Source organism: Magallana gigas, chromosome 8 (assembly GCF_963853765.1).
Source record: "Magallana gigas chromosome 8, xbMagGiga1.1, whole genome shotgun sequence".
Classification (NCBI taxonomy): domain Eukaryota; kingdom Metazoa; phylum Mollusca; class Bivalvia; order Ostreida; family Ostreidae; genus Magallana; species Magallana gigas.
This window is the reverse complement of record NC_088860.1, coordinates 12,267,224-12,411,402: the sequence shown is the minus strand read 5'-3', so window position 1 is coordinate 12,411,402 and position 144,179 is coordinate 12,267,224. Positions and strand designations below refer to the sequence as shown.

The 144,179-nt window shown below is 31.9% G+C and overlaps 7 protein-coding genes and 2 long non-coding RNA genes across 16 annotated transcripts; 7 read left to right on the top strand and 2 right to left on the bottom strand.

The window, feature by feature from the left end:
• The first annotated feature begins 15,509 nt into the window (after positions 1-15,509).
• Positions 15,510-30,123, top strand: LOC136270742 (uncharacterized). 3 transcript variants are annotated; one of them, XM_066069313.1, is made up of 8 exons: positions 15,510-15,599; positions 20,493-20,547; positions 20,646-20,737; positions 22,013-22,513; positions 23,482-23,523; positions 27,400-27,517; positions 27,609-27,696; positions 29,602-30,123. In XM_066069313.1, exons 1-4 carry the CDS (start codon positions 15,572-15,574, stop codon positions 22,198-22,200), a joined length of 363 nt encoding a protein of 120 aa, XP_065925385.1. In that variant the 5' UTR covers positions 15,510-15,571; the 3' UTR covers positions 22,201-22,513; positions 23,482-23,523; positions 27,400-27,517; positions 27,609-27,696; positions 29,602-30,123. The 3 variants fall into 3 exon arrangements, with proteins under 3 accessions (XP_065925385.1, XP_065925383.1, XP_065925386.1); XM_066069311.1 differs by having other exon boundaries at positions 27,397-27,517; XM_066069314.1 differs by lacking the exon at positions 23,482-23,523 and having other exon boundaries at positions 27,397-27,517.
• A 5,923-nt stretch (positions 30,124-36,046) lies between these two features.
• Positions 36,047-38,445, top strand: LOC105319457 (uncharacterized). The gene is made up of 4 exons (XR_010708245.1): positions 36,047-36,133; positions 37,183-37,237; positions 37,336-37,427; positions 38,292-38,445. It is a non-coding gene; the product is annotated as an uncharacterized lncRNA (long non-coding RNA).
• Positions 38,446-38,737: 292 nt separating this feature from the next.
• On the top strand, positions 38,738-50,572 carry LOC105323709 (prion-like-(Q/N-rich) domain-bearing protein 25). The gene is made up of 10 exons (XM_066069012.1): positions 38,738-38,765; positions 40,436-40,567; positions 40,908-41,039; positions 41,235-41,366; positions 41,905-42,036; positions 42,428-42,562; positions 47,337-47,372; positions 47,849-47,966; positions 48,056-48,155; positions 49,715-50,572. The coding sequence occupies exons 1-10, from the start codon at positions 38,738-38,740 to the stop codon at positions 49,835-49,837; spliced, it is 1,068 nt and encodes a 355-aa protein (XP_065925084.1). The 3' UTR covers positions 49,838-50,572.
• A 19,762-nt stretch (positions 50,573-70,334) lies between these two features.
• Positions 70,335-72,002, top strand: LOC105319447 (uncharacterized). The gene is made up of 3 exons (XR_010708515.1): positions 70,335-70,696; positions 71,755-71,809; positions 71,907-72,002. It is a non-coding gene; the product is annotated as an uncharacterized lncRNA (long non-coding RNA).
• Positions 72,003-72,733: 731 nt separating this feature from the next.
• Positions 72,734-88,482, top strand: LOC105332499 (tenascin). The gene is made up of 11 exons (XM_066069598.1): positions 72,734-73,176; positions 80,281-80,412; positions 80,796-80,927; positions 83,169-83,300; positions 83,478-83,609; positions 83,941-84,072; positions 84,294-84,425; positions 85,055-85,096; positions 85,562-85,682; positions 85,780-85,879; positions 87,073-88,482. Exons 1-11 carry the CDS (start codon positions 73,146-73,148, stop codon positions 87,286-87,288), a joined length of 1,302 nt encoding a protein of 433 aa, XP_065925670.1. The 5' UTR covers positions 72,734-73,145; the 3' UTR covers positions 87,289-88,482.
• Positions 88,483-88,714: 232 nt separating this feature from the next.
• Positions 88,715-103,769, top strand: LOC105322814 (uncharacterized). 5 transcript variants are annotated; one of them, XM_066069596.1, is made up of 11 exons: positions 88,835-88,856; positions 89,102-89,199; positions 94,872-94,920; positions 95,013-95,104; positions 96,429-96,608; positions 100,832-100,963; positions 101,758-101,889; positions 102,360-102,401; positions 102,566-102,686; positions 102,789-102,888; positions 103,219-103,741. In XM_066069596.1, exons 3-11 carry the CDS (start codon positions 94,877-94,879, stop codon positions 103,438-103,440), a joined length of 1,065 nt encoding a protein of 354 aa, XP_065925668.1. In that variant the 5' UTR covers positions 88,835-88,856; positions 89,102-89,199; positions 94,872-94,876; the 3' UTR covers positions 103,441-103,741. The 5 variants fall into 5 exon arrangements, with proteins under 5 accessions (XP_065925669.1, XP_065925666.1, XP_065925664.1 ...); XM_066069594.1 differs by lacking the exon at positions 89,102-89,199 and having other exon boundaries at positions 88,717-88,856; positions 102,569-102,686; positions 103,219-103,763; XM_066069592.1 differs by lacking the exon at positions 89,102-89,199 and having other exon boundaries at positions 88,722-88,856.
• Positions 103,770-106,250: 2,481 nt separating this feature from the next.
• LOC105322815 (uncharacterized) lies at positions 106,251-114,151 on the top strand. Of its 2 annotated transcripts, XM_011421710.4 has the most exons (14): positions 106,251-106,447; positions 106,925-106,977; positions 107,625-107,679; positions 107,935-107,991; positions 108,081-108,141; positions 108,361-108,448; positions 108,645-108,734; positions 109,331-109,366; positions 109,545-109,623; positions 109,761-109,891; positions 110,267-110,343; positions 110,721-110,791; positions 111,683-111,864; positions 112,789-114,151. In XM_011421710.4, exons 1-13 carry the CDS (start codon positions 106,391-106,393, stop codon positions 111,836-111,838), a joined length of 1,011 nt encoding a protein of 336 aa, XP_011420012.2. In that variant the 5' UTR covers positions 106,251-106,390; the 3' UTR covers positions 111,839-111,864; positions 112,789-114,151. The 2 variants fall into 2 exon arrangements, with proteins under 2 accessions (XP_011420012.2, XP_011420015.3); XM_011421713.4 differs by lacking the exon at positions 111,683-111,864 and having other exon boundaries at positions 106,290-106,447.
• A 2,646-nt stretch (positions 114,152-116,797) lies between these two features.
• LOC105322816 (carbohydrate sulfotransferase 13) lies at positions 116,798-125,153 on the bottom strand. Its single transcript, XM_011421714.4, has 3 exons — positions 124,672-125,153; positions 118,777-118,844; positions 116,798-118,345 (listed from the first exon to the last, which is right to left on the bottom strand). The coding sequence occupies exons 1-3, from the start codon at positions 124,811-124,813 to the stop codon at positions 117,212-117,214; spliced, it is 1,344 nt and encodes a 447-aa protein (XP_011420016.3). The 5' UTR covers positions 124,814-125,153; the 3' UTR covers positions 116,798-117,211.
• Positions 125,154-132,183: 7,030 nt separating this feature from the next.
• On the bottom strand, positions 132,184-139,627 carry LOC105322817 (regulator of nonsense transcripts 3B). Its single transcript, XM_034474517.2, has 12 exons — positions 139,469-139,627; positions 139,075-139,181; positions 138,224-138,330; positions 136,951-137,049; positions 135,922-136,032; positions 135,453-135,535; positions 134,998-135,153; positions 134,297-134,658; positions 133,991-134,039; positions 133,417-133,761; positions 133,162-133,240; positions 132,184-132,918 (listed from the first exon to the last, which is right to left on the bottom strand). The coding sequence occupies exons 1-12, from the start codon at positions 139,541-139,543 to the stop codon at positions 132,494-132,496; spliced, it is 1,998 nt and encodes a 665-aa protein (XP_034330408.2). The 5' UTR covers positions 139,544-139,627; the 3' UTR covers positions 132,184-132,493.
• Between the last annotated feature and the right edge of the window lie 4,552 nt (positions 139,628-144,179).

Below are 144,179 nucleotides of genomic sequence, written 5' to 3'. Positions count from 1 at the left end.
ACATAGAATCTCAATTTCAGTATTCTAACAAAATACTATTTCACGGAAGATCCAGAGATAATGGATTTATCATTTTTGATGGATCAAGAAAAGAAATCCTTAAGTTTTTTGACATCAGTAACAACTGTCACTTCACATTTGAAATTTCTCAAACATCCGTGGATTTTCTTGATACAACGGTCTACAAGGGCCTAAGATTTAGCAAATGTCAAAAACTGGATATCAAATCCTTTATCAGACCAACTAATAATTGTTAATACCTTTATAGAAATAGCGCACACAACGCATCAGTATTTAAATGTTTCATCAAAGGAGAATGTATCAGGCATTCAAGAAACACAAACGATCCATCCACCCTCAATATAACTTTACAGGACTTCAAAGGACATTTATTAAAGGAAATAAATCTGATCATTGACGAAATCTCAGGAAAAGAAAGGCAACTCTTACTGAGTAAAAACAGAGGAAAAATTAAAATTCAAGCATCCACACGTCATGGTTACACAATTCAACCCCCGCGTCAAAGGATTAAAAAAGTTTATTGAAGTACTGGGATATTTTGAAGACGGAATCAACTTGCAAACAGTTATTTGACACGGAACCTATCATTGCATACAGCAAACACAAAAATATAGGAGATCTTTTGATAAAATCTCGCTTACATTAGATACATTAAATTTGGACCCTTGATGAGGTTTACTTTACCACCGAAACACTCTACAACTACCATTATAACTACATGTATTTCTTCAATATTATCATGATCGATGCAACAATCAGGTGTGGTTTAGAGTGTCGGGTCCTATTAATTCAATATCAAGTCTGGTTGATTGATGTTGTTTATTTTAAACAAATTTATTCATGGGAAAGAAATTGAATAGAGCGATAAAGCGTCATGCACACCCAAACTCATATACATGGAAAGATATTAGTGGGCTGAGTATGAACATTAAAATGGGAGTTAATCTGATCAATTAGACACACGAGAGCCTAAACATAAGGCATGGATGTTTAAAGCTGTAGAAATATGTCAACAGAGTGAAAAATAACAAAAAACATTCATAAATAGCATAAGTTGGATACATTTTATAATATTGAGTTACGATATAACACTTATATATAAAAAAATTATTTATTAATTGTGAAGTTGAAATCTAACAAAGAACTGAAGTACTGACTGTAAAGTCACAACACTCAATAATGGCGTTCAAACTCTTTACTGAATATGATCACGTGACAAGATGCTTACATCACAGATAACCATCTGATACAGACTGTCGCTTATGTCAATAAACAAATTATAATGCAATAATATAACACTGACTGGAGTTGACTTTATTAATAATTATTTATTTTGATATTAACGCTATGTTATTATGCATGGCAAGAAGTGTTATAGCTCTATTTGAATGATTACGCACAGTTTTTCTAATATAAATTCTCACGCTTTTCCGACAAGAATAATGAGCTATAGACGGAAAACCCCATGTGAATCACGCTGTGTAATATTCATAGAGTTAACGCCATCAAACTCTACGATGAATTCATCAGTAATCGAAACATATCTGGAAAAGTGTATTAAAGCAATTTTTAACAAACAAATGATAAAATTAAATCTAGTCAAGCCAGTACTGGTTCTGTCTTCAAAATAGATATAGTATGTTCTTTATTTCAAACGCTACCGCTGTAATCGAACTCTGGCGTAGGAACACATACGCCTACAAAAAATATCTAAACTGTTCGTACCATTTCAAATATGACTGCATTAAAGGTATAACTAAATTTTCTTGAAAAAAAACGATGCTTCTGAATACATAATATCGAATTTATCGATTATTTGCCAGTTCTACATTTTGTTAGCGGTGTTGACTTGTTCTTAGGTCCAAACACCGTTTTACTTCCGGTTTGCCAGAGTAAATGCATAGGAGATTTGATAAATCTTCTTCCAAAAAGTCTTCTTCTATACTAGACAGATTGGTAAAACTGACAAGAACCCCCTAATTTACAGCGAAAGTGATATCATTTTTAATGAGGTTATGGTTATTATTTATAAGGTGTCAAAATCATGAGAATCATGTACATCATTGCCTTTGAATGACTCAAACAATGATCACATATTTGTATTTAGCGTATCATGAGCAAATTAGCAAATTCTGAATACTGGGAATATAGAATTACCAAAAATGTATCTATTTTACTACACTTTCTCCAAATACCAAACAAAAAATATCTTGTGGTATTTCGAAATATTTTACTTTTTCTGTGACTATGCATGTACATTAATTGTATATCCTGATACCAAGGTACAGTTATTTGTTTGCAGGAACATGTATTATGTTATTTATCGAATATGTATTGTAAATAGCAAATGAACTAGGAATTCTTTTCCAAACAACAAAACTGTGATACCAACAAAGGAGACCAAACATACAAGATCCTATTCTGAATAGGCAATTGATGCTCAAAGCCGTATTTCAACGGAATATGAGGAGTGAAGAAAAGACAATTTATGTTTTAGTAAAACAATAATTACAACAAACTCAAATACTTTTCTAAAGGGAAAAGTGCAAAAATCACTCAGTTTTTATTTAAGGAATAAATAAGTTTCTAAGCATACTCTAACGGACATCAGTATTTTTTTTAAATAAAGATAGTGAATAAATGAAAGCATCCAATACGTGATTATGTAGATAAATTATCGCAAGAGAAAAATTGTAAGCGCTTTCCAATTGCGTTTTGTCTGAATGCAAAAATGATTGCAATATACGGAAGGTAGGACTCCACGAAATTTGGAGGTAGTTGCCATGTGTTAATAACGTTTATATATATATATATATATATATATATATATATATATATATATATATATATATATATATATATATATATATATATATATATGTGCGATCCAATTTTCTAGATCATCACACTCGGATGCAGATATTCGAAAATCATAACATCTTTCTCTGAATCTGATGACGAAGTACACAATAAATACCGTTTGCATCTGAGCGCGTTTCAAAAGAGATTGTTTGAAAATGACTGTTCAGAAAGTAAACTTTGTACAATGGAGAAAAAATAGTTTTGTTAATTTTTCTTTTTAATGGAAGGACGGGTAATACATTTATCCTTATAACAAAAACATCCAAAGCTAGCAAGGTCAAGTCTTCTTGCTAAACGCGGATGATCAGATCAAACTCCATGCTTTAATTGCGTCTCATGATTTAAAGATTCGCATCATGCAACTCGATTGGGTCAAGTTACGGCTATGAAAACATATAGCTACGTATCTCCATCATTAAACCAGGAACATTCCCCATTGAATGTACAAATAAAAGAACAACATGCATTGGAGGGAGAAGCGAGACGATTCTTTTTATTCATTTCTCATGGACAGTTGAACTGTATGTTAACTGTTCACCGGTTCAAAACTCTCAGGATCGGTCAACCAGGCTCTGTGGTTGTTGTGGGCATTACACATATTTTTTTTTATAATTTTTCATCCGGTGAAGTTTCTGTTAATTTACGCGCTTTACATCGGCTATCTTGGCAGACATGTTATTGAACCGTTCCGATGAAAAGGAAACAAACAAAACACTTTTACGATGAGGTTCGATTTATTTATGGTGTTCCTGGAGGGAAACGTTTATGCATGTACACACACCACATTTGTGTATGTATGTATGTTCAACATTTAAAACAAGTAAACCACTTCTATGTGTATATATATTTCAAAGCATATTGTTGAATTTATTTAATATATATACACGTCATTTAAAAAAAACAACCTACAGCATACGAAAAACATGTAAACATGGTTTCCTAATGTCAAAGTAGGGTATCAATACACAATGCCAGCATCAATGCAATAATATTTCATTTGTGGGCACAATGAGTATATTATACCTTATTGTTTAAGAAAACCTGTTTAAATTTACCCAAACATAGATGCTCACATTTTAAATAGAGAATAAAAATCGAAACCATAAACGGACAAAATTAAGTTCCTTATCCTTGGATACGATTTGACTTAAAAATTTTCAAATTTTATTTTTCCATTTTCAATGTTTATACTGATAAATATAGAAGTTTACAATGCTATGTCAAAATTTGAAAGTCAAATATCAAGTTATAAGCAAGATACAGAGTTTATAATTCTTTGTTTTGTAAACAAAGCTCGAAAATGTCATTTTTTACAAATGTGTTGAATTGGTGTAAGTTTCAATCAAATGTATCTTTCTTTTGTTGAAAATAGTATTCATGAAGATATTAAATTAGTTAAAATTGTTTTTTACATGTCATTTTGTCTACGAAATGGTAATTCTCTACATTACATTTTTGTAAACAACTATAAGACTCGAGCTTTGTTTACATAACAACCAATTCTTACCTCTGTATCTTGCTTGTAACTAGACTTCAACATTCAATATTTTGGTCAATCATTTAAAATGCACCAGTTAACCATTTTATACATAAAAAATGAAAATTAAATTTTTGATCTCAAATCGTGTCCAAGTCCCTTTAAAACACATTTTTTTAAAAACATAATCTTTATTGTTTATCTAAATACTAAGACAGTAAATAATACACATGTACTAACTCTACACGATATAATAAAACTATTGTATTAGAATTTTATAGCTCACGTAAACAATTTTGCATTCAATCAAATAAGTATTCGCACCCTATCTGAAAGCACAACTTTGCAACTCTCCGAAGGTAATGATATAATGTTTATTTCAGTTGAGATATATATGTATAAAGACTTGCTCTTTTTTTACAGACTCAGATTGTGACTATACAGATCTTTGCAGAAATCAATTATAAAACCATTATACTGCTTTGTACATGTATTACACTAAAGTAATATTACCTATTGTCCTCGATAAAAATATTTTTATCATTTCATTAAATACTAACACATTAGAATTGTTCTGTAGATAAGAAATCTTACCTGGATGACTTACATTTGTATATAGTAAATGGACGTAGATTTGGTTAACCAGATCAGCCACCAGGTTTATTGCCAATGCCACCCTCGATTTCATTTCAGAACTACATCAAAAGATTTGTTAGTTTATCAAAACGGACACCCCTTCTATAAACAAAATCTTTTATCAATTATTATGGTTTGATAGATTTTAAGAGAGATGAATTCTTAGCAGCAACATGATTTTAACAGACGGCTCATGAGCCACATTGATTATCTGTCCATATACCATTTTTATATCAACTGTAACATTTTCATTTTAAAACTAATTATAAATATAACTTAAACAAGTACATGTATTACTCTCTAGAATTATTAGAAATAAAAAAAGCCAAATAAGAGATATTTTTCTGGTCAATTTTACATCAAAATACTAAATAAAAAAGACACACTTTATCCCATGTTACCTAAAACTTTATTTTTACTGATTAATGGTAGGTAGACCTTAGTTAAACTTGCGATATGCATGTATCGAGATCGGATTTATTATTTTGGTCGCCCTCAATTTCTTAGGAAGCATTTTCTGTATCAATGAACCACACCCAACCAAACTTAAATTTATCCTCTCTTTTTACTCAAAAAAGCTGATTGGTTAATTCAAAATTCCTAAAAGGTTTCAGGCTAATCGTTATTAATGAAAATTTTACAATGAACCTTATTTATGTTCGCATATCTATCTATTTAACGACAACATTAATTAGTTTTCGAGAACACAAAGGTGTTCTCTAAGAATATTTGGCTCTGAATGTTCATCTCTTTGTGATATCCTTCTAAACTCTAAGAAACAATGTACACTCAAGCTTTTCACATATCTCAACATCCATACAGTTTATCTTAAATTGAAAACAGTATCAAAAATAACCATAAATGATTGGATGAAAATTAGTCAAATTGTTAGAATTTGTTTTTAACGTCCTGTGTTGCTCTGATGCTAACATTATTTTTTCGAAAAGACAATGGAAGGGTATGGTCACGATTTTAGTCAATCTTGGTCCTATTTTTAATGTTTAAAATGCTACAGAAATGCATTTCTAATGACCAATCAAACTTAAGTGTCAGTGAAAGAGCTATAAGCAAGATACAGAGCTCACAATTTTTGTCATGTAAACAAGGCTTGTGTTTTGTTTAGATTGGTTTAATATGCTAGTAAAAGTTATTTTTTTTTAAACAGATTTTTTTTATAATAGAGAATTGTAAGCTCTATATCTCGCTTAAAACGCAACGACTGACTCTCTAAGGATTTTGATTTACTTTAAGAAATGCTATACTGAAGCATTATAAACATGCGCATTTAAACAGAAAAATAATTTTTGAGCAAAATTGTGACCATGCCCCTTTAAGTTGGGAAAGTTTTTTTTATGACCTGACAAATAATTATTTAATCCAAGAGAATTTACCAGTAGTAGATTTTAGCAGTAGTTTATATAAACCTAAAATGTTTTGCCTTTACTAGATATGTTCATACCTTGTTATATGTTAAAACCTTGGGGTAGTGTTTTCTATCTCATTTTATGTTAAAGAATATACATAAGCTATTTATATTTGTTACGTGATAATTAGATGGCAGTGATGTAATGCTCGATTTTTATTGACATCTTTTCAAACGAAAAATACAAAGATTTCGGTCTGATTCAATACAGTAAATCAATTTCACGATTTTGTATGTTAAAGTGGAAATAAGATGCTAAATTGCACATATCTTTCCTTAACCTACAGGTACCCGGCTCTTCATCTCAATTAAATAAAAAACCACGACCAGCAATCCCTCTTTGATTTCATAACTAAATCAAAAGTACACGTTTGTTGATACACTATGAAAGATAAATTTACACTTTGCCGCATTATTTGTTTTGTTCGTACAATTGATATGCTTTAAAGGTGTAAGTTCTTGAGATATAAATCTTAATAGGCAATTCTGACGAACAGATATACTGTGAATAATTATAGTATGTCCGTGTAAACAGATACTTTTGTATTCTGTCACATTAAGATATATATCAATTAATTACATATTGACTATCAATTAACAGTGATCATTATGATAAATAAAATGTACAACAGCCACCCCCTCCCCCCCACCAAAAAAAAAGAAAAATAATTATCTTTCAGCTTAAATATTGACCAACGTTGTACTTAAAGATCTAAATAAAAGTCGCCTTTCTGAATGTAAAAGCTGAATTACAATTGAAATAAATAACCAAATCAGTTTTTAATTCCGCAGTTCAACCGTTTTGCACCAAATCGCGAGAATATGAAGTCGCAAACGCTGATTTTTTTCATCAATATTTCATAAAGTTTACACCTGTCCGAAAAATAAGAGCTACATCTTATTAAAGATATTAATTCCTCGAGGTTAATTAGGAGTCTACATTACTTTTAATTATCTTAATAGCCCAAAGTAAAAATCAAAAGAGCAAAATTTTTAAAACTTCTCCTGTATTTAATTGGATTGAATTTTGTAAACAAAAAATGTACACGTGTATGCTTATAACGTTATCTTGTCCGCTATCACAATTTGCCTGTTGTCACCAACTGTCCGTCTTGTTCAAGAAATTCGTAATATTGTGTCCGCTGCTTCAAAATATCCTCTTTTTGAAAATTCTTCACATAATGTCCGCCATTATTAAATGTCAGACGATATCTCAGTTCAAAATATTGTCACATTATATCCGCCGCCATGAAATATCCTATTTTTCTTCAGGAAAAAAGTACACTTTTTAAATGTCCTCACAAATGTTTACTTAAACAATATTAACAGGCCAAATTGTTCCCTTCTTGATTCGTCGGCCAATTTAAAATTCGTTATAGTTATAAAGAGAAAAAAAACTACAATCCACAATGCTGTTAGCATTAAATTTCAAGAACTTTGATAATTTATTTCAAAAGCCGAATGGTCTAACGGCATATATTTAATTAATCAATTGTCAAGAACAATGAATATTACACCAACTAGAAATGTTTAAATTTGAAAAAAGTTCCTGTTCATTATGGTAGTAAAAGTGAGGTGAAAATTATTTAATATCATAATTAAATATGCTACCAGTTTTATTTCAATATCAAACGTGATTAAATAAAAAAATAATTTTTGTTTTTGAAATTCGGAGCCTAATACGTGATGCGGACGTCATTTTTGCAGACTTTGGAGTGCCTTTTGAAAAACGGTGGTTTGGGATTGCAGAGATGACAACCTCTAAACCTTTTCTAAACCTAATCTTCAAGATTTTTAGATACAACCTGGATTTCATATTAGATGTATTTCATCTTGCATTAACAGGGTTAAACGGTCGTGTTCTTTTGTCAAAGAGCTCTATATCATTAAAAAATAAAGAAATGTGTTTGATTTCAAAGCTAAAATACTTTTTTTCTTTACTAAATATATAGTTTTTTGACCAAAAAATATAATATTAAAAAGTTTCAAGCAGTTCTTATGGTTAATGTGTTTGCAGTCTGTGTCCGCAAATGTAATTCTCGGTGATAATCCTTTACACCCTAGATCTAAAATCCACTTTCACAGTTTTCTTCCTAATTTTCTAACCAGTTATGCCAACACTTTGAACAATTTCCATCGTATATGATGAATTTATGTTACTTAGCTTTTAACCAAAACTAACTATAATGATACTGAAATGTGTTTAAATTAAGCTTGTAAAATGCATCTTAATGTTTAGAATAATACTAGTACCCCAAAAAGATGGGCGTTCTGGGCTAGATATTCTTTGAGAACGATTTTGTTTTTCGAAAACGGAACCTATAGTGAAATAAATATATAAGCAAACATAAAAAGGGTTGAGCTTTTGAAATTTCATATATTAACATGATTTTTTAAATAGAAATTTTAGATTAGCCATTCAGTTTGAGTTAAAAGAGAGGATACATGTTGATTTAGTTGGGTGTGGTTCAACAGAAAATTCTTCCTACGAAAATGAGGGCGACCGAAATTGTAAAACTGATTTCGTCACATGCATGTCACATGTTTTACTTGCATGTAGGTCCACCTATCTTTAATCTTAAAGTTTTAGGTAACGAACTTGTAAGTGGAAACTTATAAAAATGCAGCATTCTTTATCAAGACAAATAATAGTTATTACTGATATCAGTCAAAGTGTGTCTTTTTTATTCAGTATTTTGTTTTAAAAGTAGCTTGGAAAATATCGAATATCAAAATAACCAGAGTAATTTTTTTAAAGTTTTTTTTATATACAGTTTGCAAATGTAAAATTTTACAATTGATATTAAAATTGTATATGGACAGATGAGCAATGTGGGCCATCTGTTCAAACCATGTGGGTGTTGAGGATTCATTAGCAGTCTCATCTCACTTAAAATCTATCGAACCATAATAAATGACAAAATTTGGTGTATATAAGAGTCATCCGTTTTGATAAGTTCACAAACATTTTAACCGCAGTTCGAAAATGAAAATGAGAGTGGCATTGGCAATTATCCTGCTAGATGTTCTTGTTAACCAAATCTACGTCCATTCACTGAGTCATCCAGGTAAGACTTGTAATCTAAAGAACAATTTAATTGTGTTAGTTTTCAGTTTTCATTAAAAACGTGAAAAAAATTCCAACGATGAGAATACGGCAATTGCAATCAATACGTATACGGCTGAAATGGATGTTGTAACTGACTTCTGCAAATATCTGTATTGTCACAGGCCATACGAGTTCTAAAAACATACCACTGTTTCTAAATATCTCAAATGAAATCAAATTTTTGTTATTAGGTTCGGAAAATTGCGAAGACAGAAAAACCAAACCGTTTACGTGCTTTCTGTATCGCTCGCATGAACTAATCTAATGAATTGCAAAATAGTCTACGTTAGCTTAAAAATAATTTTATCATAATAGTTCAGTTATATCTTTTACAGTCAGTATTATTCAAATATTTTAATCACCAATGAAGATATTTCTAAAAAAAAAAAAAGGATGGATGTCTTTCTCACAAAGATTTCTATTTTGTCCGTTTATGATGGAAATTTTCTTGCTCTATTTTAAAATATGTACATCTTTTATTTTTTTATTTAAAATTGCCGATATCTTATCTGATTTACTTTTGGTTTTTTTTTATTGAATACTTTTACTGAAAATCGGGTTTCTAAAGAAATAAATATTATATACTCATTGGGGCGAAATATAAAATTTTAGCATTGTAATGGAACTAGCATAGCGTATATATAAACTGTTCTCTGACAATAAAACAACAATGTGTACATAGTTTGTAAGCCGTTGTTTAAAGCAATATGAGCTGCAATTTTCATGTTGTTATTTTTTTTTTAAAGAAAATGTTTTTTTCTACTAAAATGACAACAATTATCATGGTTTTAAAATTTCTGTTAGCTCTGTTTTTGTGGGAAAAGCCATTAAGAAGCCTTAATTGGAGCAAAATTGAATTATTGTCGTCCTGTACAAAAATTGATCTGCTATATATTTCTGATAAGTGAAATCTTTCTCCTGACAAAAATTAATGATTTTTTCAAATCTTATTTATCATAAAAGTTTAAGTTACAGACAGACTTATCATACTACCAGGTTTTTGCAGCAAAAAAAAATACAGCTCGTATTGCTTTAAAAGAATATCGTGCGTGGATAATAAAAAACCCAGCCATACACAAATGTAGCGTGAGTACATGCATATACGAATTCTTTCAGATATATCATGGTTAATTAAGTCGAATTTCATCTTTAATAGTGTTTTGTTTGTTTTATTCTTCCATCAGAAAGATCATTCAGCATGTCTGCCCAGTTAGCAGATGCATTATGTAAAGCATGTAAAGAGTCATCTCAAACACCTGATGAAATGAAAACGTGCATTCCAAAGTTTTGTGTAAATCTTACCACCAGTATGAATCCAAACACCACTACCACCACCACAGAACCTAAATGACTGCTCCAGGGAATTTTGAACTGTTTAAATACCTAACATTCAGTTCGAATGTCTTTGAGAAACTAATAAATTGAATTCAAAAGCATTGCCTCGCTTCCTACTTCCGATTCATGTTGTGGTGGTTTTTTTGTCAATTAAATGGAGAATTTTCATTGATTAAGGATATATATATATATATATATATATATATATATATATATATATATATATATATATATATATATATATATATATATATATATATATATATATGAATGACACTCGATTGCTCGAAGTGAAATCACGGTTCCGATTTTGTTATCTATTTAACTAAGCAGTTTCGACGGTAAGACAATGAGATGATAATCTTAATTTACATATAAGTTTCTGATATTTTAAAGGAATTCTTTTTGTTAGATATGACTGCAAGGTACAATGATCAACTAAATATTTATAGATTAAACATTTGGAAGAAACATTTATATCAGCTAGTAGAGACTGTTTAAAATTATCAAAAAACGTTGGCGATTGTTAAAATAATTTCTGGCTTTTCAAAAAATTGATTTTCCCATAAGTTCATTAGCCCAATACTTGCTAACATGTTCTTAACCTCTGCAGCCCAGTTTTTACATTTGTTTTTACCTAAAATTTCCTTATACATATTAACATAACATGAATTCAAAATACAATTTTTTGATGATAAAAGTTTCATTATCAGTATCTTAAAATACGTATTTTTCTGATACATTGCAGAGGCATTCTGCCCAATTCACAATAAACAACTGCATTAGATGTGCCCCTTTTAACATTAAGTATGTTTTTACAAATATTAAGATGAATGTTTTCTACATCTAGAGCAGAATGAAAGCCCCAGACTTCACAACAGTAGTAAGCAATGCTTCCTACATAAGGACAAAAGCGTAGTAAATAAAAACTTATATTACAACATTTCCTTTTAAGTGCAATAAGCGCCTTCATACATTGTAATGAAAATTGTTTTTGCGTAACATGAAATTTGCCATTGTAATTCAACAAAAGTCCGGGATACCAAAAACTGTTCACCACTTCAATTTGTTCACACTTATAAAACCACAAATCTTCTGTCCGTAAAATTCCCCCATTCCTGAAAACCATTATTTTTGTTTTGTTTACATTAACCGTTAACGACCATTTCTCTGTATATTTTTCTAAAGTATTCAACATTGACTGTAAGTCAGCAGCAGACTGAGAAAAAATAACCATGTCGTCTGCGTACATCAGTAAAAATAAGAAGAGCTCCTGTAATTCAATTGGAGTATTTCCATTGTTTAAGAAAATTTCATTTCGCAATCATTGCTAGAGAGGGAAAAGAGGAGAGGGGAAATTATTTCTCCTTGTAAAACACCAAGATTATTCACATAAAATCTGATAACTTACCATCTAATAAAACACAAGACTTAATATTATTTTAAAGTGAACGTAAAATCTTCAGAGGTTTACCTCTGATTCCATGCGTTGAAATTTTATTCCACATTTTAACCCTATCCACAATGTCAAAAAGCACGCTAAAAATCTACGAAGCCGCAATACAATCTACATTTTATCGAGAGATATTTGTTCACGATTGTTTGTAATGCAAAAGTGGCATCAACAGTACTATGAAATGGTCTAAACCCGAACTGTGCGTCTGTGATAATATCATTTCTCTTGGCCCTTGACATCACGGGTGCTTGAGGACAGGATCGACCCCCCCCCCTTTCACCCCCCTCCCGCCCCAATATATAGACCCCGGGACTTTATTTTTCTTTTTTATTAAATTATCCTTTTATGACATATTTCTAATCTAATTTATTAATCCATTGCCCAAAAATACATAAAACAAACATTTTTGAAAAAAAATCAGACCCTCTGTACATATAATAAAAGTAGGTTGTTAATGTACTATCAAACTACATCTACAAGTAAAAACGACGACCTCATGTCGTAGCCCGATAATTCCCTTCACTGAATATCTGCATGCCATGCCCGTGAAAATACATTTATTAGGTAAATAGGACAATTTTCACCGACAATTTGCAAGTTTTGAACCGATTCATCTAGAACCAACGGAAGTGAGGTTTTATCGCAAGGAAGACAACTCCGAGAGATTTATGAAATTGCATGGCAAACTCGAAAAAAGTACAATTCATAAGAAGTATGAATTCTAATCAAGCCGAGAAAACTTTTTTATCGTCTTGGGAACTAAAAAATCTAAAAGAAGGCACTCATACTGAGTGTATTACAATGGAAGACATAAAAGAGAAAAAAAATTCTGTTACGAGTTATGTTCCTTGCGATAAATTTTTACTTCCGTTGGTTCTAGATGGACGAAGTTAGCTACCTTCTTGTAGTATATATGTAGAGGGTCTGATTTAAAAAAAAATACTTGTTTTAGGTAATTTTGGGCAATGAATGTACAATTTAGATTAGAAATATGTCATAAAAAGATAATTTAATTAAAAAAATAACTATAACGTCCCGGGGGTCTATAATCGGGGGATGGGGGGATGATGGAGGTCGATCCTGTCCTCAAGCACCTATGTAAAAAATGATGTTCGACAACTTTCTGCTATGGCGTTTAAAAGATTACTTTCGGTTTATCCCTCCGCTTGCTTCAAATAGTGCAAGTCAAAATGACAGCATACGACAGTTTTTTAATTAAAAATTTAATAAATTGTAATTACTTAAGCAAAACAATTACTTATGGATAATCTCAATCCATCATTTTGCATTTTCCTACAGCAGACAACGTTTGTTTACGTTTTAAAACAGCGTAGTAATACACTGTGTAAGACAGAAAAATCTCACACTGCTGTCTCACACCGGACAAACTGATCTCACACCGGTGATAATGCGAGAAAATTTTATCTGAAAATGTTGCAATTATGTTCATAGCGATTCCAAAGTCTAGACAAAAATTTCGAGGGATACAAAAATACATCGAGGAAGATTTTGTATTTGATTCTCGAAGAAACGAAAGCTTTTCTTTTCGTACGATACCGAATACGTTTATTCAAATGACAAACTCTAATTTTTAAAGATTTTAACAACCATTTTTATTGTTGTTTAAAAAAGGTACTTATAAAAAACATGCATCCATCTCACATATCAATGCTGATGTGAAAAAAATATGCATGATAAATTATTGTAGCTCTAAGCAACGCAAATTTCCATTGGTATATTACTGATGCCTGCACAAGTATTTTTAAATGGAAACGTATTCATCGATTAATCATTGGATCAATTTAGAACTTTTAATAGTAATTTATTAAATTCAAATGTACAAGTGCAGTGAATGCAAAAAACAAAATTTAATTTTTATACTGACACTTTTAAGTCAAAATTGCCGTAATCATCTTTAAACAACAAAGGTGTGTCAGAATCACACTCAGTGGCTGTGACATATTGTAACACATTGTGTCAGTTCATCATTAGACATCTACTCAACGAATGTAGGTGCAGCTCCAAATGAAGAACTCGCCTTTGTCTTTTTTTGGGATGGCATTAAGACACTTTCTGAGATAAGGGGGGGGGTGAAGAATTTAGCTAAGTATAAACTGCTGTTCAGATCCAATACGTTTGTATATTAACAACATTTGCAAACATATTTCCTTTATGAACACTATGAAGAACAAGCGTTCAGTTATGTGTTTTCAGGACGTCACAATGATCACTATCGACTATCGGTTGGATTATTAGAAACATAAAAACTCGGTAATTTTAACAATTCTGAACGATTTGCCACTTTCAAGTGTAACTATAAGTAATAAACAGCACTGTCAAAATATTCACCTGCATTTGAACTTGGTTGGTACGTGATCAAATCTTCTGAGAAGCCCTTCGGGCTTCACACGATTTGATCACGTCCCTGGAACGCAGACCAAAGGATTTACAGTTGTATAAAAGAAGCCTGAGCTACTTAGGGAGATGGCGTTGTGGCCGTATGTGATTTTTATTGCCATAATAAAGTGTCCTGGTCATGTGTAGTTGGATTAGCTTGCTTTTTGGTGGTTCATGTTCCTTGATATTTGCAATACGCATATGCATATCAAAATCCTTCCTTGTTTAGTAAGTATTGCCATTATACAGTTTCCTGATCATGTGTAATTGGCTTAGCTTGCTTCTTTCTGGTTCCAATTCCTTTATTGTTGTCAATACACGTCTGCATATCAAAAGCCTTCCTTGTTTTATTAAATATGATATTATTGGACGACAAAAATTACAGTTAGACCTTCGGATTTCATATTTCAGAATTCGGCTTATATCAGCACACAGAGTTGCAAGAGTTATTGCAAAGTTCGCAAAGCGCGCCCTCGCCAAACCATGTTATTACCGTTACTCACATTTGAGATAAAAGTATTTAAATTAAAATGATTTACTAGCGATTATTTGTGTTGAAAAAAGTCTTTTATTAAATTCACGGCTTCAAAGTAAGTACATCGGTACTTAGCAAAATAAAGCATGGAGAGGCCACCTTTCAACAAAAATCGTCTTCTCAAGTTTTCGCACGAGTGCACAGACACTTGAACACACCTTACTCCATTATACGTGTACGACACATTAAACCTCGGTGTAATTTTTTTTTTCAAAATAAGGACACTTTTTTTTTAACTCTTAATGTGTTATATACGATATAATAACTACGGTAGAAGATTTCAGGACCGGGAAGTAAAGAACAAAGAAAAACATTGAAACATGGCGATCGTGTTTGTGATCACTGTCTGTAAGTTAATGTACATATATCTATCAGTATCTTATCTTTCGCTAGCTTGCTTATTATTATTTATCTCTACATGCTCATATATATGTAAAAAAAATATATATGCATTTTTGTGTAGACATTTAGAAAGAATCCTCTATGATCTAAGCAATGGGTAACAAGTCCCGAATGTTTCCCGTTATATATATATCAGCTTACCCACTTTGTCTGGCAATGATAACTTGGTATTATTCGTCCTTTTCTTTAAAGTGCACAATATACGATCATGACTGCGGCAAGTTAAGGGACCTAGTAAGCTACAATTTATCATTTTTACCCTCAGTATTTTGCCCAAATTTGGATTTCAAGATTTTCTTTTCGTTAGTTGAAGAAGGTAACATTAGGTGTATTCTTAAGTCTTTCAAATAAAAAAAATTGCAATGGTATAATCAGCTAAAAAAACCTTGAAATCTGTTTCACATGAAAATATCCATACTGTGGAAAATGACAGTATTTGTAATCACAGTAAAAAAAAAGCAAGGTGTGCATGAAAAAGAATTTAAGACACACTTTTGTGTTGAAGTTTTTCTTACGCGTAGCGAAGGTTATTTGCCACTGATGCTTGAGACCTCCCTGTAAACGGACTATGTTAACAGACCTTACAACGGAAAGAAAAGTTTAATTTATTGAATTGTTTGACCTAATTCAACTACTTAATTTAAGCTGCTTATGGTCAAATGTGCAGGTTGCCTTGCAAAGCATTAAAACTAAAGGCAAAACACAAACTTAATAATTAAACATTAAAAATCAACCCGTTTAATACAAAGCAAATAATGAAATGAAGAAAATTTATTTTTATTCAGGAGTAAATAATTTCTTGTTCAAGAAATGAATATTCACCTACTGTACAGAAATTGTGACTCACGGCCTATAATTTAACGCATGCAAAGTAATATGAAATACCATGGCAATAATTTGAACCTTCTCTGTAATAGCAATAACAAAAGAGTGAGTAAATCTATTGCGGCCATAATATGCTGTACCTCCATATGTCATAGAAATAAAATATATGATTAGTTCGACATTTTGCCGCCATAATTTGTCAAACCCACTCTCCAATAGAAAATGGCGAAGGAGGACAATATTTTGAAACCATAGTATTTTTTACCCCGGATTCAATATTTTAAAGGGCGCAAATTACTGTACCCGGGTTGAGAATATCGATCCCGGGTTCAACACTTCAAGATATCAAAATAATATAATACACCGGTATGAAAATATCACAGTTTTTGAATATTACAGAATTTGAATTGCAATGCACCAACAAAAAGACAAGTGTTCTTAAACGACAAGAAAAATATAGATAACTTAATATACATGTACAGATATTAAATAATTAATGCCAGAATCTTTTAACATACACCGTATTTAAAACAATGATAATTCAATATATATAAAAAGTGATCCATACAGATATAAACATTATAGAATGAATATGTTAATTCTTTATACCATAGTCCCTTAAACGATAATCATAAATTGTGTTTTTATTTGTATGACAAATAGTTACTTGAATAGCAATTTAAGACTTTTCCGACAAAAATATATTAGTATAAAATGTTTCTGCAAAGAATTTGATTTTAGCATAAATAAATTTTGATAATGGAATAACCCGACACCCATATACTGTGGACTCTCCCATATTTATATAAGTCAGAGACGCAGAAAGCTTGTGTCATTCCTGTGTTAGCAGCTGAAAAAGAAGGTAACATAAAAACTGTATTAAACTTCAGGACCCACACAATTTGATCAGTGGCCAAATTAGAGACGAAGCTGTTGTGTGGTATTGTTTATAAATTGTAGTCTTATACCACATGACTGACTGTTTTTCAGGGAAGGTAGCAAGTGCCAGGGCTAGGGGCCCAAATAGGGCCGACCTGTCCTCAAGGATGGGATGGATTACTTTAAAAAGTCATCGATAAAATCACAATTAATTTGGATTCTAAAAGTAAATGATTACAACATGATAACATTTAATATTAGAACCATTTAGAAGTAATCGATTACATCAGATTACTTTTCCTTCCCGTAATCATTGTTACTTGTGATTGCTTTAGAACGCACTTACAGTGGGTTTTTTCAAGTTTATTCTAAGTCTACAGGAATATTAATTACACTGTAATTAATTAATTTATTCTGATATCAAGCTATCAATTTTACAAGCTTTTGTGTATGTATGCATCACCATTTGAGATTTGTTTCTGATCATTTTTAGCTCACCTGAGCTGAAAGCTCAAGTGAGCTTTTCTGATCAAAATTTGTCCGTTGTCTGTCGTCGACGTTGTCGTTGGCGTTCGCGTTGGCGTCGGCGGCGTTGTCGTTGTAAACTTTTCACATTTTCTTCTTCTTCTCCATAACCACTGGGCAGATTTCAACCAAATTTGGCACAAAGCATCACTAGGTAAAGGGGATTCAAGTTTGTTCAAATGAAGGGCCACCCATTCTTTAAAGGGGAGATATTTGAGAATTATAGAAAATTTGTTATAGAAATCTTCTTCTCAAAAATATTCGGCCAGAAAAGCTTAAACTTGTGTGGAGGCATCCTCAGGTAGTGTTAATTCAAGTTTGTTCAAATCATGGTCCCCGGGGGTAGGGTGGGGCCACAATAGGGGGATGAAGTTTTACATAGGAATATATAGAGGAAATCTTTAAAATCTGCTTCTCAAAAACTATCAGGCCAGAAAAGCTCAAATTAAAATGGAACATCCTCAGGTAGTGTTGATTCAAGTTTATTCAAATCATGGTCCCTAGGGGTATGGTGGGGCCACAATGGGGGATAGATTTGTACATAGGAAGATATAGAGAAAATCTTATTCTCAAAAACTATTAGGCCAGGAAAGCTCAAATTTGAGTGGAAGCATCCTCAGATAGTGTAGATTCAAGTTTGTTACAATCATGGTCCCCGGGGGAAGGATGGGGCCACAATTGGGGGATAAATTTTTATACAGGAATATATAGAGAAAATCTTTAAAAAAATTTCTTTTAAAAACTATCAGGCCAAGAAAGCTCAAATTGGCATGTAACCATCCTTAGATAATGTAGATTCAAGTTTGTTCAAATCATGGTACCTGGGGGTAGGGCGGGGCCACAATGGGGGATAAATTTATATATAGAGAAAATCTTTAAAAATCTTCTTCTCAAAAACTATTAGGCCAGGAAAGCCCAAATTTGAGTGGAAGCATACCAAGATCGTACAGATTAAAGTTTATTTAAATAATAGTCCAGGGGTAGGGTGAGTCCACAATGGGGGATGAATTTTTACATAGGAATATATAGAGAAAATCTTTAAAAATCTTCTTTTCAAAGACTATTTGGCAAGAAAATCTTAAACTTGTGTAGAGGCATCCTCGGATAGTGTAAATTAAAGTTTGCAAAATCACAGTCCCTAGCTGTAGGGCGGGGCCGTGATGACAGTTTGAATTTTACATAGGAATACATAGAGAACATCTTTAAAAATATTCTGGAAAAATTTTCGGTCCAAAACTCAGTACTTCTAAGTTTGAAAGCACAGGTTATGCAGATTTAAGTTTGATGAAACCATGATTCCCTAGAGAAAAGTGGGGCCACGAAATGGGGGGGGGGTATATAGAAATAGAGAAAAATCTTCTTACAGGTACAACAACAAAAGGGGCTTGGTATCTACAAAAAAAAAAGATGTGAATAAAAATTGGCAGATTTTGAATTTTTTTTTTTAGCAAGATCTGCTGTTCTTAGTTGTCAAGATTTTTGATACTATACTGCTAATTTGATCAGAGTTAAGGCTCAGGTGAGCGATGTGGCCCCTGGGCCTCTTGTTTTGAGTTGCATAAATTGTGTTTGTTCTAAAAGGAAGGACATTAATTTTTTCATCATATGACACATTTATAAATATATAGCTAATAAAAATAATTAATTAAATAAACAGAGAACCGCTTATATATATTTGACTGTATTGACATGTGTTGATCTTAAACTTTAAATCGATATGTGTTTTTACTACAATTAACACAATGGTTGACTAGGCATGCATTTATATATCACCGTTATCATAACGGTACCCCAGTTGACTTAATAGTATTATCTTAGCTGCTGAAACATATTTATTTCATACCTAATCCTTACTGAAACAATATCTAAGATTGAACCTTACACCTCCAATGAATTATGATTTCAAGTTTTATAATTTAACTATTTTAATCACTAATTATAAATGTAATCAAAATTAATAATGATTACAGGCCCTTTTTCAAGAGTAATCGATTAAATTACGATTTCTTGTAATCATAAAAATGGATGATTACTGATTACTCATCATAACTCAGCAACCTGTAATCGATTACAGCTGATTACGATTATTGTTTACGATTACCCCATACCCGCCTTTCCTTTGTACTTGCATATCTATTAGTTAAATTTAACAGAAGTTAGGTTGTCCTCCTTCATTGTCAATCATTTGTTATCTTTGATTTATAAATTAGATTTATATTTTATATCAAAGTGTCTCTTCTTTTGATATAATCAACAGTTATTATACTGTTCAATAATTTGGTTTCATATCAAATAAAAGATCTCATAAATGTAAAAATGTAGAAATTGTTGACCGATTTGGAGATATTTGAACAATAGTGTTTTAGGAGCCGACCCTTTTATTTCATTCTGGGGCAATAAACCAACAACCTTAAGCTCTCAAAAATGGTCGCTTATTATAACTGAAAGACATTCGTACATAATCTCTAGACGTACCTTCAGCTTTAATTTTTTTCAGTATTAAACTTTTGAACAGAAGTTTTCTGATTGTGATTGAGTAATTATTAATACGATCGTTTAATCCCAGAATGGCTAAACCAATTGAAGTTATATTTACAGTTTTGTTTTCAGATTCAATTTTGATTGTAATATACCAAGCAGCAGCAGCCCATTATCATATTGAGAAGTGAGAAACAAATAAGTATACGACTTAATTTATCAATGAAATCTTTTAAGAATGGTATGAACTCTAGAATAAATAAATACGATTTCATTTCTTTTCAGGAATCTTTGTTTAGAGACAGCTGTTGTTTTTATGTATGGCCGTAAAAAGTGTGATTTTAATAAAAGAGATGCACAAGACATCTTAGAAAATGGTAAGTGTTGAAGAATTACATCGGTTACTTTTCATACATACAGGGTTTTTTTTAGAATAAAATGGTGAACATTATTTCTCCAGCAAAAAACGTACATTTAAATAACGAAAAAGTCCTAATACTTTTGATTAAAAATTCCAATGTTTCCCTATATCTTTATACTATGTTATTTTTCTGAAGGAGATTAGCGTTGTATAAAAATGGCCACGACGATATGGGACTCTATACAGTTTACATTGTACAAGGCTCTTATAGCTATCCAGAATCAAATAGTTATTTCTTTGGCCAGTAGGGGGATAAAAAACAAATACATTATATATTTATTATCGTCAAACCTTAAATGACTAAAAGGTTTACAAGACCACCTACAAACCTGTAACTATAACTAGAAAAGCCCCAATGGGACAAATGCCCCATCAAGGTTATTTAAAATGGGGTAAATGTTACTTTTCCAAAACTGTAAAAAAAATTATTAGTAAAAAAAAAAAGAATATAAAAATTGTCATAACTTCACTGTAAATACCCTCCTTTTGCAGTTAATGAAAATGAACATGCAAAGTTCTTCTGTGGATGAAACTTAAAATATTTTTGTAATCTGAGTCTTGACATATGCAATTAGTTGTTCTCCAAAATCCCCTACTTTCTCATATGGTACAATGCAACTACATATCTCAGAAAATTAATCCCATTGGACTTTGATTTTCTTTAATGAGCTTGCAATTTGTTAACCTGTGTAAACTCGCAAAACATTATGATAATTTGCATACTTCCATTATATAAATGAAAAACGGAGAATGAAATGTTACAAACAATTTTAAAAACTGTCAAACACTACAGCCATATCAATTATTTGGAAGCTGATAAGACACATAACATCTGACATGTCAACATCATTAATATTATCTGAAGTTATTTTAATTTTTGGTCCGCTAATAATGTTTACTAGTAAGATCTTTATATCGACTTGTCAGATATTTCTGTTAACTTGTTAGATCTTTATGTCGACTGCTCAAAACTATTATGAAAAGTAAATGGCAGTTAATGGCACTAACATTCTTTGACAACAAAATATTGGGTTTCAAGTCAATATGATTATTTTCAACATAAAGATCTGACAAGTTGACATAACCTTCTGACAAGTAGTAGCAGACCTTAGTCACCAAGTTACCAAGTTATTAAACTCTAAAATCGGTCTCGATTTATATAATAAAGGAACCATTCAGACAAAAACACAATTTCATGCAAATTAGACTATTTTGTTTTCTCTCACGACAGAAGAAACAAAATGTCAACCGAAATGCGAAGTCAAGCTCGAAGGCATAAATAATGATGACAATACCTTATGGTTAGTAGATATAACATTTGGTAGCGACAACCACTATATTTACCCCTGTCCAATCCATGAAGGTCATAATATGCTGACCATGTTCATCAATTGCTCAATATGGAATGCAGGCAAGTAAATGAAATTTTGATATGAATTAATAATCTATGAACCAACACTTGTTTTATATATACTAGTATTTACATTCTATGCGTAAGTTCTATTATTTCATAAGAATAACAAAGTATTTGTTCATACTACTTCTAACGGATTCAAATCCCGTCTTCTCCATCAATGTTTTTTTATTTAAATCAAATAAGTCAATGTTCCATTCGGTGGATACTGCAAGCTGGACGAACAATGTCAAGGAAGCGAACACGCGGTAGTATGCGTACTCGGGAGATGCGTGTGTAGACCTGGATATGTTTTATCACATTTTGAATGCCATGAAGGTAAACTTAACATAATGTATGTCGTTTATAAAGGTGAGGGAATGTTTTCATTTTCAGACTTTTTTTCCTCTCGAAAAAAAAAACAAAGCTAGGTTTTATAAAGCTGTAAGAACTTTTTACCAAAATATCGTCAAAGGCCTGGAAGTGAAGAGTTTTAGTCACATTTTTTTTCTTCTTTTTTCCTTTTTTTGTACCAAATGGCCGAAATAGCATTTACAAGTAATGACACAGGGAATTAAAATGATGGCTGATTTTTTTTTTCACTTTTCTTTTTTTCATTTATATGTAATTTACATGAACTTTCCAAATACAATCTCGAATAATTTATATTCAATGAAAACTGAATGCAAACAAAACGCAATCTTGCTATGTTCTTACGGTAAGTAAGAATAATTTAAAGGATTTAAAAAAAAGATTCTTTATCACCACTACCTTCAACTAGTTTAAAAAGTATATTTGTAAACGATGTTAAAATATATTTACGACAAAATTATCAAAAAGACATTGACACAATTTTAGTTCAAGATTTATGATTTTTTTTTCCTTTTAAATGTTTCAGTCGTTCAAGTGTTGGGAATTTTGAATGCTTGAAATTTGAAAGTCAGAAGCTGAGTTAAACGCGACAAACAAAACTTAAAATTCTTTGATATGTTTACAAAGTTTGTCCCATGATTTTGTTTACAAATAGTATACTGTAAAGAAATCAACACATTTTAAACAAAATGCCTTTTGACAACCAAGATAAACATTTTCATTGTGTTTAATTACTTTATAAACGGAAAAACCAAGATCTCAATGAAACATTAGCCAATATATATCTATCTCCTTTGAACTATGTGGATGGAAAGTATTGTTTTGAACCAGTCGTGCCTCTTCAGTGAACAATGTGCTATATAATAGCAATACTCATTTTATTGTTTAAATATACATGTTTATTCTTGTACTAACGACATTTTGTTTATTTGAAGATTCAAAATTTACTTCTGCAAGTTCTCTTCAACGTAATCAAGGTAATTTAATAAATAGTAAACATTAAAAAAATTCTGTGCTACTTCACAGTATCTGTTATTTTACATTAAAATTCTTTGTTCACAAGAACATGAACTTTTGATACATGTACATGTACACCTGAACACTAAACATGCTAATAAGGTCACATTTTGCCATTACAATACCAAACGTTTTCCTGTATGCATTGTAAATTTTATCATTTTACTTATACTAGGTCATTATATAAAATTAGTTTTTACATTTCTTTTTTAATGATTTCCCGTATTCACTAAATATAGATTTGAAAGATTGTTAACATTTTTTTAACTTTAAAAATGGTGTTGATATCTTCTTTAATTTGATATAAGATATTGAATAGCCTTATTTGCATTAATATATAACTAGGTAGTTTCAAACTTATTTAGTGAGTACAAAACGACAAACTTTTACTTATATATAAATATATATATATATATATATATATATATATATATATATATATATATATATATATATATATATATATATATATATATATATAAAACTTAAATAAATGAAAACACAAAGATCGAGTAAAACATAAGCGCTTTCATTTTCTTCAGATGTTTTACAATACTAACATGGTAACGTTTGTTATGACGTCATAATAGTTTAACGGCGTCTTCAAGTCTCTGAATGACGTCATATTTTCCCGTATTTTTAGATATCACAATACTAAAAATAACAGATTATATAACACGGTTAAAACATGAATAAAACATTTAGAATACTCAGATGTTACATTAAGCTATTCAATTTAGGTTTAAAAGTTCTTATAAAATGTTTTTCTTTATCACGCCTTTCAACAGTATTAGAATTGTACATTTTATAGAACGGAAAAACAGTGAATGATTTTTTTCCGCACAGGTCAAGGTGTTCACTAACTTTTAGTTTGCGGTATTCCGGTTGGTTGATGTGCTGTTTGTGAATTCGGATTCTCTCCCGTAAGGTACTTCCCGTTTCTCCAATATATAGTTCCCCGCAACCTGAGCACGTGATAACGTATACTAGATTTCTGGTTTGACACGACATGTTGTTGTTAACGATAAACTGTTTCCCACCAAAATTAAAATGATGTCCTTGTTTAATATAGGGACAAGTGCCACATCGCGAATCCTGGCATTTAGTGACTTCAAACTCCGATTTTTCTTTGAAATTGGATTTAGTAAGGATGCGTCGAAGATTCTTCGGCTGTCTTTTGCTGTTTATAAATTTTTGTTTTTCAAATATCTTGGCCATTGTTTCATCAGTCTTCAAGACGTCGTTTAGATGGTGAACAATCGGGGCGATGTTAGTATTTCTGGGATTATGGGTGGTAACCAGTGGTAATATCTTCGATTTTTTATTGTTGTTTTGAACGGGATTGAGGAGCTTCTTTCTGTCTAATTTCATGGTTTTTTCAATAGCATCGTCAATAATTTTATCCGGATAACTTTGTTTCTTTAGATACTTTTTTAATTCCTGTAATCTCTGTATTTTGACAGAGTCGTCGTTAACGATTGTGCATATTCGTCTAGACAGGTTATACGGTATTGCTCTTTTCGTATGTCGTGGATGACATGAGTTGAAGTGTAAATACTGATGAGTATCCGTAGGTTTGTAGTATACATCCGTCATAATGACTTCGTCTTGTTTGGTCAACAAAATATCTAAAAATGAAATTCTATTCAGGCTTTCGTCCGCTGTAAATTTGATATCTGGATTAAGTTCATTCAATATATTTTTAAAAACTGACAGATTGTTGTCTCCAGAATTCCAAACAATAAAACAGTCGTCCAGGTACCTTTTCCAGTGCTTTGTTATATACATTTCCGTCTCTTCGTTAAATAATCTATTTATTTCCTTATACATTTTCTCTTCCAGGTATCCTAATGTAAGGGTAGCATATGTTGGAGCCATTTTAGTGCCCATGGCGGTTCCTTTAATTTGTTTAAAATGTTTTCCGTTGAATGTAAATGTATTATTAGTCAATACAATTTCTGCAGCTTCTAAAATGAATTCTTTTAAAAACCGATTGTTGATTTTTTCAGGTATCCTATTGATCCAATATTCCATCGCGTTAAGTCCCAGAGAATTTGAAATGTTGCTGTACAAATTAATGACATCAAAAGTAATGAACTTGCTATTCTTATTAATTTTTTCAGGTAAATGACGTAGAAAATCCAAGTCATCTTTCACGTAGCTTTTAACATCAGTACACAATGGTTTAAGTAGAATGTCAAGTAAATTGCTAAGTCTTTGAGTAGGTGCTGAAGGCCCCCCTACAATAGGTCTGAATGTGATATCATCTGGATGTGGACAACGGATGTATTCAGAACACTGGACTTTGATGGCATCTTTAATTTTTGTTGATTTATGAATCTTTGGGAGACCATAAAAATTGCTTTCTTTATATTCATAATCTGTTAGGTAGTCTTCCTCTTTCTCAGTTAAGCAGGATGTTGTTTTATGTCTTTTTAACAGATTCTTTATTTTCTGCATCGTTTTTTTATCATCATTGGTTGGTATTTCCTGATAATAGTCGACGTTTGACAACATTTTCATGATATGGTCTTTATAAAAACCAGAATCCATAATCACTACTGCGCCACCTTTATCAGCTTCTTTAATCACAATTGATTCGTCGTTTGCTAATGATTCAAGGGCTGTGGTTTCTTCTCTTGATAAGTTGAATTTTGTTTTACAGTTGTTGATGTTACTGTTAAGAGGTAGATTGTTTAGTGTGTCACAAACGGTATTTAAGATGTCGTTTTTACCATTTTTTGGATTAAAAAATGATTTGTTACGTACAATGTTTTCTTCCGACTCTGTGTCACTTTCACTCTCTTTATAAAAATGTTCTGCTACTTTCAATTTTCTTGTGTATTCCTTTATATCTGTCCTTAGTTCTGACATATTCCTCTGGGGTGTTGGGGTAAATTTCAAACCTTTACACAAAAGTCGCACTTCAGCTTCATTTAAAAGTCTGTTAGACAGGTTAATCACTTTAGGTTCGATGTTGTTTGATGGCAGTATAGATTCTAAATCTTGATCTACATATACCGTGGTTGTGTGCGGCGTCGTTCCTGAAATCTGTGATTGTAGCGACGATTGGAAATTAAGTTGTTTGCTCCTTGGTTCGGTTTGCCTCCTCCTAAAAAATAGTTTCTGGCGTTTTTCCCCACATATGTCACATGATTCTTTTTGTAGACAGTGTTTGTATGAACATTGTTATAATTCTGGTATTTTCTCTCGCCTGGTGTTGATTTTCTATACAGCGTGGCGCTGTTGTTATTACGGTTTGATTGTTTGTTTTGGTTTTGGGTAGTTGATCGATTGTATCTTTGGTGTCCTAATCCGTTGTTGTCTTTGCTCTCATTTGTCGCCGCGGTTTGATTGCTGGTAGTTCTTTGTCGGTCATTCATAACGGCGGCTGCGTAGTTTCTCGGTGGGCCATTGTTTATATCCCCTGTCCGTTTTTGAGATGGCGATGTTTTGGCTTTGTTAGTTTGCTGTTTATGCGACATTTTATTCTTTATAGGTTCTTTGCCATAGTTTTTTGCATAATCTAACAACCAAGCTTCTTTGTATCGATGAACCCTTTGAAACTTTGATCATAAAGTGCAACAGCAATCTTTTTTATCCTAAGATAAAGATCGTCAAACAGTATTTTCCAGTCCAAGCTTTGACTGCTCCTGCAAAACATTTATTTAGTTTAGCCCGGAAGATAGAGGCAGTTAAAAGATGAACCCTTTGAAACTTTGATCATAAAGTGCAACAGCAATCTTTTGTCTTAAAGTGTCCTCCGTTAAAAGAAATACGATATATATATATATATCATTTTAATTGCAATATCATACGTACATGATACAAAGAAGAAACTAACGTAGGAACTACACTTGGAGCATTATTTGGCGGACTACTTCTGGGTGTGGTCCTTACAACAGTTGCTGTGATGATTATTTACTGGCGGTCAAAACAATATGTCAACAAACGGTCAGTTATCACAATTAAATTAATTTCAAAACGTTTGTTTATTTTTTTAGTAATTATTAACGTATATACGTGAGAATTATATTTTTTCAAGAGAAGAACCTCAGGTTACATTTGCTGAAAATGAAAGTTCAGCAAAAATTGTTGACCATCAGCAAAACGTCCAAACTGAATATAAAACGGTAAAGATGTCCTTTTTAAGCTTAATGGGATATATATATATATATATATATATATATATATATATATATATATATATATATATATATATATATATATATATATATATATATATATATATATATATATATATCAGGCTTGGGGTAATGCTAAATGTAATGGTAATGCATTGCAATGCATTACATGTTTTCAAAGTAATGCTAGTAATGTGTAATGCCTCAAAATTAGCATTACAAGTTATTACAAGAATGCATTACTTTGCCTTACTATGCATAGTTATGCATGTTTACTTTAAAAATGTGATGAATAAATGAATAGTTGAAATTGAATTTGATTAAATTTATTTTTAAAGAAGAAAGAAATAATTCTAATTGAGAAAAAAATGTTTTGATTTTACATGTTTTATTAAAAAAGGTTTTTTAAAATTCATTTTTGAATTGTTTATATTACTAAAGATAACAGCACAATTTCATAACATTTTTAAGAGTGTTGTTATTAAGAGTTTTTAAACAATTTACTCCAATTAGTTTGCACTTCAATAAGAAATGTGTAAACAACACACTATATATGCCCCCAGGATAATCTAAGTATCAAAACAATCTATTGTTATAAGAAGTGCTAAACACCCCAATCCCCTTCCCTTCGTTATGTCACAATAGAATAGGAGACAGACATGCACCTTTAAAAACAAAATGAATGCACTATTCATCCATGATGAAAATCAATATCACTTCCAATATCATAACCCATTTGAAAATAATCTTACTTATTTTTTCTCTCTCTCTCTATCTCTCTCTCTCTCTTGTATATTATATATCATTACACTGTACATTAGTTTGGACTGATAGAAAATACAAGATTTATGTATTTAATCTATTATTGCACTTCATATATCCTAAGATAAAGATCGTCAAACAGTATTTTCCAGTCCAAGCTTTGACTGCTCCTGCAAAACATTTATTTAGTTTAGCCCGGAAGATAGAGGCAGTTAAAAGATGAACCCTTTGAAACTTTGATCATAAAGTGCAACAGCAATCTTTTGTCTTAAAGTGTCCTCCGTTAAAAGAAATACGATTAAAATATATTAAGAAATATAGCTGGGAAAAGTCATCTGTTTATAAATTAATAAAATTAAGTGTCCAAATTTATAAAGATTTGTGTAATCTGAGGATATATCTATATTTAGCTTTTAAAAACCGCAACATTATTTCATAAATTGTTTTTTGTTACGCATGCTATCCTGTGTCTCTATTTCATATCTGATATTGTATCATGCCAAATGTCTATAAATATCATTTTACTTATGCAATATGTTGTTCATATTGCCACAATATGATTATTTATATATTGAGCAAATAAAGAAAGACTCTTGTTTATTCATTGAATTTGAAGCTGATACTGAGCATGAAGCTGTAGATATATTAAAGAGTGTCGTATATTTGAAACATTTGCAAAAACTCTTTATTAGGTTTACTTTAAGAAAAAAAGTAATGGTAATGGTAATGCATTACTTTACTCATGTAATGGTAATGTAATGCATTACTTCAAGAAAATCAAGTAATGGTAATGGTAATTTAATGCCCAAATTCATGAAGTAATGGTAATGTAATGCATTACTTTACAATGTAATTCGCCCCAAGCCTGATATATATATATATATATATATATATATATATATATATATATATATATATATATATATATATATATATATATATATATATATATAATTTCAAAATTCTATTTAACTGAATACACATGTACATGTTAATGAAACTTTCATGTAAAAAATGAAAAACTCAAGTAGATTTTTTAGAAGAATGATATCTGTACTTATGAATATTTTTTGTACAGAATTACAATTTTGTGTTTATGGAAATCTACACATATCTTTTTACCAACTTTAGCAAGAAATACCTCCATACTCGCGCTCTGAAGAAAAATCAATATACGACAATGCGTCCGGTAAAACAAAGAATGGACAGACACAAGATGACGTTTACAATCATATACACGAGCAAGTTAAACGGAATGGTGCAAATTACTATGACCACATATGCGCTAATTCTGCTCACATCGGAGATATGAGTGATTATAGCCATCTTCGTCATGTCACGTAATGAACGGGTGACTACTTGAAAAGTGACTATCCATATCATGTTATCTATAAGGAAGATTCATTTGTACTTGTACGTAATATCAGACTTGTCAACTACTGCATACAAATGACAATGCTGATACAGGTATGCCGCGACTCGTGTTTTGAAAAGTTTATATTTTTATATGAATAAGAAAACATTAATGTTTTGCACTTTATCGTTAGCTTTATAAAATTGTATTTGAGTATCAACTTCCATAGCAATTAACAATTTGAATGATATTGTGTGTAAAATAATCATGGAAATCTTCTGTTTTGTTTTCAATTGTGACCATTTTACCTTAAATTATTAAATCATTAAACATAAAATGCTTTTTTTATAGTCGTATGAAGATTGTTATATAGTTTCATCCTGCAACATTTTGTCCCTTTTGGATCTTACGTAAATTTTTTAGAAAATCTTTGCTTTTATTAGAATATATCTCTGATTTTGTTTTCAGATATGCAAAACAATATCAAACACTGGCTAAGTTATTGCTTCAATCCCTTTTTTGATGATTTTGAATTAAAATAAACATACCTCTCAAAAGGTACAATGCAAATCGATATCGATAAAAGGAAAAAAATCCAAGATATCTTCATTGATACATGTACATATCATTTATTGTTACATGGAAAATTTCACTGGAACGAAAACAAACGTAAGGAGATTCAGAATGGGAAATGTTTACATCTTTTTTTCATTTGGAGTACTGATTAGGACACTTCAAACAACAATTTCTGTCTTTGTTGTGTATTGAAACCTAAAGTGGTAGATGGGGCGTTTCAAAACAGTCAATCTGCATTTTTTTCATTCTTTTGAATGGGTGTAGTTTGGGCACAAAGTTGGTCAAGATTATTGAGATATTACGCAAAAAATAGTGGAAACAGGAACTTGTGACAAAATATTGTAAAAATTCGCAATCAAACAAGCAGTTTACACTTGAAGAGCAAAATATATATTCTTTATATACATGTATTAAAGGTTACTTTGACGACTACACCTTCTTTAAAAGAGGCTGATATGAGGTTTTTTGCATTAAAACTAAAAAGCAAAACTCTTTATTTTTAACCATCTGTAAGTTTAAGAAACTCTAGAATATTTTCAAAGGTTTAGAAAAATCTAACTTCTTGTACGTTTCATTCAAATATAAAAAACAAATATTCCGAGAATGTCATGATTTTGGGCGTAAAGTTTTATAGGCGTACGTTTTTTTCCTTTTTATAATTTATTTTTATTGCGTACTCCTTCAACTATTCATTTAAGAAGACGTTATAAAAAGCACAATGGCAACGCTCACCAAACAAACAACAGAAACATTGTTTAGAAACTGAATTTTATCTTTAAAAATCTAAATATTTTAATCTGTGTTTTGTTTACTGTGTTTAATTCAATTAAAAAATTGAATCAAACCAATTTTAAAAAATACACTGTATTTTACATGGTTGCTAGAAATTACGCGCAATAAAAACTAAATTCGACCTCCTCCAGTCTATTTGGAGGTTATCCTGAGCAAGTTCCTTATGTCTAAAAAAACCAATGCATTTTCAACGATTTAACGTCTTTAGTATACAGAAAACACCAATGTACGATGTGAACTGTATAAATATGGTTCAAGCTGCTTGGTCTGATTTTTTGTAATTACAGTATAAACTAATTTTCCATACAAACCATTTATCTTAGAAAGTTATGGACTTTCTCCTATTTACACCAGCAGAATCGGTCTCCTTTTAAAGCTAGAAATACATGTATTCAAAGTAAATAAAAATAATTCCCTTTTTGGCAAACGAAAACAAACAAACCATAATGCATCATGGGATGTTTAGAAAAGAGAACCGTTTGGTTTCGTCCCCCAAATGATTGGGATGATTAAACTCGCATGCTATGCATCAATTGTAAACAGAAATAAAGCAAACTTCAGAAATATTAGCGAACAAAACATACAAAGGTTTATTTGCAATTTGCTTAAACATTACGACCTTTATTTATAGCTATGTCAAAGTCGAAACACAACCATACCCGTCTTGGTTTCAGGGTGAATTTTCCTATGAGGCGAAATAACGCGAAATTCTTTTTATGTCGTTTGTTTTGTTATTTTTGTACATATTTTTTTTTTATACTTGGTTTAATTGACACGGAAAACTACTGCAATGTATATTATTATACTTATAATATAAACTGTAAACTTAGCAAAACCATCGTTTAAAAACGTGCACAAAATTTGATGTAAAATCGGACCAAGCAGCTTTAAAATGAATGTTGAGATTTAATAAAAAAAAAAATGAAAGCAGCGTTTAAAAAGTGGCTGTTATTGAAAGTTGCAGGGTGATACATTTCCTAACCGTTTAAAATAGATAACATCAATTTACAATATGAATTTAGCTATAATTAATTTACAAAGAATCCAAACATACAACAGCCATTCCAAGCGTTTCATTTTGAATAGCTTCAGACTTTCCTTTTGTTTAAACTATAGTGTATATTTTTAATTCATCGAAACAATATCATTAAAGGCAGATAGGTACATTCATTACTTAAAGCCACACGATGCAGGAGAAAAGAAATTTACTGAAAACAAATTAATAAAATTTTGTAAAGTCTGTAATTTGTATTTAAATTAAAATTAAACCACTCAAAAATTAAGTATTTCAAATGATTAAGAACATTGTACTATGTTTCATCAAAGAATCTTAGACGACAGTAAATCTTGCAGTTATAAATGGGGTATGCCGCATTTAAAGTTAATGTAATTAACGATATAATAGGAATTCACAAAGTATGTTTACAACAAAAACATTATTACATATTCATATTTTGTATCTATCTGAAGATATACATTAAATGCATTGAAAAATTGATAACTTTTTTAATTAACAAGTTATTAAGTGTTTTGTATATTCGATGAAAATTTTAGATTAACATCTTAATGATAAAACGATAAACAATTTAAACTAAAAAAATATTGACGTTATGTTCGTATGATTTAGAAAATACTTTCAGGAATAGAACAAGAATTGATGTAGAATTTGTAATTTCTTCTTAGATAATGAACCATTTTCATTTCATTAGAAAGTTCCACGATAACAGCGCACATTTTAAGAAATAGTTCGTTTGCTAACAAAGCTATTTGATTTCCAAATAACTGGGACATCTTAAATTTTCCAAAGTTTTTGAGATCAAAACATTTGTCGAAGTGGTCATTCATACACATATTTCAACATTCAGTCTTTTTTGGTTTAAAAATGTTACATGTTCTTAATGGGTGGTAAAAATTTCTAACGCCCACATTATGGGCGGCGGAAAGAGTTGAAAAGAACAACTAATTTTTCAAACATGCTAAAATACCATTAAAACAAACCCAACAGCCTATATTGCAAAATCAACAAACACCGGTGCAAAACAAACGATCACCGATGCAAAACACAGTCATGCACCAAAAAAAACGCTAGATTGCGTACAAAGGGGTATCAGGAGAAATCGTACCCAAATTCCCGTAATACGTCTAATCAATAAATAATGATATCACTGACTGCTGCTTATTAAGAAAATGTACATTTAGATAATATTATAATACTACATGCTAATCTTGACATCGATACTATAGACCCAGGCGCGCCTTATACATATGTATGCATATAGACATAATAGATATACAGATACATATACGTGTAACATATATTTATACTTAGCAAATATTTACATTTGCAAATATGTTTCCTTACATGAACATATAGAATACCGAAAACGTTGAATTTTGTGTAAAAAATTTCATGATGTCACAATGATAACAGCACGCGCTTATCGCTTGTCGGTTGAATATTGTAAACATAAACTCTCGGTAATTGTAACCATTCTGAATGATTTGTCTTTTTCAAAACGTAAATATCAGTAATAAACAGCAATTTAAGAAAGTCCTCCGGGATATGAACTTGGTTTGTACATGATCAAATCTCTAGAGAAGCCCTTCGGGCTTTACAGGATTTGATCACGTGACCAACCAAGTTAATATCCCGGTGAACTTACTTTTTATTTTTTAAATAAACCAGAAAATGTCTACACCAGAATAGCTGCTTACACCTTTGGTATTTCAACACGTGTGAAATGATGTCTGTAAGCTTTTATTTAATTCTTAAATTTGTCAAAACATGCATGCATATGATAATTTTATACCAGTATGCGAAAACCAGTGTTTTCTTAAACTTTGTTTGATTATGAAAGCATTCAATCAGCAAAATTGTTTTTGAATGAGTGTAAGCTTCCACGACCGTAGAGCAATGGATGCAAATGAGGCAAATGCCTCACATTTGAAACTAGGATCGTTTTTTTTAAAAACAAAGTAGTTAAGAGGATCTGGCCCCAGGGTCATAAAAGTTAGAACTCAGTCCTACTTTCCCACTATCTATTACTTTTTTTTTAATATAGATAAACTATCCAAATTTGACGAAACGTTCTCTAAAGAACAATGCATGATAATAAAATCCCATCTGTGTGTTTGAGGCTACAAAACTCACAGAGTACAAAAGGCATTTTATGACATAAATAACCATAAAAAACAAGGAAACCCTTGGCTACATAGTTAAAAAAAAAAAGACAATAGTACGGTATTATTTGTACCCCGTCCAAGAATTAGGAATGAATCTATCCATTCTTTATACTAACGAAAGCTTGTGCAAGTACAGCACTGACGCATACAGATTTACTTGTTTAATTATGAATCCCGTCTACTTAACATTAAGTTATATTAACTTGTCTCACAGACAATTGCATTTATCTCATCTGGTAGGGTTTACGCAAAACAATACAATTGGGCAATGTTTGACCTCCACAAAAGCAACAACCTTTGCATCATTAAGATCTTCTAAATTCAAAGAGTCCGGCGGCATCAAATATTTCAGCCTAAGTGGTTACAAATGGGAATATATGATAGAACATGTAGTATTTATTGACATTAATGCTTAAAGTGGAAAGTTTTGGATGCACAAACTTCATCGTGGGCAGATTTCAAGTAGCTTCAAGTAGTTGTAATTACCGTGGTAGCCTTCACATATAAGGATAATCAGATCAGATGTTCTTTTTTAACGTTCTGATCCACAATAATGATAATTTAGATTTTTAAATAACTCAATTTTCGTGGTATTCGTGGGTAGCCCTTCCCCACGAATTTGCATCCTTAACGAATTTTTTTTTAGAAAACGTATTCTTTGCTACTAAAAGTAAAAACTGACGCATCCACGAAATTAATCCCCGCGAATAAGTAAAAAATCAACAATCCACGAAAATTGGGCCACACGAATTTAAATGATTCCACAGTATTATGGATAATTAATATCATGAATCAGTAAACATAAACAAGTAAAATACTTCTGTTGGTGTTTAATTCGGGCTATGTGTTTAGCTAGCCTTTCTGAAAAAATGATTTTTTCCGGAATTTGTTAGCTACCTTTAAACCCGCATAAAATACCAAAAGTTAGCATTTTATTGTTTGAATTTTGTTTTATTTTTGATTTTTTAAACTATATTTGTCCTCGAGGTTATTCTATTGCTTTACTATAGAACTACTCTTCCTAATTACCTATTTGAAACGATAAATGTAATATAATACTAGTACTGCAAAACATATACATTTTGCCTCAGCTGCAAAAGGAGTGCGCTATGGCCGTGGCTTCCACAACATTAAACAATTTTAATAATAATTGTGTTAAAAAACCCTCGAACTATGAATGGAGAAGATATTTTGTTATGTTTATAAGCAATGTTTTCTCATAGTAGTGTACTTCTCTGTACACAGTGGTGATTCTAACCCTAGTTTTCTCCCTTGACAACCACTGTAGTATGTGTTATTCTATTTTAGACATAAATTGTAAAACTGAAAGAAAATTAAAAGGTTGCTAAAGGTATGTTTTGTTTCATATATGCATTTAATATACAATGTGTGTATTTTCTAAATGTATGCATTTTTTAATTTGTTATCTTTCAAAAACCGTCCACATTGGGATGAATCATGGATAAACCAGCTATCAACAAAACAGTAGTATAGAGTCCACACGCACGCACGCACGCACGCACGCACACACGCACACACACACACATAACCTTTATCCAATTGCTTGTAGAGATACATGTACATATATCATATTTACATGACGGACGTAAATCTTTACTGCACAAAGCTAAATGCAAGTTTTAAAACTTAAAAACCCAGCAGTGTTTTATAAAACATAAGAGGTTGAATTGTTCACCTGTGAAGTGAAAAAAGGAAGTTATTACAAAATCATGGCCAATGTATCCCTGTGTACAGTGTGTAAGTAGAAAAACCCGTATTTCTCATTCTATATGATTTGAGGAGTTTTTTTTAATTCCTTTTCATACGCAAAGATTAATGGAAATGAATTGCATACATAATTTATCCTACTTAAACATCAGTAGTATCTCAAAGAGTTAAATATAAGATCTTATCTTAAGATGTATTACTTCCTCTTTTCATTTTGTTTTCTATTTAACTAAAATAAGCCGAAACTTAACGTCGGTAAATATCTTCATAAAAACTTTTGAAAATTGCTTAATTGTATATTTAAAATCATTATTATCATTAATTGCTAAATCCAAAACGACAGTGCTGCTCTGTTAAACTTGATATATGTAGTCCTTAATTGGGTATTTAAAATCATTACTTTTAAAACATATACGGATGTCTGTCAAAAAAGGAAGTAATAATTCTTCAACAGATACTACATTTCACCAACCATTAGGTTTGTGAAATGTAGTATTATTCTTTCTGTGCAATGTAAACCTTTACTCTGTCATTAGCTTTTTTAAAAAAGCTTATTAAGTTAAATGATAAATCTAAATTGACCAATATGCATTTTATAAAATAAATTCATTTTGTAGTTGTTGTTTCTACAAAACACGCTAGCAAAGCAAAAAAAATGAAAGGAAACTCACCATAAGGTTAAAATATCAACATAGACATATGAAAAAATTAATAAAAATAAATATATTCTTTATTTTAGGGTTTAATCTACTAAGAAACCAGTATTATGTAAAAATGACAATAAACTAGCAACTAAGAAATATATGCATTCATATACACCGATATTGTTGAAACTAAAACTATATGATAGAGAAAAGAATACGAGTAAATACCAAATAAACTAGCGTGAGCACTGTTTCAAGTTCAATTTCCCACTGTAACTAACCAGAAACATCAGCGACGGGGAATGACTCTGAGAAGTACTTTCTGTGGTTTTAATGTCTAAATACTTTCAGTCTACACTATGTACATATGTAACAGTCATCAATGTTTTTCTTGATTAAATTTTAAAAGAATTAATGGTTCCTCATATTCTTCAGGTGTCATACTAATTGTGTTGTATAAACCAGAAGCTCTTTGCTTTAACATTGACAGGTATGAGAAAATGCCAATCGGTTTAAAATTACAATTGAAATCATTTCCAAACTGATATTTAAATTCATAAATAAAGATTTTGTTAATTTTATTTTCAGGAGTCTTTGTTTAGAGACAATTATCAAATTTATGCATGACCAACACAAGTGTGGCTTTAGTTATGAACATGCAGATGAGCTTTTAAATGATTGTAAGTAATTACAAATTATAAAAGTAGACTTGATTGCATTTTTTTATCTATTATGAAGGCAGATAGTCACACCATGCTAATAAAGTATATACTATAGTAAATAAATGTACTGTTTAACTTTTCTACAATACTTTTCATGTAACAAATAGATTTCAACATAATTTAATCAAAGTGTGGTTTTTATGAGGAAATATTTACATGTTTCAAGTGTGTACTAACAATTCAGACTAGGATTTTAAACCGGTACATTTTATTACTTCCTTTTTGATAAAGAAATTGAATTGTATTGTATTGTAATAAACTGGCCATTTTAATGTTAATTCATAGTGAAAAACAGAAGGGGATATCTGAGCATTAATATAGAATATTTAAAAGAGGGCTAGATAGATACAAATTAATCAGGATCTAATGGTCAGGATTTATTGTCCATCTACAGAATAATTTATATAAATGGTATCATAATATAGCTTTGAATCATGGTTTTTTGAAAGATAACAGTCTCATAACTCCAGCGGTGTGTTTTTATCTTATCCTTAGGGTACGTTCATATTAGTGGAATAGCGACTGTAACAACCAAAAGCGTGAACTTTGATTTTCAACGTTCAAACGTCCAACGTTTGTTTCTTATTATAAAACTCGTCATTTTAACCATAAAGTACCCTGTGTGTATTACAGTGTTATAACTGCCGTATCTTTCAACACACTTTACAAGATAAAATATGTTGAATGTAAATATACACATATAAACCCTTTTTAAACCCCTGAATTAAAATGTCGTTTCTATGTATTTTCTAACATGTAACTCTTTACCATAATGACATACACAATGCATTAATTAGTAAGATGCAATTTCTATCATTACAGTTAATGTTTCATGTCAAACCGAATGCCAAGTTACATTAAATGCTCTCTCTGTATATAACAATTGCCTGGAGAGAGTTAAATTAGGATTTGGAAATGAAATATATGAGCATGAACCGTGTAGAGGGACATACAAGTGTCATGTCTTGAACATGAATATCACCTGCCTGGCATGGAATAAAGGTAAGTTCATCCAAGTCAATTTTAAATGGTCAATAATGCATACACCGTAATATACAGTGATTGATCAATAAACGTTTTCTTTTGGCAAACAAACCCTTGCCATTCTATTTAATGACTACCTTACACATATTTTTCTAGAATCAAACACGGCTTTGTAACCTTTTATCTAATATTCAAAGTGTTGTACATAATATTGGGTATGGTCTTCAAATATGGAAAATAGCGGTTCCTGCGTCTTTGTTTTGAGAGTTGCTTTACAAATTTAAATGAAGGCAGTAAAAGGTTTGATGAATGGTGAGTGATATGGCAAATACAATAGGTGTATTTAAATATCAGATATTTTGTTATTCAACATGTGATTACTTTACAAAAGTGTTCTGGAACTCTATCGTTAATTATATTAGGGCGATGGTACTCTAATAGGTTTATAGGTTTCTTTTATATACCTTTTAATTTTGACAACTTTCACTTGGTCTATGTAAACTCGCCCAACTAATGGACATCCTTTCTGTATTGAAATTTAACGATTAAGACACTGGAACTAACACTTACTTAGAGAAATGGTATCGCTTAACTATCCCTGGACGATTAAAACTTTTCTTCATTCACTCCCCATTAATTGTAGTTTGAGGCCGAAGGTGATAATGAAAGGACATCGTCTTTTCTTGGAATTTCAGTCAATTGTTGATCATTACAGTATTTCAAAATATTTGCCAATTACATGAATGTTCTTACACGTTGCAATTTCTTGTTTTTGTTTTTTGTTGGTTTTTTTTCATAAACAAAAGGATTTTACTAACTTATATGTACATCTAGCTATTTGTTTAACAGTCAAATTGCTATAATTTGTGACACTGTTCTAAGTTCTAATAATCATTACAACTTTTTGACATCCTAATTCACGTTGGTGCTAAGTTTGTCATATTTTAAAGGTACATATGCTTTTTGACCGCTCTTTTTGCTGTGTTGGAAACCCGACCCAAATTTTTTCAGTGTAATGATCTCAACTATTTCAAAGATTAGACTTGCGATTTTGGCTCATTTTCTATTAACATGACGTTTAGCATCAAAGTAGGAGAAATTGCTTATATTTTGTTCCTACTCTTACATTATCCAGCATTATTAATGTTTTCAAGCAAAATGATAGGAATCTGAAAATATTTACCATTTTGCATTGTCACAAGCCAAGGGTTTTTGCCAGAATTGGTATTTAATTTAAACAGGGCTGTGAAAGTAGAATGTGACTTTATCGATCTTTTCTTTGCATGACAATTGTCTACATCAAACTGACAAGTGAATTTGAGAAAAGAAAAATGCTCTGTACTATTATGATAAATACCTTAAAATTTTTAAAAGAAAAAAGCGTGAGTTTTAATGATCTTGAATGTTTTCATAAAATAGTTAGATTATAATGTTATTCCATTGATCAAATTAGTAAAGGTCCCAATTGGTGGATACTGCAAGCATAACGAACAATGTCATGGAAGTGAAAATTCGGGAGTATGCGAACATCACATATGTGTGTGTAAAACCGGATATATTTTATCTAATTTAAAATGTCATGAAGGTAAGCTTCAACTGTTATTCAAAAATACATACTAACATGTTTAAAATAAGGAGGACATTTAAGGAACTAATTTTGTATGAAATAGAAAAGCAATGTTTAAATTTTCAAAAATTTTTCTCTTTCAATTTCTTGTCAGCTCTCAAAACTTGTTTTGTCAGGGGACATCAATAGTTTATAAATCCATATATATTATATAAGTAAAACGGGAAATATTGAATAGATATCATTGTTACCATAATATAAAGCAGTTGCTCTTCTTTGATTTTTTTTCAAAATAAACAAAAATTAGTGCTTATTGGCAGAGATCTGATTTTTTTCACAACACAAGGCTTACTTGTGTAAGTTGTAGAAGTATATTACTATAGCATAGAAATCAGATTGATAATTCTTTGGATAGGACAACTTTCTTTGAACCAGTTCTGCTCCTTCAATGAACAATGTGCAGGATCACCGTACGTCAGTTGTCTTGGAGGAATATGTTCTTGCATCAAAGGATACACGGCTGAGGATTCTAATTATTGTGTTCCAGGTATGCATCTTTATACATCTACATGCTTTTGTTGTCCCTTTTTAAATGTGATTTTGAAAATGTTTTTAACAATGTTTTTAAAATAATCACTTTGCTACTTATTTAGGAGGACTAATAGTCAACAAAAAGACTTAGGCATCAACTATAACGATTTTCTATTATTTCCTAAAATAAAGTATTCAAACGCGTGCATCTGTTCGGATGGATTAGTTAAGCTATCTATAAATTACAAAAATAATGCATATTCCTGATTTTGAAAGTGTGAGCATCAATCAAATATTAGTGATATAAAGAAAAATCAGTTGCAACTGTGTAACCAATTTACCGATTCATTTAATAGTCAAGGTTCAAGTCGGTGAGTACTGCACGCTGAACGAACAATGTCAGGGAAGCGAACATTCAGGAGTGTGCGATCACGAGAAATGTGTCTGTAGAAGCGGATATATTCAACATAATCTTATATGCCATGAAGGTAGGCTTCGATTTATGAAAATTAAACAGTTGCTGCACTCTAAATGTTCTTTAAAACAAACAAAAATAGTGTTTATGAAATTTTCTATTTTCTTTATCATAACCTATATGTACCTTAACAATTAAACAGCTACACTTGTATACGTTGTAAAAGTATATGTCTATAACATAAGATGTTAGTTTACTGTTTGGATAGGAAACCTTGCTTTGAACCACCCCTGCTCCTTTAGTGAACAATGTTCAGGATCACCTTACGCTAGCTGTCTTGGAGGAATATGTTCCTGTATCGAAGGATACACTGCTGAGGAATCTACCTATTGCGTTGAAAGTATGCATCTTTATATTTACTTTCTTTTATATGTGATTTCATAATGATATAATAATAATTTTATTAAATGTACTACTTATTTTACGACTAATGTTCGACAGTAAGACTTTGACTTTTGTGTTAACGCGTGCATCTGTTTAAATGATCACGTTTGCTACTTATAAATTCAAATATTTATATATATATATATATATATATATATATATATATATATATATATATATATATATATATATATATATATATATATATATATGCATACTCCTGATTTAAAAAGATGAAACATACTGTTTATATGGTTGTTTTGGTCCCGAGTAATTTTTGCATTTTTATGCTTGCAAACGGTTTCGCCGCATCTTTAATTTGCTAAAACGAGCTCAAGGTTGTGTTTAAAACGACATAAATAGAGACATAAGAATTTACTTCCTGACAACGAGATAAAAGGTGGCAAAAATAAAACGGGGGCCGAATATTTTCTTAGATACAATTTTAAAAAAGGGTAACATTTATGATATGATACATTGATTATATTCTATAGTCAAGGCCCCGGTCGGTGGGTACTGCAGGCAGAACAAACATTGTCAAGAAAGCAAAAATTCGGGAGTATGCGAACATAACAGATGTGTGTGTAAAACTGGATATATTTTATATGATCATGAATGTTATGAAGGTAAGCATACCAAAAATACATACTGACAAGTGTAAAATGGGTACATTTGATTTCTGATCATCACAATATTTTAATAGCTTCGATCGGCACTAACTAGACAAGATAATTAACTAGTATAAAAATTGTTTTCCTTCTATATATTCAATATACTATAAAACTTGATTTTAACATAGAGAGAAATCATCCATCCATATTCATAAAATGCCGTAAATAGAATATATGGTAAAAAAAAAAAACTGGATATAAAAAGGAAAAACTTAACAGAAAATTGTGTTTAATGAATATTTCCATTTTTTTAAACAAATCTAGCTTAACAATTAAAGAATTACATCTGGGTAAGTTGTAAAGGTGTATTACTATAACAAATGAAAACAGATTACTGTTTGGATAGGAAACCTTGCTTTGAACCACCCCTGCTCCTTTAGTGAACAATGTACAGAATCACCGTACGCCAGCTGCCTGGGAGGAAAATGTTCTTGTACATGTATTGAAGGATACACGGCTGAGAAATCTACTTGTGTTCAAAGTATACATCCTTATATTTGCTTTTTTTTCAAATTGTGATTTTATAATGGTGTAATCATAATAGTATTGACTATGCTACAAATTGAAGTATTTAAAGCTGAACACCGCTCGTAAATAGGCACCGTCACACAGGTACCTGGTATATAAACCCTTCGATTTCGTTACACCCGATTGCACACCTGAAACTATTGGCCGACGTGTAGTATTCCTTTTGTAGTCTTTGGATTTTCTGCAGTTATTTTTTATTAAGTTCTTCCGATCGGAAGCGGAAGACTTTAGTATTATTTTGCAAAATTTTCAGATTTCTTATTTTTTTTCCCTTCTAGACGCCAACTTTAATCCTTAATATCTCGCTCGTTTGTTCACCGATTGATTTGAGATTTTCAGGTCTGATAACTTGCCGCCCGATGTTGTCATTTCATAATCCCATCCGTTTGTCAATTATTCTCCTTTTAGTAAAATTTAACGACTTTTTTGTCCGGAGGGTTTAGCTTTAACTATGAATGGCAGAGTCTCAAAGATTTGCTGGTTTGGAAGTTGACACATTGAATTTGTGCAAGACTTATTTCCTTTGTTATTTAAATGCAAATAAAAGGAGTTGTATAGGTGTTGAAACAAAGGTAAGGAAAAAAATGCAAACATTTTCACGTAATTTCCATTGTAGTTTTCTACATGATAAGAATTTTTTATAAGATGTATTTTAAAAGTTTTTGGTCTAACCGAGACCTTTCATTCGGTATACAGAAAAAGGGGCTGGCCCTTATAATTAGGGAGTTAGAGGCGTCAAAAGTTTTTTGTCAATAACTTGTAAAGGACTAACAATTTCTAATGCATTATTGAAGCAAAGTTGTAAAGAATTTAATTTCAAATCCTTCCGTAGTATTGAATTTGATGGTTTCGTAGCATTGGTGGATCCCTTTGAAATTGAACTGGACCAAGTGAAAATAAAAATAGAACGAGAAAGAACGCCGGTTTTAGTCAGTACATTGTATTTGCAGAAACAATTTTTGTCAGTTCGGTCCATTTTTGTGGGAGTGAATTCTTTACCGTTTTCTGTTTTTCGGGTATTTTGAACCACGTGTGTACGCTATGTGTACATATAGATTAATAGCCATATAGATAAACACTTTAAGTGTTGAATTTTTTAAAGATATTTAAGTGTACATGCAAAGAAATGCAATGCTAAGGCTATTAAATTCGAACAATGTATACGGTGAGGGTCGGACTGATACTGGTTCTGCTTGTTCTACAGATAGCGAATATAAACGAAGAATTAGGATGTTATTTTTTAAACAAATAAGTATTGCTTTCTTAAAACCTTGCATTACTATACAAAGTATTTCATCGGAATTATTATTAGTTACCTTAGCTGCATATATGTAGCTCTCGTTCCGGAAAAATTGATTACCATCCGAAATTTTTTTCAATCAAGGGTATACAGACTTGCAGCTAACATTACCTTATACTTTGCTGCTGTTCATAAAATCATTTAAAAGACGCACAGATTCAAGTGGTTATATGTCGTTTGATATGGGATTTATGACGTTTATTTATATTATTTTCATTAAGGACAGACGAGATGTTCCTCAATTTCATATAATTTTCCTTGATATTTCTTTCCTTATTTATTAACATTTAAACCTGTTAATTCCAAATAATTCAAAGTACATTACCAGGCTCGTTTCGGAGCTAGAATATTTCAAATTTTTCTTAAAATAGCACGCAAAATGCATTTGAATGCTTATAAGTAAAGTCATACTATATATTGTCATTTGAACACTTTATATCCAAACAAAAAAATTATATTACAAAAAATAAAATTGTAAAATAACGAAGTAGAAATCTTCACATGGTGGAGATAGGAAAAAATAGAAAAAATGGAAGATACATGTAGGTCGCATCTTACCTTAATATTATACAAGCAATAGCTTTCCAATAAGCTTGCCTGACTACCCAAATTTATTCAAATTGTTTTCTCGATAAGGACAAAGAGCACACGGCGGGTGTGACCGGTTAGTGAAGGATGTTCACTCCTCCATAGCACCAAATCCTATAATTTTTGTAGAGGTCCGTGTTTGCTTTGCCCAAGTTTTGTATTTTTCCTTTTGACCTATTTTGATTTTAACACTGTTCGTTATCACCTCGTTTCAATTTAATACAGTTAGAAATACGTATATATAAAAATTCATTATGCTACGTCTTAAAGTGAATTAACGTTTTACAAAATGAACAACTTATTCAAGGTTTTGTTCCCTACTTTTCTCTGTTAACACATTGCATATCTTTCGGTGGATTAGGTTTGCCGTCTATAGATAAAGCGAGCTCTTATCCAGTAATCGAACGGCTTTCTAAAAAACGTTATACCCACGAGACGATAGAATATAACACTTTATTTGCTATTCATGGATATTATGGTTTTTTGTCATTCATATCTTGTTTTCTTTGTTGTTGAAAGTAATAAACCGAAAGGTTTCTTCCATAGGCCTTCGTTGAGCATTACAATTTATTCATCTTTTGACAATTGTTTGGATAATCACTGCTTGTCAAAACATGTTATTCTATCTAGCGCTAAGCGTTTTTGGAGTAAAATGTCCCTAAAAAACAGCGTGAAATGCCCCTCAATACATGCCTACTTATTTACTTGAATCAATTTGTCTAACTATCAGTTGACCATCATCGATATCAGTGCCTAGTTTCTGAATTTAATATTATATTCGAAGGGAAGGGAAAGTTAATAGCATATTTTTGGTTATATTAATAAATTGGTTAAAATATTCACATGATGTCATGCCGAATTAAAAATAAACTACATAATCAAGCTTTAATGCACGTTTGAAATTAAAAGAAATATTATATACTAAAGGCTGGCATGATATAGAACTCTTTTGTATTAAAAACCAAAAATGAATAATAATCAAAATGATTTTTATACGCCACACCCTATATTCCGGTTTGGTTTACATAAACAATTTACACAGTGTTCTGAATAAAACGCTGGTTTATGCCTTTCTGTTACTTAAGTAATGAACTATACGAAATTGATAATGTTTAGATTCAAACATTCATCTAAAGAATAAATACCTGTATGCATTAATAGATGCATTTTTATTAAATAAATGACAGCTGTTGGTTGAAAATTACCATGAGTAAATATTTTATTCCAAGTCAAGTCTGTTATAATTGTAATCGGGATGTTTAAAGTAAATTCTCAAAAGTCGGAATTACCATGTCAAAATAAAGATGGCAATCATGTTCTACGATATTTGGCGTCTGTTGGCAATATCCACTACTATAAGAAAATTCCTTTAACACTAACCTTTCATTTTCCATAACCTGTCATTTAGAGAGAATGTCATGATCTGTATATATATGCTACTGGTACTTTGTTGATTAAACAAACCGGAATGGATGGTATGACATCAAAGATTACAGTTCAATGGCAGCTCTCATAGCGGTGGGGAATTTACATCAAGCGATGGATATTTCATAATTTATCCATTATTCCGGAGGTTTTAATGAAAATAAATACGATCATCCAAATTATAGTAGATGAAAATTTATTGATTTATTGTACAACATATTTTTAGTTTCCTTCCCCCTTAATGATTCAGTACAGCACACGACAAGATTGTTTAAATAGCTCTTGTACACCTTAAAGTAAATGTAGTAATGCATGTATTATAAAAGTAAGAAATTAAACGGCACACCGATTCATAACGATATGTGAAAGATTTTTTTAACAAAAAATATGTCTGTTACGAAAACTGTGCAATTATATTTTCGCGACAATTTAAGCGTTATTTGCTAATTTTCTATTGCAATTCTATTGCAATGCGAATTGTAAAAAAAAAAAACAACTCACATTTTGTTTCACAATGATGTAAATCCTGCATGTTATCAAATAAATTCTTATTCTCAAAGTATTTTCTCTCTATGCAATATGAAGACGATATTTTATATCATATGTCTATTTCGATTGATAGTTTCAATGAAATCTCAGCGGAAAGTGTATACTATGACTTCATTTATAAATATTCATTTGCGTGTTGCATGCTATTATAAGAAAAAAATTAAGATATTCTAGCTTTAAATTACGCTTGTAGTATACTCCAAATTTTTTTTTTTTCGGGGTGGGGTACCTATAAATAAGGAATAGAATTTTATGGAAATTTTCCTAAAATTGACCAACGCTCATATGTCCTTAAAATATTTACTGCTTGCTCAACCTTATTCATATTTACTAACCAAGGGTCTAATTTGGGCCATTGACAGCAATAATGAAAAGGGAAGATTCCAGCTTTAATACATTTTACATATGTAGTTGAAAAATGTTTAACGCAATGCATCTGTTTTATGAAGTTGTGCTGTTTTGGATTTATAAATGCAGATTCCTAAATAGAAATGTACTTTTAAAGTTTTTGTCTTGCCAAAAAACAAAGTGTAATTGTAATAGTGAACAAGGTACAGGATCACTGTACGCCAGCTGTATTGGAGGAACATGTTCTTGTATCGAAAGATACACTGCTGAGAATGCTACTAGTTGTGTTCAAAGTATGCTTCCTCACATTTGTTTTCTTTATGATTGTTTTATTACAATAAATATGTATCATATTATAGGTATATTAAAGTTCAGTTCGTGCTTTTTAATATCAATTTGATCCAAGCGATCTGGAGATGCGTGTTCTAGAAAAGGCATAGTTTTTAAATTACATCTGTACATTTTTATATACCAGATATCATGTCCATTTCAGTACTAACATATTGTTTTATTGCAGGTCAGAAAAGTATCTATTCAAAGTTTCAACATCAAGGTAATCAACCATAATTTCGAAATATTATAATCGTTTTACTTCTGGACAATATCGTTGGTTTTATATTAAACTACGTGGTAAATGGTAATATGACGTAATGCTTGAGCTTCTTTCAAAATCTATTATTGATGATAAGGACAGATATCACCAACATAATATGACATTAATTTCTTATTTATATTTCTTGATAAATTTGGTCATAAAAAGAAATAGTGTTCATCTTTTTTCTTTGAAGGATTTGTTTTACCCACTTAATACATGTTTAATTGATTTCTTTTTACTTTTCGAAAAGGTATTGTTTATCTAATTTGATCGTATAAGAAAACAAAAAATCGCCATGCCTGCATACATATACAACTCAATTAGAGGATTAAAACTATCTTAGTTAGACATGTTTAACCTGGACTTTTTACTAATACATTTATATTTATTCTGTTATATAAATGCATTATATTCATCTTCATGATACACAAAAGAAGCAAATATAGGAACAACACTTGGAGCATTATTTGGTGGACTTCTTCTGGGCATGATCCTTACAACAGTCGTTTTGGTTATTATTTACAGGCGATCAAAAGCATATGTTAACAAAAGGTCAGTTATCTTTGTTTGATTTATCCAAAATCTTCTTTTGTTTTTTTGTGATAATATACAGATGTACTTGAGATTAATGGTTTTTTTAGAGACGAATTCAACGTTAAATTTTCTGATAATGATGCATGCAGTTCTGCAAAAGTTGTTGACCCCAATGCTTTCCAAAACATGCACACAAAAGATGAAAAGGTAATGATGAATTTTTAGGTGACCTATTGCTATCCGTTTTCGTCTGTCGTCGTCCTTCGTGCGTTAACAATTTTACAGTTTTAACTTCTTTAAAACTTTTACAGTTTTAACTTCTTTAAAACTTTTACAGTTTTAACTTCTTTAAAACTGCATGGCTGATTGTTACCATTTTTGGTGTTAGGCATCTCTTTGGTAAGAGAAATCTAAATTGTTTAATTCCTGGCTCTACTATCCTTGGGGCGCCAGATGTAGGGCCAAATATGTAAAAAAAAAAAGCTAAATTTTCAAAAATCTTCTTCTCTACTCTGACACATGAGAGGAAAAAACTGGTTGCATAGTTATGAAGTCCATAAAGCCCTCTAACAAAATTGTGAAATTCATGGCCCCTGGGTCAGGGGTTCTGGCTCTAGGGTGGAGCCAATATGGCTATAAGTAAAAATGTATTATATCTAAGAATTCTTCTTCTCTACTCACATATTTATTTGTTACAAACTAAATGCCTGGTTATAATGTCCATGAGGCCCTCTACCAACATAGTGAAATTTATTACCCCTGGGTCAGGGTTTTCGGCTCTAGGGTGGGGACAATATGGCCATAATTATAGTAAACATGTATTAAATCTTAAAAAATCTTCTTCTCTACTCCCATACATGTGGGCAAAAAAACTGAATACATGGTTATGATGTCCACTAACTTCTCTACCTTAATTGTGAAATTCATGGCCCCTGGGTCAGGGGTTCAGGACATGAGGGGCAGGGGGCAATATGGCAATATAGTGTTAATGCATATAATGTTTATAAATTTCCTCTCTATTCTCACACATCTGTATAAAAAACTGACGTATAATTATGATTACCAGAAAGTCCTCTACTGAAATTTTAATTTTCATGTCCCCTGGAGTATGGGTTTGACTCTAGGGCAGGGCCAAAATGTATGTATAGGTGTTAATGCATATAATGTTAACAAATTATCTTCTTTACTCCCACACACCTGAAAGGAAAATTGAAGTCATGATTTTGTAGACCAGATCTTTAAGTTTTTCGCCACAATTATAGATTTCACAGTTCTTTTTGAAAAAACTCAGACAGGGAGGTGGTCGTCATTACAAATTTATAATTGTTCTACTCCAGAATGAAACCTAATTAATTAAATGCATATTTGAGACTCCTCGATAATTTTATGTATGGGTTATATGCTACTCAGGTGACCGTTAAGGCCAATTGGCCTCTTGTTTTCCATAATGGATTAAGTTCAATGAGTAAGGTCAGTAATAATTTTTTACAAAATGTTATTATGCTTTTCATTTGTCTAAACTGACATTTTGGCACTTTAAAATTACATTCTGTTTTAAATTCACACCAATGCACAAATTTCTTGTTTGTTTGAAAATGGTTAAATTATATCATGATACATATCTTTACACTTCATGAGCTCGATTATTAGATTTGGCCCTTATAATAAAACTTCTTAAGATAATGAAAATGTAATATCTCATTAAACAAATTTAAGAAACAGTAAGAAAACCCACTAATCTATTCAAAACTTTCCACCAATTTTAGCGGGAAATATCTCCATACTCATGCTCGGAAGAAACATCAATGCATAACAATGTGTATGAAAAACTTAAAAATGGACAGACGCAAGATGACGTTAACAACCATTTATACGAGAAACTTAAATAGATTATCGTGAATTAATTTGATCATTCATGTGCTATACCTGCTGACTATAGTCATCTCCGGCATACTAACTCATATTGTGGTGACTATTTTACTTTAGAAAAGTGATCTATGAAATAGCAAATAGGAGACATGTTGCGAAAAGGAGATTCAAGTGTAAATGTATGTATGTACATGATATGGAATCCGCATGCACACGGTCATGAACCCTGGGGAGCATTCATTATTGTCCCCAAGAGAGACTACTCTTGAAAACGTGCATTGACTATAATCTGTTTCTTAATCTTATTATAATAAATAAATAAATAACAATTTTCCAAGTATTTTAATTATACATAATACATATAACATTGAGTATAAGGCATGCAAGACGTACATTATCAAATATAGTAGGCAGGTACATGTACCTGGTGAATATTAAAGGTATATTGCTTGTAGGTACATGTATAAATCTACACAACTTCATACATTTGTATCTAGTTTGATATAATGAAAATAGATTAATGACCCTTTTTAAGAAACTAAAGTGATATATCATTATTGTTCCAATCAGCAGATTAGTACTTTTTAAAGAATCTTTTGTACCCGACACTATTCGGAAATGGAATTCTCTCAATTTAGAAGTTAGGGAAGCAACGTCTCTCAACATATTCAAGAAAAATATTACTGAAAGTATTCCTCAACCTCTGAAATTGTGTTCATTCGGTAAACGCACTATCGATATTTTGCATACCAAATTGAGACTTCATACATTTGTATCTAGTTTGATATAATGAAAATAGATTAATGACCCTTTTTAAGAAACTAAAGTGATATATCATTATTGTTCCAATCAGCAGATTAGTACTTTTTAAAGAATCTTTTGTACCCGACACTATTCGGAAATGGAATTCTCTCAATTTAGAAGTTAGGGAAGCAACGTCTCTCAACATATTCAAGAAAAATATTACTGAAAGTATTCCTCAACCTCTGAAATTGTGTTCATTCGGTAAACGCACTATCGATATTTTGCATACCAAATTGAGACACAGTTGTATTTTGAATTATGATCTGTACAGAAAAAAACATTATTGAATCACCTAATTGTATTTGTGATCAAAAGGAGGATGTTTATCATATTTTCTTTGTGTGCAAGGATTATGTAAATGCTAGAAACAATCTCTTTGAACTACTTTTTAATAGGCTTGAAGAAACAATTTTAATAATTCACATTTGCTTCTTTGGGGTAGTGACAATTTGTCTTATAATACAATCTGCTTTATTTTTTCAGCAGTTTAAAACTTTGCCAAAGAGTCTGGAAGATTTAATAACAAATTTTTCTTGTTTATGCTATTTCATACTGTAAGTCGACACTATTTATCATATATTTGCAAATACTTTGTAAAAATGCATATTTATGAATATTACTATTATAAAGTTAATAACTATAAGTAACATGTAACATAAAAATGATAATTGTGTATATTGTATGTATTATCATTAGGAGAGGAACACATCAGTTGTAAGAACTTGTTTCTAATCCTCTTGTGTAATTACACAATAAAATATGTAAATCAATCTTGAAAAGATGGTTTGAGTTGTTTAAAAGGCAGAGTAAGGTTCCATCCTAATCCTCATGCATTCCATTCTAGAAATATTCATTAATGTCATGGTCTGGAAACTAAAATAGAATAATTATAAAGTGTTAAGAGAATTAATTTTTGCAAACATTGTGCACTCATCAAATACTTATATATTCAATGCAGTTATTTCAAGAATCTGCTAAAAGGGATAATGACATGGTACTTTTCTAATATTGTACATACATGTATTACATCCTTTTGCCACTAATTTTAAACCCAGCTGACAGTTTCTTTATCTTTTGATTATATATATATATATATATATATATATATATATATATATATATATATATATATATATATATATATATATATATATATATATATATATATATATAATGTCAAAAGATAGTTGCATCATGTGCATGTAATTTCAGTAATTCCAAAGCCATAAAATAACATTTTAGTCCTACAAAACACTTTAAATTTTTCAAATGATTATACAAATGAAATAGGTACTAATATACTAGTACTAAAGTCACAAGTGATATACTATTTAAAGCAATATCACTTATACAACAAAATCAGGAAATACGGGTCAATCAAGTCTGCACTCATGTGAAAAATTTAATGAATCAAATAGTTAAAACAGAATCACCAGAAACCATTATTCCTTTGTTACCAACCGGTGTAACTTCAAAGATATTTAGATTTCCATTGGGCAGAAAGATATTAAATATATTGAACATTCAACAAAGATCAAAGTCATAAACACTTATAAACCAAATGAATGTCTGTATGAGTTGCAACTATCAACATTCTATGTACACCAAAATAAGATTGCATCAATAACAAAAGCTAATCTGAAAAACATATCTACAGCATTAGAAATTCATGGGATTTTCTGCAAATCCAATTCTCTCAGAGAGTGTAAAAGACATTTCTTAAAGTTTATAACATTTTCAATCTCTTGGTATTCCTTTCAGAGGTTCCCACTACTTAAAATACCGATAATGATGCAGTGTTGCAACAAGATGCCCATATAAGCTTTTCTCTTTTACACAAGACATGGTGACTATTTAGATGACCTTGCTTGGCTTTAAATTAGCCTAAACTAAATATATATCTACATATTGAGGACAAGTTGAAAGTTTATTACATGACAAAGAAGTACATACGAAAGCCGAGAAGGATCATTCGAGATTCGAGATTCAAAATACGAGATTCGAAATACGAGATTCGAGATTCGAAATTCGAGATTCAATATCTAAATTAACCAATCAAATCATGGATCTGAAACCTGTATCCTAGCAACATCAAACTGTTCTAAATAAAGATCATTCGTACAAGCTCTTTCCTACAAATAAATGTCTTAATAGCTCTTATATTGTGGTTATAAAATGGTAAATTAACATTGATAAATTGACCCCACACAGGATAAACAATTAAATTAGTGATAACACTGTGGGCTTTGCAAATCTATGTGGAAATGCACCTGGGCAAACAAAATCACTTAGATCCGCGAAGCACACTGCATTATTACTAGTCTACTTAGATATTCTGTGTAAAAGTAAATACAAATAATTATTTAGTTAGGTAGGGAGAAGTGAACATAGCATTTATTTGTAGGAAAGAGTATGTACGAATGATCTTTATTTAGAACAGTTTGATGTTGCTAGGATACAGGTTTCAGATCCATGATTTGATTGGTCAATTTAGATATTGAATCTCGAATTTCGAATCTCGAATCTCGTATTTCGAATCTCGTATTTTGAATCTCGAATCTCGAATGATCCTTCTCGGCTTTCGTAAGTACATTCTGGGCTTCAGCAGACTTGACTGGGTCATTAGCGATATAGAATTGACAATATTTTCTATATTCCTGATCTTCAGATCATCTGGAGGCCACAGGTAAACCTGTAGATTAGAAGAAAAAAGATACACTATCATTACAAAGCTAAATGGTGTCATTATCAAAATAAATGGTGTGTTCAAGATATCACTTTTTATCGGCACGTGCAGTATCTGAGACTTGGGTCAAAACATAACCATGATAACAGCCATAACAACTCATTGAGCGGGAAATGACATATACATGTAACTATAAAATTTGTCCTGGCTTTTCAAATACTCTCTCTCTCTCTCTCTCTTTCTCTAAATCTTTGTCAGCAATAATGCTATTGTATTGTGGCATTATTGAAATATATATATGGTTCATGGAAGCAATGCAATCAATAATGTACACTGTAATTACAGTGTCTCTCTCTCTCACTCTCTCTATCTCTCTAGTTCTCTCTCTCTCTCTCTCTCTCTCTCTCTCTCAGAATCTATCTCTCTAGTTCTCTCTCATACTCTCAATTCTATAATGTTATATTTACATAACAAATGCAGACCCTTGATTCATAAACACTCTCATCATTAATAGATAAATAAGACATAAAGTTAACAGTTTAAAAGAGATACAGTTATGAGAATGGCGTATACCCTGTGGCAAGTATGTTAAGATATTATTTCAGCAGAGAAATTGTCCGTTGAAGTTTACTGGCACACCATGCTATTCTACATGTCGAGGGAATTCTGTATGGAAATGACTGAAGCCAGTGAGGGCATGATTGACACAAACACAATATTCTAGGAATAACATACGATATTTTTTAATGTATGCTAGGTACCAATATATGTAAAAACTGACTATAATACACCTGCATACACATTTGATACTAAAACATGTCTTTCAAGTCACATTTCACAACGACCATTATTTATTTACATTTTGGTAACACATGCAGTGGAATTATTGCACTGCAGGTTGTTAAAAAGCTATTTATCTAGTTTAACATTGTAAGTGAGTATGTTCTTACCGATACTTGACTACCCCCTCGCACGTTTCAGATTGTTGACAAAATCGAAAGCTGCTGTTCATGCGGTTTCATGCTGAACAATATTTAACGAGATAAGGCTAATCAACCCAAACTTCGAATTCTCATTAATAAACAATTGTTCTGCACCTTGAAATAATTTAAAAAGCTTGCCGCTGCAATAAACATAAACTTTTACTTACTTTTTTGACCTAAACTCCTCTCTCGATTTGCAAGAGTCTCGAACTGGTCTCGTTAAAATCCCGTGAATGACGTATTTAGACGTTCTCGGGGGTTTTTAGTTTTTCGTTAATAAAAAAATCAAAAAGGCTCAGATTATGCTACAGTGTAATAGGGCTGTGATGTGTGATCTAGCTCATTTATGATTCCAATAGTACCAAACACAATAGTGCGGCTATGTTAAGGCTGCCCGATTAATTTCACAGCGATATGTAGAAAGTCACTTGTCTGTACCTCGTAAGATATGACGTCATAGTTAACTTTGACGTCACGATCTGCATTCCTTTCGATCGTTCTTAGGGAATGTATCGTAACGTAATAAGTGATATTCATTGTGCATAATAAAACCGCTTCATTCCTTTACATAGACACTGTTGTAAATACTAGTAATACTAAATTCAATATCACCGATATGGAGTATAAAAAAATCAACAGTTTAAAGCTTCGTAATAGGTAAATAACTATTTATAAACTAATAGTTTTGAGACTCCCCCTGCTACGTGTAATCTAATGAATGGTGATATGTATGTGCATATAAAAACGGCTTGGCACAAGTGAAAGATAAAAACAATCTTAGTATATTTTACGTGAAATCGGGAGAGAAAATAAGTACCAATGGCAATCTTGCTGGGGGAAACCTATCGATTGACCCGATTTTGTGTAAATCGAGCCTAAAAGGTAAAAATGTGCCTAATTTCGATGGCGGTGCGAAATGTTTTGACAATAATTCAAATAAACGAAATATTTATATGAACCCCCAGCAAGAACTGCAAAATACATTACTTATCAAAGGATTTTTCATAAAAATATTTTTGATTTAATGTCATTATTCACTTGTGCCGATGCGATTTTTATAGATTATTTACCGTATTAGAATACACCCGTCACGTGCTTAAGAAAAATATATGACGTCACAAAAAACATCAAATATAGTGTTGGATGTCACTGTTAACTTATGTAATAAAAGTTTAAAGAAACTCACTCGGTTAAAGCATTTTTCGATAATTAAAATAGTATCATTTTTCGATATATATTTAGCTTCGGACAGCCTTAACATAGCCGCGAGCCTAACCAAACACACCTTTTATTTATGGACGAGTGAACATGTGAGCATGTTATAGTAAAACATTCTGCTGTACTGAGCAGAATTAAATTTAGATGATGAATTTTTTAACGCAAAGTACATTCAATGTATATAAGAGGTCTAAACTCTCAGGAAAGACACAGATACCGTTTGAATGACATTTTAGACTTGCAAGGAGAAAACACAAATAACAGATTTGACGAAAATTAACAGACGATGATTTGTTAAAAATTTTGATAGAGGTATTATGAAGTCATAGTGCGACAATATTCCCTATAATGTTAAAACTAAGGAAAAGGGTTGATATGATTCAAGGTTCAAAGAGAAAGTCTAAAAGTGTTTATGGAAGTGATTTAATACATGTGCTCGCAAATCTATCACAATTAAGAAAAGGAGATATTTCTGCTGAAATTTCATTCGTGGCTTATCGGATATACATTTATTGATAACAAGATTCTGTGTTATAAATTTGGATTAATGTGGGAAATACACGTTTCAACATTTTGTAATTTTTATTTGTTTTATGCACTGTTGGATATTTGAATATACAACTGATGGGCGGTTGGGTATTAAAAATATCAAACCGCCCGTCAGTTGGATATATAATATATATCCAACAACTGTTGATTGAATAATGAAAATAAACGTTGACTAAATACAACGGGTAACGTCATAGAAGTTTTTTAAATCTAAATATCAGGACATTATCTTAACTTTGTAATGAATTATGAGCGTTTAAAGATAACAGTGTTGATAAGAATCGATCATACGAACGCGGATGTTGGTTCTGTTGAACTTGAGGACTATGTTGAAATGGAAATGACTGAACGCAGAGAAAGGTTTTGTTTATGATATCTAAATTTAAGTGTTTTGCCTTTCATTTCTATTAAACAGCTCTCATTAGTGACAATTGGTACAAGATGCGACTTTTTTATATTGAAATGGACCAACCCGTATAAAATCGGCATTATAAAATCATTTGTTGTGCCCATATACCTGTGATCAAATATATATTATAAACGAGTATTTTATTTTCTTTTGTATCACATATAATAAATGAATAGATGCAGCGAGTTTGATGCAATTACTGCATATAAAAAAGACAATTTAAAAATAACTGACCTTTACATCAAAAACCATGGAAACAAACTGTTATCCTCCCCTCCCTCACCAAGTCAACTTTCCCGTCCTATGCACACATCACCTATCCATACCTAGGGTTGTTAACGCAATCTGAACCTAGTTCACAAACTCGTGTATATAAGGTTTACGACCAATCTGTAGTGGTATAATTTGTATAAATGTATTTAAAAAACGCTAGTACAATAAAACACGCTTATAACGAAGTCCAAGGGACGGGCAATTAAACTTCGTTAAAAGCGTAATTTGTTATATCCGTCAAGTTTACAACATGAAATAGAGTCTTGGGGAATGAAATATCTTAAACCAAAGTTGTCAGATCAAGATAACTGCCCGGGGATTAACTCGCCCCGCACTTTTTGTCATGATGTTATTTAGATAACCTGCGTTCTTTGTTACCCCTTTCTGGAAAGTTTTTTCATCAAAACTAAAATCGTGCGTTCAAGAAACGCATAAAGAAACGCAGGTTCGAAACATCGCAAAATCATGTTACCACCAAGTACGGAACATTGACTGCATTCGACCCTGAATATCAGAAAGCTCTAGTAAAACCCTTGTATGCTCACTTGTGACCTTCGTTTGGACTACCGCAATGCCTTACTTCACGGTGTGTGTACCAGATCCTTTTCAAGACTTCAAAGGATTCAAAACACAGCCGCTAGGATAATAACGCGTACTAGGAAATATGACCACATAACACCAGTGCTGGTCAAGTTACACGGGCTTCCAATAGAACAGCGAATTCAATACAAGCTGATCCTACAGGCTTTCAAAGCTTTACACAGAACATACCCATTTTATATACAAGAACTTGTCCAGGTCTACAAGCCAAATAGGTCTCTGCGCTCAGAGAGCTCTATGATCCTTGTTCAGTCGCGTGCACGGACTAGTTGTATGGTGACAGGCGGTTTGACGTTGCCAGTTCTACACTGTGGAACAACCTTCCCCAAAATCTTAGATTAGAGGGAAATTTTAATCGTTTTAAAAAATTATTGAAAACTTATCTTTTTAAGACTATTCTTAAGTATTTACGCATTTTAAACTTTATTTTATTGAGTACAGAGACAGCACAGCATTGATTTTTACATTTAAACAAAATTTAGTGTTATATAAGTATGTAGTTTTTAAAATTTAGTATATATAGGTATACTTATTATTTTCTTAGCTTTTTATGCCAATAACTTTTATATGTACAGCGCTATAAGTAATTTAATATAAATTATATATGACGCTTGATAAATTTTATAAAATAATAATTTGCTCATTTTATCTATACAACATTTGCCATACCTTAATTTTTATGTATACCCTAAATAAGTTTCAATTAAATATATTCACTCTTTACGGAATCATTCAATATTATTTCATTGCAAGCATACACTTTAATGCAAATTCTCACTGACTTGGATCCGCCAAAGCGTGTCCACCACCTTACTCTCATTTGTGCTATTTCGGGCTTGTTAAACAGAAATGAAAGTAGATTTATCAGGAAAATTTCAATTATATCTTACAGACATCAAATCACACGTGATGTAATACCCTAGGTGTAAACTGTAACTCTGGAGAAGACATTTCTTAGTTTATTGGCAGAATGACTTAATTTTTAAGTATATATAAGATAGTAAGTGCATCGTAGATAGTGATGATTTACAGTGTATATTATAGAAGGGATGTGAAAAACGCAGACTTGATTAATACGCCAAAAAAGATGAATCAATTAAATGTGTTAAAGTGTATTTAAAACTTTTGAAAATGATGAGAACGAACAGTATTCAAAATTCCAAACGAAAATTTCAATACAGGAGCAGAGCAAACACGAACCTTTAAAAAAATAAAGGCAGGATCAGGTGCCATGGAGAAATGAGCATCCTCTGCTGACCGGTCACACCTGCCGTATGCTCTTTGATTATATTTCCTGGCAATGCCGTTGTATCGACCATACAACTTATGAAAAGATGACTTCAATCGAGACTGCTGATAGTCATGTTTTATCAACTTGTTTGTCAGTAGCTTGCCCCGCCGTAGAAACTGTTCATACTATGAACATGCCCTCGCGTATCGAATAAACGAGGAGACAAAAAACACCAAATGCGGGTGATGAAGATATATTGCTACATAAGTAAGGAGAGTTTAAAATAATAAAGAAAAACTGAAGTCATCGCGTTTATCATCAAGTTATGTTGTTAGGTAACCATCAATGTCCATTTTCAGTAAAATATCCAAATATCAAACAGATGACACAGACTCTGTGGTATCTTTTCTTTCAGATTCAGTGGGATATATCGAGTCGACGTAAGTATGGAAGTACCAATTGTTAATTGATAATTCGTCGATATACTTGAATGTTGAGTTGAAGGCCACAGCTAGTGATTTATTATTTTCATGTACAAGTTTTTGAATAAATTCTGCTTCATATGAATACAAAAATAGGTCTGTTTTATGTTTAATCATAATTAAAACCAAAATTTAACAATAAACGGATGTGTGATTCTTTGAAATGTTTTTATACATTTTAGATATTGAGTAAAACTACAAATGGACTGTAGAACGGTAAAAGTCGAAATTGACACAATAAAGCGTAGATATGTACATGTACAAAATATAACTGTCTCCAAGTTGCATGTACAAACAATGATATGTTGGTGGTTTTTCTTCAATATTTGGTTTTCATTGTTTCAAACTTAAACTTATAATTGCTTTTGTGCCATTTCTTTAAATTGATATTTGCATTGGTATATGTCTGTTTAATAATATGATTATTATGTGTAAAGACTCCGCGTTCTAAAGGTCCATGCTCCCTGTTCTGCAGAGCAAATACAATTGTAGCTCTGCGTACGTATGATCCAAAAATCGACCCTGGTCCATTTAAACGCTCATAATTCATTACAAAGTGAAGATAACGACTTGAAATTTGGATAGAATGTAGATTTATAATTTTGACAGGTTTGTATTTTTTAAAATTGCCTTGGAATGGCGTTGAACGTCCACATTTGTAACCTAAAGTTAATGTTTACAAAAATTATTAACGATTTTGATATTTAAACACCAAAAGCGGAAAGTTTTTTTCTTGATTTGTTAGAATTTTCTACCATTTGATAGTTTAATCATCCCTTTATGGTTTAGTCCGAAGGAAAATTTAGTTTAAGCAAAATTAAAGGCCTTAGCTTTTCCGTGTCAACTAAACACTGTTCCGTGTTCTGCAGAGTACTTCGCGTTCGGAAGAGCCGTATGATGGGGTGATAAAACACTACCGGATAATTATGCAAGTACTATGGTGGCATGTTTGCATTCGTCTAAGGTGCAGATATCGAAAAAAGTCAAATATGACATCTGATAAACGGGTGAGATTTTTACCTTTAAAAAATTCTTACAGCAAAGTGTTTTCCCCAAAGGAATAAATAACAATTCTCCTACAGGATATGTAGAATTTCTTACTGGAATAAAAGAACTTGAAATAGCTAATAAAATACCTATAGGATTTGAATAAAAATCCCATAGGATTTAAAAACCCGATAGGAAATCTTTATATCCTATTAGAAAAATACCCCTCTGAATTAAATTCTTGTATGAAAAAAATTTTACTATAGAAAATATAATTCGTGTTGGATATTTACAAAATCCTATTGGGTTTTTAGTATTTCCTGTAGGAAAAACAACTTTTCCTATGGGAAGGGATATTAATTCTTAAAGGCAATTATCTCACCTGACAGGTTACACACTATATTAAAAATGGTTATATATTATACAGGCAATGGTCTATCATTTGGTATGTATGGAATTTTGTAAACTGCATCTTACACAGGTGCAAAAATGGCACCTTGGTACAGGCTTAATTATTCGGCACTGTGTTATATATGTCTTGCACTTTTTTGCAGCTTTGCAAAACTTCACAATAGTAGCACCTGCTTCTATATCAGTTAAAAATATTAAAAACGATTATATATGTATGTTAAATGTGTCAATAAATCGAGAAGTTATCTTTTTTTCTTTTGTGACTATTTTTCCACATATATCAAGACATCTATTTGACTAATAAGATTCCAGGAAATGGAACTTAATGAAAATGTATTTATTTATTATTATTTCACACTTATTTGAATTATTTTGAGATCTGTCGAAACATTAGGTTCTATGATTATATTTGTAGACTTCGAACTGACGACACAATTTTTAATACAAATAAGTTGTAGCAAAAAAAAATCAAATATAAAAAAAAATTAAATAAAAATTGTCTGTTTTCTCTTCTGAATTTATAAAAAATATATAACTATTTAATGCAATCACTCGCACTAAAAATAGCGCATACATGATCACTTTTGAAAATCTTCATCGGGGATTTTTTGCGAACCACATTTTTGGTTTAATTTTATTCAATATATTCAAACAAACTCAAACTTGTGGAACAAAATGGTTTATTTTTCCAAATTAACAACAAATGTTAGCAATAACTTTCAACAAGTGTGCTCAGAACTCAGATCACTATTGAAAGAATCTGCAACCATGAAACAGATGCTTTCTTTCTTTCTTTCTTTCTTTCTTTCTTTCTTTCTTTCTTTCTTTCTTTCTTTCTTTGATTGTGACAACTGCCTACAAATCAACGTACTGAAGTACTAAAAGCCGAGCTCTTTTGGTGTGTCTTTATGCATATTGTGTAGTAAAGACTGAAAATCTCTCTCTCTCTCTCTCTCTCTCTCTCTCTCTCTCTCTCTCTCTCTCTCTCTCATATGCTTTTAATGTCGGCAAAGCGTCAGATAGCGACCACATTTTGTAAGCGACTATTAACAAAAATATGTCTGTCTAGTAGAAAACAGTTCAACAGTTGCTGCCTTGAATTTTGCAACAAGCGTTATATATTCAATCCCCATTTCTCCTACGCACAGCAAAGTAGTTCATGGAAATTCATGCGCATTGTATGTGTCCAAAATGCATAGTCTTGTTTTTAAAACACGTTATTAATAAGAAAACTAAAAAAGATAGACAATTCTCTCAAAATTAAAAAAAAGAAACAAAATGCCAACACTTTTGACAAAACTTGGCTCTTTGTGTAACTATTTGGTACAGTGGAAGCTTTTACTTTGATGCTGTTTGGTTTTTTTGTTTACTTTTGAAGTTGTGCTATTTATAGTAACATTGGCGATTTGCCTGCCTACAGCCAGGACTCTGCTTTCAACAGAGCCCGGCTAAAAATGTAATTGGGTGCTGGCAGCTGCTTCGTTAGTTCTTGAAATAAATTGATGTGGACTTGTGCTTGTGCTCCGGAGCAATTAAATACATCTATCCATCCAGCGATGATGAGAGTGTAGCTGATTCTGGTAGGTTCTATAGGTTCAATGTTCTAGGGAAAATGAATGTTGGTAGACATTATTTGACAGAAACATGTTATTAGTTTCGTGCAGTGACTGTTTCTTGTTGCTAGGGTAGATTGGTATGATATTGGGACTGCTACGAGTTGATTGCCATAAGAGTTACCTCTGTCTAATTTTTTCTTAGATCATGGTTGTTTTATTTCAGATTTTGAATCATGGATGTCACACTGTCTGGTTTTTTTCTGGGTTTGTTGTAATTGAATCTCGCCTCACTACGTTGAACTTATTCTATCTGTTTCTGTTGAGATTTCTCTTGTTGATTCCATATTGTTGTTGCGTTTATATTCTAGCTTTCCCCAGTGGAGGGGAAGGGGGTGGGTGTAACCCAGTAAAGCTGATTTTGTGCGGTTTACAATATTTCATTCCATAATTTAATCAATATTTGATTTGTGGACAATTATGTTGGCATTTCTTAAAGCTTAATTTTAATTTAAAACAATTGGCTAAACTAGCAGGTAAAATCTTCTTACAATTTACAGACCTTTATGTAAATAAAAGCAACTGTTACTGGATCATTACTTAATATTTCAATATAGCGAGCCATAATGAAATAATAACCCATTCAATCTCAGTAGTTTCACTACTTTGATTATAATACAGAATCTGCAAGTGAGAGATTAACAGACACATCCGAATTGTGCCGAGGCAATCGGAACTCTTTTGTGTTGGAGGTAAAATATCAAAAAATGTGTCCAGTTCTATTGCTAAATGTCAACAAACCAGTCAGATCTCAACTTTCTGTCGAGACAAATGTTTACAATGAATCAGCGGAGTGTTCCTTGTTTCCAGACAACCCGGGACACTTTGTGAGTTCGATTTAAGTTGTAAAAAGAAAAAGTGAAATGTTTTTTTGTTTATAATTGTCCTCATTATAGACGTGTTGTAAATTCCTCTGTAGTTACAGATTTACTTATAACTTACTTGTACTTATTGTACTTCTTATACATAAATTGCAATTTCGCGGGAAATAGCTTTACAATTTATGTCATACTTGTATATAAAATTACGTCATTATGACATTATATGTCAAGGATTCAATGTTCGGATTCTGAAAATGTGACACATAGGAAGAATCATCTCAGCAAAAACTAGCAAGAAGTTACACAATTTAAAACTTTTCACCAAAAAAGAAGTAGATGAAGTGTTGAAGAAAATCAGTCAACCGAGGAGTTAGACAGTCAGGCCAGTGTATTGAACGGGGCAAGGAGAGTGATAGAACTTGACATTTTGATCGAGGATTTGCGATCCAGTGTTCATTGCTTCAATCCTTTTAAGACTCGAACGGCCTGTCAGTGAGATGAAATATGATTTATCTGAATTTTTTTAACATGAAGTGTTAGTACAAAGGGATCAGCCTAGTTTAAGGAGGGCAACCCAACTAACAAGGTTGGTACCTCTTAATGTTTTAACGTGAACACGAAACTTGCAGCTGTAAACATTATTAAAAATAACTAAATAGGAGCAATTAAAACATGTGTTAATAAAATACTACTAAATCATACGCTTGCTTTTCGCTTGCTACTCGCTCGCTAAACGCGGTTCATACAAAATACTGAACCTTTTACAATATACGACAAGTTTCTCGCACGGTAACTAAAGTTTTTCTTTGCCTGGTTTTTGCACGCTTTCGTGTTCGTTTCACCCGGGTTCTTTCGGATATTTTTCTCTGATAGTAAAAATTGTTTAAAAGTGGCTTAAGGTTATAGAAAAAGTGATATTAAGTATATTGATATTTAATATGAAAAACAATATATTCAAAGAATTGTCAAAGAATTTGAGCTTGTCTCGTAATATGCGCCGTTATCAAATCTCCCCCCGCAATAATCATTTTAATTTTATATCTACCTCTGTAGATAATTCAGCCGGGATTTTCTTATCCGATCGCACGGGTTTTGGTATTAAGGTACTTTATTTCCCGATTATCTCCCCTTTTTCATACAGTAGCGGAAAGGAAAGGTTGGTAATCTAAGGAGCTGAAAATATTTTTATATCTTATAATTTCGTAAAAGTTTAGAGCACTTATAATGTTTATAACAGTTCGCTAAGGAAGGAGTCTTTTCTGGTTTTCGACTTGTCAAACGTAAAATTGATTAATTGTTCAATAAATCAAGATGAAAGGAAATTAAAACAGTATATTTTTCTTTCTTTTTTACTATCATACAACTTGGCAGTGAAAAAGGAATCAATGTTTAGAATATAACTAGGACTATATTTTTGGCGTAATATTGGCGTAGGAAAATATCACGTATTTCGCAATTCAGAATTGCTGCAGATTAATAAGTCTGTTGTAGCATTTTTAAAACAATAACATTATCTTTTGATTTTTTTTTTACTAATGTGAACTAATGATATGATACTTGGGTTTTAGGATATGTTTTTAAAATATGATTTGCCTATCAAATTACATTTTTATAAGCTTTTTAAAGCGCCCATTCTATACCTTGATTTTTGTGAAAAAATCACTAAATCAGTTTTCCTCTCTAATTAAATGGTCAATATATTAGCTTTATTATTATTATTGGAAGCATGAAAAAATAATCAAAATTTCTTCAAAATTTAAGAAAATTAGAGGAAATGCGGGATAAGCAATATCAATTTTAGTATAAATATTTATTCCAATTTAGTTGTATAAGCTGATAGACATTCTAATATTCTATCATTTCATTGAAGAATAGATTCTTCAAATCTTAAACAAATGTCTACAGAGCTACAAAGAGCTTATTTTACACTTATTTGTATCACCTTTTTACGTTGAGGAAAAAGGTAGTGACCTTGACCTGACCTTTATGCGAAAACAAAAAGGTCAAATTTGATTAAACTAATAGAATCATTTGGTAATATGATCCGTTTGACTGTGTCAAAATTTCATGAATTTCTTGTTATAAGAAGTATGTTTGATAACGAGAAGACTCCTTCCTTAATGCAAAGGAAATTCCAAAGTATCGAAGTCTTAAGCGGTTATTTTTATTTCGCTCGATGGCAGAATTTTAGATTGATTGGAATAGATTTAGAAAAAAAAATGGTGCAAGCCATTAGACCAGTCCTTTACCACGAGGACATTTTTAAAATTGTCTAGATATGTGTACCTTTCTTTTTTTATATTTTAACTGTAAAAAGAATAAGTTTATCGTTATGATGATTGAATTTGAAGTAAAAAATTAAAATAATTGGGATATTTTTGAGCGAACATGCCAAAGGAGGTCAAGCTGAGGGGACAAGGGGGCTGAAGAATAAGAGAAAGAGAAATAAAAAAAAACCAGCCCCGGGAAGCCCTGACGGCATGTATGCTGCACCCATCCCAGGTAATGCACTTGCAACAGTTGCGTGTATTGAAGGTTGCATTCCGCCCCAATTAAACTCTGTGCAGTTTTCGCTGGGTCACAATGTTTATTCACAAATTAGACAGAAAAGCATTCAGGGCAAATACATTGATTTGGCTACATTGCTAAAAAATTCTAACACTGAGGATAGTGCAAGCGACAGGGTTTTTGTCATGGGTAATGATGGTCAGATTTGTTCAAGGTCAAAGTTTAGCAAAAAAAAATTGTTACAATGAAAAAGTGGACTGGCGCATTTTTAATTTATGTGAGTATATTTACTGTTGTGAACAGTGACAAAACTCAAGATTTGTTGAAATACATGCATAATATTAGAGTAGGGGCAGGGAGATCAGTGAGGTGGAAGCAGTACGACGAGCAATTTAGGCTTAAAATGGCATTGGACCCATCCAAGTCATGGGCAATAGTACACTAAGAACTTTGGGTTAAGTATATGGTGGGTGCTAGCATTTTTTCTCCAGTTTTTAGGGTTCTATGGTGTCAATGTTGCTATGCTTTCAATTTTCAAGGGTTTTGCATCAGAAATCCATGTTCATATTCACATGTGTGCATAAAATGTGGGCACGATCATTCTATGTCGAACTGTCCAATGGCAGCCCATCCACGCAGACGTGTCAAATTTCAGCCAACGCCTGCCTCGCCCATCAGAATATGGCTCTCCTCAAAGGTTAAGACAAGCGGGACCTCAAGCACTTTCCAACACCAGACCAGCTCAGCAATTTTCGGGGTACAGGAATTTGGAACCTAGGGCATTTATCAATTAGGGTTCATAAAATCTCCCTTCCCCCACAACCTAGGATTTCTTTGGCTGCTGCACTGTTGACCCTGTTTCCTTTTTTTTCATTGCTATAACTTTTTTTGAGTAACGCCATGCTACCCTGGGCAGCAAGAACGACCAAACTAGTTTTGTGTTTGGGAAGCTAAAGCAATTAAACGTAAATGCAACCCAAAGAAAAACAATATAAATAAATCATGTCTTTTTAATTGTATAATATATTTTTAAAAATTTTTCTCGCAGCAGACATTTTTTTTTTAAATTAGCATATGAAAGAATAAACTATCATAAAGCTGCCTTCACTTTTTGGGGAGCATGCATATGTATAACAGTAAATGGACGCGTAAAAAGGAAATCAACAGTTAGATTGAAGCTAAATAAATGCACACACATGTATGTGCATTCAATATCAAGAAAAAAATTTAATAATTTATTAATTAAATATCCATAGATTTTGAATGACAATAAATTTATAGATTTAAGTGACAAAAATGTAAACATGTAATAAAGTGTACCCCCATTCTCTATGCAATTGTATGATATCGGACGGCATTTAGATTGAATTTTTCACAATTACATGCGCCAACAGGTATCACGTCAATAAAAGTTATTTACAGTATTAAAAAGAACGCATTGTAAAGTCGGTTCTACTTAGTTATGCATGTAAAATTAAAACTAACTACACTTCACATAAATGATAATATTATATTTAACTTTTCATATTTTCCTACATTAATCAGGCACATAGGTAACGTATGTGTTGGGGATGGGTGGAGGGAGGGGCGTAATTAGTGTGTCAGTGAACTCACTTGCAAATATGGGGGTGCAGGGCAGTGAGTGCTGCCAGTACAGATTTCTACAAAATGATTATAGAAAAATTTACAAACACTATTTATAAATCGGCGAATCTCTCTAATTATCAAATATATATATATATATAATATATATATATATATATATATATATATATATTTATATATATATATATATATATATATATATATATATATATATATATATATATATATATATATATATATATATATATATATATATATATATATATGATAATTAGAGAGATCTGTCGATTTATAATTAGTGTTTGTAAATTTTTCTATAATCATTTTAATACCATATAACGTGAATAATATATCAGGGTTTTTCTAACGCAATGTTGCATCAAACTCACAGATAATTTCTGGACTATATCACTTAAACCACAAATATGACATGTTATACAGAAGAACGATTGAAATGTTTTTAGACGTGCTAAAAATATTGTCAAAACCTGCATGCATATGATAATTTTAATACCAGTATGCAAACACCAGTGTTTTCTTAATTAAACTTTGTTTGATTATGAAATCATTCAATCAACAAAACTGTTTTTGAATAGCGAAAGCTTCCACAGGTGTAGAGCAATGGATGCAAATGAGACAAATGCCTCACGTTTGAAACTACGATCAATTTTTTTAAACAAAGTTGTTAAGAGGACCAGGCCCCAGGGTCGTAAAAGTCAGACGAGGCGAGCTAACTTGTGACCTCATTCTTACTTTTCCACTATATATTACTTTTTTATAAGTGAGACTGAGATCAAAAGTAAGCTCGTCGCACTTTTATTGCCCCGGGGCTCCTTAAAAGATAAACTACCCAAATTTGACGAATCGTTCTCTGAAGAACAATGCATGATAATGAAATCCCATCTGTGTGTTCGAGGTTGCAAAGCCCACCCAGTACGCAAAAAATACAACAACAAAAAAAACAACAAAAAACAGGGAAACCCTTTGGCAGCATAGACAAAAAAGACAGTAGTTAAGTATTATCAGTACCCCGTCCAAGAATTAAGAATGATTCCTTCCATTCTTTATACTAACGAAAACTTGCGCAAGTACAGCACTGACGCATACAGATTTACTTGTTCAATTATGGACCCCACCTACTTAACATGAAGTACACGTCTTGTCGCAAAGACAATTGCATTTATCTCATCAGGTAGGGTTTACGCAAAACAAATACATTTGGGTAATTTGTGACCTCCACAAAATCAACAACCGTTGCATCATTAAGATCTTCAAAAATCAAAGAGTCCGACGGCATCAAACATTTCAGCCTTAGTGGTCACAAATGGGAATATTTGACAGAACATGTAGTAGTTATTGACATATATTTACATTTTCTTGTGTCTTAGCCTGTGATAACACTACGTATCGATTTTGTACTATATAACTCATAAACCCAAATTGAGGCGCCAGCGGGGTTTGCTTATTTATATTTAAATATTTAATCGTAAGATGGTTTAAAAGTATATAAATATAAGTAATAAGGAATCATTCTTTGAATATTATGAGGTGATAATATCGGTCGGGGCGTGATCAAGTCTATCATAAAGCCCTTCGGGCTTTATTGCATTGGATCACGCCCCGACCAACATTATCACCTCATAATACTCAAAGAATGATTCCTTATTAATACTCAGAGAGGAAAGTTTTGGATGCACAGACTTGCTCGCGGGCTGATCTCAGACTCTCAAGTAGCTTCAAGTAGTTGTAATTAACCTGGTAACCTTCGCATTTAAGGATAGTCAGCTGCTCTTTTTTTCAACGTTCTGGTCGACAATAACGATAATTTAGATTTTTATATAATTAATTATGGATAATTAATATAATGATTTAGCAAACATAAACAAGTGAAATGCTTTTGTTGGTGTTTTATTCGGGCTATATAGTAAGTTAGCTTTTCAGAAAAAATGATTTCTTCTGGATTTTGTTAGCTACCTTTAAACCCGCATGGAACACCAAAAGTAAGCATTTTTAGGTCATCTGAGTAAACTCAGTGACCTATTGCTATCTGTTTTCGTCCGTCGTCGTGCGTTAACAATTAAGATTTATAACTTCTTACAAACTACAAGGCTGATTGTTACCATTTTTGGTGTGAGGCATCTCTATAGTAAGAGGAATCTAAATTGCGAAATTCATGGCTCTACCATCCCCGGTGCACCACATGTGGGGCCAAATATGCAAAAAAAAAGAAGCCAAATTTAAAAAATCTTCTTCTCTACTCCCACACATGTGAGGAAAAAACTGGTTGCATAGTTATGATGTCCATTAAGCCCACTACCAAAATTGTGAAACTCATGGCCCCAGGGTCAGGGGTTCAGGACATGGGGGGGTTGGGGTTGCAATTTCGTAATATTGTGTAAATGCATATAATGTTTAAAAATTTTCTTCTCTATTCTCACACATCTGTATAAAAAACTGACTAATAATTATATGTATTATATATATGTTTACCAGAAAGTCCTCTACTGAAATTTTAATTTTCATGTCCCCTGGAGTATGGGTTATGACTCTAGGGCAGGGCAAAAATGGATGTATAGGTGTTAATGCATATAATGTTAAAAAATTACCTTCTTTATTCCTACATACCTGAAAGGAAAACTGAAATTGTGATTTTGTAGACCAGATATATAAGTTTTTCGCCAAAATTATAGGTTACATAGTTCTTTTTGAAAGATTTCAGGTAGGGAGGTGGTCGTCATTACAAATTTGTCATTTTTCTAATCCAGAATAAAACCTTATTAATTAAATGCATATAAGTGACTCCTCGACAAGTTTGTGTATGGGTTATATGCTACTCAGGTGACCGTTAAGGCCAATTGGTTTTTGTATTGTTTAAATTTTGTTTTATTTTTGATTTTTTAAAATATATTTGTCCTCGTGGTTATTCTATTGCTTTGCTCTAGAATTAGTCTCTCAATTACTTGTTCGATAATTGTAATATAATACTGCAAAACATGTACATTTTGCCTCAGCTGCAAAAGGGGTGCGCCATGACCGTGGCTTCCACAACAATAAACAATCTTAATGAATAATAGTTGTGTTAAAAATAAAGCTGAAAATCCTCCTGTTTTGAGATTTCTAAAACCTTTCAAACCTTTAACTCTGAATGATTTGAATTGATGTTTATTAGCAATGTTTTCTCATAGTAGTGTGCTTTACTGTACACCATGGTGATTCTACCCCTAGTTTTTACCTTGACAAACACTGTAGTATATGTTATTCTATTTCAGACATGAAATGTAAAACTGAAAGAAAATTAAAAGGTTGCTAAAGGTTTGTTTTGTTTCATATACATGTATGTATTTATTATACAATGTGTGTATTTCTAAATGTATACATTTTTAAATTTGTTATCTTTCAAATACCGTCCACAACGGGATGAATCATGGATAAGCCAGCTATCAACAATACAGTAGTATAAAGTCCGCACGCACGCGCGCGCACACAAACAAACAACCTTTATCCAATTGCTTGTAGCGATACATATATCATATTTACATGACGGACGTAAATCTTTACTGCACAGAGATAAAATGCAAGTATTAAAACTTTAAAGCCTGGTAGTGTTTCATAAAACATAAGAGGTTAAATTGTTCACCCGTGAAGTGAAAAAAGGAAGTTATTACTAAATCATGGCCAATGTATCCCTGTGTACAGTGTGTAAGTAAAAATACCCGTATTTTTCATTCCTTAATATTTGATGATTTTTTTTATTCGTTTTCATACTTAATGATTAACAGAAATGAATTGCATACAAAATCTATCCTACTTAAACATCAGTAGTATCTCAAAGAGTAAAATATAAGATCTAATCTTTATATGTATAACTTCCTCTTTTCATTTCGTTTCCTATTAAACTAAAATAAGTCGAAACTGAACGTCGATAAATATCTTCAGAGAAACTTTCTGAAATTGCTTAGTTGTATTTTTAAAAGTATAATTATCATTATTGCTCAATTCGAAATTACAGTGCTGCTCTGTTAAACTTGATATATCTAGTCCTTAATTGAGTATCTAAAATCACTACTTTTAAAACATATACAGATGTCTATTAAAAATAGAAGTATCAATTACTTAACAGATGCTGTATTTCGCCAACAAAACCATCGTTCCTTCTGTGCAATGTCATTCCTTATTCTGTCATTAATTATTTGATAAAAAGCTTTTTTAATTTAAGTGATAAATCTATGCATTTTATTAAATAAATTTATATTGTAGTTGTTGTTTCCACAAAACACGCCAGCAAAGCGAAAATGAAAAGAAACTCACCATATGGTTAAATTATTTATACAATTATTGATACAAGCATATGAAAAAATTAACAAAAATAAATATATTCCTTATTTTACGATTCAATCAACTAAGAAACCAGTATCCTGTAAAAATGACAATAAACCAGCAATTAAGAAATATATGCATTTATATTTACCGATCTGTTGAAACTAAAACCATATGTTAGAGAAAAGCATACGAGTAAATACCAAATAAACCAGCGTGAGCACTGTTTCAAATTCAATTTCCCACTATCACTAACCAGAAACATCGGCGACGGGGGATGATTCTAAAAGTACTTTCTGTGGTTTTAATGTCTAAATACTTTCAGTACTTTCTGTGGTTTTAATGTCTAAATACTTTCAGTCTACACTACGACATCTGTAACAGTCATCAATGTTTTTCTAGAATTTTTAAAAGAATTAATGGTTCCTCATATTCTTCAGGTGTCATACTAAGTGTGTTGTATAAACCAGAAGCTCTTTGCCTTAACATTGACAGGTATGACAAAATGCTAATCGGTTTAAAATTACAATTGAAAACATTTCCAAACTGATATTAAAATTCATAAATAAAGATTTTGTTAATTTTTTTTCAGGAGTCTTTGTTTAGAGACAATTATCAAATTTATGCATGGCCAACACAAGTGTGGCTTTTATTATCCATATGCAGATGCGCTTTTAAAAGATTGTAAGTAATTACAAACTATAGTAGACTTGATTGCATTTTTTATCTATTATGAAGGCAGATAGTCACGCCATGCTAATAAAGTACATACTATAGTTAAAAAAAAGCACTGTTTAACTTTTCTACAATGTTTTTGATGTAAATAAATGGATTTCAACATAATTTAATCAAAGTGTGGTTTTTATGAGGAAAATTTTACATGTATCAAGTGTACATCAAGTGTACAAACAATTCAGACTTTGATTTTAAACCGGTACATTTTATAACTTCCTTTTTTTATAAAAAAAAAATTGAGTTGCATTGTAATAAACTCGACAATGTAATGTTAATTCATAATGAAAAAAAGAAAGGGGATATCTGAGCATTAATATAGAATATTTAGAAGAGGGCTAGATAGATACAGATTAATCAGGATCTAATGGTCAGTATTTATTGTCCATCTACAGAATAATTTATATAAATGGTATCATAATATAGCTTTGAATCATTTTTTTTTTTAAATAACAGTCTCTAAAATTTGTATGCACACATTGCTGCAGTTATACGACTGTATATTTTTAAAAATCATGATTTAATCGTTGTATTTACATTTTTTAACATCTTGCTTTGTATGCAAATGTGATTTATACCTTAAAATTTTTATCTTATCCTAAGTGTACGTTCATATTAGTGGGAGAGCGACTGTAACAACCAAAAGCGTGAACTTTGATTTTCGCTTGTGACGTTGCAGTTTGCAGCGTTCAACGTTTGTGACGTATTATAAAACTCGTCATTTTAACCTTTAAGTACCCTGTGTGTTTTACAGTGTTATAACTGCCGTAGCTTTCAACACACTTTACAAGATGAACTATGTAGAATGTAAATATACACATATAAACCTTTTTTTAAACCCCTGAATTAAAATGTCATTTCTATTAAGATGTATTTTCTAACATGTTACTCTTTACCATAATGACATACACAATGCATTAATTAGTAAGATGCAATTTCTATCATTACAGATAATGTTACATGTCAAACCGAATGTCAAGTTACAATAAATGCTCTCTCTGTATATAACAATTGCTTGGAGAAAGTGAAATTAGGATTTGGAAATAAAATATATGAGTATGAACCGTGTACATGGACATACCGTTGTCATGCCTTGAACATGAGTATTACCTGCCTAGCATGGAATAAAGGTAAGTTCATCCAAATCAATTTTAAATGGTCAATAATACCTACACCGTTATGTACGGTGATTGATCAATAAACTTTTTCTTTTGGTAAACAAATACTTGCCATTCTATTTAATGACTGCCTTCCAAATATTTTTCTAGAATCAAACACGGCTTAATTTGTAACCTTTTATCTAATATTTAAAGTGTTGTACATAACATTGGGTATGGTCTTCAATTATGGAAAATAGCAGTTCCCGTGTCTTCGTTTTAAGAGTTGTTTTACAAATTTCAATGAAGGCAGTAAAAGGTTTTTGATGAATGGTGAGTGATATTGCAAATGCAATAGGTGTATTTAGATATTAGATATTTCGTTATTCAACATGTGATTACTTTACAAAAGTGTTCTGGAACTCTATCGTTAATTGTATTAGGGCGATGGTACTCTAATAGGTTTATAGGTTCTTTTATACACCTTTCAATTTTGACAAATTTAACTTGGTCTAAGTAAACTCGCCCAACTAAAGGACAGCCTTTCTGTATTGAAATTTAACGATTAAGACACTGGAAATAACACTTACGTAGAGAAATGGTATCGCTTTCCTACGAAAGCCGAGAAGGATCATTCGAGATACAAGATTCATAATACGAGATTCGAAATACGAGATTCAAGATTCGAAATTCGAGATTCAATATCTAATTAACCAATCAAATCAAGGATCTGAAAACACGTATCCTAGCGACATCAAACTGTTCTAAATAAAGATTATTAGTACATGCTCTTATATACAAATAAATGCTATGTTCACTTCTCCCTAGCTAACTAAATAATTGTTTGTATTTATTTTTACACAGAATGTTCAAGTAGACTAGTAATAATGCAGTGTGTTTCGCAGATCTAAGTGATTTTGTTTGCCCTGGTGCATTTCCACCTGATGCGTTTGAACCCTGGGGTATTTCACCACCAATAGTTCAAACCCCGTCTTTATTCACCCTTTTTTGTAAAAATGCGGTTATGGTAGAGAGCTTCATAAGCGGAGCCAATTTTTTTTTCGGTAGGGTGGTCCTAGGCCAATTTTCAATAATTTTACTATGTATATTAAGCTTCAATTTTCCCGAGGAAAGTCCGGGCCCCCTGACCCCCTCCTTTATAGACCCCCTCCGCGCATGAGGATTACATTGTAGTATCTAAAATATGTTTTAATCTAAATATAAATAATCAGTCCAGGTTTCACCAATAAATATAAGCATTACTTATCGTTTTTTTATGTATACAGGCATACACTAGTACTATGATTATAAACTAATCATTGAAATATTATCACATCATACGGAATAATTAATATATACAATTTTTTCCCCTTTTCTTGAGTAAACAACTTCTTATGAGTCTTACTTTTGGCATTGTTTTCAATATAGAAGGATACATATTCTGTACAATTAAAGGTAGGGATAATAGGTGCCAATGTGTTCACATTGCCGATTTCTTGTGCAGAGTACAGTAAAATTTTAAAAATTTGATTGTCCATAAATTTTTCAAAATCTATTGTTGTAGTTTGTTACATGTATAATTCATTCATTGATATATCAACAAGAAAGAATAGAAGGTATAGACAGGCATATGTATCACACCCAAGTTGAATGTCTCTGTAGTTTCCTTACCCCCCCCCCCCCCCCCCCGCATCATAATTGACAATAATTGCATATAAATCATACAAAAGTTTACTTTGTATGTAAGTAACTCTCTAAAGATGTAAATAAGCACTGCAAAGATGTGTGTACTTAATATACTACTACATTACACTTAGTCAGATAAAATGTAATCAGGGTGAAGCTACAAGGGGAAAGAAGTGCAAATTTACCAATTTGTCGCCATACACACAGAACACTAAATAAAGAAACTGTGTGGGGTGTGGGGAATGCATAGAAGATGGCGGCAAATTATCTCAAATAACCAGTGCGGAAACCAACAAATAGGCTGTTATTTGTTACCTATCCTGCAAATACATTGATAAAAAATGTTATCGTCACATAACATAGCCGATTAAGTTAATGTTTAAATATGGTCAACGTACATGTAATTCTAATGTACATGGAGGCGGACGTATCAGGCGGGGATCCAGAAAAATTATTTCCAAAAATGATAAGTTGAATTACATTAAATGCTTTGAAAATTGTTTTAAACTATCGCGCGGGTCAAAATGCATGATAGAAGCTATGTACAGTGTAATTGGAAACTTTCATTTTATATCAATATGTAGTATTACCTATTATAACAAATGAGAGTATAGCCCAACTGCCACAGACAATACATGTCTTTTACCGGCACCACCCCCTCCCCATGAAAAATGAAACAATTGTCGCTTTATTTGCTAAACATGTGTGTGGTTCAAGATTTTTCTAAAGGACATACCCGATAAGAATTGAAAAATGAGTCGTTTAAAACTAATTTTGTCAATTTTTTTAGATTCATTTAGTTATATATTGGTCCATTTGAGTAAATAGATGCACCAGTGCAGCTCTAATTTATATGTAATCAGGCCATAAATTCGAAATATTTTCAAAAATAGCTTTAAAACCAGTGGATAAAAAAATGAAAGTCGAACTCGATGAGTGCTAATACCTGTGTTGAATGAATGGTACAGTAGGATATGCGCAAAAAAGTCCCGTCTACTATTTAGTTTCCTACCCTATATTTATTGGAACATTAAATCCGATTATAAGAGTCAAATCAAAAATCAAGTACGGATCTATATATATATATATATATATATATATATATATATATATATATATATATATATATATATATATATATATATATATATATATCCGTACTTGATTTTTGATTTGACTCTTATAATCGGATTTAATGTTCTCATACGTGTGGTGTATATTACCCGTGTGATAAACCTTTGCTATTTCACACGGGTGATGCTATATCAAATACTTCCGGTCGGAACTACTTTTGACACAGCCCCTCGCTTCAACGCTTCAATGACCTAGTTTAAGTGGAGCTGTATTAAACATTACTATTTTACATTTGTATGCAAAAATTAATTTTAAAAACAATTATATCAATAAAAAATAATAAAATTATGAAAAAATATGAATAATTGGATCTAAATCACGTTCGTGAAAATGACGTAACAATCAATTATCAAAAATCTTCTGCTTAATAATTTGATGGCGTTTGGAAAATGAGTGAAGAAAAGAAATACGGAGATTTTTTTGTCATTTGCAATGAATTATCGAAAACTCAAGACATTGACAGCGAAGAAAATCTAAACACAGCTGTTGGTGAAGTTTCAGAAGGTGAGGAAACCCATAACACAACGCCAATGCCAGTTATTGATTCAGAAATTTCCGAAATTGAGCGTTTAGAAGTTTTGAGTGCATTATTTGAATCAGAGCTTTCAGAAGAAAATAATGATGATAATGCCAAAATTTTGAAAGAAAACTTGTCAAATCATACTGAGTCAAGATTTGTTCATTACGAGAGTCAAGAAATTGAAAAATTTATTCAAGATAAAGAAAACAAAAACACATTGAGAAAAACATTGTATGATGTCAATTTGTTCAGTTCTTTCCTTCGTTCCAAAAATGAAATGCGTGAATTCTACAAAATTTCTCCTACAGAATTAGATGTGTTTATTGCCAATTTTATATTAAGCGTTCGGAAAAAGGGGGGAGAGGAGTTTGAACCGATATCATTGAGAAGTATGATTTCCAGTATTGAAAGAGCCCTTCGACGACACCACTACGAAGCAAGCATTATGCAGTCGCCTGATAATATATTTACAGCCACCAAACAAGCTCTGAAAGCCAAACAAAAAGATCTTAAACAAAAACGGAAGGGCAATAGGCCACAAAAAGCAGATCCGTTATCTGAAGACGATATTAATATTCTCTATGACTTCGGAGTTCTAGGAGTTACCTCCCCCCAGTCGCTGTTGAACACGGTATGGTTTAAGAATGCCATCCACCACCATTTAGGGTGCGTGGACACCAGGAACACTATAACCTCTGTTGGGGTGATATTTCATTACATAAAAACCCTGATGGCACAGAATATGTACAGCATTATGAGAGACAAACAAAAACCCGCACCGGTGATAACACGCGTGACACAAGAAAAGTTCTTGGCAAAATATTTTCAATTCCCCATTTGAATGAAAACAACCCAATTGAAGTTTATAAGAAATATGCAAGTTTAAGACCACAGGGGTTTTGTGAACCAAACGATCCTTTTTATATTGCGACCCGCACTATTCCATTGTCGGAGAAAAAAAGCGATAAATGGTTCATGAAACAAAAGCTTGGAGTAAACAAAATCGGGAAAATTATTGGGAAAATGATTGAAAAATGTCCACAAATTGCAGAATCTGGAAAGCGCCTCACAAACACAAGCACGAGAAAATACTGTGTCCAAAAACTCAGGGAAAACAATATAGCACCTACGGATATAATGCAAGTTACTGGCCACAAAAATGTGAATTCCATCAACAATTATTCCGAAATTACAGTTACAAAACAAAAAGAAATGTCCAAAATATTGTCTACAACGAAAATTACAGATTCAACCACGGACAAGCGTCAGCCGCAGGAAGCATTCAACAGGCCCAGTCGCTGTTTGTAGGGGCAATCTTGCACATAAACAATATGAATGTTTACACTTACCAAAATGCCTCCCAGGACTTCCAGCCACCACCAGCCAAGAAATCAAAATGAACATAAAATCCAGCTACATGTATATAATGAACTTCCAGTTGATTGAATTGTTTTGAATTTGGTTTTTGTTTCACACAAATAAACAACATCTCGTAACGTTTAGTTTCTAATAATTGAGTCTTTCAAATCCATTGGCATTCGTAACTTTTTAAAGTAATGAGGTCACGCGATCTTATTTTTAAAATCTAATCTGCAACATTTCTTTTGTAATTGTAAGGCTTAATTCAAAATAAGAGAAAAACAAAAACTTAGAACATAGTCTATTCCAGTGATAATTCATATTCAGATGCGAAAAACTTTCTAATTCAAATACGCACTATTTTGAGCAGCGCAAGGTTACATCAGCTGCTTACGCCGCGTTGCACCATCGATTGGAAAAGAAAAAAATCAATCGTCGCTTTTAGGGAACATTTCAAAAACTAAAAAATACTGTTCATGTGAGATAAATAGAACATCTATAATTGTGTGATTTTATATTTGCTTTATCCAACTCGTTGAAATGGTTATATTCGCTGGGCAAGCCTCGCAAATATATACACCATTTCAACTCGTTGGATAAAGCAAATATAAAATCACACAATATAGATATCATATATATATATATATATATATATATATATATATATATATATATATATATATATATATATATATATATATACCTGTTTATCAAAAGTAAAACTACTCATAATTTATCTATAGTGGATCGTTATCGATGTAAATCACACGTGCGCTAACACCGTTCAAATTAAAGCTTGCTAGTTGGTCTGCCCTTCACTAGCTACCTCCTCTCTTTTCTCCTTTGAGAGGCTTAATTGTCTGTATATGCTTGTATCAAATCAAACAATTTCAAATTCTAAATCAAAATTGAATATGATACTACAAAACTCTCTTTCTCTCTCTCTCTCTCTCTCTCTCTCTCTCCCTCTCTCTCTCTCTCTTTCTCTCTCTCCCATATCGACAATGACATTGATACCCTACAATACACTATTCCTATCTGGATTGTTGTCGTTGAGGTTGTAAATCATTATATCTTCTATGGTTTAAAACTTTATCATAACCTATATTTTGACATGTCGATTATTTCATTGAATTTCTTTTCAAAGCTAAAATCCGTTCAGTTTTAACTATTTAGATCAAACAGATCTTTTTTCGCGAGCCGATTTTTACACAGTTGGGGCGAATACACTACGGGTTAAAATGGTTCGGGGGGAAAATACATACAGGACAAACAAAATCACATAGATTCGCTAAACCAACAGTGTTATCACTAATTTAATTGTTTATATTGTGTAGGGTTGATTCATCAATGTTAATCTAACCATTTTATAACCATTACATAAGAGCTATTAAGACAATTATTTGTAGGAAAGAGCAGGTACGAATGATCTTTATTTAGAATAGTTTGTGATAGGATACAGGTTTCAGATCCATGATTTGATTGGTTAATTTAGATATTGAATCTCGAATTTCGAATCTTGAATCTCGTAATTCGACTCTCGTATTTTGAATCTCGAATCTCGAATGATCCTTCTCGGCTTTCGTACTTTCCTATCCCTGGACGATTAAAACTTTTCTTCAACCACTCCCCATTAATTGTAGTTTGTGGCCGAAGGTGATAATGAAAGGACATCGTCTTTTCTTGGAATTTCTGTCAATTGTTGATCATAACAGTTTTTCAAAATATTTGCCAATTTCATGAATGTTCTTACACGTTGCCATTTGTTGTTTTTGTTTTTTATTTTGGGTTTTTTTCATAAACAAAAGGATTTTACTAACTTACATGCACATCTGGCTATTTGTTTAATAGTCAAATAACTATAATTTGTGACGCTTTTCTAAGTTCTAAAAATCATTACAACTTTTTGACAACCCAATTCACGTTGGTGCTAAGTTTGTCATATTTTAAAGGTACATATGCTTTTTTGAACGCTCTTTTTGCTGTGTTTGAAACCCGACCGAAACTTTTTCAGTGTAATGATCTCAACTATTTCAAAGATTAGACTTGCGATTTTTGCTCATTTTCTATTAAAATGACGTTTAGCATCTTATATTTTGTTCCTACACTCACATTATCCAGCATTCTTAATGTTTTCAAGCAAAATGATAGAAATTTCAAATATTTACTACTTTGCATCGTCACAAGCCAAGGGTTTTTGCCAGAATTGGTATTAAATTTAAACAAGGCTGTGAAAGTAGAATGTGACTTTCTCGATCCTATCTTTGCAAGCCAATTGTCTACATCAAACTAACAAGTGAATATGAGACAAGAAAGATGCTCTGGACTATTATGATAAATACCTTAAGATTTTTAAAAGAAAAAAGCGTGAGTTTTAATGATCTTTTGTTTTGTCAAAAAATAGTTAGATTATAATGTTATTCCATTGATCAAATTAGTAAAGGTCCCAATTGGTGGATACTGCAAGCAGAACGAACAATGTCATGGAAGTAAAAATTTGGGAGTATGCGAACATCACAGATGTGTGTGTAAAACCGGATATATTTTATCTAATTTTGAATGTCATGAAGGTAAGCTTTAACTGTTATTCAAAAATACATACTAACATGTTTAAAATAAGGAGGACATTTAATTAACTAATTTTGTATGAAATAGAAAAGCAATGTTTTAATTTTCAAAATTTTTTCTTTGTTGTCAGCTCTCAAGGCTAATTTTGTCACCGGACATCAATAGTTTATAAATCCATATATACTATATAAGTAAAACGTGAAATATTGAATAAATATCATTGTTACCAGAATAAAAAGCAGTTGCTCTTCGAATGTTTTTCAAAATAAACAAAAATTAGTGTTTATTGACAGAGGTCTGTTTTTTACAACACAATGCTTACTTGTGTAAGTTGTAAAAGTATATGACTATAGCATAGAAATCAGATTGATAATTCTTTGGATAGGAAACCTTTCTTTGAACAAGCCCTGCTTTTTAAATGAACAATGTTCAAGATCACCGTACGTCAGCTGTCTTGAAAGAAAATGTTCTTGTATCGAAGGATACACGGCTGAGGAATCTAATTATTGTGTTCCAGGTATGCATCTTTATTCATGTATATGTATTTGTTCTCCCTTTTTAGCTCACCTGAGCTGAAAGCTCAAGTGAGCTTTTCTGATCAAAATTTGTCCGTTGTCTGTTGTCGGCGTTGGCGTTGTCGTTGTAAACTGTTTTCACATTTTCTTCCTCTTCTCCAGAACCACTGGGCAGATTTCAACCAAATTCGGCACAAAGCATCACTGGGTGAATCGAATTCAAGTTTGTTCAAATAAAGGGCCACGCCCTCTTTAAAGGGGAGATATTTGAGAATTATTGAAGATTTGTTAGTATTTTTCAAAAATCTTCTCAAAAACTATTTGGCCAGAAAAGCTTAAAATTGTGAAGAGGCATCCTCAGGTAGTGTAGATTCAAGTCTGTTCAAATCATAGTCCCCATGGGTAGGGTGGGGCCACAATAGGGGGATCAAGTTTTACATAGGAATATATAGAGAAAATCTTTAAAAATCTTCTTCTCAAAACCTATTTGGCCAGAAAAGCTCAAATTAAAATGGAAGCATCCTCTGGTTGTGTATATTCAAGTTTGTTCAAATCATGGTCCCCGGGGGTAGGGTGGGGCCACAATGGGGGGGGGGGATAAAGTTTTACATAGGAATATATAGAGAAAATCTTTAAAAATTTTCTTCTCAAAAACTATTAGGCCAGATAAGCTCAAATTAAAATGAAAGCATCCTCAGGTAGTGTAGATTCAAGTTTGTTCAAATCATAGTCCCTGGGGGTAGTGTTGGGCCACAATAGGGTGATAAAGTTTTACATAGAAATATATAGAGAATATCTTTAAAAATCTTCTTCTCAAAAACTATTTAGCCAGAAAAGCTAAAATCAAAATGAAAGCATTCTGAGGTAGTGTAGTTTCAAGTTTGTTCAAATCATAGTCCCTGGGGGTGTGGCGGGGCCACAATGGGGGAATGGATTTTTACATAGGAATATATAGAGAATATCTTTAAAAATCTTTTTCTCAAAAACGATTAGGCCAGAAAAGCTCAAATTTGACTGGAAGCATCCTCAGATAGTGTAAATTTAATTTTGTTCAAATCATGGTCCCCGTGGGTAGGGTGGGGCCACAATTGGGGTATAAACTTTTATACAGGAATATATAGAGAAAATCTTTCAAAAAAATATTTTTTAAACTATTACAATAGGAAAGCTCAAATTGGCGTTTAAGCATCCTTAGATAGTGTAAGTTCAAGTTTGTTTAAACCATGGTCCCTGGGGGTAGGGCGGGCCACAATGGGGGATAAATTTTTATGTATAGAGAAAATCTTAAAAAATCTTCTGATGAAAACTATTAGGCCAGGAAAGCCCAAATTTGAATGGAAGCATCCTCAGATCGTGTAGATTTCAAGTTTGTTTAAATCATAGTCCCAGGGTACGGTGAGGCCACAATGGGGGATGAATTTTTACATAGGAATATGTAGAGAAAATCTTTAAAAATCTTCTTTTTAAAAACTATTTGGCCAGAAAAACTTGTGTAGAGGCATCCTCGGGTAGTGTATAAATTCAAGTTTGCAAAATCATAGTCCCTGGGGGTAGGGCGGGGCCACAATGGCGGGTTGAATTTTTACATAGGAATATATAGAGAAAATCTTTAAAAATATTCTGGAAAGTTTTCAGTCCAAAACTCAGTACTTTGTTTGAAACCTCGGGCTATGCAGATTTAAGTTTGATGAAACCATGATTCCCTAGAGAAAAGTGGGGCCACAAAATTGGGGGGGGGTATATAGGATTAGAGGAAAATCTTCTTAGAGGTACAACAACAAAAGGGACTTGGTATTTACGAAAAAACAGATGTGGATAAAAATTGGCAGATTTTCTATTTTTTTTTTAGCAAGATCTACTGTACTTAGTTGTAAAGATATTTTGATTTCGATACTGTAATGCTAATTTGATTAGAGTTAAGGCTCAGGTGAGCAATGTGGCCCCTAGGCCTCTTGTTAAATGTGATTTTGAAAATGGTTTAATAATGTTTTCAAAATAATCACTATGCTATTCATTAAGGAGGACAAATAATCCACAAAAAGACTTAAACATCAACCATAACGATTCTATTATTTAAAGAATCTAAACGCGTGCATCTGTTCGGATGGATTAGTTAAGCTATCTATAAATTACAAAAATAATGCATATTCCTGATTTTGAAAGTGTGAGCATCAATTTAATATTAGTGATATACAGAAAAATCAGTTGCAACTGTGTTACCAATTCACCGATTTATTTAATAGTCAAGGTTCAAGTCGGTGGGTACTGCACGCAGAACGAACAATGTCAGGGAAGCGAACATTCAGGAGTGTGCGATCACGGGAGATGTGTATGTAGAACCGGATATATTCAACATAATCTTGCATGCCATGAAGGTAAGATTAAATTTTTTAAAATAAAACAGTTGCTGCACTTTGAGTGTTTTTTCAAAATAAACAAAAATTAGTGTTTATTGACAGAGGTCTGTTTTTTTACAACACAATGCTTACTTGTGTAAGTTGTAAAAGTATATGACTATAGCATAGAAATCAGATTGATAATTCTTTGGATAGGAAACCTTTCTTTGAACAAGCCCTGCTTCTTAAATGAACAATGTTCAAGATCACCGTACGTCAGCTGTCTTGAAAGAAAATGTTCTTGTATCGAAGGATACACGGCTGAGGAATCTAATTATTGTGTTCCAGGTATGCATCTTTATTCATGTACATGTATTTGTTGTCCTTTTTTTAAATGTGATTTTGAAAATGGTTTAACAATATTTTTTTAAATAATCACTATGCTATTTATTAAGGAGGACTAATAGTCCACAAAAAGACTTAAACATCAACCATAACGATTCTATTATTTAAAGAATCTAAACGCGTGCATCTGTTCGGATGGATTAGTTATGCTATCTATAAATTACAAAAATAATGCATATTCCTGATTTTGAAAGTGTGAGCATCAATTTAATATTAGTGATATACAGAAAAATCAGTTGCAACTGTGTTACCAATTCACCGATTTATTTAATAGTCAAGGTTCAAGTCGGTGGGTATTGCACGCAGAACGAACAATGTCAGGGAAGCGAACATTCAGGAGTGTGCGATCACGGGAGATGTGTATGTAGAACCGGGTATATTCAACATAATCTTACATGCCATGAAGGTAAGATTAAATTTTTTAAAATAAAACAGTTGCTGCACTTTGTACTTTATGCATGTCAACATATTTAATTTGTATGTTGATTTATTTGATAAAAAAGAATACCTTGCACACAAAGGGCAGAAATATGTCACCAAAACATTTAGCCATAACTATTATAAATATAACAATTATATAATTTGTCAAAGTATTTTGAATAAAAATACAGGTTGTTGTTTGAATAGCAACCCTTGCTTTGAACCAGTCCTGTACCTTAACCGACCAATGTGCTGGATCACCATACGCCAGTTGCTTTGGAGGAAAATGTACATGCATCGAAGGATACACTGCTGAGAACTCTACTAAGTGTGTTCAAAGTATGCCTTTTTATTTCTGTGTTTTCAATATAATTTTAATTATGACATATTCACACGAGTGTTCATAATGTTTACAATAGGTAAGAATACATATTCCACTTAAAGGCTAAATTGCGTCCATTATATCTCACAGTCCTTTCCTTTGAAGTCCGCGCAAAATGTTTAAACACTCTGTAAAATTGTACTTTCTTCAAATTAATAAGCAAATCAATAAAGTGATAAAATACGATAATTTTTGTACGTGTAATTCAATGCATTTTTTAAGTTGCATTGGCTTGTTTTCATTCATAAAATAGCAAACACTCCATCAAATGCAACATTTCGCTTCAAATTGTGATGATTTGATTCCACTTCTATTTGTCAAATATAAGTATGTTGAGAACAGATATATATGAAACCAAGAATATATCACCAACTATCTATGCAACGCAAAATCAATGGTGTACCATTTGAATCACAAGTTTGGATCAGACCGCCATATAAAAAAAGATAGTGCCTTTGGCCTTTCAAGCGATATGAAGGCATGTGTTCTGAGAGAAGCAATTTTCTTAATCAGCGATGTGCTATGTAAAATCATGCTCAAAATGCCTTGTCCATTCTATTGCCAGCAACATTTTATTTCTTTGTAGGTCAGGAAATTACCGCTTCAAGTTCTCTACAACATCATCAAGGTAATCAATCATAATAATTCTGTTACCTCAACAGAGTATCTGTAACTATATACAATCGGTAATAGTGACATGAGTGTTATGTTAGCGTCTCTTTTGATATACACAGACATGCATCTGAACTCTGAAAAGACAGATATGGACGATAACAACCTCTCATATATGCATTATACATTGTAACCACAAATGTATAATTTCATTACTCAATAATTTTTGCCATCATATAAAATTAGTTTTCAACGTTTTTCTTTAAACGGTTTGCCTTATCCAACATAAAGGTATCAAAGAATGTTAAAAGTCCTTTTTACTCTACAAAAAGGTGTTCATGTTTTTAGGCAGTTTCAACCCGTTTTACTCAGAAATACATATACTTATATCTTGACAAACATTAAATGACATGTTTTATTATATGATTGCATTGACTTCCTGTACATGATTCATCATATTATTATTATTGAATGATTATAGAAGAAGCCAAAATAGGAACTACGCTCGGAGCATTATTTGGCGGACTACTTCTGGGCGTGATCCTTACAACAGTCGCTGTGGCGATTATTTATAGACGGTCCAAAACGCATGTCAACAAACGGTCAGTTGTCTCAATTAGATATAGTCTAAAACTCTGTTTGTTACCTATTCATGTGTATGATTAACACATATAATTGAGATCTGTTTTGTTTTTGAAGAGAAGAACCTAATGGTGCATTGGCTGATAATAATAGATACAGTTTAGCGAAAATTGTACACCACGCTACTTTCCAAAACATCCAAACAAAAGATGAAAAGGTAATGATACACATAATGTACATATACATACAATAAATTCAGAACAACTAGTAGGGTAAATTATATGCCTATACCAAATTTTTTTTATATACTTCACTATCAAAATGTACATTTTGAACTGTAAAATTATATTCTGTTTGCTTTTTGAATATCATACCAATGCACAAAGTTTTTGCTTGATTGGAAATAGTCAAATTATATTATTTATATAGCAACAACCTCACGTACTCTATTATAAGGCTTGATCCAAACAATAACAAAATTTATTATATCTGCATTTTTGTTAAAACAATCTACAAACCAGGGATGGGATAGTTGAAAGAAGTATTTGTTATTGAGTGTAATTAATTACATTTTTCAAAGTATTTGGAAGTAATTTATAATTGCGTCTCCCTTCAATTACAAGTAATTGAATGTATTTAAATACATTTAAAAATAGATCATGTATTTTCAATTATTTTTCAATTACATTTCAATTACTTTTTTCAAGTTAAAAGTTTGAAAAGATGTCATATTCAGTTCAGTTCATTTACTTTTAGCTTAAGCAGTACATTTTATCAGTACAAATAAATGTAAACAATTATATGCATGTACAGATATATAAAGTTAACAGGAGAATGACAGACAGAAATTTAATAAATATGTTTAGGTTGCATACCTGTTTTAAATGGGCTTGTGTTTATACACTAATTAAGTGTCTCATTATGTTTGATGTGTTTATACAACATGACACTCTAGAAAAGGTCTAATTTGTTCAGGCCTGAAGCCCCCTCATACCCAAGAACAAATGTAGTATGGACTAAAAGTTTAGTATGATAAATCTTGTTCAGAACCAAACATAAACCCAATGACACTGAATTTAGTACCCATTGTAATGTTTATATATTATTTTAGAGCAAAATCTATAAATAATGATTAAAATGAACGTAAACCTTTAAAGACATTACCATAAAAAAGTTTTGTGTGTCTCAGTGCTGTTTCTACATGTACTTATTCTTAAGATATTAAAAGTAATTGAAATGTATTTTAATTACATTTTTCAACGTAACTGAAAGTAATTAATTACATTTGGAAAAAATCAATGTAATTGTAAGTAATTTACAAAATTATTGATGTACTTGAAAGTAATTAATTACATTTCAAAGTAATTGACCCCAACCCTGTCAAAAGAAATACAATTTTCCTTATTTAAGCGAGAAGTATCCCCATACGCTTGCTCGGAAGAAACATGGATATACGACAATGTGAACAGTAAACCAAGAAATGGACAGACACAAGAAGCCGTTTACAACCATTTACATGAGCAGATTAAACAGGATGACGACGATTATTATGATCACGCATGCGCAGCATCTGCTCATATTGGAGATATGGGGGATTATAGCCATGTTCAACATACTATATCATAGAGTTGTGACAACTTCAGTACTATTTATTGCAAAATCATTTATCACATCACGAATGTGGGACATGTTTTACTGAAGATTTGATAGTACATGTACATCATATACGATCCGACAAATACTGTTTTTGATGCATGTTATGTTATAAGATATGTTTAAAATATCTGATTCATATTATAAGATTAATAAAATGTTTACTCTTTAATTGTAGCTTTGCTAAACTGTATTTTGATTTAGCACCAGCTTTCATTACAATTAACAATGTTTATAACTGATTTATATAAAATGTGTATATAATATAAATAGATATATAAGCTAAACATGAAACTCATTTTTAGGTAACTTAAACCGAATTTTAATTGAGATTTTTTGATCACTCGATGTCCGTCGGCCGTCTGTCTGTCCGTCTTTCGAACGATTTTTTGAACTTGCTTGTTTCTGCCTCTAATTGGTCAAAACTGTTGTCAGAAGATGAAAAAGATATTAAGATGTAGTTTTACATGTCGTTTTGAATGCAAATTACTCATACAAGAACAGATTAATGCGTGTTATATTCACTAAGAACTATAATATAAATATAAGAAAAACAAGGTACTTTAGATTCCTAATTAAAAGCGAGGAATCAATATCCGCGTAATTTCGCGAGAAGCTCCCCTTGCGAATTTTAAAATCTCGGTTTTGTTTTATGTGAGTTGGGAACTACATATATGAAATATGGATAAAGATACCCAGCGTGTTCGCGATTTCATGTACTCTCGATTTGATAAAAAACGACGGGATCACAGAATATAGTACTCGCGTAAAATAAAGAATATGCAGTACCCTATTGTTAAAGTTGATCCTCAACTATACGAGATGGCCGCATATCCCACTTAAGGTGGAATACTACACAAAAATTTATTTCATGGATTGTTAGAGTATTATTTCTGAAGGAAGACTGCGTTGTTCAAAGACGGATATATGCCCTTAATTCTTTTATACGAATTTTTTTGTGTTTTTTACGAAAAGGTGGAAAATCTGCTTTGTTTTAAATTGTGATATTGTATCTTTTTCTGATAACTTCATATTGTACAGGTATACCTAATGAAAAGCCAAACAATATCATGTTCGATGTATATAAACATTAGCTTATATCTACAAACACTGTAGTAAATGTTATTCTTTTGAGTCATAAAAATGTAAAATAAAACTTAACTCGAGGATTGTGCAGTTTTATATTCGTATTTATATTCGAAATGTATGTATTTTTCAAGTTGTAAATTTTGAACTAAAATCCACAACAGGGGAATGAAGTAAAGACGAGCCAGCTTTCAACAGAATAATAATAAAAGACACACACACACACACACACACACACACACACACACACACACAATTTTGGTTATAAAGAAACTTAAAACTTCAATATATAAGGCAGACGTATATCTTTAATGCACACGCCTGAAATGCAAGTTTTTAAATGTTAGAGCCAGGTAGCGTGTCATAAAAAATATATTAGATTTAAATGTTCGCCTACGAAGTGACGAAGGACTATTATCATTCAAACATGGGGATTGTATCTCTGCATACTGTGTGTAAGTAGCCTTACCTGTATTTTTTACGCTTTGATATCTGTTCAGTTTCAATATTCGTTTTCCTATGTAAACGTTTACAAAAATATATCGCATACAAATTCATCCTACTAAAACATAAGAAGTACTAAAAAAATAGATTATAACATCTCCAGATGAATTTTTTATCTATTCAACTAAAATAAACTGAAATTGATCGTCGTTAAAGATCCGTAATAAAACTTTACCAAACTGTTTACTAATTGTAGGATTAACTAGAGACGAGCTCGTTGCAAGCAACGATTAGGTCTTCCGTCGTAGCTGCGTCATACTTGTGACGTAATACAAAAAATTGTAGCTGACCATGGTACAATATTAGATGTATATACAATGAGTAAAAGAAACAAAGTATTATACTACATGTTTATAAGCAAATACAGATCTTAACACATTGTCTATAGTTTGATTCGCTGCATTTTATTCACAGAGTGGGACTGTGGTTATGCCAGGTATGAAGGTAAAAAGACCATTGGCAAACAATTTACACGCATTTTTATCGAACGCAAGCGCCAATGAATCTTTTAGTATATATGCGGAGATCCTGGATATTTTACAGGAGGTTTTGAAGAATAATTTTGTTTTACGAGGAGGGGGAACATGCGCGGATCAGAAAATTTTCCGGGGTTGGGTTTAAAAGTCTGACTGTTATATGAGTTTGCCAAGGGATGTCCGAGGCATATTTTGGGTAAGTTTATAATGTACACGTAATTGAAAAAAAAAATTGCAGGGGGGGGGGGGGTCTGGAACCCTTCCCCTTCCCTTCTAACCCTAACCCCGCACATGTAGAAGACTGATGCCGGTAATTTTACTGTAATTTTAACAATTTTTCTTTAATTATTCATTTTCAAAATTATCGTTATGCCAATATTACCTTTCAAAGCAGTTAAAACTTAAGATACGAACCATTTAGTCTCGGTAAGTATTGCGTCCGCGTACGAAATAAATGGCAATATTCAAGAAATTCGAATGGACGATCTGGGTACTAGGTCGTCCATCCGATTTTTTTTCAATCTAAGAGCTACAGACCTGCAGTTGGAGAATGTCAAACTCTTATTGATTATGTCAATTTGTTTTGTTTTAAAGAATTTTTTTTTAATCAATAAAGTTTTACCTTAAAAAAGAAAGAAATCGGGCACAATTTTCAATGTTAGCATTTTACAATTTTATGGTCTAATAAAATTTCAAGATACTACTCTTCATTGCTTTATCCGAAATATTGCATGAAAAAAAGATTTACATCGCATTTTTTTGGAATAACAAAAGGATATACAAAATGAACTTGGGTTAACCGCTAACAAACAGGCATAAAGAGAGACTGAGAACTAATTTCTTCTCTTTTTTTTACATCAAAAGAAATTCAAGAATAAATTAAAATATATTTTTTTCCTTTAATATGCGTTAATGAAAACGTAGATCATCAAGGAGTTCTTTGTCGTGCAATCACCTACTTAACAGATTGTTACACGGGTCTACAACGATGACAAATATCGAAAACGCAATTTTGTGGGTGAAGGATCAATGTGTGGTTTGTTTTTTAGGTTTATTTTTGAAACATGTAATTATATTATCTGGATCGGTTTTGTTTGTTGGTTTGTTTTGTTTATTAAAGAGGGGAATCAAGAAAATGAGTACGTACATGTAGCATAGTTTTTGAAAGTGGTGGGGGGGGGGGCAAACTCATCCAACAAATCTTGCCAAGCAAAAAAAAAAGAAAAAGGAATTCTGAATTTTCCAAAATCTTCAAAATCTAATCCGGGGGGGGGGGGGGGGTTAGTATATCTTAAACTTCAATTTCAATCCTAATTTCATGATTTTCTTTCCATTTTTTTCATGATCCAAAAATAGTGAGGGGGGGGGACTCCATGATAATTCAATTTTTAATTGTTAATCTTTTTGTCATATAACATGTGAAACTGTTTTTGCCCAAGCTTGAAATAATGAAATAATTTTAATTAAAACAGTATAAATAGACGTCATAAATCCCATATTAAACGAGATATAACTACCTGAATCTGCGCGTCTTTTTAATGAATTTATGAACAGCGGCAAATTCTAAAATGTATTTTTAAAGGTAATGTTAGCTGCAAGTCTGTAGCCCTTGTATGAAAAATTTCGGATGGTAGTCAATTTTTCCGGGATCCAGACCGAGAGCTACATATATGCAGCTAAGGTAACTAATAATGCTTCCAATAAAATAATTTGTTTATTAATGCAAGCTTTTAAGAAAGCAATACTTATATTTGTTTAAAATATAACACCCCAATACTTTTTAAGTGTTTATCTATAAGGATATTAATCTATTTGTACACATAACGCGTACGTACACATGTGTTTCAAAATAACCCAGACGGAAAACGGTAAAGAATTCAGTCTTTGAGTCTACATTTTATAGAACTTGTAAAAAAAAAAAAACAACACATTGCGGGTCTGAATGTTTGTTAATGTGTCAATCTATTAATATACAGTTTGTTAATTATTTTCGATTGCTAAGGCTACAGCGTATTTGATGAACAACATTTTTTCCATGCCACTTTTTCCATGGAAGATAGCGAGTACAATTATAAAGCATTTATAAAATTTATTTAATTACCTCTTTAGAATTGTGTATGTAATAAATAATTTATAAATTGCCGCTTAAGGTTGTTTGGTATTTTCGTTTGTAGATGTTTTGCAAATAATAAACGTGAAACGCGGGGCAAGTCATAATTAATATCCCCAATAACCGTAACTTAAAATTAGCGTCTTTGGATTCAAATATAGTTGTTTACTAATATTAAGTTCACTTTTTAAAATCATCTCCACGATGATAATATTATCTCCATCGTAAATCAGTATTTTGTCTTGCTTTAAAAGAAATGTTCTATCGGGAGCAACCCCGTGTTCGTTTAAATTGCCAGCGTACATTTGTCATGTCAGTAATACACATTGTGCTTTATATGACGACCGTGTATACGTATTGTAGAAAAGTTGAGTTTAATTACCATGCAATAGAACCATTTTAACAACACATCTCAAAGTACTGAAACAATTCAAAATGTCTCCGTTATGTACAGTAAAACAGTGGGGCGTTAAACATGTGTACAAGCACTACAAGCACATGCACTGTCGTCTAGGCGACAACCTGAATACAGCTAGCGACTCTACAATCGATCGGTTACCTAAGTCTTGTAATGCATCTAAATATGGGGCGAATTTATTGATCAAAAACTAGTTTAGGTTTTAATTCGGTTCTGCAAACTTTTCATTTATTGGCAAAACTGGCTTTGAACTGGTTTTAAACTAAAACTAGTTTTTGTTTTTATTGGCTTTAAACTGAAACAAGTTTCCAGGAAACCTTAAACCACCTTCGAGTGCGGTTTTGGGGGTTTTAAATCCTTTCAAGATGGCGGAGAGATGTTCGAAAGAGTTGTTGATACTCAAGTGTGGTACATGTGTCAAAGAATGAATTCAGCGAGGCAAATGGGTATTGTTCTAACGTTAAACATATGTGTCCCAAAGGATCTATGATAGTACATATAGTACTGACCAAAATAATAATGTGGAAGAGAGCGATTCCATTAATACAAACACTGAGAATTACCCTTTGCAATTTACAACAGGCAAACGAAAAACTTTCAAAGTGGTTAATGGAAAAAAAAATTCATTGAAAGATCTGTTCATAACATTTTTTTAGTACAAATTGTAATGCATGTAGTAAGTCTATTTCATTGCTGGCCATTCAACTACGGCTCTTTGAAATCAGCAAGATTTGTCTGGTTTTTGAGCTAAGATCACGTAATTAGTGGATATTTCACTTGAAACCAGTTCTTTTTTAACTTGTTCAAACGTCTTGAGTGAATCAAATGATCTCTATTGATATACATGAAGAAAAATGAATATTAATATAGTTTTCATAGCAGGATTCACTTTTCCAAAATATTGATATGGTGCTAAAAGCCAATTTTGCAATGGGTTCGCAGAATAACCTGATATGTGTGTATTGCCAGGAAAAAAAATTGTCTGCACTTTTAAATAAAGACTTTCATGCAAATGCAGATGAGTTCAAAAATTATCTTCTTTAAATTTCAAGAACAAATCCAGTAGGTTTGCGAGTGCAACGGCAGCCATTTAGTGCTAAACCTTCAAACCACCCAACTGGTTTTAAACAGATATGAAACTATTATCAAACCATAAACCTAAACTCGAACTAGTTTTTGATCAATAAATTCACCCATAGGAAGGGGCACAGTAATGAAACAAACAACAAAAATAAGGTCAAAGAGGTTCATCTTTATGAAATGAAAATGTTCATATAAATAAAAACGTTTGGGAATTTTATGTGGAATTATCTTTGCGCTCTGCATGTATGAGTTAGTGCATTACAAGAAGCCCTTTCATAACCTCCTAGAAGTGCGCACCACCACAAAAATGGACCGAACTGACAACAATTGTTTCTGCAAATACTGACTATAAATTACGAAAACATTAAATTGAATACTACGGAAGGATTCGGAATTAATTTCTTTACAACTTTGCTTCAATAATGCATTAGAAATTTTCATTCCTTTACAAGTTATTGACAAAAACTTTTGACGCCTCTAACTCCTTAATTATAGGGGCCAGCCCCTTTTTCTGTATACCGAATTAAAGCTCTCGGTAAGACCAAGAACTTTTTAAATACATCTTATAACAAGTTATTATCAGGTAGAAAACTAAAACGGAAAATACGCGAATTTTTTGCATTTTTTTCTAACCTTTGTTTCAACATCTATACCACTCCTTTTATTTGCATTTAAATAATAAATAAAATATGTCTCGCACAAATATAACGTATCAGCTTTCAAACCAGCCCATCTTTGAGACTCTGCCAGTCATCGTTAAAGCTAAACCCTCCGGACAAAAGAAGTCGTTAGATTTTACTAAAAAGGGAATAACTCAAAACCAGATGGGGATTTTCATCAACTAAAATATGCAACTACAACATCGCGCGGCATGTTATCAGACCTGAAAATTTCAAAACAATCGGTGAACAAACGAGCGAGATATTAAGGATCAAAGTTGGCGTCTAGAAGGAAAAAAAATAAAAAAGAAATCTGAAATTTTTCAGAATAATAGTAAGGTCATCCGCTCCCAGCGGAATACCTTTATAAAACATCACTATCACTGATTGCTCAAGCCGATTAACGGTGCTGTTCTGTTCAACTTGATATCTCTCCTTTACTGGGTATTTAAAATCTTTAGTCAAAATTCATATACCGATTCGTCTGACCTAAATAGAATTTTTCTTTTTGCTTAACTTACCGCATTCCGCTAACATTACCTTTATATCTAAAAATTGGAATGTATTTATAAATAGATAATAAAATATGTTATGATTTCATGCAAACACAAGTTGATTTAGACTGGAATAGACATAACAGCAGCCAACTGCCTGCAAAATTGACTTTAAATTATACATGTAGCAACCAAAAATATTTTCATTCAATTATACTAAGATTGCTCAGATTGGAATGTATGGATGTAAATTTTTTTCTGAAAATTTTAACAAAGAGAAGTAAAACAAACTTTGTTTGGGTTGGCGCTACATTTGAGTTATGTGGTCTGTAGGGGACTGATGCTGTACAGATCACCCACTTTGTGCAGGTTAGGGTGAAAGGGAGGCGATAACAACAATTGTCTTTGTCAATTGAGTACCCTATCAATTAGTAACCTAGGCAAGGCAATATGCCTTTAAAGATATTCAATGCAGTCATATGCATTTGTACATAATAAATTGTGGGTAAACATATACATGTACTTAATTAAAACTTTGGATCGTATCGTGCATTTAAAATGATAACGATTTAAAAGGGGGAAATTGTCTTAGCAATACGTGATCCAAAAGAGGTCTTGATACAAAAGGCTTGGGAAGACACTACGTAAATCATATAAGCATACGTTAGGAGCTTATTGGTCAGATAGGTTAGTGAATTAATGATTTGGGTTTTTTTTATTTTTCAGACGTCATGCTGATCGTGTTAGATGAATCAACAGCCTTTAATATTGAGGGGTATGAAAAAAGGAAAACGACCTAAAGTGAGGAGAGAAATGAAATTGCTTGCAAACTGACTAAATAAATGCAATAGATGATTTTCTTTTCAGAAATCTTTGTTTAGAGACAATCATCAAATTCATATTTGACCAGAACAAGTGTGACTTTAATCGAGAATATGCAGTGGAGCTTTTAAACGATTGTAGGTAACTTGAAACTCCAAGAAGATTGACTTTTTAAAATTGTTATGAAAATGATTATAATGATTATTCATATTCTTAAATCTATGGATAGCAATGTTACTCGGTCAGAACTATAGTAACAAAGTTATGGTTACAATATTAGTAATCGGTAAACTACAGTTATTTTTCAAATTTAATAATAAAAAATAACAGATGGGAAAAATAAAATCTAAAAAAAAAAGTTGCCATTGAAACTCATGATTACTCAAAAAGTGATTTTATTTTCCATTTTCTTTTAATAAAAGCTGTTTTTAAAACATGATTTAAAACATATCTACAACAATACTATTTAGCAGAGTTAATTTTATAATTTAAAATATCAAATCAGTATATATATTTATTGATGTGTATGTATATTTTAAGCCCAAAACCGCTTGTTTTCAAACAGTTTTTCATTCAGAAAACATTGCGCGATTGCTTGAACAAAGGAACGACTTGTAACTGAAAAAAAGTTTGTTCTTGTTCAAAGCGTTGCTCTATATTTCCCATTGAAAGAAAATTTTTAAGAATGCCAATTTGTGACTTATTTTAATTGAATTACAAAAGCAGTGTCACTATCAACTTCATATACTACCAGTTAGTGCAAACAAATCAGAAAAATAAGTGAAAACATATATTAAATCAAATATTAAAAAGCAACATAATTTTACCTGAAACACCTTAAAAAACTGCGAAATATGGGGTCGACTCATTTCATATATAGTTTTTTTTATTAAACTGATACTATCAAACTATCATTTGGTTATATACATGTAGTCTGCTTGATTGTATGAAAATTTCATGAAATGCTTAAAATTAGAAGTATGTCTGATAACGAGAGGACTCATTTCTTAACTCCACATCCATTTATTGCATAGCAATGCATTTACATTTATCTACATTGGACAAATACATGTAACTACGATCTACAAAGATCATTATTTCAAACGGAAGAATATGAACTTGTCATTGGGAAACTTTAATCGACCTCTGTGGCCACCTTTTTTCAATACTTATTTTGAAAGAAATTCTATTTATTTATAATAAACCGTAACTTAAATTCATGATGTGATTAATACAGTATTACACAGTTTAGTCGATATCACAATAAAGAATATATCTAAGTATTATTCAGAGGAGGGCTAGGTACAAACCCAAGATCTTTTTAGGTAATTAGAGTATACAGTGTTTATTTACAGATTTAAAAACCCTTCCTTAAAACCCTTATTTAAGTAAATGCTGAGATTGAAATTACTTTTACGATTATACGTTGTATTTATTTAAACATTTTTTCTATCATTACAGATAACATTACATGTCAAACCAAATGCAAAGTCACAATAGAAGATATAGATTTCTATAGCAATAGGCTATGGGAAGTCGACATAAAATTCAATGATAAAACCTACGCGTATGAACCATGTACATGGTCATACAATCCCCATGCGGTATCTATGGTTATCATCTGCCCGACATGGAATAAAGGCAAGTACATGCAACTTAATTTTATATGAACCAATAATACACATATCGTTATACAGTGAGTTGTTTGATAAAACATGCAGGTTGTTGCAGGCTGACCTAAATACGTGTACTACGAGAACTTCAAAAATAAATGTACTCTTTCTGATATTTTTGTATATCTTGTTGTTAATTGTGTCAGCTCTGTCCTACTTGTAATTTTTTTGTTTTGCTGGCATCATACTCCTAAAAATTAATTATAAGATGTCAGTCAGAATGATGTCACTTGCCCAAATGTGGTAAGGGATTTTATCTATTTACAAATGAAGGTTGTGCTGGGAACATTAGATCTAAAGTTTTGTTGCGGGTTTTGAAATCAGTAATTTGTGTGACAAGTCGTCTGCCAGACTGATAATCTGCTGGTGGATATATCGTGGATTTGATTTACGAACTATTGTTCTTTGATGTCACTGTAGGTCAGGTAAGTTGATGTCTACTTTGTGAATAGAAACATTGTTCTTGGTTGGTTTCTGACTTAAGGGGTTTCCTTTTCTAAGTGGTTATCATCAGTTCTTTAAGGAGGACAGCATATTAAAGAAATTATAAGGCTTCTCTGTTTTTGGTCATTCAATTATGATAGTGAAAAGCTTTGCCATTCTGCCGATACATACTATAGATGTTGTACGGTCAGATTTAGTAACTATGAGTACGCTTCCGTAATTATCGGTGTATTTCATAATTTGGTGGAGAGCGAGAGAGCTGAGAGGAGTATTGATAGATTTGCTCAGGATTTACATTTCAAGGTGTCCTGCAGCTAAATTTTAATAGGTGGGACTACAGACAAAGATAGTGTTAGATTTTTAAGTGAACATTTTGATGACCAATATGCAGGTTCACACTTCAAGAATGAAATAATTTTTATGTATAGAATGCAATAATTAAATAAGTTGCCGTGGAAATAACCATTGCTCGTTTTATTGGTTGTTCCGTTTCTTATTTTTATTACTTTACTGCCAAAGATTTTTTTTTATTTCAAGACAAAATTTAAATAGCATATGTTCAACAACATGAAAAATCATTTGGGCATTCACCCTGTGAATGAAAACCTTCTATACGGGTACAGAATTTTGCTCTTTGTGTTGGTAATGCATGTTATCGACTTCTGTAAAAGCATAAGAGAGAAAGATTTTAAACTTCACAATGTCTTATGTTCACTAAAAGGATTTTACAATTTATTCTTACATTGACCGAAAGATGCTGAGGCCCTTTTAAAGATAAAACTAACAACATTTTACCATTTCTCATAGAGACATCATATTACTATGGATGGAAAGGTCTACCTTGGCCGATGAAATTGTCATGTAGGTCAAAGGTCAAGGTCATTCTATTTTTTTTTTTATGCTTTCGGGAGTTTTTAAAATATCTCTTTTGTACATGATATAATAGAATTTTTTGTTGTTGATATAGTGTGACATTTTAAGACATGTTAAAATGAAGTAATTTTGTCCCACCTTTAATAGTTATAGAGTTGTTGCCCCTATTGTATACACGTATCTATATCATCAGTTCACTTAGAAGATCTTTCAATCTTTTCATGCTCAAAGAATCAGGGGTGACCTTAAAGAAGTTATTGGATTTCCAAAAAAACATTCACAACTCCTAAACCATAGTCAGTCATGTTTAGTTTTGTGGGGGGGGGGGGGGGGGGGTTTTAAGTGCAACTCCTCTTACATCACTGCATGGAATTTCAAGAAATGATGGACACTATGTGAAGACGTGCATATCACCAGAAATTTTTATTCCATTATCATTCTTGGAATTTCGGTCTTTCTGAGATTAGAATGCTGGCCATATATTAAATATAGTAAAAAAAAGATTGTAAGTGCAACTCCTTTTAAACAGCTGTACGAAATTTCGAGAAACTTTGCAGGTACTTGTATTTTGGACATAGTGGGTTGACGAGCATATCACCAGGCTATTCTAATTCCATAATTATTTTTAGAATATCATAGAATTTTGGCCGTTTATTTAATAAAGTAATGAACAGTCTGTGGGCTCAATTTCTTTGACACCACTGCGTGAAACTATGTTGGTATTTAATACAAGGTGTGCTTATTTATGTGTAAATGCATATTACCACCAAATTCCGATTCCATTATTTTTCTGCAAATTTTGGCACTTTGAATTTAGAATTTTGTTGTAGTTAAAGATAATACAATACATGTGTATAGATTTGATGCGATGATTTTTTATCAGTATATAATTTAATTAATATATAATTAATATAATTTAAATAAATTGAACAGATAAAAAAGTAATATAAGTCATTTATGAAATCAGGTAAACTAGTTTGGTTTCAATGGCACGTAGCATATGTTTTTGAAAGAGGAAAGACCAGATAAGAATTGACCAGGAAGGGGGTATTTTTCTATAACTGTAAATATAAAAAAAGAACTTTTTTGAAGTAAGGAACACATACACTTATCTTTTTGTCACATGCCTGTGTCAGACACTGAATCTTAAATCATACATCTTATGAACTTTATGTAAGCGAAACGACCCAAGCGGTTATACATTGGCGACCCACAAGCACCACGTTTGCTGTGAATAAGATAATTAGATATTGTTTGTCTTTCTTATCTGTCAATTTCCTGTAACCCAACAAATATGTCTACTCTGTGACTTCAGCGCAAACAGGAACAAACAAGTCATAATTTCAGAAAACTGTTAAAATGTATTGGCTTCCAAACACAAAATCTACGCATAATTTTGTAAATGAAAAGCTAAACTTCATTCATCATTACTGATATTGCCGAATAGGAAGGTTTCAAGTTTGACCACAAAGTATGTACAGCTGGTTGTACAAAAACATTTATGTATTTTCGACCAATTTAACAAGGACTTAATTAACGGGTTTGAAATGTTTATCTTTTGTAATATCTATAATTGGTAGTCTATTGGATAGGCCTTGCACATCCTTTAACATAGCACATCCTTTAACATAGCAGTCATTTGAACGAATGCTGAACTAAAGACAACACCTGAGATCATTGATAAGTAGATTACACCTGAGGAGCACAGGTATTAAGATATTTATTTTCAAATGCGGAAAACCAGACACATTATATGTACTCGCAAAATACGTAATAAACAAAACTTAATTGTCTTACATTCCATATACATGATTGAATAATAAAAAAAAGAAATTTGTGCACACCTATTTCAAAATACATGTTACTTTGAACGTATAAAAACTTATTAAAGAACCAACAGTGATAAGTAATACGCTCAATAAAGTTGTATATTTTTGCGAAATGGTGGGTTGAAATCAAATCATACAAATGTAAATTAAATCTAGAAGACGGGTATAGACTAACTCTAGTTTACTACCGTACAGGAATCGAGTTCCATTTTTCCTGAACTATTGTTCTCTCTGTTTAATTTTGGCAAACAGCGCTTCCGAAAACTGTACACTTCTGACGATGGGTGTACCAAAATATTATCCTTTCCGTTATCCAAAAATTGATTTACTTTACGAAATAGTGCTGGACCGTAGTCATGAAAAAATTAAGGCAACGGATATCTAAATTTGATATCTTCCTCTCATTCCTTTTCTTAATATTTGGTATCTGAAACTTGATCTTTCTAGACCCGTCTAGTAGTCGATCAGCCTTAGCGAAAAGCAATTTTATCCTACAAGGCGAGAGAATTTAACTCTTTCTTTTTGTTCTGGTATCTCTTCTATCTGGACGTTTTGCTATTTTTTGCCACCAACGTTTTGTAATTTTTTTCTTTGTGGTTGGAAGTGATATAGTAATAAACCCCGAGGTTTCGTCCCATAGACAAATGTTGATCATTAACAGTTTTTAGATCTTGTAATAACTTGTTTGGATGTTCCTTTTGTAAAAACATTGCGTCTATATCGTGTATGAAGGATTCTTAGTGTAATACTTGCCAAAAAAACAGTGTAGAACGCCCCAAAAGAAATGCCTATATTAACATAAATGTAGCTATTTGTTTAACAATAAATCAACCGTTATCAGTGACACGTTTTTCAATTTAAACCATCACTACAGCTTATGTAGCGCTTGGTAGACAAGGTTGATAACTATATTTATCTATTAATTCGGTGATAAATGTATCAATGCACATTCTTAAATTCAAAAAAGGAAGATTCGTTCGTACTAATGCTCCATGATTGTTACTTTAAAAAAAACTTAAAATTATTATTTCATGGATCATTTTAGTCAAGTTTCCAGTGGGTGTATACTGCAAGGTAGACGAACAATGTCATGGAAGCAATCATTCTGGAGTATGCCAACTCGGGAAATGTGTGTGTAAAGATGGATATGTTTTATATAATCTTGAATGTCATAAAGGTAAGCTTGAAATGTTATTCAAGAAATACTAAAATGTTGTTTAAAAGGAAGAAATTGACTAGAAGAGCAAATTTCTTGGTAAAAAGATTTTTCTTCTTCATGTTGTTATCAGTTCTTAATTTTAATGGTTAACAAATCCATTTACTTAACTTTAGATATAGATATTCAATAAAACAGACTATCATTACAAAACAGTTAGCATACTTTGAATGATCTTTAGAACAAACCAAAAAGTATTTAGAAAGCTGGATGGTCAACAAACTACCCCTTTGATCTACCTTAGATGTGATATTTTTGGCCATAAACTACTTTGTTTTACCCCTGTAAAACAGTTACTATATAACTCTTTAGGAAAAAAGTCCAGCATTTTGACTGTTGGACTGGAACTGTTAGATTGGAACTATTAAGATTGATTGTTTAAAAAGACTGTTGACCGGTGACGTCACATTCCGCGAAAACGTGTTATTGATTAGAAGAGGGCAACAGTTTGCGAGCCGGTCCGACAGATCAACTGTTGCCCTCGACCCCAGTCAACAACTGTATAATATAGTATCTTTAGTAAAGAAAAATTCCAAATATTCTATCCTTAAATTTTGAATATTTTACTATATCTTAAAACAGAACTCTTCGTCTAAAGGAGGTAAATTTAGCCTTAATATGGTTACGACCATCCAGCCCTCTTATTTTTTTTTATCACATCCCTTGACTAAATTATCAGAATATAACACTTGTTTATTAAGTTGCAAAAGTATATATTACAAAAACATAACAGAAGTCGTTAATTGTTTGGATAGGAAACCTTACTTTGAACCAGACGTGCTCCTTCGGTGAACAATGTGTAGGATCACCGTACGCCAGTTGTCTTGGGGGAATATGTTCTTGTATTGAAGGATACACTGCTAAGAACTCCACTGATTGTGTTCAAAGTATGCCTCTTTATATTTGTCTTTTTTGTTATGATTTTGAAGATGATATAATTATGTTTATAATGTAATTCTAAATGCATTTGCTAAGTTACATTTATTTGTTTTAATACATAAAATAGAAAAAAAAACCTTGCAAATGCAAAATTTCACTTCAACTGAGACGATTTGATTTCCCCTCCATATATCAAATAAACATTTATTAAGAAAGTTAGTTGAAAATTTTCGATTGCTAGAACATAGTACCAATTATATATTCAGCGCATTTGATGGCGTAAATTAGATCACAAGTTTAGATCATACCGACATATCCAAAAAGAGAATGTTTTTCATATTTTTATTTAATCCAAGCGATCCGAAGACCTGTGAAAAACATTTTTTTTACAATCAGTGGTGTGCTTAATTAAATTTTACACAAAATGCCATGTCCATTCTAGTACGGTATCGGTATGCAACATTTTATTTCTGTGTAGGTCAGGAAATTACCCTTCCAAGTTCTCTACAACATCATCAAGGTAATCAATCCTTATAACTCTTTTACTACTACACAGTATCTGTGACTTTATATAATACTTGCATTTATGTACAAATTAGTAGTTTCACACAAGTTTTATTGAGACGCGTTATATCTTGACAAACTTTTATTTTCATGTATATATTATCATCGCATGATACATAGAAGAAGCCAAAATAGGAACTACACTCGGAGCATTATTTGGCGGAATACTTTTGGGCGTGATCCTTACAACAGCTGCTGTGGCGATTATTTACAGGCGATCCAAAAATCATGTCAACAAACGGTCAGTTGTCTCAGTTAAATTTACTTTAAAACTTCTTTTGTTCCTTATTTATGCATATAATTATCAAATATATTTGAAAATCATTTGGATTTTTTAATAAAGAGAGGAACTCAACGTCACATTTTCTGATAATGATGCATGCAGTTCCGCAAAAGTTGCTGACCCCAATGATTTCCAAAACATCCAGACAAAAGCTAAAAAGGTAACAATAAAATAGTGTACATATGATGAATTATGAACAACCAGTTCGGTAAAGAATAAGTCAATGCAGAAATTTTATCATGTACTTAACTATCAAAATTGACATTTTGCACTGTAAAAATTTACTCTGTTTGATTTATGAATTTCATGCCAATGCACAAAATTGTTTGATTGTAAATGTAAAGATTATATTATTAGTATATATATAACCACAACCTCACAGCCTCGATTATAAGGTTTGATCCAAACAATAAAAGAATATTTTATGTCTGCACGTTCGTTGAAACAATCTACGAACAGTAAAAAAAAAATACAAATTTCCTAATTTTAGCGAGAAGTATCTCCATACTCTTGCTTGGAAGAAACATCAATACACAACAATGTGTATGAAAAACTTGGAAATGGACAGACACAAAATGACGTTTACAACCATTTACATGAGCAAGGTAAACAGGATGGTGCCGATAACTATGATCACGCATGCGCTGCATCAGATTCTGCTCACATTGGAGATCCGTGTGATTATAGCCATATCCGTCATATTACCGCATAGACTGGTGATTACTTACTATTTATATAGCGATTTATCATACAACAAATTAATGTTTGACATGTTATATTAATAAATGAAGTTTTGATATTTATTAGATGTGCATTATTTAGGATCCGTCAAATATTGCATTCACATAATGTTTTGATACATGGTATGTTAAAACTTATGTTTAAAATATCTCAAAACTTGTCTAATTATTATTATGAAAATATATATTTTACACTTTATTTGCAGCTTTATTAAACTGTATATTGATGTATAGCCCAAGCTTATATATTAACAATTAACAATATTAATAATTGATGTATATATAATGTGTACATGTATAATAAATCAAGATATAAAAGGCAAGCATGGAAATCTTTTTGTTCTTTATTTTTGTGACCATTTTTACACAACAATATATCAATTATATATCTATTTTGAGGGACCAAGATTTCGAACTTTGCACACATCTATTGAAGAATGTTTACTTTTTTATTAGGTCACCTGAGCCAAAGGCTCAAGTGAGCTTTTCTGATCACAATTTGTCCATTGTCTGTCGTTGTCGTCGTCGTCGTTGTCGTCGTTGTCGTTGTTGTAAACTTTTCACATTTTCATCTTCTTCTCAAGAACCACTGGGCAGATTTCAACCAAATTTGGCACAAAGCACCACTAGGTAAAGGGGATTTAAGTTTGTTCAAATGAAGGGCCACGCCCTCTTTAAAGGGGAGATAATTGAGAATTATCAGGTAGTGTAGATTCAAGTTTGTACAAATCATGGTCCCCGGGGGTAGGGAAGGGCCACAAGAGGGGGATCAAGATTTACATAGGAATACTAGAGAAAATCTTTAAAAATCTTCTTCTCAAAAACTATTTGGCCAGGAAAGCTCAAATTTGAGTGGAAGCATCCTCAGATAGTGTAGATTCAAGTTTCTTCAAATCATGGTCCCCGGGGGTAGGGTGGGGCCACAATTGGGGGATCAAGTTTTACATAGGAAAATATATATAAAGAAAATCTTTAAAAATCTTCTTCTCAAAAACTATCAGACCAGAAAAGCTCAAATTAAAATGGAAACATTCTCAGATAGTGTAGACTCAAGTTTGTTCAAATCATGGTCCCCGGGGATAGGGTGGGGCCACAATGGGGGGATCAATTTTACATAGGAATAGAGAAAATCTTTAAAAATCTTCTTCTCAAAAACTTTAAGACCAGAAAAGCTCAAATTAAAATGGAATCATCCTCAGGTAGTGTTGATTCAAGTTTGTTCAAATCATAGTCCCTTGGGGTAGGGTGGGGCCACAATAGGGGAGATCAAGTTTTACATGGGAATATATAGAGAAAATCTTTAAAAATCTTCATTAAAGACGTTTTGGCCAGAAAAGCTTAAACTTGTGTAGAGGCATCCTCGGGTAGTGTAAATTCAAGTTTGCAAAATCACAGTCCCTATAGTGGTAGGGCGGGGCCGTGATGGCAGTTTGAATTTTTACATAGGAATATATAGAGAAAATCTTTCAAAATATTCTGGGAAAGTTTTCGATCCAAAACTCAGTACTTAGTGTGAAAGCACAGGTTATGCAGATTTAAGTTTGATGAAACCATCATTCCCTAGAGAAAAGTGGGGCCGCGAAATGGGGAGGGGGTATATAGGAATAGAGAAAAATCTTCTTACAGGTACAATAACAAAAGGGGCTTGGTATTTACCCCAAAAAAAAGAGGTGGATAAAAATTGGCAGATTTTCAAAAAAATTTTTAGCAAGATATACTGTACTTAGTTGTCAAGATATTTTGATATTGTAATGCTAATTTGATCAAAATTAAGGCAAGTGTTGCTCAGGTGAGCGATGTGGCCCCTGGGCCTCTTGATTTTAGTATTTACATCATGTTGACATCTAAAAACGAATTGAACGTTTTGACGTTACACTTCTAAATTTATATGTAATGAATCATACCCGTTTACGCAATTATTGATTAGGTTTTCTACAATCTTTTCTACCTCAAAACCTAAACGAACAATCAAAGAAAACATTTATATTTATAGACACACAAGTTTCAGTACTTTATAATCATGCCGGGCTTCAATGGTTTATCATAAAGCCTACATGTAGTATGTATTAAGTTGATAATTGCGTAGAAGATGGGATAGCCTTTATAGTCAACACTGGTCAATGGTGACTTTGACCTTTGGCAACATAAGAAAGTTGGTTCTTTCTCTTGCCACACCCATCTTGTATACCGAGTATGATATGTCTCATTTTCCTACATGTAATCAAACAGAAAAGTGTGTATAAACGTGTATATACCCCCCCCCCCTCCCGTTTGATAATTAAAAAAACCCTCTAGGGAACAATCAAAGAAAATCGGCACTCAAAAACTTAATAATTAAACCCTTTTAAAAATATTTACGCAGTATGCATAGGATAGAATCGTTTCTAACCATTAATTAAACGTTTTTTCTCGGAAGGGAATGGGGTTATCTAATTCAGGTCAATATGTCTGTGCGACAACAATTCATTCAAAGAGATCTTTCATCTAATCACTCTACTGGCGTGCGACCAGTTCTCGCCGAGTACCATTTCTCGCCAGTACATTGTGACGTCATTTTTCGTCTATAATTTTATGTGTTGATAAAATGACGTCACAATGTACTGGCGAGAAATGGTACTCGGCGAGAACTGGTCGTACGCCAGTAGAACCTTTCGACATTTATTTTACGGGTTTTTTAATATTAGAGCAAAATCTTGCTTCAATGGCCGCTTAAATAGACTTTCCCAGAGGTTCTATACAATTTAACTCCTATCAGTAGTTTCACTACTTTGATTGTAGATCAGCAAATCGGAGGTTCACGGACACAGTCGAACTGTGCCGAGACAATCGGAGCTCTTGTGTATTGGAGGTAAACTATCGAATCCGCCAGTTGTATTGCTAAATGTCAACAAATCGGTCAGAGCTCAGCCTTCTGTCGTGACAATGGTTTACAATGAATCAGCGGAGTGTCCCCTGTTTCCAGACAACCCGGGACACTGTGTGAGTTCGATTTAAATTTTCTTTTTTAAATAATAAAAATAAAATGTGAAACGTTTCTTGTTTATACTTGTCCCAATTGCCGACGTTCATTATGATTATCTTTTAAGTCAGATTTCATTTTTCTTGTTTTGTGATGTTTGAGTATAGAATTAATATATACTTCATCGTGCTGAACTGATAATTTGTTGATTGAATAACACGATTAAGTTGCGAATTATAGTGCTCAATAAACATTATAAATGTAGCAATGGTATGTGTCTTACGTCTTAACCTGGTAATTATAATGAGTCATGTTTATGTTAAGAATGAAGTAAACAGGAAATAAAAATGTCTTCATGGGGATGTTCAATACTCTACAACGAATAAGAGATGCTACTAGAAAACTTTAAAAATAAATTTAAAAAAAAAAACATAAAAAATTGGATCTTAAATTTATATTTTATAATTTGACATTCTTGCCCTTTACTATGTCTACAGGATGCTCTTATACACGTAAGAAGAGGAGTCTCTTCAATATCTTTAATTGGATGGTAAGCTATTTCTTATGTTGTTTATATATTTTTTATAATAAATATATATTATCTGATTGACAGAAGTGCAATTGCTTATTGTATACTGTTTTATTTGTTTTAAAACTCAATTTTAATGAGTGAGGAATTATGAGTGAAATAGATTCAAAATAATGAAAGTGATGAAAATGAATCAAAATGAATAGTTACATGTAACAGTGCATATATGCAATAATTTAAACTGTGCAGCCCTTTTGTTGGAGTGCTGAATTTTGTAAAAGCCATAGGACCTGGGTTCAAACCCAAGAGGAGGCAACGAAATGTCTGTCACTTATCAGTTTAACATATATAATACAGAGTATTATTTGAATTTAGAATTATTTTGATTCTTGGAATTTAGGGCTTTTAAGAAAATTGCCCTTAGTTAGACTAACTTAGACAAGTAACATGAATTTTTATTGTTTGATGTGTTAGTTTTAACTAACATAGTCAACTAAAATGAATTTTCCCTATGGATAGTCTAACTAAGGGCAATTTTTTTAAAAGCTCCAAATTCCAAGAATCAAAATAATTCCAAATTCAAATAATTTAATACTGAGTGATTATTTTATATAATGTGAATGTATTTTACAGAGAAGTTTATGTTTCATTGACATTTTTTGTTTCAGTTTATTCATGATTGTTGTGATATGGCTGTTCAAAAAACATGTTGCATTTTCACAGGTAAAGTGTCTATATATATTAAGCTTGTTACATTGAAACATGAAATAACAATTTATTACAGTAAATGACAATTGATTTACAAATAAATTCCTTCATTAAGAATTTGATTTGTTAACTCAGAGATCAGTTGCTTGAAATAAATGATGTTGAAAAAATTTGCAATGACTTATTTTTCATTTATGAGGTAACTACAGTATCATAATTTGTATAGATCATTTCTGTAATCTTCAGACATGCCTGGTTTTAATTTTGTAGAGGCTGATATTGTATCTTAGCATAGCTGCTTTCTTTGACAGCATTGCATATTTAATGGTAAGTGCCACTTAAGCTAAGGAAATTGCAGTTCGCGTAAAAATTATCAATTCTCCTTTAGTCTGATCCTTCCTGTTTCTCTCTTTAAGGGTGACATCCGTCCTGATGGGCCGACTTGTGACTTTCAAGCATGGTGGCTAAGCTTCTTTGGTGTGTATGGTTTATCAGACGTACAATCAAATCATATGTCAATGAGAATTTTTTGTGTTGTAAATCATTAAATTGTCTTAGGAAATATATTGCTTTTTCCTACTAAAAGAACTTAACTTCATAAAACAAAAATTAATTTGACAAATAAGAAATTTAATAATTGACTTTTGATTCATGAAACATTATATTATATTTATATATGTATTTACTGTGTTTCAGACTGGTGTGTGTTAATGTGGGTGTGTATTATCACCTTCAATTTGTTCATGAATGTTGTCAAGACAAAGAATATAGAGAGATTTGAAATGTAAGTTTCCACATATATTCATGTGTATTTTAGTTTAGATATGTAAAAAAAAAATTATGTGAATTTATTTGCATGCTGCTTAAAATGTGAAACTTTGGATGTGTTGTGTTGAATAGAGGGACAGAGAGAGAGAGAGAGAGAGAGAGAGAGAGAGAGAGAGAATTTCAGTGTATTTATTTTGTGAACTCTGTTGTAGACCTCTACATGTGCTAGGGTGGGTGGTTCCAGCCATCATATCTTTCCTGCCGTTTGCTGGGAACCACTATGGACCAGCTGGGGCGTGGTGGTAAGTGAATACACTGTAGAAATATATACTGTGTAATGGTTGATTGATTTCTGTTGATTAATACATGTATGTATATATTTTCCATAAATAATGAACGACTTGTATATCATATAATAAGACATACTGTAAAAGCATATATTTTCGTTGGGTCAAAATTTCATTGTTTTTAAACGAGATATTTGATTTCCTTGGCATTTAATAGTTAATATCGTAATCTCTTTGTATTCATTAATACTTGGGTTAAAAATTTGTCACAGATTTAATTTTGTTGAAAATAACGAAATTGAATCTCTACAAATATTTCTGCTTCTACAGTATACACATGTACAATATTTTTTCTTCATGAATATAGATACACTATTGATAAAACAGTATCCATATGATACTATTTCTTAAAATTAAAGATATGCCAGACCCCCCTCTAAAAAGAACAAAAGAAGATTTTGTTAAAAATTGCATGTTTGTTCCAACCAACATTGAAAGATAGTACTTGTACTATCATTTTTTGTACACTGCTGAAAAATTGTAGAAAAAGTCACGACATGAGCATGTATTATTTTTACCTTACCTTTGAAGCATTCTTTTTATGGTTACAGCTGGATTGTAAATGATCTTGGGTGGAGATTTGGAATGTGAGTACAATGTCCATTAATTTCTTGAAATATATGTATGATTCTTTACGTGATTGACATTTTTTTTTGTCGATATATTCTACCAAAGTTGTTAAAAGGTTAACTATTATAAATAAACACAATCCTCTAGCATGATTTGATGTTATATCATTAAAAACCAATACTTTTTACTTTTCAGTTGGTATGGTCCCTTGTTTATTGCAATCGCTGTGTTGGTCGTAACATATATCTATATTATTGTCACTTTGAACAGAAGGGTAATTGTCAATTTTCCTTCATATTTAAAAAAACTATGTAAGAAACCAATTTGTAAATGTGATTTCACTTGATTTGATTTTTTATCTCTTTAATTATTTTAAATGTTACCACCAATTTTTTTTTCATGACTATATAGCTATCAACTTGGCATGGAACATATGATCCAGACTCTGAGAGACAGGCAGCCATGTTGAAAGAGGACATCAAATCTCTAAGAGCTTACCCATTTATTTATTTGGCTGCCTCTATATTTCCTCTTATAAATAGGTTTGCACTTGTTACCTTTTTGCTCTTTTTTCCTAGCATTTCAATATTTTATCCATTGGGTTCTTTAAAATTATAAGTACCTGTTTTTATTAAAATCTTCTTTTTAAAGAAAATTTTTTGATGTATAATGACTAATTTGTTTAACAGAGTTTCAATTCATGAAAATGCTTTAAATTTATTGTCATTCAGTTATTTACTAATGGAGAATTAATGACTGTATTTGATATGCTTTAAACAACTTTTTCAAATGTTTGAAGAAACCTTTTTCCCTCTTAGATCAAAGCTTACATGTACATGTATATGATATTGATACACCTCTAAATACTGCTGCTTCCCTGTTCAATGTGATGTACATATATATATAATGTATTACAGAATTCAGAATGCGGCAGCACCGGACGACCCAGTCTTTGCTCTCGTTATTTTGGCTGCCCTCACTGCTCCTCTGCATGGTAATTTAATCCCCCCCCCCATCCCCCATTCTCTCTGCTGCAGAATAATGTTCATTTCCAAGAAAAAAAATTAAAATGATTAACAAATCTTTTACATAAAATTACATCATGTATATATACCCAGATAGTTCGTGTGCAGTTCTTTTGACTAGTATTTTCCTTGCTATGATCTTTTATATCAATTAACTTTTAAACCATTCAACCTTTAATCAGCTGAATTTAATTGCTTGCCTAATTGTTACTTTTAACATTTAGTTAAATGTTTATCAAGTTTGGGTTTTTACTGGAACTACATAATTCATATAAATCTATGTTTCTACATGATTGATATATAAGGTAGTGTAAAACACCTGTGAAACATGTGTTTGGTTTTTAAGGTGCCATGAATGCAATAGTGTTTGGGATGGATAGAGAGACCCTGAGGAAGCTGACACCTACACAGATCAAGGTACATGTACAGTTGTCTCATCTTACTTCTCAGAAATATACACTCACAATCACTGCTTTTCTGCATACTGACTGACCAAAATTTAAATGCAATATTTTTCAAAATTTAAATGAATATTAAAAAAGGGGGGGGGGGGGGGGGCAATCACTATAATACTATAAAGGAATAGTAGAAGACAAATAAATAAACAAAAGTTCATGTAATGAAGATGTACCCAAATTAGATTTTACATTAATCAATTAAAAATGTTCTGAAGAAAAAATGCAACATATAAATGTCAATAAAAATCTCAACAAATATTGAATTTATTTTTTTTGATTCACTGCACCAAAATCTGACTGATTTATTGAAATGATATTCTGAATATTGTGTGCTCCATATGTGCAGATCAGCAGTCACTTAAAATGTTGAAAATTTTGTGTTAAGGTAAATATTCAAAGTTAAGACGGTGTTAAAAATTGTAACTATTGTCATAAACATTGTAACCTAGCTGGTATACATGTGTGTGCATTTGTTGGAATGCTTTGTTAATGCTTTGTCAATGGTGTTACATACACATGTACAAACCTAGCATGTATGAAGTCTTGCTGTATGAAGGCAAATATGTCCCTGTTTCAGGAGGATTGAACAATAATCTGTATCTGCTCAGATGCATGATAAAAATAATCATAATCCATAAGGTACATGTATACCGGTAACTGGAGTATAAGGAATGGGTTGGAAGTTTTGTCACATATACAACTGCATGTAAGGAAGAAAGGAAATGTCCAAACAAATTGTATGACAAAGAAGATATGGAAAAGAAAAAAAAACTAAGACAAAAATCATCATTTACCACAAGTGTATCAAAAATGTCATCTGCTGCTGAAACCTGCTCTTTTTTGACAACAGATGGCGTTTTTGAGTCACAGCGTAAACCCTGGAAAAGTGCGGGAGTACCCAGTAGCCTCATATTTTACTTGCCCTGAGGAGTGTCCTTCCTCCCCCCTCATGGAAGATTCCACATCTAGCAGGTTTCCCAGCATGCCTCAGTCCAGGAGTCACTGAGTTACTGTAGTACATGTATTAACAAGGTATCCGTTCAGGCGTGGCATAAGTGTCTTTTTTTTTGTTATTTACCTGTGTGAGTTGTTTGTAAAAATTACCGTAGACAGTTTTGTTCGTTTATTCTTATTGTTAGTAGTTTACAAATGTGCAGATTTTTAATTTGAGCCACAAAGTCCATATATTAAAGCACATCTTATATATCTGATCATTCTGCCACACGTTTGATATTGTAGTCTTGGGTTACAACATACAAGACAATGTCTGTTATGTAGAAAAAGATAAAACCTGGTACATTAACATTTACGTTCATTTGTAACAGTATTTTTTTACAATCAAAATATTATGGTCAAATAAAAAAAGTTCATTGAATTGAAGATTTGATATTCCAATTAAAGAAATAATACAAAACATATCTGGTTGAAAAAAGTAAAAATCTAGTATTTTACACAGAAACTGTGCTCATTTTATTCATTAACTACCATGCACATTTGAATTTTTTTTTAAAAATCCCTCAGATAGTGTGATACAGTATATGCAGGGTTTTGTATGTGGTCATTTTAAGTTTTAATTATAGCCTACAATACCTGACTTGAAAACAATTGGATATATGGTATTCCATTTTTTGTCTAAATTTATACCGGTAATTGCTCTTTTGTTTTGATTGATAAAGTTATTCTGCTTTTGTTTCTGCTTTAGTTGTATGTTTTCCTTTAAATGTTGTGAAACTGTGCTTGTGTGTGTGAGTTTTTTTTTTCATTTTCAAGTGAATGACATGTAATCAATATTGTGATGAATTAATGTTCTTAGATATATCCAAAATCATGCAAATGAAATTCTCTTAATATTCAATTACCAGTACATGTACATGCATGATTCTGAAACAAAAAAAAAAGAATAATTGCTTTAATAAATGCTGAACAATTATTTTCAAAAATTGTATATATTTCCAGGTGGCATTTATGGCCAGAATGACAAAAACAGCATCAATTCAAGAGTTTCATCCACAGTCACGGACAGACGAAGAGGAGAGTCAACAAGAGTAGGACTGGTCAACTGGGAATGCTGGGATTTGAGGTCATATATAATGATGACAGCATTCAATCATCAGGAGCTGACTGAAATTCATGTGTGGTGCAAGATCCTTGAGTAGGAAAATGTGAATCAGAAGATACACATGTAAGGCAGTTTAGTTCATGTTCACCAAGCCTCCAACATATCTATGATATTTAAGATATCATTGTTCAAATTTTCAAAGTTCAAATATAGGTGGTTCAGCATTCATCCCTTTGAAAATTTATTTGAAAATGTTTTTCCTTATAAAGAAATCTGAAATTACATGTACATATAGTTGTACCCGGTAATTGAAATTCACAGTTATATGTATATACCTTGCAAAGACAAAATTCTAATAACAAAATACCCCTTTTAAAAAAGTTTTACAATATTTAAAAGGAATAGTAATTATTTTTAGAGTGAGATTTCTTTTGAAAGGGATAATGTACTGTAAAACATTTTTAAAAAGAGGTGCTGTTTGCCCTCAAACTCCTACTGTGTTAATTTTCATATCAAAATCAAATTATTTTTTTTTTTATTTTAAATTACTTTTATCAAACATCTCGCATCATGAACAAATAAACGTTTTTGTTATACATTATGATCACATATAATTTTCTACATGTTATTCTATCGAGAAAATGTACACAAAAGTACAATGCAAATACATGTTCTGTGGTAATATGTATCAAGGATCCTTATACATAAAAATTTTTCTGTATAAAATTGAAAAGGAAAAATTTGAAAGTCAAAACAAGGCTCAAATACAAATTATTTTTTCTTTCCAAAGACAAAAATATGATTACTATACAATACATATTTTTTTTTATATGTTTAAATCAGAATAATGGAAATTTTTCCTCAAGAGATATAAAAAAACAATTAGGATGCGTGCAATAGACTGTTGATGCTGTTCTTAATAAAATATTATATGCATGTACATGGTTATATGTGTCAAACAGTTGAATGTTGTTTATATATTTATTTACTTTGTGTTTAATGTGAACGATTTGGTAGCTTTTGTGTAAATGTGTAGATGATGTGTCTGCATTTATTAATCATGATTTACGAGTATAGAAAAGAACAAATTCATATGCATATAATATACAAACAGGGAATACTGGTTTGAGAATTAACTCTAGAATATAACGTAAACATATTTATAACTTCATGTTTTAAGTATACAATGTATGTGCATTTCTATATTTCTACGTCAGCTGTTGTTATATTTATTAAAAAACTAAAATTTTATTAAATTGTTTTCTTGCTTTCATCTTTCCTTGGGAGAGAGAGCTTCAATTATAATTTAAAGTTATTGTTGCTTTTGACCAGTCATTTACCAACATGTTTAAAATTTTAAATGCATTACAGTTTCTATAGTTTTCTACGCTTATTAAAAAGAATATTCATATAAAAAATACATGTAATAGCATCTTTTATTGAAAAAAAAAATTTCCAGTGGTTATGTGAGCAAGTGTTTCTTAGAAAACTTAATCTTGTATTGTTAAATGTACCATGGGACACTTTACATGAAGATTTTAAATAAGACCATGGAGACGTGGGAATTTCTGACTGAGTATAAGATTGTTTCATGATCCTGAAGCCAGTGATACATGTTTTGGATAACACTTATTGTGTAAAAGTGTCCCAATGATGACTATTGAAAAGGCTGCAACAATATACTCCAAGCAAAATTAATGTTCCAATGAGCAATTTTGTGAAGAGATTCCTCAAAGATTACACGAGAAGGTATTTCGGGTAAAAAGGACTAAGTGCGGTTTTATGCAATTTTTGCCCCCCAAAATCAAAGTTCTAGAAAGAGCTTTAAAATAAGGTGAAAGATAGTTAAAATCATATTGGAAATAAAGGTGTAAAAGGTTATTACCACAGTGACGTCATAATGTAGAAATGACGTCATGAATATTGCTTTATTTTGATAAATTGATGTTTTGTGGCAAAATATGGGTGTTTTCCGATGATTTTTCGACTGGGAAACATCGAGCGCAGGCTTGCTCAAGTACCATTTTTTAGTATGATATGTATAACTATCTGAAGAAAAACATATGTTAAAATCGCACTTGAGCAGACCTGCGCTCTATATTTCCGAATGCAAAATATAGAGCAAAAATGAGAATATCTTCATTTGTTTGCAAAGCGGGAATTAGGTCATTTAGGTGACGTCATAGATAAACAGCGAGTGAGCAATGATGACTAAAATCAAGATTAAAGTTATAGGCATCCTCTTTACAATGATTTGTGAAGATTTCATTTTTATACGATACTATTTAAAAATTGGTTGAAATCGGGGGCAGATATTTGACCATACCGCACATAGTCCTTTAAGAGGGCGCAATGGTCATGGCCATTTATTAATCTCCTTGAAAAGAAGAACTCTACATGTAGATAAGGATAAAGTAAAACATTAAAATCATAAAGCTGAAATATTGTTATTTTTTCTATACTATTTGACAGTTTATGGCAGAATTTAATATTTCTAACATTTCAGGGAGGATCTGATGGATGATTTGATGACCATCAAGCCTCCTTAGTATTATAAGCTATTATAACGCAGCGATTACGTGGGAAAACTCATCCAGAAGGAACTTTATTTCAAATGCTTCATTAATAACTTTAGCACTCTACAGGCTAAATTAATTTCATTTAATTGGAATTTGGAAAATAGACATGCGCGTGTCTTACCTTTAGGATTCGCGTATCTTTTAAATATAGTTTAAGAAGTATGAACACTTCATGGTGTGACGTAATATCTTTCGAAATAAACAATAAAACTAACTGTATTTTGATACACCTTTTCTTTCACTATCGTGATACCCAACAGCCTAGCCCAGTATACACGGTTGATTTAAAGCATCCACTACTGATCTGCAAGTCACGAGTTCGAAACCTGCAGGGGTTTCACATATTTTACCTTTACAAGAATTCTTAAAATGCATTTATAAATAAAAATTGTACAATTTTTAGTTTTTAAAACCACATATTATATTTTTGAAATGATATACCGGTACACTGAATACGTTCTAACTTTTATCATCTTATTATAAATGCAATGTTTACATAAACCGTTTATTGCACAAGTTTTCGATGAAAGTTAGTTGCTTTGAAGAATTTCAACTGAAATTGATAAATGCAGATGCCTTACGCCCGTATTTTGTTTTGCTACAAACTTGCTCCTCGATAATATTTGAAACACCATATTTTGTTAAGTTAAAGGTAAACAAAAATGTGAAAAATAATTTTTTACCTTTTTTGTAGAATATTTGTCATTTACTGAGTGGATTACTTATCGACAGAAATGTGTCCACATTTCCCACTGCCTGCTCTGTATCTAAGCTACCTGTCAACAGCCGGTAGTTGCTGAATCCTGTGTCATAAACATTAAAAAAAAACATTGGCAGATTTTACAAATAGTTTGATATTGCCATTAGTAAAAGTATCGCTGTATCGGTAGCAGTAAATCTGCTGCATTATGAACTTCTTATGACGTTATAATTATATGCTTTGAACTAATAACATTCTAAGATGAAGCTATGTAAGACTTTTTAATCTTGGCCTGCGCGTTTTAAAAGGGAAAAATGAGGTTAGAATCGATACATTTTTTGCAATTGGAAGAAAGGGAGTTGTATATGCTTTATTTATATAAAAGATAAATTGTTGAAAGTTGACCTTTGATGTACAAAATACAATTTGGGAAGTGACCGAGAAACTCATATGGGCCTCTACAAAATGAAATTTTGTTTGGACATTTAATTCAGACGTTGTACAGTTATAAAAAAAAAAACCGGGGAGATAATTGTGTTTTATTCACAACTTAAAAAAACTCATACTTTTGATCGATCACATATTGATCTTGAAGATGAAGATTTGTTTAATATACCAATTATCTAAATTAAATCTAAATAATAAAGATTCAACATTTGCAATTATGTTAATCGTGTTTCGTGACGTAATTTAATGAATTTGAAATTCCTATGTGGGATACTACACGTAAAGAAAGAAATAAATGGAGAGAAATGCGAACTTCATGAAGATGTAAATGCGAGACAAGTGAAATTAAAGAAATCTACAACGAGCAATAATAAATCCTGGGTACATAGAACTTTTATTCTTGAAAATAACATCATCTAAGAGTTAAGATGGTGAAAGGTATGGATCAAATCAACATCTCCTTTGACATCTTTGATTCAATGATTGCTAGGCTACCATGCAGTGATATATGAAATAGGTAATGATGTTTTTCTGTGTTTAGAAAAGGCTATTTTCCAACGACAATCCGGTAATATAATGCACTTGTGTATAAAATCAACTAATATCGAAGTAACGAAATCCTCCATTGTCAGGAACTGTATACTTCAGCTCCAACAACTTTTTGGGAATTTTTTCGTATCCAAACAGAGAAGAGTCAATCAGGAGGGCGTCTCTCAATCTCTCCATCAGTATTGGGCTAACTGTGCTGTAGGCTTCTAACATGGCTTCTTCGCGGTTTTTCTTTCGGGATTCCTTATTACCCGACTGCGCATGCGCGGCAAATAAAGCATCCTTAAACTGACCAGGCGTCACATCCACATCCCTGTCCGTGGGATATGGAAATTTGACATGTTTACTCAAAATTCCACGTATTTGAAGCTTTCGCCAGGCTCTAAATAAACCTTTGGTGAAAGGCATACATTTGACAATAGCACGCTTCATTGAAAAGACGTAGTCAACAGTATCAACAAGGGCATCGGTTTCGGTTTCATTTTGAAAATCGCTGAACTTTATCATGTCCTCCAACTCCAGTTTTTTCAAGATGTGGAAAGTGTCCTCTTGAAATGTTTCTAATTTTCCTATGTAATCATAGTCTATTTCACACGGTCTGCAGTGTTCAAAACTGGGTACAAAGTGAGCATCGCGACGTTCATTAGAATTCTGAGAATATACAAAATACTCAACGAATTCGGGAAATGTCACATCGTGTCCACATTCGAGACTTACATTGGTGGAGTTTTCCCTAAAGCTCTTCACAATGTATTTCCCAATGAAGTTCCAGTACGCTGTGTTGGGTGAGTAGATTTTATCCACATACCCTGACAGCAAGCGTTCGAATGGTTCTCGTACAAACATGAACTTGGTGGACATGCGCAGTAATTGATAGATTTTGTCAAACGGAAGTCGTTTCGCTGTCGAGAATCCTTCATAAGCCTGAATTCCTCGAATGCTAAACGGATTCGTAACATTCCGCCACCCGCTCAAAATTTGAAAAATTCGTTTCCAGAAAGTACATCCGATCTTTTCGATCGCACAATAAACAATTTTATTTTTTCTGTTTAGGACCAAGTGTTCTTTTACTGCTGCCTCTGAATTTTGAGCGACGTAGTAGTTTTTCAATCGTGAGCATTCATATTTCAAGTGTTTGTTTCGTTCATCGAATCTTTTTTGAACCGGGTCATTCAGCATCTGAAAAATAAAAGAAAAAGATGTCTTAATAAGATTAAAGAACGTTGTGTTGCATACAGTTTTAACACAAGTGATACCAGTTTAAAGCTAGTTTCAAGATGATTGCTTTGTTTTGAGGGCAATTTAAGGAAGATTAATTATTGATGTAAATGAATGATACCATAATGTATACACTAGCTGAATGTTGGCATGGTGTTATACATTTGAACCAACTGTAACATTGTGTGAATGAATAACCATGTTACACCACTTCAAAATACCATTATCAAAAAATCATCAGTTAAATTATCTTGGTTCATAGACCACATAGTGTTAATTGTTTAAAGAATGGACAATATGAACCTGAAGGGTCCTCTCCTATCTAGAAGAAAGCGATGTGGTCTCCGGACCGTGGTTTATGACGATGATCTTTGATGTAGATATATACTTACAAAGATGTGTCTACTCAGAACACTCTTCTCTCTGCCTTGCTCCTTCCCGGAGTCGACCGTCAATTGTCCTAGAACAAAAGATGACAAACATTGTAGTACTGTGCATAAAATGTCTTTTTCTATTAAAAAGTACTTTCAGTACTTTGATTTGTTTTAAACTTTTTGTTGTTTTTTAGGGAGCGGATGGTGAAGATTGGGTTGCTATTATAGATGCTTTTACTATGATTTTTTACCTCTACCCTAGTACTGTGATAAGAAAAATTGTTATAGTTTTGTAGACTTTTTTCTTGCGGTTTATTAAACATCATGATAAAATGTATTCATAAAAAGTTTGTTCTTGGTTTCAAAAGTAGGACATAAACCAGACGTTGCCGCCAATATGTACTTATGACATGCATGTGACACAGCCCCGCCCCTTCCACCAAGCGCCGATTTTTGTTAAGTACTACATTAAGTCGTTCATTCGACGTCAACTTAGAGGACCTGTTTTATATATCACTAATAGGTGAAAAGAACCACAATTATCCCAGGGCATTTATTGAGACCGCCGAAGTCCAAAATAACGACTCGTGGTTAAAAACGACCAGTTTCTGGGCCAGCTGGCTGATTTCAATGACCAACAGCTGATTGATTTAAAACATTTATTAAGGAGTATAGACAGACACGAAAGTGGTTGATATAAAAATGGATTCATACATGTACGTGTATTTATCGATTCATTACTGTATTGGATAGAAGCTCTTGTTGTTACCATCTAATTAACATTTACTCTTTGCACGTAAGGAAAACAATGTACATACTCGTACATGTATTTCCCGCCCTATAATTATATTTAAAACAGTAGATTTTCTAAAAATTTCATAGTTAAAAAACAAAACAAATAATATTCTTCATGATATAGTTACATGTATAATTTTACTCTCCAACTGCATTTTTTTACTTAATACGAATACACCCTGGGCTCTGACTATATACAGTACGTATATATAAAGTATACTAGACTAAGTACTATTTTATGAATATCATACGATAATATTCTCCTTATATTCATTAAAACACACTCTAAGATCATTTCTTTTGTTGATATTGACCATGTACATTTGTTTATTATTGCCCTATTGACAATTGGAGCGTAACTTATTACATTCTCCCACGTCAACATGATTTCTCGCCCATTAACGGGCGAAGCGTGAATCAATATTAGGTTTGAAGAGCGCGGACCCAGATGGTGTCATCAAGAGATAAAGCATATTTACAGATCCTTTCTTGTTTTGTAGGCGAATAAACGATGATATTCCCGTGTTAGATAAAATTGTGTGTAAAAAAAGAATTCCTGTGAACGACATTGGATTTATGACCCTTTGTACCTTATGCACCTTATTACTACAGGCACTTTACGTACAAACGGTATTTCTCTTCTCGTAAATAGGTAATTCTCAGTATTATTTTATAGTAGTGCTGGTTTTAGGACCTATACGAAATGAAATACAGGCTTAGATTTCTTTTCTACAAGCACACTGGCCTATTCGGAACACATGACTTCATTTGAATATGCAGAAGCGCCAAAGATTTTTTAACAGTGTTTTACTGTAATGTAAAAGAAAACAACGCTGTCTGTTTTAATCCTAAAACAGGATTAGTAGAAAGTCACTATCTTTTGAAAGTTTGTATAGGAGAGGATTTATATATTTGTCCGTCTTTTTTAAAGAGCTTTGGGGGGGGGGGGGTTATCCAGTTTAATTACTTTAGCGCTATTCTGCCAATTACCACTGTACTTGGATTTTTAAAAAAATTGTGACACGCGAAAAACCTGGGATATACGGTATACTGTAAACGTATTATATTTGGGGTGTACGATATTTGGCGGAAATTAGTTTTTGAACAAGTTGGCGAGGATTTGAATTAGCATTTTCCTGAATGTGACTATTCTTATACATTTATGCATGGCATTTAGCGATGTACTTGCTTTAGCGGAAGTATCGTTCCGCCAAAAGCGCTAAAATACACAGCCAAATGTAGTACGTTTACAGTATAATGTGTTTTTTGTTAACTGCCAATTTTGTGCTAAACATGACAATTTGAATGGAAAACTTTATTTGAATTATGTGATCACATTTAGTTAGAAATCAAAATTTATAATGCACTTTTTAACTGTACTAAAGACAGTAAACTGTAATGTCTGGAATACACGATATTCAATAGAATTATAGGAACAAATAAATATTTATTTAATTTACAAATGATGAACAACAACAAATCCAATCTGTATCAGAAAAGCTGAGTTAATTGAACATTGTTTTTCCATTATCATAAGAGCGTAATAAGAGCATCTGTTGGACATCACATCATATTATTGTCAATTTTATACTTCGTTATGTCAAATCATGTTTGGCTATACTTTGTACAACGGAAAATTTGGTACTGTTTATAAAAGGGGATAATGATATCAAAGGGACAGGGGCACGAATTTCAATATTGTTTGTTTATCAAACTCACGTACTTCTAATTAGTTTGCCCGCTTGAGAGCCATTGGTAAAAGGAGAGACTGGACATCTTGTCTTTACATCAGCACTCCTATCATGTGATCATAATTTTCATCATTTTTTATAGGCCAGCTTTATCCAAAATGCATGAATTTCACTATTTATGATACCCCCTGGTTCAAATGTTAACGCAAGGTGTACAGCACATACTGCACCACGGCGGACACCCCCCCCCCCCAAAAAAAAATAGCATCCTGAAAAACACCCCAACCCCAAATAGCAATTGGTCATAGGGGTACATTGGATATTATTTATTGTGCGATTAGTTTGTCGAGGTCTCTTTAATTTCAATTCAATTTATTCTCTCAAACCATTATCATACAATGGTACATGAGGTACAATAACATATTTGCATTAAATTGTGATTCAAGGGTCTAATAGATGATATATAAATTATAATACAACATAGTATTACATGTGTTAGTAAGCATAAGTAAGTAAGAGAAAAAAATAGTAATAATACAAAAAGTGGAAGAAAAAATAGATCATCATAAATAAATTGAATACAATGTTTCATTGGTGTTCAGTACGCAGAGAGTAATAATAATAATAAATGCTAATATAGTTTAGGCTGGACAGCAGACTTGGTCCTGGATATTCAATATAAAAGAGCTTAATTTTTTCAATGTTTTGATGTTCGTTGTCATCAGCAATTCACTAAATTTTAATGTACTTGGTTTTTGAAAATACCTAGTACGTAGAAATTGCTTACGTAAAGGTAAGAAAAATTTGCACTCAAGATTAAAATGATATTCGTCCGCTAATTTACCACTATTACAGAGTGTGTAGCTTCTGTCATTTACAGGAATTCCATACCATCTACCGGTTTCAATCGGTAAACGATGATTTGCTGTTCTGAATTTAATAAGTGGTTTCCAAATTTTTTTTAGTCATTCTGGTGTTAGAATGCTTAAGTATTTTTCAAAACCAAACTTTTGTTTATAAATTTTATATATTTGACCTTTTAGATGAATTATCTATATCTTTTGCCCATTTCTGAATAAATTGGTCCTGTAATCTTTGTTTGATGGCGGCAGAAATCCACTTATCACTAAATATTGCAGTACATTGTTCTGTCCAGATATTAGAGAAACCACATGAGTCTAAAATATGTCGTATAAAATCAGTCCATGGATTTACACAGGCATTATTATAAATATATTGGTTTGCTAAATATTTGTAAACAGTAAACACAATCTTATTGGATCATTTTTGTCCAATTTGAAATCATTCGAGAATATACAGTGACGTATAAAGGATAACGACCTGATTCACCATATATACGATGGCGTACTACTTTTTAAACAATTCAAATGGATTTTTTCAATAATATCTATATTCTCGTAACCCCAAATTTCACAAGCATAGAGCAAAACCGACACTACTACTTTATCAAACAAATCAAACTGTTGTTCTATGGGTAGATTAAAAAGTCTTCTTTTTCTTATAATACATATACATAGATAGATTGCTCAACTAAGTGGGGTTTTTTTTTTGCTTTTCAAAAAGATCCACTTCTGGAAAATACAGTAGCCAAATATTTGAATTCACTCACAATTTCAACAACGTTATTATTATAATAAAAAATGTTTTTTGGCTTAATGAAAAAACTGTTATATCATTTCCAGTGCATTTTCTAGTGATTTTTATCCATCGAAACAAAAAATGCCTCGTATCACTATTCGCATGTCCAGTCTTTTTATTCCTTGATCTAGAGACAAGGGGCATCGCGGAGATATACGGAATGGACGGTAACGTTCCCTAAATATTTAATACAGTTAGAAAGAGTCTATGATATTATCATTCTGTTTCAAAATATTGCGTTGTTTGGGGCTTTTTCAAATTTTAAAGCATGTAATTTATTCATAAATGCAAACTTTAAAAATGACGTGAGTTCATGTCACGTATACATGTCATTACATGTATTTAATTAAACATCAATATCTTGTTAGGCCTTCAACGGAATTTTATTCAAAATTTTATTTCAAGTTAGAATCTTCATAAGGAAGCTTTTGATATGTCATTTTATACAATACAGCGTCAGTGTGCATTATAGTGTGACATTCCTTTTGGATGTACATGCATTGGTAGCGTAAGGCTTGATTAACAGTGATGACTTAAAAGGTTTTTAAGAGCTGCACCTTTTACCTGTTTGAACATGACAGGTGTTTATTTCTTAATTAAAGTTTTATGTACAATGCAACGGGGGTCTGAGAAATGGATGACATTTCTGTCAAAACTGAAAAATTGTCTTTACATCTGAACAGGGTTTTAATAAGATCGTGTGATTAATGGCCATAAAGAAAAGAGCAGAAAAACCAGATTCTAGCATGTTATATAATGATTTACCGCAAAAATGCGCCTTCCTTAATGCTTTCATATTCACTTCTAGTATCAATCAGTTGTTAAAAAGAAAATTATTGTAAGAGAAAAAATAGAACGTGTAATCTTGTTCCGATGATATAATTATATTTTTCGTTAATAAAGTAATTGTTTTTTATTATATTATTAACGAAAATTATGTTTGTATTTTTTTAAAAATAATATTTATAAACATGATTATACGTAATAGTTTCTCTCACCAAAAATAACAAAAAAAAACCTATAGATTTGAACATATACCGGAAATGTTCAAAACGGAGAAACAAGCATATATTTCATTTGTGTTCCTTTCTTAAATCCAAATAAACAACGTCTAATTAAGTGATGGACATGTTCAGTCAACAATGAAGCTTCACAACAAAAAACAATAAAATTTATAACGGATCAAAACCTTTGTCTTCCGGGCTACAAGTTATTAAACATATTACTAGATTTACACATCCCCCCGAGACCTTGCAACACACAAGACGTCATTAATTCATTAAACAAAGTTTTACCGATCCCATTTTTTTTTTCGACAATTCTTTATCAACTGTCACATCAAATGAAAATGAAGCTGTTTAATGTTTAATTCCGATCTCTTATACATGTTGTAGGCCACTTGAAGTCTTCGTCCTTGGTTGGTCACTTAAATAGGAACTACTATGATATGGTCATAAATCATTTGGCTCTTACATGTAAATACCGTTTACCTGACCAGTGAGACAATAACAAGAGTGAAAAGAAGGGCAAAACGTGGACTGAGAGGGTTTTTTACTGAGAGAAAATTTCCATTTTCATCTTCACATGTCAAATAATCACCATCTATTTTTTTTGTCTAAGACTTAACACCAATTTTGCTTCAAATTCGAAAGACAGAAACCGGTTATGCTATAATGTTTTTTTTTTTTAAGACAATTTTATATTTAAAACAAGTTTTACATGTAAAATATAATGCCTAAATTAAAAAGAAGTATTTTAAAAGACTCACCCATATAGGTAACAAGAAAAGGTACCAAGGCCAATACGATTATCCCGTACAATAACTGCCGCCGAGAAAGACGTCTTTTAAGGTAAATTATCTTCATTGTTATTATCCTTAATCCAGTCACCAGTTTAATATATCTTCTCATTCCTTTCTTGAGTACTCGCGCATAGATTTCCTCTCATTCTTCACAAAAAAATCGAACAATCTTCTATCCAATTGCAAACACATTTTTGGGTTGTTTTCTCTTCTTCTTTTTTTCTCTCGCAAAATATCCTTAATCGTTTATATGAAAAAGATTACCAGTTAAACAATCAAACAAGGAAATAAGGCGATGGCGATCATCTATTCCAATAGAACGCTGAAATATTTTCTAACGAAAATAAAAATAAAACAACAACACAGTAGAGCCCACAGGAATATCTGTCCGTCTCTCCCTGGCTGTGTGACATTTACATTGACGACTGACCAGTGTTGATGGCCCCCTCTTGACAGTAGCCCATTAGTCACCGTGACTTGTTGAGCTAGAGAAGAAAGGTGTGCACTTTCCAATTTGCTCTTAATTGTCCTCTAGGCGATCATTTGAAACATGTAACTCTTATAACGTAAGACGCTGTGAATAGATCATATTTCATCTTCGATTGATGTTATCTAATCATGCATTAAGCACGCGTCTTGTAATGGCACCATAACGGTCGGTTGAGATACTTGGTGGTAGAAGAGTGGTGTATTAATAGTTTGCGACCATTTGACAATTCCTCGCGATATTTTTATGATCTGAGAGTTTGTCCTCAAGACAGTTTTACCGTTTCCTGGAAAAAGCAACCGTCTGAACCGATATGGGTTTCTTTTTTTTAATAAAACTACCATAGATGTGAGTTAAATGATTGGTTTAAAAGCATTGGAAGTTTCATTAGATATGAAACAATGAAATTGTTGTCTCGTCATCATTATAGACATGCATAGATGTGTGTACGCGAAACATAATCAAGTTTGCAAGCCTGTTTAACCCTTTATCCTAGCTTATACCATGTGCAGCAAAAATTAAATACTAGTAAATGCAATTGCTCCTATTGAAAGTATCGTGATCTTGCTTGTATTCCATAGAAAGGTATGTTTATAAACGACCCACCCTTCTTGGGAATAAAATACTATGTCAATTGCTCTTTCTAGATTATTAGTGTCAACGCTCTTGGAAAGAGCACAAGTCTGCAGTCAATGGTTGATGATGCTGGGACGGGCAAACAAATCGGAGAACCATTGTGTTGTCGCCTTTGCTGCTCCATTTTGTACAGTGCTGGGTCTTCGGAGCTGATCATGTCGCATAATTTAAGGTCCGGCCTGTACCAGGTAAATTGGTCCGGCCGGACCTTTAATGTTAACATTCAGAATAATCAGAATACATCCCTAATCTGGGAAAGAAAAATGTCTCCACTGTAGTGTTCTACACAACCAAAATTGTCTTTTTACCTCGTGCTTTGTTTAATTTTCAGTAGATCAGGAACATAAGATAATATACTAACAATTCATACGTCTTTAGGTAGAGTCCATCATTATTTTAAGATAATTAACAAAAGGTCGCAGATTATTCTCTTTTGAGAAGTGGATGTAGGCTATGCCTGTTCACTTCTCAAAAGATAATCGGTCGCAGATGTGCATTACCTGGACAGAGGGTATACATTCATGATATAGTGTATACATAACTGTGGTAACTATAAGGACGTGAAAAGAGAGAAGAAATTAATTAGATGATACATGTACAATGTACTTATAATTAAAAAGCATCCTTTGACTGACTGCAGGTAAAGTGTTTAAAAAGGATTAAAAGTCTGATAATTTTTTAAGTTATAATCTCTCTCTCTCTCTCTCTCTCTCTCTCTCTCTCTCTCTCTCTCTCTCTCTCTCTTAAGGTTTCAAAAAAGATACAAGGTATGTAATTTGTGATAAAATTGCTATGATACAAAGCGTTTTAATGCAGAAATATATTTGTGAACTGCCTAGCAGTTATCTTCAGGTTGCTATCTGAGCGCCTTTGAGGCACCATTTTAATTTGTTTTACTACTTCACATTTCAAAACCTCACAAAATTAGATACATTTCTTTACATAAAAAATTAATGATTTGGTTTAAAGAGAAAAGTGGAGAAAAATTATGACATTCTTTAATCGGAGCTAGTGAGAAATAGTAAAAAAAAATTCTCATTCAAATAATCTCTACATAATTCGAGCTTGACGTTAAATGAGACTTCCACATGAATAGCATTCGGGTGTGAAAAATTTGCACTTTGCAGATCAACAAATACACAACACTGTAGGATTGATACGAGGGTTGGTCCAAAAGTAGTGTCACAGTTTCAATAAAATCATGAAAACTCGCCGTAATGACAAAATTTCGAACTGTATAATATTTTCATATATTTATTTAGATCTGAAAATTTTAATGCAAAACGATATTTACTTCTGAAGACAACATATATAGAGCGTTAGGTAAGGACAGTCGCCGCACGCCTGCGACTTTATTTATGTATTCTTGACGTTTTGTTTTAAATTCATACTTCTGTGCTAACAACAAAATGGTTGGGATGCTATATCAACACTTTATTGTAATTGTTTCTTTTAAATATCAATAAAGTGTATTCCCAAAAATACAGTAATAATAGTGTAATTTAATAAAAAAAAAAAAAGAAGTAGTAAAACATATTTGTAACTAAGTTTCATCCGACGTTTTTTTTAAATTGTGACAAACCCCTGCAATTAATTTTCAAACGATTGTCCGTCTCCTTGAAATAATCTTAAAATAAAGTAAATTTGTTTGACGGTTTTGATTTTCATCTAATGATCTTCTTATTTTTTTTTTTATAAGGGAGGGGGCAAGAAATGCATGCCATGATATTTGTGGGGAACAAAATTAATGATACAGTATATATGTGAGTGTAGAAGATTAGACATTTAGAAAATTAAGGGGTCCTCCAAGGGACACAGGTATAGAGTATATCTATGTTCACCTGGATAGTACAAGAGTTGATTATTCATCTTTCGTCATATGTTAAATTCATTTTATTTCATTGTAAAAAGTTAAAAGGAATAAACACGATTTCTTAAACTAAGATGTTACTCTCCTTGTTAAGAGCATTATATATGTTAAATTAACTTATTGACTTATTAATCAAATAGTATATGCTACATACAAAAAAGATAGATACCTACTCCAAAATTTCCTAAATGTTTGTATTAGATTTTCCGATTTTAATGCATACGATACTTCAGTAAGGCATTTTTGATAGGCAGCCAAAATTCGACTGTCATTCGTTAAGTTATAAGCGATTTACTGAGCTTACAATTCTTTGCTATGTAAACAAACATTTTGTTTACATTTTTAATGTCGAAGACCTAAAATGAATGTTTTAAATATTAGAAACTTTTTTTAAATGAATATTAAGAAGATAGAGTAAGCCATATTTATCCCGAAAAGTTGCTTTTTAGTGCTCAAATTAATCAAAGAGACACATCACGAGAAAACATGGGAACACCAGAAGAGAGAGAGAGAGAGAGAGAGAGAGAGAGAGAGAGAGAGAGAGAGAGAGAGAGTATCATGTAATGGTTCGGGCTGGGTGGTAAGCCTAGGTTGATTATGGGTGCAGATTCTAATATGTAAATCAAAGTAACAGAAATTACAAAAATACATATTCAAAAGATAAATTGATTCATGGTATCCTTCACCTTGGGACTTAAAATTGAATTGAAATTAAAACTTTCAAAATTAAAAAGATAGAAATGAAATGTATACCCCGGACCTTTTATGTTAGGCGGACCTCTTATTATACGGGCCGGGCCCTTTTAGAGCAAAGCTGGGCCTTAAATGTTAACATTAAAGGTCCGGCCGGACCCTTTACGGGGTGGACCTTTAATTATACACGAAGGTCGTGAAACGTAACGGATATGGAATTTCTGCAGTAGGATCTTACAAAAGAGCATTTTAAAAAATTCTAATGGTCTGCATCCTCCAGTTCATATAACCCAATTTTTTTATTTTTCATATATTGAACCAGCCATACATGTAAGTTCATCATCCACATAGGTGCGGGTATTTAGTAAGGGTCAAGCCTAATGTTTTAAAATATGACGAATGTACTTTTCTGGTGTTTTTGTTGTTGTTGTTATTTTGACGTTTTTACAGATGCACATGCTGTGGCGACATTGCATATACATGTATATGGAGTTTAATACAATTGTTAATGTTGACAGGAATTATGAGTTATAAGACTGATCATGTAAACCACCTTGAGAAAAGAGAAAAAATATTGTCTGGAAAGCGGTGGACATCTTTTACGCCCTAAGGGACCTCACATAAATGATAACAATTATAGCATATATATTGTAGATAAATGAAACTGTAGGCGGCAATTGCTTCAGTTTGGTCCGTCCATGATGGAATACATAAGGCAACAATGTCATTTTTCAAATAAAAGAAAAACAATACGACAAAAAGAATTTAAAGAACGTTGTCTTGGTAACTCAATATGGGGATTTTTCAATCATTGTTATGTCTTTGCAACAAGGACATTTATAAGTAAGTAAGTAAATAATTTATTTATTTATAGTGACATGTGTATACATTTCAAAGTGTAATATTAACAGTCAGCATCGATTTAACACCCGGCCCGTCGGTATAAAGTATAAAGCTTCCTTTAGAACCCTTGAGTTTGCACAGTTTATATAATACGATAAATGTTTATTTTCGGAACAATAAAGATTGTCTACGTGTAAAAGAATGATATATAAGTGTTTGGCAACCTGCCGAGGATAATATAAAATAAGATTGATATTTTTTGAACCCCCAGACACTGGATGCATATTCCAAAACTGGAATGACACAAGAGTAGAATAGTTTCTCGTATGAGTTAAACCTAGTCTTTATTATTATGTATTGAGGAAATAATTTCCCCAAGAGCACGCCCCCCCCCCCCCCCCCCCGCTTTAGCTAGCCTTTCTCCATCCTCCATAAAGTTTCCTGAGTAAGTGAATGTTATTCCCAGATACTTATGATTATCAACTGTTTCTACATGTAGCTTATTAGACCCAATGGTAAATTCAGAATTCGTTGCCTTGTCCTACTTTTTCTAAAATTCATACATTTTGACTTGTTGGTGTTTATAAGTACTCTCCAACGTCGGCACCACTCATGCAATTTGTAAATCTTCTGTAGATTAGGCTATCAAAGCAATATCGTCTGCGTATAATAACATGGATAATTTACGATTTACAAGATCTATTCCTACATCTAGATTATTAATTTCATGAACAAGGAGAAAAATTATCACCTTGTTATCATATAATATAATACTATATCATATTATATGATACAATATCATATTATTTTAAAAATATTAATCATATGATTAAATATCATAGGAATAGGAATTATGGAATATTATCTATTAACAATCACATCTATAAAGCAAGTTTGATTGAGGTAGGACAAGGTTTTCTTAGCATCCTTGATAATGGAGATCAGGCTCTGAATCTGGCGCTAGCCTTATGTTTCAAATCCATATTTAAGTTACATGAACCATGGAAGTTAGTCAGGGCAGCATTTTCCCCAACATTCAAACCTGCATTTAACTAATCAAAAAATTTACACTTGCTCCAGCATCAAGATAATTGAGAACAAGCTCTGTATCTGAAGCTACCGCTATTTACACATCCATAGTTATATTTACTGTTTAAGCCTGACTAGTTATAAACAGAATTTACTTCATTTTGTAACCAGCTCAAAGACCCTAACACAGTTTGAGTTGTTTTCAAATCTTAAACCTGCCTAAGCATCTAGAAAATCAAGACCACTCTCCGTATCTGTAGCTACCTATGTGATTCATTTACATAGTTAATCAACTATTCAAGTTTTAAAAAGCCAAGTACTATCATTTACATGTGATCTGCCCCAAAAACCTTAAGGTATCTGACCCATATTAGGACCGAATTTTTCTAACCCCGGCCCGAATATCTATTATGTATTAAATACTTACTTGATATCAATTCAATGCTTTTTAAGAGTAGAAAAAGATTTACTGGGAGAAGTTTCAAAAATATTACTAACTAAGCAGTAATTAATTAATGAAGATTGCATTAAGGTCTATGGGGACAAACACATTTTTTAAAATAAAAAAGTGAATACTAAGAATATCAATAAATGCTTTGGTGAAAAGATGAATTAAAACCGCAAGAGTACAAAAACTATTGAAAATAAATTTTATACCGTATATAATTTTTTAAGTTGACTTTTAAAGATAAAAAAAGGGGGCAACTCTTTAAGAACAGGAAAAGGTTATTTATTAGGACACATTTCACTCCTACATACTGATGCTTAAACATGAAAATTGTGTTCAAGTATACTGAGTATTAAGCCCATGCATATACCGGTATGTTATGCATCCAGATTCATTGAATCTGGGACTATTATGGATCGGGTACCTTAACCTCCACCAGCATCTGAAACTCATTCAGCATCCAAGCCTGTGAAGTGTATCAGTATCACAAGATGCATCATATATCCAAATCTGGTAAAGATTAAACCAATAATAACTACGATTTGTCTATCAAAGGGCTCCTGCTTCAAAAACTTTAACCAGCTCCAAAATCCTCATCCAGCATTCAAAACCTTTGGAACTAAAAATCCATTTTTTAAATTGTAAATAACACTAGCTATAACAACACAATTGAATAAACCTTTTAGAATGTTGTTTTTAAGAGTTTGAAACCATTTATCATAAAAAATAAAAGGTTACTCCAATTAGTAGTGCATTCAATAAATTCTTTTCTGTGAAGAATGTGTCAACAACACACAATGCCATCAGGATAATCTAAGTATCAAACAATCTATTGTTTTCAGAACTGCCAAATGCCTAAATCCCCTTCTCTTGACTGTGTTCATGAACCATTCACTGAACTGGTTAGCATGGAGCTGTAGTACAATGTCTTATCCATTACATCATTTCATCCTTCCTAAAGGAATAGAGGACAGATATGCACATTTTAAAGCAAAATTCATGCAATGTCCAACCACCATCTCTGGAAGCCTTACTTTTTAAAACTTAATGACTTTACACAAGGTAATAATAATTGTATTGCATTACTTTACTGATGTAATAGTATTGTAATTCATTACTTCAAGAAAATTAAGTAATGGTAATGATGAGTAAATGAAATGCTGGGGAAAAAATAATTACATTTGGTTTAGTTTTTTTTATGTACAGTATATAAAAAATTACATTTATGTAAAAATTTACAATCAATATAAACAGCAACTTAAAACCTGTTAAAGTGTCTGTACTAAAAATAATTGATTGCGTATGATTCTCAAGACATTGCATGACCATGCAGTTTCAACAATAAAATACGACTATTAAATGTTTCAAAACAATTTCAGTAATATTCACTGAATAAATTGTTAGATAATTCATTGGTTAAAACATATTGCAATTGTATCTTCACTCTTGTAAAGAATCAAATAAATCAAATACTAAAATTCCATTTTTATTCTGCAGTCTTTATTATGTATACATGTTGTACATTTACAACTGTATCAATATTTTTTTCAATATTAATAGTTGCCCTTCTGTTTTAACATTTTTTGTTGAAAACATAACACATGTACCGGTACTTTAAAGTCAAGACAATTCCACTCACTACATATTTCACATCACAAGCAACTCTTGTATGAAAACACATAGGCATCATGGATATTTCACACACCCCTTTCATTATTAAAGTATATATAGATGTACAGTTTATACACATGTAAATTCTTTCAATATCTTAAGCATGAATCAGTTAATCAACAGATAGTTCGTCTTCCACCACGTTTTCTTCAGACACAGACGTTTCTGTCCCTGGTGCCTTCTGTTTCTCTGGCTCTTCAGCCCCTCCCCCGGTATTCTCCCCGACATTGATCGGATCCACTGACGATCCAACATCTTCCTCCTCCTTCACTTTCTCGGCGCTCTCACCTGTAGCAGCATTGTTATTAGCATTACTCTCCTCCTCCAGTTCACTCACTCTGGATTCACTGGCTTCTGGAGAGGGTCTTGTTTCCTTTTCCCTTTTGTCTTTGTCTTTTCTCCTGCTGCCCTCACTAGAGCTTGGCCGAGAGTCAACTCTCTCCTCAGAATCTCTGGGCGAATCCTGAGATTCTCCACGTGGAGTTTTCTCCCCTTGTCTTTCATCTGAACTATACTTTTTTGGTTTCTCCTTTTCATCTGAAAAATTTAAAAGAGCTAGTTTGCAACAATCATTTAAAGTATTGAAAGTATATCTAATTTATGTTTAACAGCAAGTAATTATGTAAATATTTATCAAAATTGCAAATAAAGCTATTTTTTTCTCTTTAATGACCTCAAATGAAATCAATCATAGATAATGTGACAAACATCAAAATTGTGTAACTTTAAATTCAAGCATTAGATATGTTATCCCACACGCTTTCATCCACAATATCTCACCTCTTTGCCTGGGTTCCCCTGCTGCTCTTCTTCTCTCTGCTGCCTTTCGTGGGTCATATATTTCACGCTCAGGTCTGTCCTAAAAATTTATATTGTGTTGTTAAATACTGTTAATATCCCTGTCAAATAACTGACAGAAAAACGATACATTAAAAATCTTGACCATGTGATGTTAATGCATACAGTATATAAGTACAAATGCAAAATCAAATACATGAGGAGCTTTGAACAAAAGAGAAACTTAGGAAAAGGTACCCTTCTTTTCTTTTTCTTGTCATCAAGATCATCTTTGCTGCGTGATTTCTCCAACTTTCTGCTTTTCAGTTTGCCGTCCTCTCCAGCAGAATCTACGGAAATTTCTGACTTGGTGTCACTAGAGTCAATGTCTACGCCCGCCAGCTGTTTGTCTGTGTCACGGCTACCACGCCTACTAGAGGAGTTCTTGGAACTCTCCGCGTCATCGGTGGAATCAACCACCTCCTCCCCCTCACGACTAGCTGCTGAAATCTTTCTCTCCGGCACATTGTCTTTGTCCCCGGTTTCTTTTGTTGTGGAGGAAGATTTCGAGGGTTCAGGTTCCTTGTCTTTTGAGCTTATGTCCTAAGGAATTCAAAACTCTTTATATAATGATATGTATTTTCATGTTGACTCCAAGAAGTGATTTTTGATGATTCTTTGATTATTTTTCACAGCGGCTCTATCAATTGTGCATGGTTGTAAATATTTTCGTTGTACAAAACCCCTAACCTTACAAATATATCATATCTTTTAAATTTCATTCTTCACTTCATCCAGTTAATTTTTAAACATCTGCCATTAAAAATATTACCTCTCCTTTTCCTGAACTTTTCTTCTCAGCATCCTTTTTTGTACTGCTTCTACAATGTTTGAATTACAAAATACTGAATACTGGTAAAGTGATTTTTTATGAGATATAAACTATTCTCTACAATTATTTCTTTCTTAAAGGTTTTTTATCAAGTGTCTGGTTGTATTCCTCAAGCTATTTATTGCATGTTCCTGTTGAGATTGTATGAGTGTGTGTATGAATGTCAATGTGAAAAATTATAAATTGCAAATAAAAAATTAAATTTCTAAAAAAAGTTTTAAATACATTTACACATGCATTTCCTACCCTCTCTCTGTATTCCTTTTTTCTTTCTGTCTATCCCTCTCACTCTCCCAGTTACGATCTCTTCCATACTTCTTCTCCTCCCTTCCACTTTTCTCCTGCCGTCTTCCAGTATCTGGGCGTCTGTCAGACTCCTGCCTGTCTCTTCTGCTTTCTCCTACTTCCTTGTTAAATCCTCTTCCAGATTTTGGACGGTCCTGATTTGCGATAGATTTTTCATTTTTCATCTTCTCTCTGTTTTCTTTTGAGAAACGAAGCTTTTCCCTCTCTTTTCGCTTGGCGTCATCATCTCTGACAGATTTTGACTCTCCCCTTGCAGAAGATGGTTTGTCTTGTTTCTCATCTCTGTCAGGATTTTTTAATAGCTAAAAACAATTGACATTTTAAACTCCTTTGCAATATATGCAATTTTTTTTTCATATTTCTTGAATCATTTAAAAATCAAATTTTTAGCAAAAAAAAAAATTGATGGGTTTCATTAAGATTTGTGGGCATCAATTTTGGAGAATAAAGTGAAATCACAGTTTCAAGGATACATAAGTTTGTGGCCAATAATCATATCAATACAAAATGTTAGTAGAAATTCCATTTCAATAAACATTTAATTTCCTGGATAAACATAACAAGGAAATCCACAAAAATTTGTATTTAAGGAGTATTGATGAAACCATGGTAATTTTTTCCAAAATTTTGAATACTAGTACCTTCACAGATGAGTCACTGCTAGATGCCTTATCCTTGTCTTTGTCCTTGCCTCTATCTCTTTCTTTATCTCTTTCCCTTTCTCTCCTTCTTCTCCTTTCTTCCTCTCTTAGTCTTCGTTTTTCTTGTTCCCTTCTTTTGCGTTCTTCCTGTATTTTCTGCAAAGATTTCACCATACATTGTACATGTATATGTACCGGTATTTAAATTTATTGAGGCAATTCAAATCATAAATTTTGAAATTCCCTAAATTATAACTGATACTGTTTATAAACTTCAAATCTCTGATACAATTTTAAAGAACTTTTCTCTGCAGATGTTTATGGAAAACTCTGAACAAATGCAGAAACAGAAATATTATTACAATTAATATTTATACACTAAACCCTACTGACAAACTAATGAACAGCATACAATGCATCAGAGTTCATGTAAAAGTATCCAATTCAAATTTTACCAAAATATTTGCCCTTTTCTCTTCTCTGCGCTTCTTTAGATACTCTATCAAAGGAGTTGATGTTTTTACACAGCCATGGTTTGCTAAATAAAAAAAATACTTTGTACATTGATTTTAAACACACAGTAAAAGGTTAAAAGACCCTACAGCCTAGTTTACTGCTAAATTCTTCTAACATATGAAAATTTAATAAATCTGACAGCCCCCCCCCCCCCCCCAGAAGTGTGAGGAGTATATCTGGTATACTGGTATGTGTTCTAGTGGTTATTTAGATGAAATTTATTAGAAATTATTCAATGTGTTATAATGGCAAATCCATAATCATATTTCTCTTCATTTCTATCCTTAATTTTCTCTCAAATTTACAGTTGCAGAATTCTTTGCTCATTGTGTCTTTTTGAAGATTCTTATAATTATACCGCTAGAACAGAGGGGTTACATAGTAAAATGTACATTCTAAAGATCTTACATTTCATTTCCTTCTCTTTGGCCTCTAGTTCCTCTAGGTACTCATCTATTGTCTTGGGATCATCGTTTCCTGGAGATTCCAACATCTCCTTGAATTTTAGGTAATCTGCGTCTACAATATGATCATTACAAAGCATTTTAGCTCATTTACAACAGAGATTATCAATACATAATGCCATATATTTTATATTTATCTTCACATATTCTATAAATCCAATTATGTGCCCTAATTAATTTAAAAGTTAAGTGGGTGTAGCTTTTCAAAAAATAGGTAACTTCAGGATAAATGTGTAAAATGCATGTCTATCCATTACTGCTATAACTTTATTGCAGAAAACTTAGGTTTTTGAAGTTTCCATGTGTGACACACACAATCACACACTTTAAAGATGTTTAAAGATACAGGATATTATTAATGTACCCATACATACACAAATGTATATGCAAGATTACACTGGTAGTACATTGTAACATATTCTATATAAATTAATTGTAAAAATAAAAATTTTTTTTAATAGGTACATGTATACATTCACAATGTACCGGTATTTGCTTGTATTTGGTACTCTAAAGCAAAATACATCAACGCTGTATCAATAACTGGTATATTATCATAGGCGCCGGAACCGCAAATTTATACCTTACCATTAGAAACATAGCATGATAGAGGGTTCAGCGCCCCCCCCCCCCCCCCCCCCCCCCCCCCACTTTTTCTCGGAGGAAAGATTATTGTATCTAAATTCACCTTGAAAGATTGAAAAGTTGGATTCAGAAGCATACCCCCCCCCCCCCCCCCCCCCCCCCCACGGATTAGGATTTCCATGATTTTGGGAATTACTTTTTTCTCAAAATTTCTGAGGATAAGTCTAGCCCCCCCACTTTCAATTTGCTTCCGACGCCAGTGATTATTATGACGGAAACATGTAGTTAAAAAAAAAGAAAACAATTATAGCAGGTATGATTTAAGATCAATCAGGAGACCAGAAATTCACTATTTTTTTTATTGCAGCCTCTTTCATACTAATTGTACCTTGTTCCAATGTTCCTTTCTTAGAATCAGGTTTCTTTGTTTTCCTTTTTGGAACTTTCTGGAATGGGGCAAACTCCACAATTGCGGGATATTCATTTCCTGCAAAATGACTTGCAAGTCACAACATTTTATACACAAATACATATACATGTATTGCATAAAATTCAATAAGAGGATTTTCTTGCTGAAATAGAAGAATGAATAAGAAGAATAAATCCAATAAAATCAAGGCCAAAAAAAATTTAAAAAATGTTGCTGCATAGCCATTAATTTCATATTAGAATCTTTACAGGCATATTCAAATGGGGAATAACTCAATTTATTATTTAGTTATGGCTTTCCAAAGTTAATTCACTGTTTAAATTCACCCGCTCACGTAGGTTTGTAGAAATTTTCATTTTAGAAAATCAAACAAACCCCTAAATTCATCATTTATCTTTTTCACTTTGATTTTACCTTTTTCAACTAAAATACTGCAATCTGTCAATTACAAATACAAAATGTTATGGGCACATGCATTATGGATTATACATTGAATACTCAATCGGATTGTCTTTCTGACTGATTAAAAATAGAATTAAACAGCTAGTCTACATGTAGCTTGAATAATTAATGTATTTGATTAAAAGTAAAAGGACAGAAAAAAACCCACTTGTTTAAATGAAATAAAAAATGTTTGTTTTAATTTTTTTTTATTGGGTTTTTCATTTCACAACATATATACATATATGACATAAAAGGTGATTAGTGCATTTGTAGATACATATTACACAATTTTTAAGCTATTTCTACTTAATACAATGTAGTACAATTTTGTATATTTCATATGAAGTGAAGCTGATTTTGAGAGAGAGAGAGAGAGAGAGAGAGAGAGAGAGAGAGAGAGAGAGAGAGAGAGAGAGAGAGAGAGAGAGAGTATGCAGGTGGATAACTATATACATGTATAAACTATACCATACTGAGGACAATTGAAATGATATGAGGGTTCACAGAGATATGACTACAATTTTTCATAAATATTCTGCCAGTGGCTTTGTTTTAATTTTTTGTTTGTTAATTTTATTGCCCTCTCTTGTAGGTTTGGTATTTTAAAGGTGGCTTTAAATGTAGAATTAATTTTGGACAGCCTCTTCCCTTTTTTTAAATTTTGCAATAAAAAATAAAATGCCTGCCTACTGCTTAATTTATAGGCCAGAGAAACTACAAATTAACTTTTTTTTTGGGGGGGGGGGAGGCTGAAGTAGTATACAGTATTGTATACTCATTATCATACCTTTACCATCGATGAAAACATATCCATCGAACTTGTCTCTGAAGTTAAATATCTCTGCTGGATTCATAAAGTTGATATATGCTCTAGTGAATGCATTGATTCCAAGACTGCAATACATTGAGATTACATTGCAATCATATAAGGCAATATTAAATTCAACAAATATATAGCAAGTTTTTTTTTCAATATTGTAATTAACATTATTTTATAAAGAAGTAGATTCCAAACTTGTCGAAATTGAAAATCTTGTTTAAATTCGCAACAGTATTCGGATAATAAAAATAGAACTGATAAACTTGTATAGTAATGCACATTTGGAAGATAATAAAAATACACATACTCGTGAAAGAAGTACAATTACTTGTGAAAGAAGTACAATTGAATTCGATAAGGGGAAATTTTCCAAGATAATTTCATTCACACATTATCATTTTATCCCCTTGTAAAAATTCACAGGAATGATAACAGATTTACTATAGAGATTTATAATTGGGAATGTTGACGTCTTTTCTCCATCCGGAAGTCCATGAATTCACTCGGAATACCCTGCACAATTTTTCAACATTATCATCCTGGCTGCTTCATCTCCTTAGCAATGGAAAATCCCCGTAGATTTTTTTATTTTTAGCCATGTATTGAAAACTGACAAGCTAGAGGGGGCGTTTCAAAGTGGAAATCTTGGGATTTTTATTATACTATTAAATGAACAATGTCTGAACCAAGAGGTATTTTATAAAGTATTACCTTAAGTTTATAAATATAGAATAATTTAAGAAAATATGCGGCATAAATATCTTGGGACAGACTATAAATGATTCTTTTTTTTAAATTCTCTGGCCCTCTCAATATACCTCATGTCAGCTTTAACAAAATAAAAGAAGTCATGTTCGGGCAGTGGTGATATCTGTTCAATCAAAGACTCCGGGGTAAGACTAGGTGGTAACCTTCTCATCACAACCTGTATAAAATAAAACTTAAAATTATAAAACTACTGATAAACAGTTTCGATATGTGGACAAAAACAAGTAATCACTAATAATGAACATAGAAAAATGTTTATCTACGAGAACCCTGATATTCAACATGTCGCTCAGTCTGAAACACTCTGTTTAACCGTAAGAAAGGCAGGCTACACGCAAAGAAAGATTAAAATATATCCAATAAAAAAATTACATACACCACATGAAGACAGTGACAGTGCATTATAACATGGAAATCTACTTCAAAATTGCTTAAATTATAAACCTTCGTAGGTAAAGCTCCTGCATCTTTCCTTTTTTCAACACCTTTACCGACTTTAATTGGTTTATTTTGTGTCATAATGTGAATTTATTCCAGTTCTTCTCTTCTTGTTTACAACAAACGTCTGCTACTTCCTGTCTGAATCTTGCTTGTGTGCGCATGCCTGGTATTCGTACGTGGAATTATTCGCATTCTTCAATGAGTTGATAGAATATCAGAATGTCTAGATCAGTTTATACTACAAAACTGGAATAAATATTCAATCTAAAATTGAAATTGCTAAACCCGTATTTTCACTAATTTTCTTAGAGTTTGAAGATATTTTGATTACTTTTTTATGCTTCCAATATTAGAATATTTCTGACTGATGATTTTTACATAGTATGAAGACTTTATTATAAAGATATCAATTGACAGAAAAGCTATGATATTGTCCATTTATTAAGAGAAAAAATCCGCTTATAGTGATTCTTTTAAAACAAATCTATTTATTACCTAATCAAAGGGATTTTGTTGTTTTATTACAAATTAAATATTTGCGTCTATTTTGAACTGCCGGTCAATAGACTGCGATCTATTAGACCGCCGGTCAATAGACTGCGATCTATTGGACCGCCGGTCAATAGACTGCGATCTATTGGACCGGCAACGTATTTCAGAACGCGGTTATGTAAATGTTACATTCTTTCGATAGTTCTCAGGGAATGAATATTCCTTTACATAGACGCTGTTTTTAGTACTTGGTGAAACCCAATTCAATATTATCAAAATAGAGTATCAAACAGTTTTAAAGCCTCATATAAGGTAAAAGACTATTTAAAATCTAATGGGTTGAAGACTCCCCCTTCTTTGTGTAAACTAATATTAAATTGAGATGTTGTAATGCATGCAACAGGTTTTGTGCATGTAAAAGATGAAAATAAAATCTTAGTATATTACATAATGGCACGAAAACCATCTGCAATATGCAAATTGTAAACCCCGAAAACTAAAAAAGGAATTAGGTAATAAAACAATTATTTAATGCTTGAACAGTCAATAGACCAGAATTTTTTCCCTTGGTACAGGGAACAGCTCAGTATGATCTATTGCCCTCGGCCGTTGGCCTCGGGCAATAGATCATACTGAGCTGTTCCCTGCACCTCGGGAAAAATATTTTGGTCTATTGACTGCTCAAGCATTAAATAATTGTATACTATAGAATGAGCACTTAAAAAGCTAATAAAAATATAATTTTATAGACAAATCATTTTTTAAAAACATATTCTGAAACCCAAGTATCTTAATTATTATTGATTCTTTTTAGTTAAAAAAAATCCAACATTGATGTGAAATTTTTAAAAAAATATTTAATGCTAAATAGACTTATGCCTGAATCTACTGCAATTCTGGACTGCAAAAACATGTGATATTTTCCTATACGCCAATGTTCCGCCAAAAATATAGTCCTTGTTAGATTCTAAACTTTGATTACTATTTATATGCCAAGTTGTATTAAAGTAAAAAAGAAAGAAAAATATGATGTTTTAATTTCCTTTCATCGTGATGTAATGAATGTTTAATCAAATTTATGTAGTAGCGTTTTCTTTATATAAATGAAAACTCCACGTCTCAGGTTCGATGGATTTATTATAATTTCATTATGAACCCTTAAAAGGTCAACAATAGCGTATAACATATTATATTAATACAATGACATTTTCATATAATTAAACATGAATTAATTTGACAATATATACTGAGTAAATGCAAAAGAATCATAAGAGTATCCCCTTATATCAAAGATACATACACGTATAAATTATACAAAAAATAATACTGGTCAAAGAATTCCTTTAGAAAGAAACAAAAGGACATGTTTATTATGTAACCAAAATTGTGTAGAAGATGAAAGTCACTTTCTTACTGAATGTATATTATATAAAGAAGAAAGAAATTCATTTTTCCATTATGTCTCAATACTCAACAAAAACTTTATACTTTTAACAAAGAAAGACAAATTTATCTGGTTAATGTCGAATGAAGACCAAATAAGAATTACAAAGTTAAGTGAATTTCTGATCAATGCTTTCAAAAAAAGACAGAATACTTTGAGATCTAAATGACCGGTGAATTACTTATACAAATCATGATACTATCTTTATATTTGTATAAATTACCTTTTTGACTATATATTATATGCACACTGTTCATATGTTTTGACATACTGATGTACATTTGCCCGGCTGTTACAAGTTCATGTATGTGTATGGACTATTTTTATATGTTGAATCTATTATTTAGGCATTTCTATCTAATATCTGTAATCTTGTATGCCCTCTGGGCCCAAAATTGGAAATAAACTATTATTATTATTATTATTATTATTATAAGAACTTGATCGTTGATAAGTTCACGTACACAATTATAAATAATAATCATATGAGCTATACAGCTCTTATGCATAATAAATATAATACATATTTCTATACATGTATACCTGATTATGGATCAGGGTTCCAATTAGTTGCATTAAGTGAAACTCAGTATATTGCATTTAAATTACATTAAAAGTAAGAAACAGATTAATAAATGTAAAATAAAGAATTAATATGAAAAAGAAGTCAACTTACAGTCGATGTCCTGGAGTCTTTCGTATTAATTAATGTGTGTGTGTGTATATATATATATATATATATATATATATATATATATATATATATATATATATATATATATATATATATATATATATATATATATATATATATATATATATATATATATATATATAGTCAAATAACCCAGGAACCAAGATTGACCTCATGACTGGCTGAAAATATTTCTCGCTCTGACTGACCGGTACCAAGAACTTGGCAGGAATCTCCCTCAACCAATGAAAATCAAGGATTTCAATAACTAGCCTCAGGACTTATATGTACAAATAAAATAAAAAACCAAAAGTATTGTAATCTTTTATTTATTACGGAAAATCAAAAGGCGCAGAAAATTACCGGTGTTGTATAGCAGTTTTTCCCCTATAGTAGCTTTTCCCCCCGGAAAACCTACTATATAGTAGCCTCCCCCCATAGTAGGGTTTCTCCCGCACGTTTTTGGTTCAGATTTTATAAAAAATATTTATGGAAATCCAGTAAGAATTAAAATCAGTGTTTCTACACTCCCATGTTGCATACATGTATATCTGCATTCATCTGTACAGGTTAAGTTTCGTTTTGCCGATTTATTATCTTTATCGACGGTGCTGAAAGTTGAACATGTGTGTAATGGAATTACACATAGAACTTAATTTAGGTAATTTATTGAAAAAAGTTTTACAAGTTAAACACTTATATTCATAATTCTGTGTTCTGAAATTGTATTAAACGAGAATGTTTTAAAAATTTCTTGATAAATCTATCAGACTGTTTGTCTGTTTGTGAAAATTTCATCCAGGCTAAACCTCTGTTTTAGAGAAATTTTGTTTCCGATGTTTCAGAGACCGATTTTTAAAATCCTATTATAATATTTATAGTGCATATTCTTTAGGGTCCAATGTCGCATAAACTAGAGATGACTATATCACCATATTCTTATAGTGGCAAAGGTGTACCACTTGAAGATGACTCTGAAAAATTCAGCCCTCAGGGTAGGGGCCCTTAATGTCTCAGGGCCCGATGTTTAAAACCCCATTATAATGATTGAATAGTGTTCTATGAGTGGTGACCCGAATCTCAAATTCTAGAGATGACCAATTAACCATATTTTCACAGTGATAGTGGTATACCACTAGTAGATGACACCGAAAATTTAAGCCCCCATGCAGGGTAGGAGCCTTTGTTGTTTTAGAGCCCGATGTTTGAAATCCAATTATAAAGAATATGTATTTTTAGGGCCCCATATCTCAAAAACTATAGATTACCACATGAACATATTTTTACGGTCATTTAAAAGTAAAACCATCATTTAAAAATACACAACCACTCATATATTTCTTTATCAAAATGATTGAAAATTACTTTAATTCTGCTGCTTTTTTTTTTAATTTACAAACAGTTTTTTTTTAACAAGGTACGCGGGTAAAATTCATTATTCTTCAAAACATTTAATCAATTCATAAGATGACTAATGATATAATATTAAAGGGACTTGGACACGATTTGAGATCAAAAATTTTATTTTATTTTTTATGTATAAAATGGTTTACTGGTGCATTTTAAATGATTGACCAAAATATTGATTGTTAAAGTCAAGATACAAGCGAGATACCACTACTGTACGGGGCACTGACCAGCACTGTACCCCACTGTACACCACTGTACAGGGTACTGAAAAATACTGTACACCACTGTACCTAGTATGTTTTTATAATTTATTATGTTTAAACAATGAATTGAATATTTACTTTATTTGAGACCAAAATCTGGATTTGTTTTGATTCTTTCCTATTGCTTACAAGAGAGAAAATGGGCTTCTATTTCTTTAAGTTCATATATAATTACATGCGCGGTCAGAATTCTTTCCAGGGAAAGGGCAGGGATACTTGTTTTCTTGGGGAGCTTAGACATATATTGGATAGTTGTACTATGTAAGTTTAAAAAAAAATTAAATTATCCTCTGACCCCCCCCCCCCCCCCCCCCCAATCCTCCGATCCACGCATGTATTTATCTAAAAACTCGGAATCAAATTATCATACAAAATATAGCAACTTTGTCAATAAAAAGGGGAAAATATTTA

What these genes read in the sequence shown, in the direction of transcription:
- LOC105323709 (XM_066069012.1), top strand. Translation starts at nt 38,738, where the DNA reads ATGAAGGCAGTAAAAGGTTTGATGAATG. An exon ending in AGTAAAAGGTTTGATGAATG is followed by an intron (nt 38,766 to 40,435) that starts GTGAGTGATATG and finishes TTCTTTGGATAG; the next exon opens with GACAACTTTCTTTGAACCAG. An exon ending in TTCTAATTATTGTGTTCCAG is followed by an intron (nt 40,568 to 40,907) that starts GTATGCATCTTT and finishes TTCATTTAATAG; the next exon opens with TCAAGGTTCAAGTCGGTGAG.
- LOC105322817 (XM_034474517.2), bottom strand. Translation starts at nt 139,543, where the DNA reads ATGACACAAAATAAACCAATTAAAGTCGGTAAAGGTGTTGAAAAAAGG. An exon ending in GCAGTGACTCATCTGTGAAG is followed by an intron (nt 134,659 to 134,997) that starts GTACTAGTATTC and finishes AATTGTTTTTAG; the next exon opens with CTATTAAAAAATCCTGACAG. An exon ending in AGGGGAACCCAGGCAAAGAG is followed by an intron (nt 132,919 to 133,161) that starts GTGAGATATTGT and finishes TAAATTTTTCAG; the next exon opens with ATGAAAAGGAGAAACCAAAA.
- LOC105322816 (XM_011421714.4), bottom strand. Translation starts at nt 124,813, where the DNA reads ATGAGAAGATATATTAAACTGGTGACTGGATTAAGGATAATAACAATG. An exon ending in TTTTCTTGTTACCTATATGG is followed by an intron (nt 118,845 to 124,671) that starts GTGAGTCTTTTA and finishes CTTTTGTTCTAG; the next exon opens with GACAATTGACGGTCGACTCC. An exon ending in TTCTGAGTAGACACATCTTT is followed by an intron (nt 118,346 to 118,776) that starts GTAAGTATATAT and finishes TTTATTTTTCAG; the next exon opens with ATGCTGAATGACCCGGTTCA.
- LOC105322814 (XM_066069592.1), top strand. Translation starts at nt 88,787, where the DNA reads ATGTTCGCCTACGAAGTGACGAAGGACTATTATCATTCAAACATGGGG. An exon ending in CTGCCCGACATGGAATAAAG is followed by an intron (nt 96,609 to 100,831) that starts GCAAGTACATGC and finishes GGATCATTTTAG; the next exon opens with TCAAGTTTCCAGTGGGTGTA. An exon ending in TCCAGACAAAAGCTAAAAAG is followed by an intron (nt 102,889 to 103,218) that starts GTAACAATAAAA and finishes TCCTAATTTTAG; the next exon opens with CGAGAAGTATCTCCATACTC.
- LOC136270742 (XM_066069314.1), top strand. Translation starts at nt 15,572, where the DNA reads ATGGCGATCGTGTTTGTGATCACTGTCT. An exon ending in CGTGTTTGTGATCACTGTCT is followed by an intron (nt 15,600 to 20,492) that starts GTAAGTTAATGT and finishes TTTTGTTTTCAG; the next exon opens with ATTCAATTTTGATTGTAATA. An exon ending in GCCCATTATCATATTGAGAA is followed by an intron (nt 20,548 to 20,645) that starts GTGAGAAACAAA and finishes ATTTCTTTTCAG; the next exon opens with GAATCTTTGTTTAGAGACAG.
- LOC105322815 (XM_011421710.4), top strand. Translation starts at nt 106,391, where the DNA reads ATGGTTTACAATGAATCAGCGGAGTGTCCCCTGTTTCCAGACAACCCG. An exon ending in TCAATATCTTTAATTGGATG is followed by an intron (nt 106,978 to 107,624) that starts GTAAGCTATTTC and finishes TTTTTGTTTCAG; the next exon opens with TTTATTCATGATTGTTGTGA. An exon ending in GGACCAGCTGGGGCGTGGTG is followed by an intron (nt 108,735 to 109,330) that starts GTAAGTGAATAC and finishes TTATGGTTACAG; the next exon opens with CTGGATTGTAAATGATCTTG.
- LOC105332499 (XM_066069598.1), top strand. Translation starts at nt 73,146, where the DNA reads ATGAGTATTACCTGCCTAGCATGGAATAAAG. An exon ending in ATCTAATTATTGTGTTCCAG is followed by an intron (nt 80,928 to 83,168) that starts GTATGCATCTTT and finishes TTTATTTAATAG; the next exon opens with TCAAGGTTCAAGTCGGTGGG. An exon ending in TTCTCTACAACATCATCAAG is followed by an intron (nt 85,097 to 85,561) that starts GTAATCAATCAT and finishes GAATGATTATAG; the next exon opens with AAGAAGCCAAAATAGGAACT.